General features: G+C 40.9%; 2 protein-coding genes across 9 annotated transcripts; one reads left to right on the plus strand and one right to left on the minus strand.

Annotated features, from left to right (window-relative positions):
• The first annotated feature begins 41732 nt into the window (after positions 1-41732).
• On the plus strand, positions 41733-118578 carry lnpk (lunapark, ER junction formation factor). 8 transcript variants are annotated; one of them, XM_008118956.3, is made up of 13 exons: positions 41903-42041; positions 56099-56187; positions 60788-60832; positions 67340-67527; positions 75617-75675; positions 79673-79713; positions 95299-95382; positions 95463-95514; positions 97457-97675; positions 102617-102722; positions 103400-103470; positions 111309-111476; positions 117639-118578. In XM_008118956.3, exons 2-13 carry the CDS (start codon positions 56161-56163, stop codon positions 117812-117814), a joined length of 1236 nt encoding a protein of 411 aa, XP_008117163.1. In that variant the 5' UTR covers positions 41903-42041; positions 56099-56160; the 3' UTR covers positions 117815-118578. The 8 variants fall into 8 exon arrangements, with proteins under 8 accessions (XP_016852207.2, XP_008117163.1, XP_062820361.1 ...); XM_062964291.1 differs by having other exon boundaries at positions 60791-60832; XM_016996720.2 differs by lacking the exon at positions 41903-42041 and adding an exon at positions 42119-42140.
• Positions 91249-94209, minus strand: LOC134294165 (uncharacterized). The gene is made up of 2 exons (XM_062964313.1): positions 93610-94209; positions 91249-93486 (listed from the first exon to the last, which is right to left on the minus strand). The coding sequence occupies exons 1-2, from the start codon at positions 93802-93804 to the stop codon at positions 92434-92436; spliced, it is 1248 nt and encodes a 415-aa protein (XP_062820383.1). The 5' UTR covers positions 93805-94209; the 3' UTR covers positions 91249-92433.
• Positions 118579-144179: the final 25601 nt, after the last annotated feature.

Genomic DNA, 144179 nt, shown 5'->3' on the forward strand with positions numbered 1-144179 from the left:
TGCGGTGTATCTTGCCTCTTCGCAGATGAGATAAGCCATTTATGTGGAATAATTAGAATGTCCAAAGGTTGCTCCATTCTTTTTTTAATATAAAATAATCTTTATTGAAATTTTCCATTATCATATTAAAATACAAATAAGAAGATAGCAAAATTAGAGAGATCTGAATAGGAGAAAGAGGAAAGAAAGACAGCAGAAAAGAAGAAAGAATATATATATATATATATATATATATATATATATATATATATATAAAAGACAAAAAACAAAACAAAAGGGTGATAAAATTTTGACTTCCAAGCATCATCATGGAGGTTTTCTTTCCTTTTCCTTCTTCATTCTTTTTTTTTCATCTTTTCTCTGAAGCTCTTTTCCCTTGTTCTTCTTCCGTACCCGGTGGGGGTTCCCTCTCATTCTCTACTTCTATTATTTCCACTATTAATTTTTAATGGACCTATCTTTCTTTATCTCTATTGTTACTCTATTTTTTTTAATTCATTCTATCTATATCCTTTATTATTATTATTGTTATTTTGTTCCCTTTTCTCTTATTTTTTTAAATTTTCTTCTAGATATTTTGTTACACTGACCCAGTCTGTTTCCTTTATCTGGTTTCCCTTGCTTTTTGATAGTAGAAAGGTAAGCCTGCTCCATTCTTAAGTGGCCTGGCTTTGCCCTTTGAGGCTTAAGAAAGAGTCCATTGCGTTATTTCCAGGTGATGATAATAATAAATCCATTGAGGTAGGATATGGCCTGAGGCAGGCTGGTGGCACCCAGGTCAGGATGGTATGCTGGCAAAAGTTCACATCAGGGTCACCCTGCTTCATTTTACAAGGGGCAAGATATCATAAATAATAATAATAATAATAATAATAATAATAATAATAATAGAAATATAAAATTGATAGGAGACACATGTGGGACTCACAATGGGGGAGAAACACGAGATCTAGCATCCCCATATGTTGGAGACAAAGCCTTGCAGGTTTTATCCATGGGGCTTTCACGGGTCTCCGATCTCCCCTGTGTTTCCCATGTAGAACAAAGAAAGGGATCCCAGAAGTTCCCCAGCAGCTCAACAGGCAAAAAGGCTCTTTGGGATTCCCCTAGAAGTAGGAGACGGCGCAAGGGATACAAAGGGGTTCATGCAGGAAGGGGAAAAGGGGGTCCCTGATACCTCAAGAGTTCATAGGAAGGCGAAAAAGGACATTTCAGATCGCGTTGCTCATGCTTATTCATAAAAAAGAAATGCATTCACAAAAGGGAGCCAATTAATCTGTCAGAAGGAGAACCGGGCCATTGCGGCAAAAAGCGAGATAGCAGTTTAGTTTTAAAAGTGTTCCGGAGTGAAATGGAATTGGTCCGGAGTGAATCCATTAAGTCGTGGATATATGGGCTCGGTGGGTTTCAGTATCCGCAGTTGGAAAAACTGCATTTCCTTGTTCCTGAGGCGGTTCTGGACCTCCTTGGCCAAGCCGGTGGAGGTCCGCAGCTTGGGAAGGGGTTTATTGCTAACCTTTGGGTTGTGAAAGGAGTCTGCAAAAGGAGCTCTTTTGCAAACTTGGGAGTGAAAGTAGAAACGGATACATTTTATTGCTGTTGGTTAATATGTGGCAAAGGGCAATGCAGCCTTGACTGAGAGCCACTACCTGTGGTTTTCAGCTGCTGTAGCTGCTTTGAAGAGAGGATACAATGTTTCTGTGTGACTGAAGCCTATCTGGAGTGTAAATTCAGGGTTCCTATGAGCCTGTGGAACTCCTGGCAGTAATCAGCTGTGTGTCAAAGCAATGTAAGTGCGGGGGCTTGTGTGCTTGACATCAGCATCCTCAGAGGTTGTGAGGTCTGTTGGAAACTAGGCAAGTGAGGTTTATATATCTGTGGAAGAACCAGGGTGGGAGAAAGATCTCTTGTCTGTTTGAGGAAAGTGTGAATGTTGCAATCGGCCGCCTCGATTAGCATTGAAATGCCTTGTGGCTTCAAAGCCTAGCTGCTTCTTGCCTGGGAGATATTTTGTTGGGAGGTGTTAGCTGGCTCTGATTTTTCTTGACTGGAAATCCCCCATTTTAAAAGTGTTTCTCTTTATTTACTGTCCTGATTTCAAAGGTTTTTTTTAAAATACTGGTAGCCAGATTTTGTTCATTTTCATGGTTTCATGTTATGTGTTGTCTATTTGTTTGTTTATTTATTTTTTGTGTCAGGAGCGACTTGAAAAACTGCAAGTTGCTTCTGGTGTGAGAGAATTGGCCGTCTGCAAGGATGTTGCCCAGAGGATGCCTGGATGTTTTTATGTTTTTACCGTCCTTGTGGGAGGCTTCTCTCATGTCCCCCACATGGACTTGAATCTGATAGAGGGAACTCATCCACGCTCTCCCCGGGTTGGATTCGAACTAGCAACCTTCAAGTCAGCAATCCAACCTTCATGTCATCAGTTCTTCCAGGACAAGGGTTTAACCCACTGCACCACCGGGGCTCCGGTTTATTTGTTTATTTATTTAGTTTATACCTGCTTGTCTGCTAGCACAGGAACCAAGGTTGCTTACTTTGTTTTACACAATAGTTTCCAAACTTTCCTAGCGAAGCTTGGCTATTTCCAGGATGGCTGTAGGTTTCTGGAGCTTCCCATTAAAAAGGACATTTCCCAGTCTCTGTGTGAAGACCTCACGGCAGACTGAGGACAGCCACCCTGAACCCACAGCCGTTTCCCCCTTCCTTCTCTCCATCACCATGAAATGCTGCCACCCATGAGGTTTGCCTGGAAGTATGCAGTTTTTGGACTACTTGGTCGCCAGCTGGACTCCTTGATTGCCCATCCCCAGCGATTAGGAACTGGCGATTGATTTCCCCATTTGTGAATATAGATTACAGGACAGGAACTCTTTCTCTCATCACAGGCGTGATCACATGGTTTTTTTATTGAAGATAATGTCCATTAAGGGGAGTTGGTAATAAGATGGTTTAAATGCTGGAGAACTTTGCCTTTGAAATGAAGATAAAATGATCCACCCAGCTGCAGGCCCTTAAGATCCTCTGCCCTCCTATGAAAGGGTGGGGGAACATTTAATGGGTGTTTATGGCTTGGGAGAATCCCTTCCTCCTTTAAATGAAAGAAGTAGCAGAAGTGGGGGAAGTCCATGATAAAAGACAGCCCTGGACTCAGACAAAGGCCTCACACGCAGAATATCTGTTATCAGGATAACGCAGGATATAACATTGCTGTCAGAGCCATATGAAGCAAGAGGAGGGGAACTCGCTTTTATTAAAAACTCATTGAAAAGGATTTTTGTGATATTACATGTACATGCCAGTAAAGAGGTCAATGGAGAAGTCTAAGAGTTAAAATACAAACATTTCTCCATTAAAAATATACAACTGTACATATATAAAATGAAATGTCTGGAAAACTTAGGGCAGGAATTCAGGGAATACAACTTTTGCTTTAAAGAAAAAGAAAGAAACAGGAAATACTGCTTAGCCCTTTTATATAAGAGGTTCTGCATTTGAGAGGGATAATTTGCTCTCAAATATGTGGGCAACCTGCCTAAATTCTCTAATTGAGTAGTTTGCTCATAACCCCCGGCCATTAGGTGAATGTAAACTGTTACAAGCTTAGCAAGAAAATAGTCCCATTAGGAGTTTGTATTTGAATGTGGTTGTGGGTTAGAGTAATGTTTCCAAACTCATGTATTAATGAAAAGGTCTTTTTTCTCATTAATTGCAAATACCTCCTTTGAAATGCCTACACTCAAATTAAGTTGAAGGACCCCCCTCCCCCCAATTCGCAATGAAAAAGAAAGTTTTTAAAAAAAATAAAACTAGTAAACAGTAAAACCGATTTCCTGTGTGAGCTATCTAGGAAAAATTATAGTCATGTGGACAAAGTCTGATAAATACAGGAAAATGTTACAATATCAGGTAAGAAAAATATGGCCCTGCTAGAAATATAAGTATACACCTTATATGCATTATGGGTATGTTTTATTAGCTAATGAGTAAATGTAGCATAGATTTTTTCACATTCTCATATTCCTCAAAGGACAAAGACAACTTTGTGTGTGTTTCTTTAATCCTGGAAAAAACTATATTTTTCTTTCCAGAGAATACATCCCTGTTAGAAGCAGTGTGTTCTTTCTCTACTCTGTGTTCGTATTTTTTTTTTTTAAAAAAAAGGTAAAGGTTTCCCCTGACGTTAAGTCCAGTCGTGACTGACTGTGGGGGTTGGTGCTCATCTCCATTTCTAAGCCGAAGAGCCGGCGTTGTCCATAGACACCTCCAAGGTCAAGTGGCCAGCATGACTGCATGGAGCGCCGTTACCTTCCCGCCAGAGCGGTACCTATTGATCTACTCACATTTGCATGTTTTCGAACTGCTAGGTTGGCAGGAGCTGGGGCTAACAGCGGGTGCTCATGTTTGCTTTTTGCAGTCTGTTTATACATGAATGCTCTTCAGTCACCAGATCTCTTCTGATCTTGAACACTAAGCATGATTGGTCCTGGTCAGAATTTGGATGGGAGACCATAATGACTACTGAGTGATGTAGGATATATTTCAAGAGAAATTTTTGGTGAAACCGTCTCTAAATATTCCTTGTCTAAGAAAACCATATGAAGGCACATATGCACAAAACCCATTTGAATACAAAGGATTCACCTAAGTATCCATTTTCAGGAGGGTCTTCACAGAGTATAAAAGAACCTCTTTGTCTTGACCTCACTGTCTCTAGTGATGTGTGTATGATGTACAGACCTTTTCAAGATGTTAATATGAGAGATGTGATCAAATCTGCCTTTCCCTATAAGTGAGTCCCTATGCACACACATTTCAGTGGAGGAAAGATAAAATGTGTTGCAGCTTTCCCAGCTGCAAAGCATGGCTCAATTCAATTCAAAAGCTTCCCAAGATGGCAAGCATGGCTCACCTCCACTCAAAGGTTTCCTGGGATGCAAAGCACAGCCCAGTTCCATTCAAAAACCCCAATCAATGCAAAGCACAGTTAAATTCCATGAACAGCCTCCAAAACTTTAAATAGCTTCTTTATCACTGATCAAAAACATCCAAGAGATTTGTGGGCCTAATAGAACCCCTATAGACCAGTGGTTCCCCATTGCTGTCTTTGAATGGAATATACTGGGTTGCTGTGAGTTTTCCGGGCCATGTTCCATAAATAATAAAATCCCACATTTTCTGCTTTGAACTGGGATACATAGCAGTGTGAACTCAGACAACTCAGTTCAAAGCAGATATTGTGGGATTTTCTGCCTTGACATTCTGGGTTATATGGCTGTGTGGAAGAGCCCCCAGAAGCATTCTCTCCTGACGTTTCACCCACATCTATGGCAGGCATCCTCAGAGGTTGTGAGGTCTGTTGGAAACTAGGCAAGTGGGGTTTATATATCCGTGGCATGTCCAGGGTGGGAGAAAGAACTCTTGTCTGCTTGAGGCAAGTGTGAATGTTGCAATTGGCCAGCTTAATTAGCATTAAATGGCCTTGCAGCTTCAAAGCCTGGCTGCTCAACTGTCTGGGTGAATCCTTTGTTGGGAGACGTTAGCTGGCCATGATTGTTTCATGTCTGGAATTTCTCTTTTCTGAGTGTTGTACTTTATTTACTGCCCTGATTTTAGAGTTTTTAAAATAGTGGTAGCCAGATTTTGTTCATTTTCATGGTTTCCTCCTTTCTGTTGAAATTGTCCACATGCTTGTGGATTTCAATGGCTTCTCTGTGTAGTGACATGGTGGTTGATTGGAATATATTTCCAAATACGTTAATGAAGATTCATCTGATATCCACATGGGTAGCCATACTATTTCAAAAGAAACATAACACACCTTTCTGAAGTACCCACATGTCAAAATGCCGCTCCTTCCATGTGGAAAACTTTGACTGTCAGGAAGAAATTTACAACAGCAATCTTCTCTCTGATCAGTGAGCTTTCCGTTCATGGGAAAATGTTGCTGACGGATGTTGTTGAGTAAGTAACCACTGAGTGGTCCTATCACATCTTGCTGAATCAGGTACTGTAGAAACGATAGGACTGTACCACTTTAGCTGCATGGGAAAGATAATACGGATAACTTTCTCCTCACATAAACAACTCCCTTCATTTGATAAACTGGCCCATCGGGGAGAAACATGTAATGAAGTGTTGCTTCTGATGTGTTGATTTTCTATATGTAGGGAAGATATGTGGGTTTTGTTTACACAGGTAAACGCTAAACAAGATGACTCTTCTTCTGGCTGCATTTTCAGCCATCCGACATTCTGCAACCTCATTCTGAATAATAGAGAGAAAGAGTGATTGATGAAGGGTCTGAGGTCAGGCAGCAGCTCAAAATAACAGTTGTTCACAAGGACACCTTACACAGTTAAATGTAATATGAGCTTAAGGACACCTGAGTGTAGTTTCTTTAAATTAAAGATAATCTACTTCCAAGTTTTTAAAAATAAGACTGGGATGTTAGGTTGCAATCAGTAGGGTAGGCAGAGTCTGATTCAACCAAGTTTGATTCTCATGAAAAGGCATCAGATTGCTAATTACTTGTTGTATTTTTACTGCCTGAGACAGTGAGGAGTACATTTTGGATTTTTCTCCCTTACATATCTAAACAGTTGGTCTGACTTTGGGTGCTATGCCCATTGACATGAACGAGTAGAGAGATGTCATTTTCCCTCAGGCAGCAGAAACATCTTGAGCAACTAATTAAACACTTCTGTGGTAGCAGCAAGTCCTATTGAAGACCATAAAACCTGTTTTTGAGCAAATGGGTCTTGAGTTTGCGGCAGCTGCTAAAAGCTAAAGCAGCAAGGAGAAACTGAATAATTAGAAGTACTGTACACACATAAGGGTTTGCTGAAAGAGTTTCCCTTGACACAGACCCACCTGAAATTAAAAAGGTGCTGTATTTACTGTTCATAGCTGGCTCCAAAATGAGTGAATTCACCCACCTTCGAAATAAAGTGGGGGAAAGGATGTACTAATTTTTAGGCGGATATGAAAACAACGGCTGGTTTCTGTGGCTGTATCTGTTTGAAAGCTGCCTTGAAGCTCAGTCTAACCCTTCCGCTTTTCTCATTTGAAGTCCTGCATTGTCGTCTATTTTTTTTACCTTTCATGACAAGTCCTGGAAGAGTCTCTAAAGAGATTTCAAACCGAGGAAGGATGTCTGTGTTAGACAATAACGTGCCTTTGGTAAAAGAGCACACCCCTCACAAAAAGGAAGAAGTGAAAAGAGACAGACATTTTGTTGGGAGTAAGAAAGATATTTCCTACCTGGCTTGATACCTACTGAGGCTTGGCTTTTGTTCACCACACGCACACCCATGCACCCAAACACACATACACAGACACATTCACTTCCGTCTAGCCTTTGAAAACAGCGGTGCACATATCAATACAATGATCAGAGGCTCATTTACAAGCTGCCTAGTTTGGTGCAATAGCCTCTAAATAAGAGATTCTTCCTGCAGCTGCAGTGATTGAATTTTCAATCATTCATTAATCACTTTCAATGTTATCAGCTTAACTGGTGTCAGGCCTTTAGCAAGATCAGCACCTCCTGCCATTATTGGCTCTGCCAGTACAGCAAAGCCTTTCTGTATTCTCAGCAGGACAGTTTTCAGGCATTACAATCTGAAGGAATCCATGTTCTGGAGGGTTTCACTCCCCCCACATCTTATTTTCAGTTGCTGTCAAATAAATTAAAAGCAGCAGTGTGCTTTGAAATTATATATAAAGCTCCTGATTATCTATTAATTTTCACTCTGCCTTCCAATTACAGATTTTGAACATAAAAAGAAAAATAATGCAACCCACAACCATTTGTTTATATCCAAAGTTTTCATCCTGTGAAGAAAACGTGTTTCTCTTCATAGAAGGACAGTTCTGCTTTAGATGGAGTACTGTCTTAGGCAGAGCTGTCCTTCTCCCCCAAAACAGATCAAAGACCTTAGATCCAACACAGTAACATCAATTAAACAGATTGGAAGGACTGCATTTTTCACTTTCAGGATGGATTGATGAGAGCCACTAAAAGTCCATTCAGAAGTCATTTACAACCATTGGAAGCAGTGAAAGCTAGCGATGCTGATGTCAGATAAAGGTCAGAATGAAACCTGGAGCAAATTCACAATGCCAGGGTGCAAAAGACAGCCAGTCTCTGCTAACAGGAGAACAAAGTTATTTCTGCAGGGAATCTGAATGATATCAATTTGTTCGTTTGGTGATCTCAGTTTTGTAACTTAAAGTGCATCTACACCAGTGGTTCTCAACCTGGGGTCCCGATATGTTTTCGGCCTATAATTACCAGAAATCCCAGCCAGCTTACCAGCTGTTAGAATTTCTGGGAGTTGAAAGCCAAAAACATCTGGGGACCCCAGGTTGAGATCCTCGGATCATCTTCTTCTCCATCATTCGTCCAGTCGTTTCCGACTCTTCATGACCTCATGGACCAGTATGCGTCAGAGCTCCCTGTCAGCCGTTGCCGCCCCCAGTTCCCTCAAGGTCAACCCAGTCACTTCAAGGATACCGTCCATCCATCTTGCCCTTGGTCAGCCACTCTTACTTTTTCCTTCAATTTTCCCCAGCATCATGATCTTTTCCAAGCTTTCCTGTCTTCTCATGATGTGGCCAAAATACTTCAACCTTGCCTCTAATATCCTTCCCTCCAGTGAGCAGCCACTGGGCATTATTTCCTGGAGGATGGACTGATTGGATCTTCTTGCGGTCCAAGGCACTTTCAGGATTTTCCTCCAGCACCAAAGTTCAAAAGCATCTATTTTCCTTTGCTCAGCCTTCCTTATGGTCCATAGGTTACTATGGGGAATACCATTGGTTTTACTATGCGGACCTTCGTTGCCAGTGTGCTGTCTCCGCTTTTCACTTTTTTGTCAAGGTTGGCCATTGCTCTCCCCCCAAGAAGTAAACATCTTCTGATTTCCTGGCTGCAGTCTGCATCTGCAGTGATCTGTACGCCTAGAAATATCAAGTCTGTCACTGCCTCCACGTTTTCTCCCTCTATTTTCCAGTTATCAATCAGTCTGGTTGCCATAATCTTGGTTTTCTTGACGTTTAAATGCAACCCAGCTTTTGCACTTTCTTCTTTCACCTTGGTGATAAGGCTCCTCAGCGATTCCTCACTTTCGGCCATCAGAGTGATATCATCTGCATACCTAAGGTTGTTAATGTTTCTTCCAGCAATTTTAACTCCGGCCTTGGATTCCTCAAGCCTCACATGTTGCATGATGTGTTCTGCATACAAGTTGAATAGGGAGGGTGAAAGTATGCAGCCCTGCCACACTCCTTTCCCACTCACGTTGGCCTCCAACAGACAAGAGTTCATTCTCCCAACCTGGACCTTACACAGATATATAAACCTCCCTTGCTTAATTTTCCAATATACCTCACAACCTCTGAGGATGCCTGCCATAGATGTGGGCAAAACATCAGAGAATGCTTTTGGAAATGCACAATGTTTGGAAGGATTGTTTTTTATGCTAAGACTCCGAGAATCATCCAGCCACTGTCCATGCAGGATAGGTATTCTGGCGGTTGTAGTAAAAATATAGTAAAAAAATTATAACTTTCAGAAGATGCAGTAGAATGGGAAGCTTCATATGTTTTTCTTTAATTTATTTTTGGAATTTATGCTCTTTATTTTTCCCAGGATGTTAACACAAGTAAGTGCAGGTAGATGATCAACCTGCTAACCAAAACCTTTGCACAGAATAGCTATGCTCCTTGAAAATATTTGGCCATCTTCTTTTCAAACTTTGATTTTCAGCCATGAGAGTTAGAATTGAACTTTTTTTAAAATATCACCATTCAAATCTTTTTTAAAAAAGATTTGAACAGTGGCCCAAGATTCTTTTTTTCAACAGAAAACTATACTGCCTGTATCAGTTGATCTCATGTACTTTACTGGACAAACTAATTATGTACCCAGCTTTCTAGAGCTCTGTGATTTGAAACATATTTGATTTTATCATCTGTCTTTTAAATTGTTAAATTGTTTTCAACTGAGAACAAACATCTTGATTCTACCCCAAAATCCAGTGTACCGCTTTCTAATGCTAAACTGAAAGGCAATTTGGTTGTTCCTATGAGAAAATTATAATGTTAACATTTTAAAAATGGCATTTATAACATTACAATAAAACATAGTCTCCAACCATGAACAGTTGTCCTTGTTCATTCAGATTTGCCCCCAATTATTAATAATACAGTAGCTTATTAATCTACTGGTTAAGTTAATCAAATCTTACACTCTGTATCTCGATACCAAGAGAGCTTTCTATTTTAAGTCAGTTCTAACATATGGCAATTTTATGCTAGAGCTTTCTTTGGAAGATTTGTTCAGAGAAGAGTCGTCTTTCCTCTGAGGCTCCATCTACACTGCCATATACTGCATTTTCATAATCCAGTTTAAATGAATTGAACTGCATTATATGAATCTATGCTGCTATACAATGCAGTTAAAATGCATTATGAAACTGCATTACATAGTAGTGTAGATGGGACCTCGGACTATAGTAATTTGAGCCCAACCCGCCACGTGTTACATTGAACTGGCTCCCACATGGGTGCAACATAGAGATCCTGAAATAGTGCCTTCTGAGTGCAACTTTCAATATTGCATGGAAGATCAGTTTTTAAAAGGAGTGTCCTGGAGTAAACCAGAACCCTGCTTACTTCTTTCCCTGAATTTAAGAAAATTGTTTTTTTATATAAAGTGACTATTGCCATCTCTAGCACCAAAGCTTACTATCCGCATTGGACATAGAGTAGCTTTTCAGTCTGGTCCAATGGCAAAACTACGGTTAGGTGGATCTGTAATTGGTTAAGTGAACGAATGCAGAGGGTGCTCACCAGTGCTTCCTCTTCATCCTGGAAAGAAGTGACGAGTGGAGTGCCATAAGCAGGGTTCTGTCCCTGGCCCAGTTCTGTTCCACATCTTTATTAAGGACTTAGATGAAGGGTTAGAAGGCATGATCATCAAGTTTGCAGATGACACCAAATTGGGAGGGATGGCTAATACTCCAGAAAACAGGAGCAGAATTCAAAACTATCTTAACAGATTAGAGAGATGGGCCAAAACTAACAAAATGAAGTTCAAAGGGGACAAATGAAAGATACTCCAATTACGCAGAAAAAATGAAATGCAAAGATACAGAATGGGGGATGCCTGGCCCGACAGCATTATGTGTGAAAAATATCTTGGAGTCTTGATGGACAAAAAGTTAAACATGAGTCAACAATGTGACGTGGCAGCTTAAAAAGCCAACGGGATTCTGGCCTGCATAAGTAGGGGTATAGCATCTAGATCCAGGGAAGTCATGCTACCCCTCTATTCTGCCTTGGTCAGACCACACCTGGAATACTGTGTCAAATTCTGTGCACCACAAGCTGACAAGCTGTTGACAAGCTGGAAAGCGTCCAGAGGAGGGCGACTAAAATGATCAAAGGTCTGGAGAACAAGCCCTATGAGGAGCGGCTTAAAGAACTAGGCATGTTTAGCCTGCAAAAGAGAAGGCTGAGAGGAGACATGATTGCCATGTACAAATATGTGAGGGGAAGTCATAGGGAGGAGGGAGGGAGCTTGTTTTCTGCTGCCCTGCAGACTAGGACGCGGAACAATGGCTTCAAACTACAGGAAAGGAGATTCCACCTGAACATCAGGAAGAACTTCCTCACTGTGAGGGCTGTTCGACAGTGGAACTCTCTCCCCCGGACTGTGGTGGAGGCTCCTTCTTTGGAGGCTTTTAAGCAGAGGCAGGATGGCCATCTGTCGGGGGTGCTTTGAATGCGATTTCCTTCTTCTTAGCAGGGGGTTGGACTGGATGGCCCATGAGGTCTCTTCCAACTCTACTATTCTATGATGTGGAACTATGGCTTCAAACTACAGGAAAGAAAATTCTACCTGAACTTCCTAACTGTGAGAGCTGTTCAGCAGTGGAACTCTATGTCACAGAGTGTGGGGGAGGCTCCTTATTTGGAGGCTTTTAAACAGAGGCTGGATGGCCATCTGTCAGGGGTTCTTTGAATACTTTTTTTCTGCTTCTTGGCAAGGGGTTGGACTGGATGGCCCATGAGGTCTCTTCCAACTCTATGATTCTATGAATGCCTCTCTGCAGAAACATTGCATTCAGCAAGCATTCACAATTTCAGAACTAAAGTGACTTTAAATATTAACAGAAGTAATTATGGGTAGAAAAATTAAATTTGATACGTTAGCCCACAGTGCTCATTTTGTCCATGCCTGGGCACATCAAGATAGTTTGAAGAAGGTTGACTTCATAATCTAAATACAAAGCAATGGCTAGCTTGACTGAAAAATATGCATTTCAGTGGCATGCTACTTTTAATTTTTTACATTGAAATATGGCAATATTTTACACTTGGATCTTGTTACAGGAATAGCTTTACAAGCCTCCTATTTTATATGATCATGTGAATTATGAACTGTTATTTTATTTTATATCATTTATTATAATCTTTGTAGGTTTTTGCCATCACTTTTACATGTCTATGTCTGGTTTTAGGAAGCTTTGAGATGGTGCCAAAATATTTATTGTCTTATTTCTGCATTCTGGTCTTAATGCAGTACATTGTCTTGGTTGGAAGCCACAGCCTTATTAGCAGGGCTATTTCACATTATTTTACTGAAAACAAATCTGTGTAAGTTCCTCTTTGTGAAGTAACATGCAGTGATATATGAAACTGTAAGACACAAATAGCTTCAGATCCCCCTGTTTGTAAGAGATTTTTAAAATGGCAAAATGCAACTAAAACCACAGCAGGTTAAATTGGCAACCCTATAAATACCTGTTTAAGAGCAATTCCCATTGAACTTTGTCCAAAGAAAGGGTGCAGCATGACATAGTCAATTGGTGCCTGTCTGGCTTATTCCTGAAGTATATATTATCCTAATGTATTTTCAAGAATTGAATTATTTGGGCCCATGTTCAGAATTCATCCTCTAAACAAATAAGTTTACTGACATAGAAATGAGGTGTTCTAGTGAAATCTGGATGAATTGAACATTTTTACTTTTCTTCAGTTTGGTTATTCTAACACAGGGATGAGGAACCTTAGGCCTGCTAGTGGTATTAGGGAAATCCAACTTCCAGAGGTCCCAATCCTGACCTGAGATGAACCATAGCAACATCCCCCAATATCATTCTTTGTCTTATTTTTCCAGCTTTTTGTATGTAATCTAAATATATTTCCTTATGGTTGCATTCATTTCCATTGTAATTTTCTTTCTTTTTTCTTCTGGGTAAATGTAATTCCCCCCCCCCCTCAATTTGGCTCATAAGTTATGAAAATACTGAATGAATGGGGGCCATACAAATATCTGGAACATGTTGAGGAAAAACCCAGTCTCTACAATTCTGCAGAGTATATCTGGGTATCAGATATTGTAATTTTATTTTTGTTACTACATTTACTTCCTTGCATTTGCTTCCATGTCCCTCCATTCCATTTCTTTATTGAAGAATTCAAGCTGTTTACCCCTCTATTCTGCCTTGGTCAGACCACACCTGGAATACTGTGTCCAATTTTGGGTACCGCAGTTGAAGGGAGATGTTGACAAGCTGGAAAGCGTCCAGAGAAGGGCGACTAAAATGATCAAGGGTCTGGAGAACAAACCCTATGAGGAGCGGCTTAAAGAGCTGGGCATGTTTAGCCTGCAGAAGAGAAGGCTGAGAGGAGACATGATAGCCATGTACAAATACGTGAAGGGAAGTCATAGGGAGAAGGGAGCAAGCTTGTTTTCTGCTGCCCTGCAGACTAGGACACGGAACAATGGCTTCAAACTACAGGAAAGGAAATTCCACCTGAACATCAGGAAGATCTTCCTCACTGTGAGGGCTGTTCGACAGTGGAACTCTCTCCCCTGGACTGTGGTGGAGGCTCCTTCTTTGGAGGCTTTTAAGCAAAGGCTGGATGGTCATCTGTCGGGGGTGCTTTGAATGCGATTTCCTGCTTCTTAGCGCGGGGTTGGACTAGATGGCCCATGAGGTCTCTTCCAACTCTACTATTCTATGATTCTATGATTCTATGATTCTATCTTCCACTCTTAGCCCACCAAATTTTATTACATCTGGGTCATCTCCCAACTTTTAGGATTTTTCTTTCTTTCTAGAAATATAATCTCCTTTAAAACATTCCCCATCTCTATTCCCCATCCCTGGCTCTGCCCTCTAACTTCCCCAGGAGGCTGAAAAGTGAAGACCCACAGAGAAAAATATAATAAATCAGAAGTAGAAGTAGAAATAGAAGTAGTGGCTGCTGGCTAGTCAAAGGAATGAAAATATAGTAGTGTGTGTGTGTGTGGGGGGGGGGTAAAGTTAGTAGTTTGGAGGGTTTCACTTTTGGTTGAATTGCTATTATAATAATATAATTATATTTTAAAAGGATTTTGAGAAGGAAAGGAAAGGAAGAGAAAAAAATAAGGGTGACTAAGGCTCTCTGAGCAACTCAAATATTTAAAAATATTTTTAAAGTAAAGCAAAGAAGGAAAGAAAGAGAAATAAGTGGCACAGATCAAAGAGCTCTTCTCCCCAAACCACCCAAGCTCTGAGCGCCAGAGGCAACACCCAATACAACCCAACTAATCTCACCCATTCAAAACTCCCTCCCAGTACCTTTAAATAAAATAAATAAATAAAAAGGAGCCAAGTTAAGCCAAAAATAAATCAAGCTCAATGGCAAGCAGGCAGGCATAGGAGTCAGGCAGCAGCCACAGATGTGTACAACGCAATGAGCGGAGGAGGCATGCTCACCCCATAATATAGATTCTGCAATGGGTGCCCACGTGACAGCATTCTTCTCCTCTGATTGGCCCAACAGGGAGGGCTCAGAGGGAAATAGCATACTGCCATTCTCCACAGTCTGTGTGAGGAGTGCCATGTGGGCCAAAAGGCAGGCAAGTAAACAGTACCTGCTCCTGCTTTATTTTGTTTTGATGTTATTTTCGTTCTGGGTAGGGGGTTCCCATTTTGTGTTCCTGCCTGAAATGAAAGGAACAAAAGTACAAATTAAACGGGAGAAACGGGAACTGCTCACACCTCTATTATACAATCTGAAAGGGGAATCCTCATATCACATACACCTAGGCATGTTTCTATATTGAATTTACATTTTCTGGGCACATGGTTTGATAATAATTTAATGTATTATCATACGAACATGGTTCTGGAGTATGTGGTGGCCTCCCAATTTTGTGGGTTTCTAGATGAAATGTATTATCTAGATTAATTTTTATCTGGGTTCAGACCTCACTATGGGGAGGAAAAGGCTTTGGTCACCTTGGTAAATGGTCTATCCTGGGAACTAGGACCTCTTCACACCATCCAAATTTAGAGACGGTGATGGGGTTTTGTCAGGGAAGCTTACCAGCTCCCATCACACTTGGTAAAATTACTTTCAGGGCAGCTCCATGGTGGAACTGGCACAAAACCCCTGCCACTGTCAAAAAATTGCTAGTGGCGGACAATGGGCAGCTCCCCATCTTTCCATTGGGAAAGATGGGTCGAGCTGGCTTAAACACATTTCTTCCCATGTGATGAGGTGGGGGGGGGGGAGAGCTGGGACGGTGCGGGGCACAGGGTGACAAATGCCCATGCCCCCTGGGCAGGCACTGCCAGGATCACTGCAATCTCTGGTTACACTGGCCAATCCTGGTGATGCATGTGACAAGATCCTACACAGGTGTGTCCCTGCTGGTTCTGCTAGACCTCTCAGTGGCTTTTGATAATATCAACCAAGATAGCCTTCTGGGTTGCTGGGATGAGACTTGGATGGCATTATGTTCCAGTGGCTCTTATTCCTTCCTGGAGGAATTAACCCAGAAGCTGATGCTGTTCAGCCCCTTGACTGGTGGCCTTTCTGGTCCTCCAGGACCCATTTCTGTACTCCATGCAATTCAACATATATATGAAACCATTAGTAAACATTGTATGAAGTTTTGGGGATCAGTACCATTATTATGTGAATGATACCCAACCCCATTATTTCTTTTCACCATGAACCAGGGAAATTATTTCAGTCCTAATCTGGTACCTGCAATCAGTAATTGACTAGATCAGGGTTGTCAGGCTCATTTTCATGGAGGGTCACATCAGCCTTATGGGTGCTTTTAATTGTAAGACTATATAAATGTAACAATGTTGCCCTGGCATTGAATGCCATATGAAATGACATGGTGGGCTGAATCTGGCCCACGGACCTTGCATTTGACACATGTGGGCTAGATAAGAGCAAACAAATTGAAACTTAATCCAAACAAATCAGAGATACTCCTAGTCAGTCAAAAGGTAGATTACAAAATTGGGATCACACTCTTCCTGAAGTCACAGGTCTGCAGCTTGGGGGTACTCTTGGTTTCAGCCCTGATCCTGGAAGATTAGTTTGTGGCAGTGGTCAGGAGTGTATTTCAATTGGCAAGGCTACTGCATTCGCTGCACCTTTTCTATCAGATGTCCCATCTGGCCACAATGGCACATCTCATAGGACTCCATCACACAAGGTCTGGGCTCTGTCCTAAGATGCTTCCTGGATAAAGCCAGGAAGGATCTCGCTAGAGCCCATTACTTGATCCAGGGCTATTTCTGGTGGGGCTCCATCCTGGAAGCATTCTAGGATGGAGCCCTGAGAACATGGGAGAATTCCTCCACTTCCCCCTTGGCTTAATGTGATGAGGTCTTTAGTTATATCTTGATTGGATTACTATAACACATTCTACATAGAGCTGACTTTGAAGACTGTTCAGTAAGTTCAGCTTTTCCAAACAACTGCAGCCAGATTGCTAACTATTTATAGGGAATGCACAACTTTTTCCCCACTCCCACCACCTCAACAGCTCCACTGGTTCCTGATCCAGACACAATTTAAAATGCTGGTTTTGTCCTATAGAGATATACAGCTCAGGTCCAAGTTATTTGAAGGATCGTATTCTCCCTTGGGGCCCCTGGTGGCACAGTGTGTTAAAGCACTGAGCTGCTGAGCTTGCAGACCAAAAGGTCCCAGGTTCAAATCCTGGGAGCGGAATGAGCGCCTGCTGTTAGCCCCAGCTCCTGCCAACCTAGCAGTTCAAAAACATGCAAATGTGAGTAGATCAATAGGTACCGCTCCGGCAGGAAGGTAATGGCGCTCCATGTAGTCATGCCGGCCACATGACCTTGGAGGTGTCTATGGACAACACCGGCTCTTCGGCTTAGAAATGGAGATGAGCACCAACCCCCAGAGTCGGTCACGACTGGACTTAAAGTCAGGGGAAACCTTTACCTATTCTCCCTTTCAAACCTGCCTGCATTTTGATACATCCCAAAGTTTGGAATACCCTTTTCAGAGACATTAGACTAGCACCCTCCCTACTCTCTTTCTTTAACATGGTGAAGACTTTTCTGTTTTGAGAGGCTCTTGATGTGCTTGCTTACCTAGCTATACCTGCTTCCATACATGCATACAATGGATCATAACCAGACACTTCAATAGCTCATTGTAGAAATGTTGACTGAATAATAAATATATTATGAAACAACAGATATTCCCCTATTTGAATACATAATTTTCAGTCCTTATATCAAAAAATTACTGGCAACACTCTATTAATATAAATGGACTAATGATCATGATGAGGCAAGTAAAAAAAACTGACAGTAGTAAAACATGATTTGATTTGAAAACTTGTAAGCTTGATTTATAACTGAACAACTGAAATACTATATAATAATGATACATCATTAATATTATATTCATCCTATTGGTAATGATGTAACCAAAACTCAATTAAATATATAGTTATAATAAATGAAACTATATGCAATGCTTTGGATATTAACCATGCCTAATTAGCTACTGTTTCTAATATCACAGACATGAGCAAAGTATGAATATTATGAGAATATTATGACTGTGAGACTCAACACATTACTTGGGAATATATCCTACTATATTTAACAGAAATTACTGCACATACTGTTTACATTATTAGGGGTTCTAAACAAGCAAATTCACAAATAAATATCCACATAAACCCATGTCTGCTTAATTACAGTATGAAATTTAAAGTATAAAGCATAGAGTCCTATTAAATTTATATTATACTGTAGTCTGCTTTTTGGGAAGACATAGCAATATTCGATTTGTTTCAGTGAATAGAACAAAAAAATGTTGCAGCAGCCTAAAGACTAATATTTATTTGGCTTGGATTTTTGTGGGCTCCAGCTCACTTCATCAGATGCATAAATTATAAAGGACCACTGTAAATTTATAGAATTTGCATTTCTATCCACTTCCCTAAAACATATCTATAAATATCTCTCTGCTCAGATAACACTCAATGCATCTGATAAAGTGGAGTTGCAATCAATTAAAACTGATTTTCAATTAATGCGAATATTATACTGTATATTCCTGGTAATGTATTCTTACTTGCACCAAATTTGTTGAAGATTTCATTTTCTTGTTGCATTTTGGAAAAATTTATATACTGTATATACCTGAGTATAAGCCTAGTTTTTCAGCCCAATTTAAAGACTGAAAAATCCCCCCTTGGCTTATACTCGGGTGAGGGTCCTGGTGGCCTTATATTTGGGTCAGCTTATACTCGAGAATATATGGTACATTTATTATTTTTCTCTATTATTATTGGTATTATTACATTTATTATTTTTCTCTATTATTGTTGCTACTATTACATTTATTTTACTCTATTATTATTATTATTATTATTATTATTAATAATATTAATTTATTATTTATTATTTCACTCTGATCTTATTATTATTATATTTATTATTTTACTCTATTTATTACTACATGTATTATTTTCCTGTATTATTATTATTATTATTATTATTATTATTATTATTATTATTATTACAGGCATTATTTTACTCCATTATTATTAAAAGGATACATAAGCACATTTTCATTGAAGCAGATGAGGATAATGATTTAATCAGAGTTGGACAATCTTATCTTAAATTAGAGCTTTATGTAAATATTCAAAAACATTTAACCTACCAATGCTTCCATTAATGTAATTTTATTGATATCTGTTTTTATTTCTGAAATTTACCACTCTCGGCTTATACTCGAGTCAATGTTTTCCCAGTTTTCTTGTGGTAAAATTAGGTGCCTCAGCTTATATTCGGGTCAGCTTATACTTGAGTATATACATTATCTGCTTTTACTCTGAGTCATAAAAGAAAAGGTACAGTTAAATTTGTTATGTTTTTCAAATTCTATTGTTCTTTGAGAAGAATAAAATATAAGCTGAAATGCCTATGCAATAAAACCATAGGATTTCAACAGGACACACAGGGTCATTTCATTTGAACTCCCTGAACAAGAATTTTACTGGTTGCAATGGAGAGAGGCAAGATGCCACCAATTATGTTTTCCTTTACCATATGCATCAATATGTCTCCATCAGTCCACACTCAAGAGGCTTGAGAAGAAACTCCATTTGGTGAGGAAAATAAACAAGAGGACAGCACAACATAATAAGGAATGGAATGAATTTTTACTAAGTGGCTAAATAAGTGCGACAGTCCAGAAAATTTTGCTGATTTGCAGAAGGCTACCGAAAAAGGAAGGCCTAATTTAGAAGATTCATCTGTTAAAATATGGACAAAAGTATAAGGCCAATGTTAATCTTTAAAAAGTCTTTTACTTGTGAAATTAAAACATGTTAATCTTCTGCATCTAATTCTCTCTTTCTCCCTCTTTGTATGCCTGCCTTGGTCAGTTTCTCTCTTTGCCCTCTTTTACTTTTGTTGTTGTGTGCCTGCCTTCAGGTTGTTTCTGACTTACAGAGATAGTAAGGGCCATAGCCAGATTTTTTTTTGGGGGGGGGGGGGGGTTTGAAACTTTTTTTTAGCGAATCATGAAGAGTAGCTCCAGAATGCAAAATAATTTAGAAATCAGGTTCCATTGATAAACTTCAGTGGACACTCAGTACAGATAAACTTCAGTGGACACTCATGGGGATTTGGTTAACCAGTTAAAATTCATGATTAAGCCAGTTTTTTTTTAAAAAAAACTGAAAAAATTCAGGGGAGGGGGGTTGAACCCCTAGACCCCTCCCCCTTGGCTACAGCCCTACCTATCAGGGATTTTCTGGGACTGAGAGTGTGTGATTCACTGAAAGTTACCCATTGGATTTTCATGCCTCAGAAGAGAATTGAATTCTGGTTTCAGGAATTGCAGTCCAGTCCTCAAACCAGTGCATCATGCTGGATTTAGAAATTTATTCTAAATTACGTGGTGGGGAGAACAATTTATGCAGCTTACTTCCTTCTTGAATAGGCTTGTTATGCAATTTCAGCTCTCCTAAATCATGGAATTTGGAAGCCCAGAGTGCTAAGCAGCCACAAGGTCAAAAGAAGCACAAACAGGTTTGAAGATAAGGTCTTCATTTTCTATAGTCAAAGAAAGTATCAGTAGAGCCAGTGCTCAAAGTACTGACATAAAGCATTGGAAAATACAGAGCATTTTTATTTACTTTGACAGCTATTCAGAATACCCTTATCAGTCTGATTGGCTGAAAAGCGGACTAGCTAGGGCCTGAGCTCCCATTGGCTGGGGATTCCCTCTGATGTCATTGCTAGTTGCTGTTCTCCAGTGGCAGGAAAAATAAACAACTGTCATTTGTATGTTCAAAGTTTTAGTCCATTCATTGTTACTCATCCATGGTGGCAACATACGTGGCAACATATACATGTGTGGCAACATATAAATGAGTCTTTGATTGACTCAATCGTCCAGCCTAGGTATATACAGTGGGAAGTATCCTGTGTATACAGTGGGTCTTTACAAATGTCTCACAACTTAATGGGCAAAGTTTACCTGAAATGTATACACTGAACCTCATAAGTGCATTTCTCTGGCTTTATCAATGAAAGAATGAAATTCATAAATGAACTCATGGGGGAAGGGTCTAATTTCTTGACAACAGGCTTTCGTATACAGATATTCCAGAGTGGTCCAGTATCAAGAAGGAATCATATTTAATTTTTTTGGAATTTCTACGCCTAAGTATTTTAGTGACTTCTTTCCCAGTTTCACTCCTATAATATTTTGAGCAATTCCTAGTTCTTTCAATGTTAGGTTCTTATGGAGAAATTCTGTTTTACCTAAGTTAATTTCAAGCCCTGAGATTTCCCCAAATTCCTTTATTAATTTGACCAAGGAACTTAATGACTCTTTCACCTCACTTAAAATTATCATGGCGTCATCTGCATAAAGATTTATTTTTATTTCTTCCTTGCCCGCCTTGTATCCTTTGATGGTTTGGTCCTGTCTAATCAAATTTGCCAAAGGTTCAATGGCCAATGCAAATAATGATGGGGAGAGTGGGCATCCTTGTTTAGTTCCTCTTTTAATATTAATTTGTCTCGAATTAATCCCATTTACATTTATAACTGCCTTATTGCCACTGTATATCTCTTTTATTACATTACATATTTTTCCTCCATTCCACTAGCCTCACATATTTTACTCAAATATTTATGATTTATTGAATCAAATGCTTTATGAAAGTCAAGTTTAAGTATAAGCAGTTTAGAGCTATTAGCTGTGGCGTGATTTAGAGTATTTAAGATGTTCCTGATAGGGTCTGCTATTTTCCTATTTTTAATAAATCCATATTGATCTCCATGGATTATTTTAGGGATTTTTTCCTTTATTCTATTTGATAAGATTTTTGTAAAGATCTTATAATCCACATTGCTGAGGGAGATAGGTCTATAATTATTAGGATCTGTGTTATCTTTATTCGGTTTTGGAATTGTAATTATCTCAGAATATTTCCAAGAGTCTGGAACTTTACCTCCTTCCATGATTACGTTGAAAAGTGTGACCAAATTCGGAGTAATTTCCCCTTTAAAATTTTTGTAGAAATTTGTAGTTAGGCTGTCTGGTCCGGGGGCTGAATTCACTTTTAGACTTTCTATTACCTTTTCAACTTCTAAATTTGATATTTTGTTGTTTAACTCTATTTGTGACTGATCATCTATGTTTTTCTGTAAATAAACTTTTTGTTCTAGTGTGTCTTTACCCTCATAGAGTTTCTCATAAAAACTTGCCATAATTTCTCTAATTTCATTATCTGTTGTTTTTAATTGACCTCTGTAATCTTTTAATTTTAGAATTTTGTTTCTGGCCTGTTTTTTTAAGGAATCTGGCCAAACTTTTTAAGTTATTGATGGAGTTGATTTGGTAATAATTTTTGATCCACAGGTGTTTTTTTGTGGCTTCAATTTTTTTTAAGTTCTCCAGACTTTGCTTTTTTCTATCCATTTTTTCTTATTTTCTGCTGTTGGGTAATTTTGAAATTATTGGAGGAATTTCTCCACCTCTCCTCTAATTTTTTCAAGAGTAGATTTTTCTTTCTTGTTAATCCCAATTTCTTTAGTGATGCAAATACCCCTAACAGTTGCTTTAAAAGCATCCCATAATAACTCTTCTTTTATTTCTGGTTGTCTGTTTATTATAAAAAATTCTTTTATCTGTTTTTTAATGTCTTGTTTGTCTTTATCCTTGAAAGTTACCTTTGGGTTAAATCTCCATTTCTTTGTAAATCTCCTCACAGATTCACCCAATTTAAGCAAAATCGGAGCATGATCTCCTGGCCATTGTTTCCCAACTTTTACCTCATTAATTTCTCTAGAGTTATTAATTCCAACTATGAAGTAATCTATAGTTGTGCATTTTGAGTGCCTGTGTGAGTAGAAAGTTGGTGCCATGTCCTCTTCACCTATTCTGTTATGGGCCTCGATTAGATTCCATTTTTTAAAATTTACTTTACTTTCTAACCTTGTGGGACTCTCCTCTGGCCTTATTCTATTCATGTATATCTCTGTGTTTAAATCTCCCCCGATGACTGCATCGCCCTTTGCATGTTTTTCAATCTTGGCAAATGTTTTATTTATGAAACTTATTTGCTTTTTGTTTGGAGCATATACACTTGCAATGGAGATATCACTATTGTTTAGTTTTCCTCTTATAAATTCACCTTCCTTATCTGAAATCATTTTTTCTAGTTCAAAGTTGTTAGTATTCTTTATTATAATTGCTACACCTTTGGATTTGTTTGAACCTCTTGATTCATATTGTAAGTCCCAATTCTTTAAATTTAACAATTTTTCCTTATCTTTTTTCTTGTGGGTCTCCTGGATTAAGCATATATCAACATGCTGTTCAGATAACAATGTAGACAGTTTGTATTTTTTAACTGGAGAAGATAGGCCATTTATGTTAAGTGACATTAATTTAATTTTATTCATCATAGATCCATTGTTTACCTTCCCAACTTTCTTTTACAGGCTCTCCCATTATATTAACCATTATATTAACCCATATCCCTGCAAGACCCAGATCCCTACCCCAAAACAACCCCTCCTCTGGAACCCATAATTAAATAACATCAGCCAATCAAATTTTAACCATTTATGGAAAATGACAAATAAATTAGTTAAAATCTGGGGGAAGAATTTTCAGGACATCACCTCTAGACTAAAAATTTATAAAATGAAGATTCTACCCAAATTCCTATATTTATTTCAAAATCTGCCAGTAAACATTTCTGCAAAACTTTTTAAGAAGTGGGACAGTTCCATAAAAAAATGGGTAGCGGGAGGGAATAAAAATAGAATTTCTAATTTTATATTCTATGGCACCCAAGAAATGGGGGGATGGGGAGCCCCATCCCAGGAGTTGTATTATGAGGCATGTCATATTGCTAAATTAATAGAACTGGAACTGGAAAGGGAAAAAAATGGGTGAAACTAGAGAAAGAATTAAATGATTGGAAAAAGGGCTCATTTATGGGGGAAAAAATTGATAAAAAAGAGCTTAAAAAGTTAAGAGATGGCCCCCTTCTCTCAACACTGCAGGTTTGGAAAAGATGGCAAAATAAATTACAAATAAATAAAATAGATCCCTTTTCACTAGAAACCCTGGAAAACAAAGATAAAACATTTAAGAACTTAATCAGGTCCCTGAAAGAGAATGGAGTAAATAAGGTAGGAGACCTCTTGGAACCTAATGGAGATATTAAAAAATGGGATAAGATAAAGGACAGATGCGGTTTAAAGTATTGGTTAGCTTGAGTAGGCCTGTCACAAAGAGCACATGAAATAAAAAAGAAAGAAACACTAGATGCCCCAATGGATAGAATAATTCGCTGGAAAATAGAAAAAGAGAAAGGCATTATAGGGGAAATATATATGGAATTAATAGCCTTATCCTATAATACAAAACATACTTTAGTAGAGGCCTGGAAACAGGATATAAACTTCAATGAACACTTAATAAACTCCTGGATCGATAAAACCCAAAAAATTAAACATATAAAAATAAAAGAAACACAAAAGAAAATAATCTCAAAATGGTACAGGACCCCTTATCAATTGGCTCACATTATGAAAAACATTTCTAACAAATGCTGGCATAAATGCAGGGAAATTGGTACCTTTTCCCACATGTGGTGGGACTGCTCTGAAATCCAAAAATACTATAATACTGTTAGAGCAGTAATAGAGGAAATAATAGAGCAAAGGTTATATTGGGATAAAGCTCGATTTTTCTCCCTTAACATAGAGGTAAAGGAGGGGAACAACCAATGGTCAGATATATTAAAATTTATGATAGCCGCTATTCATGCCACAGTTGCCAGAGGGTGGAAAGATAAAACAAAGTGGGACCTGAAAACCTGGTGGTCGTATCTCTCTGAATATTTAATTAATGATTTCATCCATGAAAAGAAAAATAAATATTTGAATACTCAGTCAAGACAAGATTGGCATAGGAAATGGTCTTGTTTAATCGACAAAACGGAAGGAAAAGATAGGTACAAAACTTTAAATCAGGCCTTCCAGACAATTAAATCAATGTATTGATTCAAGCAACCCAGATGGGGGTGGGAGGGGGTTGGAAGAGGGTGGTAAGGGTGGGTGGGATGGGGGGTTTAAAGGGGTAATTAATTAAGATATATGGTAAAGGGAATCACAATTGGAACCTGCATCCCAGCCATAAAGTTTGTAATCAGTTTTTGTGTTATCATTTAGATGGCAAAGGTTTGCAGTGTATTGTTTTGTTATCTGTATGAAGAAATAATAATAATAAAAAATTTTAAAAAAAGAAAAGGAAAGAAGGAATCATATAACAACTTCTGTGAAGACACATTACCAGAATATTTCAAGCTATTATTAATGCTCCTCAATCAAATTCAAGCCTTGAGTCAACATACAATAATAGCTGTTGTATAATGATGTACAGGCCATAGGAACTGATTTACCATATGCATATGGAGATCCAAATATTAAAGTACATAATATGGAAATGCTAAACTTTCCAGTTGGTTCTCGCAGAAGCAGAGGCAGCAGGAGGACATTTTTGCTCCCTGGCTTCAGGTAGGATTTGGCTAAGATTTGGCTAAGACTTGGCTAAGATTTTAAACTGAGTGTGGGCTTGGCTCCTGTGGTCAAAGTCTAACTGTTGTGTAACTGTTGTGTTGAAAGAGAGCCAGGTACTTAAGTTGATTGACAGCAGGCATTGTCCCCTGTTAATTGAGTTTCTGGGAAAGCTTTATTTGCCAGTGTCGCGCGTGCCGTCAGTAAAGGTGTCTGTTAGTAAAGACACCTTTACTAACTATCCTTTGCAGTACATACAGGAAACAAAACAACATAAACAAATACACAAAGAGGTGGTTTGGGGCAGTCTGCACATAAAGCGCGTGCATATTACTTAACTGTACAAAGATCCCACTTGGCCACCACACTCACCAAGAGATGCAACAAAAGCAAAACATTTCCATCACATGCACCAGCTGTGGCATGTTCCGCTTTTTCACACAAAAACTAGTCAACTAAATCTGCTCCAAATGCAAACAGATGACTCTGATGGAGCAGAGGATCCAACAGCTCGAGCACCGTATTAAGACCCTTAAGGACATTCAGGCACTCGAGCTCTTCTGGGACACTGCACAACACGCTGCTGTAGATCTGCAGCCTGCATCACACCAACACCACCATGACCATGATCAGGAACCTTATGGGGAGATCAACTCAATGGTAGACAACCCTCAGGCTTGGAAGGAGGTCACCCATAGAAGGAGACACAGGACTAGGCAGCCTCCACAGAACTCCTCTGCTCAGCTGGATTTACATAACAGATTTGAAATTCTTACATCATTAACATACAATCAGGAAACACATCTTGTGGAGGACCACAGTTTCTTAGATACCACTCAGTGGGCCACCCTTGATCAATGCGCAGGGGATAGCCCTGACGGGGACAGTGCATCACCACATTCACACTTATGTAATCATGCAAATGCTCCATCCCCAACCGTAGACCAGGAGCAACAGGAACATCCTTGGGAGAGTAATGGGCTCTCGGATGTATCTCAATGGATTGTCATTGATGAATGCACTGGGGATGTTAAGGAGGAGGACAACACTTTACACCTACATGATTCACTTCAACAGGAACAATCTTCAGGGGACATATACACTGTTTTGCACAAAAGGGACCCTGTCAATCCTCAAAGGAAACAGGTCTTGGTAGTAGGTGACTCCCTCCTCAGAGGAACGGAAGCCATCATTTCCAGACCGAATGGGATGGCTCAAGAAACATGCTGCCTCCCGGGGGCAAAAATACACCATATCACTCAGAGGCTCAGCAGGCTCCTAAAGCCCCATCACCCTCCCCACCTTATGTTGATTCATGTAGGTACCAATGACACCGCTAGGCATACTTTTCAAAAGATCACAAATGATTTTCGAGCTCTGGGAACAAAGCTAAAACTGTATAATGTACATGTGATCTTTTCATCCCTCCTCCCCGTTGTAGGACACGGCTCTACAAGGGCCAGAAAAATAGCACAGGTCAATAACTGGCTCAGAAAATGGTGTCAAGAGGAGCATTTCGGATTCCTTGACCATGGTCTACTCTTCCAAGAGGATGGACTATTGGCAAGTGATGGGGTGCATCTCACACAAGTAGGAAAACATCTTTTTGCACACAGACTCACAAACCTCATCAGGCGCACTTTAAACTAGATCCACTGGGGGAGGGGAACAACAGCCTGGCGAACACTATATTACCCACGACCACAGGGAACCGCCAAAAGGCTAAACGGAGGGCTGCACAAACACAGCAAGGACCAAGTACAGAGAGCACAATAATCCCAAATAAACAGCTCGAGGGGAGGTCACAGGGGCTTACATGTCTTTAAACTAATGCTCAGAGCATGGGAAATAAGCAAGACGAACTCCAACTCTTAGCACAGAACCACACATACGATGTCATAGGCATCACTGAAACCTGGTGGGATGACTCCCATCACTGGAATTTAACCATTGAGGGCTATAACCTCTTTAACAGAAATAGAACAAAGTGGAGAAGAGGGGGAGTAGCTTTATATGTCAAAAACAGTTACGTTGCAGAAGAAATGCAAGACTGTAATCCGGGAAATCAGCTTGAAAGCATCTGGATAAGAATCAAGGGAACCAGGACTCAAAAAGATCTTGTCGTGGGTGTCTACTACAGACCTCCGAGTCAGGATGGACTTTATGAAGCCTTCTGTCAACAGCTGACCAAACAGGCACAAAGAAGAGATATAGTAGTCATGGGCGATTTCAATTATCCCGATATCTGCTGGAAAACAAACTCAGCAAAGAGTACAAAGTCCAACAAATTCCTCACTTGCCTTGCAGACAATTTTATGGTCCAGAAGGTAGAAGAGGCAACAAGGGGATCAGCAACTCTTGATCTAATCTTAACAAATGTGGAAGACCTAATCAATACAGTTGAAGTGGTTGGATCCTTAGGGGCAAGTGACCATGTGCTCCTGCAGTTTGCAATACAAAGGAATGCTGAAACTAAGACAAGTCAAACACGCATTCTGGACTTTAAGAGAGCTGACTTCCAAAAAATGAAGGAATTAGTGAGCGGCATTCCATGGACGCCAATATTAAAAAACAAGGGAGTTAAGGATGGATGGGAGTTTTTCAAAAGTGAAATACTCAAGGCGCAAATGCAAACAGTGCCAACAAAGAAGAAAAATAAGACAAGTGCAAAGAAGCCAGAATGGATGTCCAAAGAACTTCTAACTGAGCTAAAGCTCAAAAGTGACATGCACAAGAAGTGGAAAAGCGGAGAAATCACCAAAGAAGAATTCAAACGTATAGCCAACACCTGTAGGGAAAAGGTTCGCAAGGCTAAAGCGCAAAAAAAGGCAGAACTGCTTAATGCCTTCTTTGCCTCGGTCTTCTCACAAAAAGAAAGCCATCTTCAACCTCAGCAACATGGAATGGACGAAGGATTGGGGGAAATCCAACCCCAAATAGGGAAACAAGTTGTTCAGGAACACCTGGCCGCTCTAAACGAATTCAAGTCCCCAGGGCCAGATCAGCTACATCCAAGAGTATTGAAGGAACTAGAGGAAGTTATTTCAGAACCACTGGCAATTATTTTTGAGAGTTCTTGGAGAACGGGAGAAGTCCCAGCAGATTGGAGGAGGGCGAATGTGGTCCCTATCTTCAAGAAGGGAAAAAAGAACGACCCAAACAATTACCGTCCGGTCAGCCTCACATCGATACCAGGCAAAATTCTGGAAAAGATCATTAAGGAAGTGGTCTACGAACACTTAGAAACAAATGCGGTCATTGCTAATAGTCAACACGGATTTACCAAAAACAAGTCATGCCAGACTAATCTGATCTCTTTTTTGATAGAGTTACGAGTTGGGTCGATACAGGGAATGCTGTGGATGTAGCGTACCTGGATTTCAGTAAGGCCTTCGACAAAGTCCCCCACGACCTTCTGGCAAACAAGCTAGTAAAATGTGGGCTAGACAAAACTACGGTTAGGTGGATCTGTAATTGGCAAAGCAAACGAACCCAAAGGGTGCTCACCAATGCATCGTCTTCATCATGGAAGGAAGTGACAAGTGGAGTGCCGCAGGGTTCTGTACTGGGCCCGGTTCTGTTCAACATCTTTATTAACGACTTAGACGAAGGGTTAGAAAGCACGATCATCAAGTTTGCAGACGACACCAAACTGGGAGGAATAGCTAACACTCCAGAAGACAGGAGCAGAATTCAAAACGATCTTGACAGACTAGAGAGATGGGCCGAAACTAACAAAATGAAGTTCAACAGGGACAAATGCAAGATACTTCACTTCGGCAGAAAAAATGGAAATCAAAGATACATAATGGGGGAAGCCTGGCTTAACAGCAGTGTGTGCGAAAAAGACCTTGGAGTCCTCGTGGACAACAAGTTAAACATGAGCCAACAATGTGATGCGGCAGCTAAAAAAGCCAACGGGATTCTGGCCTGCATCAATAGGGGTATAGAGTCTAGATCCAGGGAAGTCATGCTCCCCCTCTATTCTGCCTTGGTCAGACCACACCTGGAATACTGTGTCCAATTCTGGGCACTGCAGTTGAAGGGAGATGTTGACAAGCTGGAAAGCGTCCAGAGGAGGGCGACTAAAATGATCAAAGGTCTGGAGAACAAGCCCTATGAGGAGCGGCTTAAAGAACTAGGCATGTTTAGCCTGCAAAAGAGAAGGCTGAGAGGAGACATGATCGCCATGTACAAATATGTGAGGGGAAGTCATAGGGAGGAGGGAGCAAGCTTGTTTTCTGCTGCCCTGCAGACTAGGACACGGAACAATGACTTCAAACTACAGGAAAGGAGATTCCACTTGAACATTAGGAAGAACTTCCTCACTGTGAGGGCTGTTCGACAGTAGAACTCTCTCCCCCGGACTGTGGTGGAGGCTCTTTCTTTGGAGGCTTTTAAGCAAAGGCTGGATGGCCATCTGTCGGGGGTGCTTTGAATGCGATTTCCTGCTTCTTAGCAGGGGGTTGGACTGGATGGCCCATGAGATCTCTTCCAACTCTACTATTCTATGATTCTATGGTTTGAATTAATATAGCTCAATTAAACCTATATTTATGATATCAGTGGGCCAAAGTTTTAGAAAACAGTTTTGCACATGATGGACTGTAGTGTAAATGTTATTGAACACAGTGGGGCTCAATTATGAGTGAATATACATAGAATTGCACTGAACAGTACTTAGTTTTTTTCTAGATCATAATCAGGAAAATTTAAGCAGATTCTAAGTAACCCTATATAAATCTAGGATAGGATTCCACTAAGTAGCTATAACAAGGTATTTTGATCGGTAAAAGACAGTTTTGAATCATATCAACTATCTTGTTCGATTGTGAGTCATTCTCCTGTATAATTTTCTCTGCCAAGTAGACATCTGCAGTAGATTGCTCTCTCCCAAAAAGGCATATAAAGACTGGACACACAAGAAACTCAAGTAAAGGAAGTACTCTAATACAATGACTATTAACTCAAGGATGAACAATTTAAAGCAATTAGCAGATTCTGTATTAAAAAGAAAAGTAGAATCATAGCAGATGAATTTACTTATATCACTTAGGTTAGTGATAATGCTAAAATATGGATGTAGCTATTTATATTGCTAATATTTTCAATAAGGGGCTCACTGTTATATTGATGGATTGTCACCTTGCCGTGGTGAGGGGGCTTGCGTGTTCCGATGAACCTGCGGGCACAAACACTGGAGTCATGCACTCCCAGGAGTGGCCGCAGGGGAGGATCCAGACCAAGCACAATTCGAAGACCCAAAGACCTCAACGGCAGAGCAGGCAGAGGATAACATGGTACATGTTACAATGGCTGTGAAGGCGGAAGAAGGCTGCAACAGACTGAGAAGCCACTCTCGTTGTGTAATCACACCACTGCTGGGACCTCACTCTGTGAAGACTGTGTGTTGACTGGCCGTGCACCAACCTCCACACATTAAAAAAAATCACGCACAGGCGTCTTCCAACAAAAATAAAAACAAACCTGCAAACACTTAGAAACAAATGCGGTCATTGCTAATAGTCAACACGGATTTACCAAAAACAAGTCATGCCAGACTAATCTGATCTCTTTTTTTGATAGAGTTACGAGTTGGGTCGATACAGGGAATGCTGTGGATGTAGCCTACCTGGATTTCAGTAAGGCCTTCGATCAAATTGTCCCCCACGACCTTCTGGCAAACAAACTAGTAAAATGTGGGCTAGACAAAACTACGGTTAGGTGGATCTGTAATTGGCTAAGCGAACGAATCCAAAGGGTGCTCACCAATGCATCGTCTTCATCATGGAAGGAAGTGACAAGTGGAGTGCCGCAGGGCTCCGTCCTGGGCCCGGTTCTGTTCAACATCTTTATTAACGACTTAGACGAAGGGTTAGAAGGCACGATAATCAAGTTTGCAGACGACACAAAACCGGGAGGGATAGCTAACACTCCTGAAGACAGGAGCAGAATTCAAAATGATCTTGACAGACTAGAGAGATGGGCCGAAACTAACAAAATGAAGTTCAACAGGGACAAATGCAAGATATTTCCCTTCGGCAGAAAAAATGGAAATCAAAGATACATAATGGGGGAAGCCTGGCTTGACAGCAGTGTGTGTGAAAAAGACCTTGGAGTCCTCGTGGACAACAAGTTAAACATGAGTCAACAATGTGATGTGGCAGCTAAAAAAGCCAATGGGATTCTGGCTTGCATCAATAGGGGTATAGCGTCTAGATCCAGGGAAGTCATGCTCCCCCTCTATTCTGCCTTGGTCAGACCACACCTGGAATACTGTGTCCAATTTTGGGCACCGCAGATGAAGGGAGATGTTGACAAGCTGGAAAGCGTCCAGAGGAGGGTGACTAAAATGATTAAGGGTCTGGAGAACAAGCCCTATGAGGAGCGGCTTAAAGAGCTGGGCATGTTTAGCCTGCAGAAGAGAAGGCTGAGAGGAGACATGATAGCCATGTACAAATATGTGAAGGGAAGTCATAGGGAGGAGGGAGCAAGCTTGTTTTCTGCTGCCCTGCAGACTAGGACACGGAACAATGGCTTCAAACTACAGGAAAGGAGATTCCACCTGAACATCAGGAAGAACTTCCTCACTGTGAGGGCTGTTTGACAGTGGAACTCTCTCCCCCAGACTGTGGTGGAGGCTCCTTCTTTGGAGGCTTTTAAGCAGAGGCTGGATGGCCATCTGTTGGGGGTGCTTTGAATGCGATTTCCTTCTTCTTAGCAGGGGGTTGGACTGGATGGCCCATGAGGTCTCTTCCAACTCTACTATTCTATGATTGTATAAACCTAGAAACGTCCCATAGTGATCAACGAGTGGCGACGGGGGCAGGACTGTGAAATCTGGAAGTCCCTAGTCACAGACTGGCACATGGGCGGTGGATACGGATTCAGTCGCTCTACCTCAAGGACCGAGGCAGTTGAGTAGTTCGGCAGCTGTATCCATGACTGAGCAGCCCTTTTTAGGATCCGCTCTGCTCACCCCACACGGGGAAGGGGTTAGAAAAGGTGCCCTAAACATAGTCTCCCTCTCTTATCCCTGACTGGACTGCCGCGTCCAGAGGGGTCACCACTCTGCGGCCAAAAAAGAGAAATGAACTTTGGAACATGGAACGTACGGACACAGTTGGATAACACTGACAGCGAACGCCCCGAACGCAGGACTGCTATCATTGCAAGGGAGCTGGGATGCTTTAAGATCGACATAGCAGCCCTTCAGGAGACCCGAAGAGCAGGAGAGGAACAGCTGAAGGAAGAAAAAGGAGGCTGCACCTTCTTCTGGAAGGGACTGCCTGAAGAAGAGCGAAGAATACACGGAGTTGGCTTTGCTATTAGAAATGACCTGGTGAAGCACCTGACTGAAGCACCCACTGGCATCAATGAACAACTCTCATCCCTTGCTAAAAACCAACAGGCAACCATCATATGTGCCTATGCACCAACTCTAGATGCTGACGAAGACATCAAGGAAAATTTTTATTGTCAGCTGGACACGTTATATCGGAGATACCTAAGAAGGACAAAATCATCCTCCTGGGGGACTTTAATGCCAGAGTCGGACGGGACTCCGACCTGTGGCCAGGGATCATAGGAAAAGACGGGGTTGAAAACAGCAACTTGAATTACACGTGCCAGAGACCGCCGCGACGTGCTTCTCACAAGAGCCATGACAGGTGCCGATGACTGCTGGACAGACCACAGGTTAATCCGATCCACGATGGCTATCAAGATCACCCCCAAACGCAGACCCCAAGGAAGAAAAACAAGGCGTAAAATGAACACCAAGCCCTTCAGGAGCCCTCCTGAACGAGCCCTTCTCCAAACAACACTCAAGGATCATCTACCCACAGAACACCCCAAAAATGTTGAGGAACATTGGAACAAACTGAAGACCTCCATCATCACAGCCAGTGAAGAAACCATTAGATACCAAACTAAGAAACATCAAGACTGGTTTGACAATAACGACAAAGAGATCCAACAGCTAATTGATAATGAAAGGAAAGCCTTCCAAGCATGGCAGAGAGACACCAACTGTGCTGCTAAGAAAAAGATGTATGCCAGTGCAAAAGCTGAGGTCCAAAGAAAGACCAGATAACTCAAGAACATCTGGTGGACAAAGAAGGCTGAAGAAATCCAACACTTTGCAGATACCCATGATGCTCAGGGATTTTTCAAAGCCACAAAGATCATTTACAGACCAAGAAACCATGGCACACAGCCTCTACGCTCATCAGATGGAACCAAAATTCTGAAAGACAAAACATCAATTGCACTACGTTGGAAAGAGCACTACCAGAACCTGCTGAATCGCAGCTCCAATGTAGCTGACGAGGCCCTCTCACAAATCCCGCAACAACAAACCAGGAATGAGCTTGCAGCACTGCCTAGTTTGGAAGAAGTCAGCAATGCCATCAGCCAACAAAAAACAACAAAGCCAGTGGACCTGATGGGATCCCTGCTGAAATCTTCAAAGCGGGTGGACCTGAGCTGATACAACAACTCCACCAGCTCATTGAAAAGGTGTGGATGACCGAGAAAACCCCAGCAGACTTCAAGGATGCCACCATCATCACCCTTTTCAAGAAAGGGGATAGAACAGACTGTGGGAACTATCGCGGTATCTCCGTCCTAACTTCCGCTGGGAAAATTCTCACAAGAATCCTTGCAAACCGCCTTCTTCCTGTCTCAGAAGACACCCTCCCAGAATCCCAGAATGACTTCCGTCCCTCCAGAGGAACAGTGGACATGATCTTCACTGCACGACAGCTCCAAGAAAAATGCAGGGAACAAAACCAACCTCTGTACATGGCATTCATTGACCTTGCAAAGGCATTTGATACAGTGAATCGCAGCGCTCTCTGGACCATCCTCCAAAAAATCGGGTGCCCTGACAAATTTGTGAACATCCTGTGGCTCCTCTATGATGACATGATGGCAACAGTCTTGGACAGCAACGGCTCCCAAAGTGACCCATTTAAGGTGGAATCAGGTGTCAAGCAGGGATGTGTTATTGCCCCTACCTTATTTTCCATCTTCATCGCTATGATACTTCACCTTGTCGATGGGAAGCTTCCCACCGGAGTGGAAATCATCTATCAGACAGATGGCAAGCTATTTAACCTCAGCAGACTGAAAGCCAAAACCAAGGTCACCACAACATCTGTTATAGAACTCCAATATGCCGATGACAACGTAGTCTGTGCGCACTCAGAAGAAGACCTACAAGCCACTCTAAACACCTTCGCAGAAGCATACGAGAAGCTCAGCTTCTCATTAAACATCGAGAAAACCAAAGTGCTCTTCCAACAGGCACCAGCTAATCCCTCTGCAATGCCAGGAATATAGCTTAATGGTGTAACATTAGAAAACATTGACCATTTCTGCTACCTTGGCAGCCACCTCTCCACAAAAGTCAACATTGACACTGAAATACAACACCGTCTGAGCTCTGCAGGCGCAGCATTTTTCAGAATGAAGCAGAGAGTGTTTGATGATCGCGACATCCGTAGAGATACCAAGGTGATTGTTTATAAAGCCATTGTCCTCCCAACTCTGCTCTATGCCTGCGAAACGTGGACAGTCTGCAGATATCACACCAAACTCCTGGAGCGTTTCCATCAGCGTTTCCTCAGAAAAATCCTGCAAATCTCTTGGGAAGACAGGCAGACAAATGTCAGCGTGCTGGAAGAAGCAAAGACCACCAGCATTGAAGTGATGCTCCTACGCCATCAACTCCGCTGGACTGGCCACATTGTCCGAATGCCCGATCACCGTCTCCCAAAGCAGTTACTCTACTCCGAACTCAAGAACGGGAAACGTAATGTTGGTGGGCAGGAAAAGAGATTTAAAGATGGGCTTAAAGCCAACCTTAAAAACTGTGGCATAGACACTGAGAACTGGGAAGCCCTGGCCCTTGAACGCTCTAATTGGAGGTCAGCTGTGACCAGCAGTGTTGCGGAGTTCAAAGAGGCACGAATGGAGGGCTTAAGGGAGAAACGTGCCAAGAGGAAGAAGCTTCAAGCCAACCCTGACCGGGACCGCCTTCCACCAGGAAACCGATGTCCTCACTGCGGTAGAACATGCAGATCAAGAATCATAGAATCATAGAATAGGTCTCTTCAGTCATCTACGGACACACCCCCAGGACGGAAGACAATCATCCTCGAACTACGAGGGATCGCCTAAGTAAGTAAGTAATAATAATAATAATAAAACTTTATTTATACCCCGCCACCATCTCCCCAACGGGGACTCGGGGCGGCTTACATGGGGCCATGCCCAGACACCATACAATATAACAAAATAAAACAACATATCATAACACAATATAACAGTGCAAAAATAATCATATACATTATAGCACAAATCAGAGAAAACAGTAAAAAACAGGGCGGGCCACATGAACACTTAATTAAAAACTCGGGAGAGAGAGACATAGGAATAGGGGGAAACAGGGAAATAAAATGGTGGAGCAGTCTAAAGGATAAAAACCAAGGGGAATGGCCAGAGCAATATATTACATTTACTCCCCAAAGGCACATCGGAAAAGCCATGTTTTTAGATCTTTCTTAAAGGCTAACAAGGTGGGGGCTTGCCTAATCTCAGTGGGCAATGAATTCCACAGTCGGGGGGCCACAGCAGAAAAAGCCCTCTCCCTCGTTCCCACAAGACGGGCCTGGGACAGAGGCAGTGGCGAAAGGAAGGCCTCCCCGGATGAACGAAGGGAACGAGCAGGTTTATGGTAGGAGATACGGTCCCTAAGGTAGGTGGGTCCCAAACCGTTTAGGGCTTTATAGATGATGGTCTGCACCTTGAATTGGGACCGGAAAGTGAACGGCAGCCAGTGGAGCTCTTTAAACAGGGGAGTAGATCGTTCCCTGTAGCTCGCCCCTGTTATTAATCTGGCAGCCGAGCGCTGGACCAATTGTAGTTTCCGGGCCGTCTTCAAGGGAAGCCCCACGTAGAGCGCATTACAGTAGTCCAGTCTAGAGGTAACTAAGGCATGCACCACCGTGGTCAAGTCAGACTTCATGAGGTATGGTCGCAGTTGGCGCACAAGTTTGAGTTGTGCGAAAGCCCTCCCGGCCACCGCCGACACCTGAGCCTCAAGCGTCAACGCTGAATCCAGGAGGACCCCCAAACTGCGGACCTGTGATTTCAGGGGGAGTGCAACCCCGTCCAGCACAGGTTGCCACCCAATACCCCGATCAGATGGGCGACTGACCAGGAGGGCCTCTGTCTTGTCAGGATTGATCCTCAGCTTGTTCCTCCTCATCCAGTCCGCCACAGCGGCCAGGCACTGGTTCAGAATCCGAGGGGCTTCCTTGGAGTTAGATGGAAATGAGTAGTGGATTTGCGTGTCATCTGCGTAGAGATGGCAACACCCTCCAAAACTCCGGATGACCTCTCCCAACGGTTTCATGTAGATGTTAAATAGCATGGGGGATAAAATAGACCCTTGCGGGACCCCACAGGTCAATGGCCAGGGGTCCGAGCAGGTGTCCCCCAGCTTCACCATCTGGGAACGACCCTCCAGGAAGGACCGGAGCCACTGCAGAACCGTGCCACCGAGCCCCATCCCGGCGAGCCTCCCCAGAAGGATACCATGGTCGATGGTATCGAAAGCCGCTGAGATGTCCAAGAGAACCAGCAGGGTCACACTCCCCCTGTCCAGCTCCCTGCGGAGGTCATCCACCAAGGCGACCAGAGCCGTCTCGGTACTGTACCCAGGCCTGAAGCCAGACTGCGAGCGGTCCAGAAAATCAGTGTCATCGAGAAATTCCTGGAGCTGCGTGGCAACCACCCGCTCCAGAACCTTGCCCAAAAACGGGAGGTTGGAGATTGGTCTGTAGTTGTTACAAATAGATGGGTCAAGCGAAGGCTTTTTTAGTAGTGGTTTTACTACCGCCTGCTTAAAGTAGGATGGCACCGACCCCTGAACCAAAGAAGCATTTATTATGGTCACAAACCAATCCAACAACCCATCTTTGGCCAGCTTGACCAGCCAAGAGGGACAAGGATCCAGAGCGCAGGTGGTCGCCCTCACAGACCCAAGAATCCCCTCCACGTCATCAGGAAGAACAAGCCGGAAAGAATCCCATAAGATCGAACAGACAGGTACCTCGGTTACCTCCGCTGAGACCACAATTGAGCTGGAGTCTAGCTCAAGGCGTATCTGAGCAACTTTGCCTGCAAAGTGGTGCGCGAAATCGCTGCACCCAGTTGCCAAGTCATCGGGAAGCCCCTGGACCTCAGGAGGCCGCAGGAGCTCCCCCACAACTCGGAACAACTCCGATGGCCTGTTGGCTGCAGACGCTATGCGGGCAGTCGTGAAAACTTTCCTGGCTGCTCGCAGAGCCACGGAGTACGCCTTAATAGCGGCTTTAGCCCGTGCTTGGTCGGACACGTCCCGAGATTTCCTCCAGATGCACTCTAGTCCCCTCCTCCTACGCTTCATCACAGCCAACTCCTCGGTAAACCAAGGAGTCGACGCGACTCTACGCAGTGAGAGGGGACGTTCGGGAGCGATCGTGTCCAATGCCCTTGATAGCTCACTATTATAGCGATCAACCAGGACATCGACAGGATCGCCAGTCTCCAGGACAGGAAGATCCCCAAGAGACCTCAGAAGTCCATCCGGATCCATCAGTCTCCTGGGGCGGACCATCTTAATGGGTCCACCACCCCTGCGGAGGTTAGAAGGCACGGCGATACTTAAACAGATCAGATGATGGTCAGACCATGACAATGGAAGAATGTTTTGCTCTTCCACTCTGACTGTCCCACCGTCCACAACAAAAACAAGGTCCAAGGTGTGTCCTGCCTGATGTGTGGGCCCTGATATAACTTGAGACAGCCCCATGGTTGTCATGGCAACCATGAAATCCTGAGCTGCACCTGTCAATGTGGACTCGGCATGAATGTTAAAGTCTCCCAAAACTATCAGTTGTTGGGAGACAAGGGCCGCATTGGAGACCACTTCTGCTAGCTCGGACAGAGAGACTGCTGGGTCGCGGGGTGGACGGTACACCAACAGAATCCCCAAGCTGTCTCGGGCTCCCACCTTCAGGAAGACACACTCGAACCTCGGGGATTGTGGAACGGCGCATCTGATCAGGGCGATGGACTGCCGAAAGATCACCGCAACTCCTCCTCCCCGCCCCCCAACTCTGGCCTGTTGATGCACCCCGAAACCAGGAGGACACAGCTGGGTAAGATTCACACCTCCCAGCTCATCCAGCCATGTCTCGGTGATGCATGCCAGATCTGCCCTCTCATCCAGGATCAAATCCTGGATGACAGCTGTTTTACCATTGACAGATCTGGCGTTCAAAAGCAGGACCTTAAGGTTGGGGGGTCTGTCCTGAAGACTACCACACCTAATCCTCTCCAGGGTCGCAAAAACTCTGTTGCGCTTCTCCCTGGGTTGGTGGTGACCGTGCTTTCTCCTCCCCCATATCACCTCAATGGAGCCACCTCCAGTCAAGCCCTCCTCCCCCTGATGGAAAAACTGGGCAGAATTGCCAGTTGCCGGGACTAGTCAACTGTCCTGGAAAGGAAAGCCTCCAAAAGTGCTTGTTTGTTTACAAAAGGAGCTTCTCTCCATTATTGGGAGAGAGGCATCGATTGATTTGGCCTCATCATGAATAGTAAGCCGACTAGACAAGAGTGGAGACTTGTTGTGGGACTGGGGGGTAGAACAAGCATGACTTCGCAATGGGGAATCTTGAACATCCATACTCGGCCCGATGTCCAAGGGGCGAATTAGTGGGTCTACTAGCACCCTCCTAAGAGTGATGCCCCACTGTTGCAGTTTAGGCCCACACAAATACAATTTATCCCTTAATATTTTATCTTCCAAGCCGATGATAAGACACAGGGAGCGGTTCCAGGATTGGTACTCCCTACAAAGCCAGTCGATAGTCTTAATCTTCACTTCCGACCGGCTTATGGATAAAATTTGAGAGAGAGATATCTGGACCGCTCGCTTAGAAGTCCACCTGCCTCTATTCAATAATGAGTCTGAAACTTCCACTGCAACCTTATTTGTTCGTAAAAGATGTTGAGAATTGCAGGAAGTATCCAAAGGTTGTTCAACCAATTTAGAGGACAGCTCATTATTCGGCTTCTGCAGGGCATTGTTGGTATCCTTTCTATCCATCCTCCCCATGCTCATTCCCCTAGATAAGGCCCCACCCCCCTTTCTAGTTACTCCAAGGCCTGATCCGACAACTACCTTCTCCTCCTTAGGCTTAATTCCCCCACGGCCTTCCAGAGAGCTTAATTCCTTATTCATGTTAATGGGCCTGGTTGATATAGTTGTTATAATGTCCGTAGGAGAAGGATTTTTTACAATCAGGGAAATTCCTTTGAAGAGATGGTCAAGTTTCAAGTTCAGTATTTCCAGCTGTTGCAAGACGGTATTGAATGATTTTCCCAGCAGATCACATAGGTTTGCGAGTTCATTCTTCCCTGAAGTTTCCTTCCAACTCATTTCCTGTTACCTTCTCAGAGAACCTTCCTATAGTATACCACTCTACCACTCAATAGCCAATGCTGGGGAAAGCGAGGAGGGCAGTAGGCCAGCGCTGGGAAAAAGGGAGGGGGGCAGTAGGCAAGGAGTCCAGAGGCAGCAACAGGCAGACTGGCTGGAGATGTTTCTGGCCTCTTCTGCAGCACAACAGCAGGCCTCTCAGCCCTCAGACACAATATGGACCTAGACCACAAAGTAAAAATGAATTCTAGTTTACTATTGTTGTTAATAGTCTTGTACATTGCGTATTGATTTTTTGTGTGTGTCAGGAGCGACTTGAGAAACTGCACGTTGCTTCTGGTGTGAGAGAATTGGCGGTTTGCAAGGATGTTGCCCAGGGGATGCCTGGATGTTTTGCCACCCTGTAGGAGGCTTCTCTCATGTCCCCTCACAGAAAGTTGGAAGTGACAGACGGGAATTCACCCCGGTCCCCGGATTTGAACCACCAAGTCCAACCTTTTGGTCAGCAGTCCTCCAGCACAAGTGTTTAACCCATTGTGCCACCAAGGGCATTAGATTAGGACTCTGAAGAACGGGCTTAGAATTCCCATTTGGCCATGAAATCCACTGGGTTATTTGGGGCAAGTCACACTCTCTGTTTGAAGGCAACAGTAAACCTTTTCTGAACAAATATTGCTAACAAACACTTGTGAAACGTTTGCTTTACAATCGCCACAGGGTGAAACCAACTTGAAGACACATAACAACAAATATCTTGATTATGTATCAATTTGCTTTATCTTATACTGTATTTATTTGGATAGTTTGTTTTACATTTCTATTTTGTTATTACTACTATCTTTATGAGTACTTGGCACACATATACAGGGTGTTTGAAAAAGAACTCCCTAATTTTAATGTGTTTATACTTAATGGGTTATACTTTCAAACACCCTGTATTTTAGATTGTATGCCTTGTCTCAACCCACCAGTTTTTCTTATTTTTAAGTTGATAGCACTATATAAATAAATGTTAAGGATTATGCCAGTAATAATGCCAATATACAGCCCGGCCAGTACAGCAGACACTTCCTGCAATGCTTAATTCATTTGTTGCAACTTGCCTAGACTTTCCAAATAGTATATTGTGTATTTACTTAGGACACAGTCACACTGTAGAATTAGCACCACTTTAACTTCCATGGTTCAATGCTATGGAATCATGGGATTTGTAGTTTCACAAGGTCTTTAGTCATCTTTGCTGAAGAGTGCTGGTGCCTCATTAAACTACAACTTCCAGGATTTCATAGCATTGAGCCATAGCAGTTAAAGTAAAGATGCATCCTTAGTGAACTTTCTCATTCACTCTCATAAATCCCATTTGCATAGTTTTTTCTCCCACCCTGGACATTATTCCAGATATATAAACCTTCCTTACTTAGTTTTTCCAATAAACCTCACAACCTCTGAGGATGCCTGCCATAGATGTGGGTGAAACGTCAGGAAAGAATGCTTCTGGAACTTGGCCATACAGCCCGGAAAACTCACAGCAACCCAAATAAAGACAAACTTAATGTGACACAATTTTATTTTAATGTATTATAAACATTAATTTATTTTAATTTCTGTTTAAGGTACTGACCACCATTACTATTTTTCCTATGAGATGATCAATCCAGTAGCAGAGGACGCTCAAGCTTCCCGCCAAAACAACACTAGCAGCTGCAGCCCACTTGAAAGAAAACTGACAGCAAGGGGCGGAGCCTCCTCTATATGATTGACAGCCCTGGGAAAGAGACAGCTGCTGTAGGATTCGATTGTTAGTTCGGTTCTTGTCCCCGTCCGCTCAGAATTTAATGCCAACTCTCGTTCCTATTAGTAGTATTGCCCAAGGGGGCAGGAAAGCCTCTAACCGGGAAAGCTTCGCTTGCCCACGGTCAAAATGGCCGCCTCTCTTGCGCGTGCGCGCTGAGAGTCCATCCCCTAAACGGCACTTTGCGTGCCCTTTCCTAACATGGCCGTACCGGCGCCATTGCCAGGGCGCTCCCGTTGGTCCCTGTACTGAGAGCCGCGGAGGAAGTAGGCGCAAGGCAACGGCGGCTGGGAGGGACGAAGGAAGGGGCTTTGCGTTTCCTCCTCCTCTTGCTGTGGTGAGTGGCACAGTCGTTGGGAGACGGAAAAAAGAGGCCGGGGGGAGGGGGGGGGGCGAGGGCGGGGGAAGGTGTATGCTTAAACTGAGGGAATGACAGGTGTGTGTGTGTATTTTTTATACGTGTATGCGCGCGCATAGGCGTTTCGGCTGCTTCAGATTGAGAGGGAAACTTGGAGTCGAAGGGTAGAAATGTTCAGAACTGGAGACTTCTGGTGGCTTTTTTCAGTTCAGTGAAAAGGGAGGGGTAGAGCAAGAGGCCCTGGGGCGTCAGTTATGAGACTGTAGGGCCTGGAGGGCGTTGGATTTCCTCGCTGTTCGACTTAATTAATGGAGAATGAAAGACCTCTCAGGATGGCTCAGAATGAATGAAGTTTGACCCCACTGAAACTGCGATAGAATCATGGGATTTGTAGTTTCACAAGCTGTTTCACCTTCTCTGCCAAAAGGTGCTGGTCCTCTCCAGACCACAAATCCTAGGATTCCATAGCATTGAGTCAGAGCAGTTAAAGTGCATTCATTCCACAGTATAAATGTGCCCGAAGTCAGTGTGTCGTCAGCAGCCCTGCTCAGGTGCTGCCAACTCACCATCACGGATTCTTTCTTTGTGTTGCTGTGAATTTCCCAGGCTGTATGGCCATGTTCCGGAAGCATTCTCTCCTGACGTTTCACCCACATCTATGGCATCCTCAGAGGTTGTGTGGGTATGTTGGAAACTAGGCAAGTGGGGTTTATATATCTGTGGAATGTCCAAGGTAGGAGAAAGAAATCTTGTCTGCCTGAGGCAAGTGTGAATGTTACAATTGGCTGCCTTGATTAGCATTGAATGGCCTTGCAGCTTCAAGGACTGGCTGCTTCTTGCCTGGGGGAATCTTTTTGTTAAGTGGAACGCCCTCCCCAAAGAGATAAGGCAAGCCCCCTCACTATCCTCCTTCCACAGGGACTTGAACACCTGGTTTCAGCAGGCCTTTGAAAGTGTTTAATCCCAGATCCCAGACCCTACCCTGGCCACCAGGAGTAGTCCTGGCACTTTACCCCTTTGATACTTTATTGCACTAGCTTAGCCTTCCTATAACTACTCAGTAGACCTTGAAATTGAGTAACCCAGGCCCTATCCTTGCCATCAGTTGCACTTTATTTTACTTTCTATGTTACTTCGTTGTATTAGCCTTAGTCCAGTTCCCACAGTTGTCCTGGCCCACCCTGGAATTCTATCTATTGGTAGCCGAACATCACCCAATGGAGTAGTCCTGAAACTGGTTTTATTTTAAATGGGTATATTTGTTTTAATCGTAATTATGTTTATGTTTTTATTGAAGTAATGTTTTATGTTTTCTATGTTGGTATTGAATGCTTGCCTATGTTGGAAACCACCCTTAGTCCCTTCAGGGAAGATAGAGCGGTATATAAAGGTGGTTGTTATTTTTGTTGTTGTTAATTGGCCCTGATTGTTTCATGCCTGGAATTCCCCTGTCTTCTGAGAGTTGTTCTTTATTTGATATGCAGATTGATATGCAGATTGATATGCAGAGGGGTCTTGATTGGGAGAAAGAAATTAGTAACAGTAGCTTTCATAGACTTGAGTCTGCTTTATCAGGGCCCTTCCAGACAGGCCCTATGTCCCAGGATCTCATCCCAGGTTTTCTGCTTTAAACTGGATTATGTGAGTCTGCACTGCCAGAAAACCTGGAATAAACAGAAAATCTGGGATCAGATCCTGGGATATAGGGCCTTTCTGGAAGGGCCCTCAGATGCATAGAACAAAGCAATATAGCCATGAATGTATTGTTTGTCTGTACTTAGGCAAGCATTCTAAGATGGGTTTGAAGTCCATCCAACTGAATTGGGTGCTTTCCTGTATGCAAAGGGATCTTGTGGCACTTTTGAGACTTAACTGGAAGAAAGAAATTGGTAGTCTATGCCCTCCTCCCACACTACCATATAAAATCCGGATTATCTGTTCTGAACTGGATTATATGGCAGTGTAGACTCATATAATCCAGTTCAAAGCAGATAATGTGGAATATCTGATTTGATAATCTGGATTATATGACAGTGTAGAATGGGCCTAAGTCTTCCTACTACATTTGATGCCTGTCTACTACTTTCTAGAGTTAGCATATGAAAGCCAATGCTACCAATTTCTTTCTCTCCATTAGTTTCAGTGATGCTACAAGATCCCTTTTGCATACTGATGTTCCAGACAAACACAACCATTGCTTTGAATTCTGTCATCATGAGGATAATATTTGTTTGCTGGATGTGCAGTATTTTAGCACCTGGGATGGAGGGAAAAACAGTTGGCCCTTTGCACATGCTTTAATAAAGGCATTTTTAAAGTTACTGTCATATATTCCCACCTTGCTCTGGAAGATGGACTTTTAAGGTCTGGATGATCCATCCTTCAAGTACATGCCTTGATTTTAAAAGTAGTAGATTGGACCCTCCCCCACTGTCTATCCAACTTCCTTACATTCCTCACAAGTGATATAATCTTACAGTATTTGTTGTTTTTAAGATAATTTGTGGCTATGCAATGTATGCATGTTGTGTAAGATCAATGGAAAACAAAGAAGAAAGATGTTATTCTGATTGCAGGCTCTCTTTTGTCCATGCCAAGGCACACCCTCAGTTTTCATTTTGTATGGACTAGTTTTTGATTTTGAAGACTAAGCATTCATCTGTTTTTGGGATGGATCCAAAATAAATGCTTTGTTTTGGGGTGTTTTTAAAAAATGTTTTTGGATAATGGCTATCAACTGTAAATAACTGGTAGCGCAAGTTGTCACTGCTGCATATGAATCACCAGTTTGCTTTTTGGAGAAGTTGCTTGTGAAAAAAATAGATGTGCACTGTAGTCTAAAGAGGAAGATTCTGTTGGACTCTTATACTGGAAGTGGGAGGAAAGTATTTTTCTCATTTTTCTCCTCCCCACAGCCCATTCTAGAAATAGCTCACATCATTTTGTGTTTTGATCATGCTCTGAGTGATTAACATTCCATTCAAAGTATTGTCTCTATTGGCTGCTAATTATCTGAGGTCATGGGATCTCTAATGTCGTTTAACAAAGCAAGTAGAACCATGTCACCTCTACAATAACTCTGCCTTTCCTCTTTGCCTGGGGAGATGGAGATCCACAGTCAGAGAGTGGAAGTATGCATTCATAAATAAAGGAGAGATCTAACCACCTACTAGATAAATGTTAGGCCAGATTTGGAAGTTACATAGTGTGTTTGTTATTGAGATCCATTGGAAGGAAGAGTTCAGCCAAAAAAACCATGTTTCCCCGAAAATAAGACATCCCCATAAAATAAGACCTAGTAGAGATTTTGGTGACTGGCCAAATATAAGACCTTCCCTGAAAGTAAGACCTAGCAGGAGGGAGCTGCCGTTGAGGAAGAAGCCCTCCCCCCTTCCCTTTCCTCTCACTCGCACCCTCTAGCCTGGGCCGGCCACCGAGGAACTCAAAGGCGGAGAAAGACCCAACCATCTGGCCCCTTCCGTCCCTCCCCAGCTCCCCGGGAGGCCCAGCCCTTCACACTCAGCTCACCCTTACCAGATTTCTCCCAAGTTTTTATCCACTCGGCAGGGGGCGCGTCCCCGTTGCCGCTGCCATCTTCCCCGTCTAGCACTGGAAGTACTTGACTGGAAATTTTTAAAAAATTGAATAGTCTCTTCCTGCATAACTTTGTAGAAGTTTGCACTGAAGCCACCAGGTCCTGGCGATTTATCAAGTTTCAGATCCTTTATGGTTCTTTTAATTTCTTCTGAGATCTCTTTATTTAATGCTAACCTTTGTTCCTCACTTATTTTTGTAAGGTTTTTTTCATTTAAAAATGGTGTAATCTTTTCTTTATATGGTCTTCTGTATATAATAAATTTTCATAAAATTTCTTAAATTGTGTCATAATTTCTTTGTACGTAACAAACATTTTATCTCCCACCTTTATTCTGGAAGTATGTTGGGTTTGTTTTTTCCTTATCTGCCTTGGCAACCATTTCCCTGGTTTGTTGGCATTTTCGAAAGTATACTGCTTTATATATTTAATCTTTTTAGCCATTTGATCCAGTTCTATATGTCTTTTCTGTTTTATCAAAATGTCTATCTTTTTTTAAGCCCAATGTCTTTAGGGTTTCTTTTTAACTCCTTTTCCTTGATTTCAATCTCTTTGTTTAAATCACTTGTTTTCTGATTTTTCAATTTGTTTTTTATTGCATTCTGTTGTATTAAATGCCCACGCATTACTGATTTGTAAGCATCCCAAATTATATGTGTCTTAATTCCTGGTTTATCATTCAAGTAAAAAAAGTCTTTTGAGATATTTTTTGTTTTTCTTTACATCTTTTCCCATTTTAATCAAGTTGTTATTTAGGCGCCACCTCCAACTCTCTTTTTTGTGATTAATTGTCATCTCCAGTGCATTGTGGTCTGAAATGTCTTTAGGTAGGATTCTGATCAGTCCAATTTTAGTAGTTAGTGTCTTTGATGTCCAGATCATGTCTATCCTGGACCAACTTAAATGTCTCCCCGAATAAAATGTATAGTCTTTTTGTTCCAAATTGTACTCTATACAGCTATCATCTAAGCCAAATTCATCTTTGAATGCAATAAAATTTATTGGTAGAGTGCTAATTTCATTCTTTTCCCCTTTGCTTTGTTTTTGGCTTTATCCACTATTTGTTCATGACCCCAATTAAAGTCCAAAGTCCCCCAATATAATGATATGGTCAAACTCTATTTGTGCTATGTTTTCTCTCAACACTTTGACAAAGTGAGTTTTTGGGCCATTCGGGGCGTATATGTTGCACACTAAGATATCTTCCAAACCAATTTTTATCTCAACAGCTACCATCTGACCTTCCTGATCTTTAAATTGTACTTCCGACTGTATATTTTTGTCTATATATAACACTACTCCTCTTTTTTCTCTTCAGCCGAGGAGTAATATTTCTTGCCTAATTCTTTTTGGGTCAGATGTGCTATGTGTTTTTGTGCCACGTGTGTCTCTTGTAATGCCATTATATTATATTTGCCCTTTTTTATCTGATTAAATATCCTTTCCCTTTTATTTGGAGAGTTCAAGCCATTTATTTTATTTGTTTATTTGTTGTTTATTTGTTGTTCAAAATCAGTCATCATATATTCCCTCTTCTTTTTCGTTTGAGTTATCATCTTCATCGTTTTCATTGTCGTCTGTAGGTAGGGGAGCTATTGCGAGGCCTTTTCCCTCCGAAGAGTAGAATCTGGGTCTTTTAGGTTTCTTTCCATTCTGTGAAGATTGTTTTGTAGGTTTTGATTCTTTCTCTTTCTACAATCTCTTATAAAAATTTCTTGCCTTCTCCTCCATTGTTAACCAATATTTCTCCTCCTTATAGGTCACCATGATCCCTTCATACTTCCCCCACCTACATCTTATTTGGTTCTTCTTCAGTTCATCAGTCAGGAAGAAGTATTTCCTCCTCCTGTTAAGTGTTGAAAGTGGGAACTCTTTGAGTACAGCCATTTTCGAACCTTTAGAATAGATTGGGTGTTGATTATTTTGTTTTAGCACCTCATCACGAATTCCTTTCCTAACAAAATAAACAATAGTATTTCTTGGGGCTTTGTTTCTTTTTGCATAATTTGTTTGTATGCAGTACACGCGGTCAACCTCTGTATCCAATTCTTGTTCAGCTCGTTGTAGGCATTTTGCTATTAACTGTACTACAATCTGTTGTATGTTCTTTGTAGTTTACTCCTAGATATTTCTAAACCTTAATTGAAATTCCAATTCAATTTGCTCAAATTTTTCTTGATTTCTCTCTAATTTTTGATTTTGGTGTCGAAATTCTCCATCTTTTTTTGCACTTTATTTTGGGCCTTCTCTATCTTTACCTTTTTAGATTTAAGATTCTTAATATTAGTCGGGGCTTCTGTTAGTTCAGATGCAATTAATCCTACTTCCTCCTTGATTTCTTTAATCTCTAACATATCCATTTGTCTTTGTCTTTGTTGGGAATCATGTTTAGTAGATATGGCCTTTTGTAGATTATCCCGTTTTTCAGATTTTTTTTGTATTTCCCTCATATCTGACATATTTATTTCCCCCGTTAAGGAGGCTCTTCTCGGTAAATTTGGTAGGGCTTTAATTTCTTTTATTTTGGGTGTCATCATTATCGAATCTTTCTTTAATTTATTAATATTATATCACATTATATTAGTTTCTGGTGGTTTAGTGATCTTATATCAATTTCTCTCTTCTCAATGTCTGTTAATTAATTTCCTTCTCCAGGCCTAAATATTTAATTTCTCCTCTGTCTTCGATTCTTACTTCTACTGTCTTCTGCTATTGTCTTCCTTTATTGATTCTCTTTCCCTCGTCCTTGTTAGTGCGCTTGGTTAAAAATACAAGTACAGTAGAGACTCACTTATCCAACATAAACGGGCCGGCAGAACGTTGGATAAGCGAATATGTTGGATAATAAGGAGAGATTGAGAAAAAGCCTATTAAACATCAAAATAAGTTAAGAGCCTGGGTGTCGTTTTAGATTCGCAGCTGACAATGGAAGCTCAGGTCGCTGCTGCCAGCAAACAGGCCTTTTTCCATCTACGACAAGCGAGGCAACTGGCACCCTATCTATCTGATGAGGCGCTGGCAACAGTCATCCATGCCACGGTCACATCTAGGCTGGACTATTGCAACGCCCTGTATGTTGGCCTTCCGATGTCCACGACCCGAAAGCTCCGTATTGTTCAGATTACCGTGGTCTATATAAGATGCTAGTTCTGACCTTTAAAACTCTTTACAGCCAGGGCCCATCGTACCTTAGGGACCGTCTCTCCTTCTCCCATCATCGGAGGTCACAACGACCATCCCAACAAGACTTACTTTATGTACCGGGTCCTAGAGAAGTGCACTTGGAAAGGACCAGGCGCAGAGCTTTTTCTATTTCTGCCCCTGCCTTATGGAATGCCTTGCCGCCCCTATATGAGAGCCATGCATGAGTTAGGGCCTTTTACCCTAGCACTCAAGACCTGGCTCTTTACTAGAACTTTTAATCTATGTTAATTTTATTAATATTTTTATGTATGTATTTTTATCCTTTACAATTTTATCTTATCGCCTAGAGCATCGTGGATGAAGGGCGATTAATAAGTAATTAAATGATGATGATGATGATGATGATTTTACAAATTAAGCACCAAAACATCATGTTATACAACAAATTTGACAGAAAAAGTAGTTGATTACACATTAATGCTATGTAGTAAATACTGTATTTACGAATTTAGCACCAAAATATCACAACGCATTGAAAACATTGACTACAAAAATGCGTTGGATAATCCAGAACGTTGGATAAGTGAGTGTTGGATAAGTGAGACTCTACTGTATGTATTTTTTCTGTTGTAATATTTATGTATTGGATTTGTATTGGTATTCTACAAACCTTAAAATTACTATCAAGTCATGTATAGTTGCAGTAATTGCAGGTTGGCATTGATTTGAATATACTTTATGTCAAATGCTAGGGACTAGAAGTGTTTTAGATTTTGGATTTTTTTCTCCAGATTTTGCAATACCTGTATGTGCATAATGAAATAGACCAAAGTCTAAACACAAATTCATGTGTGTTTCATATACAGTTTATTCATATTATAGTCTGATCAGTATAAACATAATATTTTAAATAATGTTCTCATTAAAGAAGGTTTATTTACATTGAACCATCAGAAAGCAAAGGTGTCATTATCTTAGCCACTCAGGTGGAATATTTTGGATTTTGGGGTATTTTGGAATTTCGAATTCTGTTTAAGGGATGCTCTGTCAGCTCTTGAAAGCTATAGGACTCAAAACAGGCTCACACAGGCAGCTCCGTGGAAACGCTTTATTGAGGACCTTCTTTACAAGATGAAAATGAAGCTGGAACTGACGTATTCCCGCCAAACCCCGAGTATATCCGCCTCCTACCTTCCCCCCTCCCCACATTCACATGTATCTGTTATATGGTCCTTTCCCAGGTTTGAAAAACCAGAGCTGGCCATAAAACCCATCCCTGGCCAGATGGCTCTTATCATTTAGATTATCTCCCACTCCCCATTGCTCTGGCAGGATGTGGAGAGTACAGTTGTTATGAGTGCTGGGCTTTCACATCCTGACATGCTCAACTTACATTTGAATATTTTGTTCAGCATCATATTACATGCTATTGCTTAATGACTTGTGGTACTCTGAATATTTGTCTTCCTGAAGACAGAATTACAAGCTGTGAGATATATGAAAAAGCACCTCAGTTCCATTCCCCTATTCCTGCCTTAGCTGCTTTTTTCTTTGCCAGGATAAATGTTTTCCTCCTATTTGTAGGGCCAAAGGAAGTCTAAGGTGTGATAAATTCTTATTGGAAAAACACCCAAAGGGTTATCCCATTTTCACTCTTGCAGCTGTCTTGTATGTGTGTAGCCTCAAAACCTATGATTTGTATTTTTTTTAAAAAAAACTATTGGGAGCAAACTGTTGTTGTCTAATAGTCTGGGTATTATGTGCAGTTTGACCCTGCATATATTTAAGCTCTGTATATGTCTACTGTTTGGGGGTAGCTTTTTTACACATTGAGTTGTACAAGCCCCAGCAAATAGCACATTGAATTGTGTGGCTATCATGCACAGAGAGGTGCTTTGCACTTTTATATATGTACTGTTCCCAAAGCTTTGGTTCTAAACATACGTTATTGGTATGTAGTTCCCTGACTGACCATTAGCCAGCCTAGTTGGGACTTTGAGGTATCTGAAGTCCAACAACTTCTGAGGATCCAAAATTGCCCTAGATAACTGCTTCAAATCTGGTCCTCCAGATATTTTGGATTTCATTTCCAGAATTCTAGGCCAACATGGCTAATGATCAGGAATATTAGGAATTGAAGTCCAAAATACCTGCAGGACCAAAATTTGAGAACCACTGTTAGATACTTTATCTTCTGAAGTCAGTTCTCCAAATCACTTCCATTCTGGTTCCTGTCTCCTTCTTTTCTTCCACAAAGGTGGATCTGTAATTGGCTAAGCGAACGAACCCAAAGGGTGCTCACCAATGTGTCATCTTAATCATGGAAAGAAGTGACAAGTGGAGTGCCGCAGGGCTCCGTCCTGGGCCCGGTTCTGTTCAACATCTTTATTAACGACTTAGACGAAGGGTTAGAAGGCAAGATCATCAAGTTTGCAGACGACACAAAACTGGGAGGGATAGCTAACACTCCAGAAGACAGGAGCAGAATTCAAAACGATCTTGACAGACTAGAGAGATGGGCCGAAACTAACAAAATGAAGTTCAACAGGGACAAATGCAAGATACTTCACTTCGGCAGAAAAAATGGAATGCAAAGATACAGAATGGGGGAAGCCTGGCTAGACAGCAGTACATGTGAAAAAGATCTTGGAGTCCTTGTGGACAACAAGTTAAACATGAGCCAACAATGTGATGCGGCAGCTAAAAAAGCCAACGGGATTCTGGCCTGCATCAATAGGGGAATAGCGTCTAGATCCAGGGAAGTCATGCTCCCCCTCTATTCTGCATTGGTCAGACCACACCTAGAATACTGTGTCCAATTTTGGGCACTGCAGTTGAAGGGAGATGTTGACAAGCTGGAAAGCGTCCAGAGGAGGACAACTAAAATGATTAAGGGTCTGGAGAACAAGCCCTATGAGGAGCGGCTTAAAGAGCTGGGCATGTTTAGCCTGCAGTAGAGAAGGCTGAGAGGAGACATGATAGCCATGTACAAATATGTGAGGGGAAGTCATAGGGAGGAGGGAGGGAGCTTGTTTTCTGCTGCCCTGCAGACTAGGACACGGAACAATGGCTTCAAACTACAGGAAAGGAGATTCCACCTGAACATCAGGAAGAACTTCCTCACTGTGAGGGCTGTTCGACAGTGGAACTCTCTCCCCCAGGCCGTGGTAGAGACTCCTTCTTTGGAGGCTTTTAAACAGAGGCTGGATGACCATCTGTCGGGGGTGCTTTGAATGCGATTTCCTGCTTCTTAGCAGGGGGTTGGACTGGATGGCCCATGAGGTCTCTTCCAACTCTACTATTCTATGATTCTATGATTCTAAAGCAGTTGCAGTAGTATGGCAACATCAGTGGAAAAAGGGTGGCCAATTCCCATTTTTTTCATGGCTAAGAAGGAGAGAGGGAGATTTTTTGCTTCTGGCATAGTAACAGTGATGGCAGAAAGGAGGTGATTGGTTGAAGAATCCTGCCTGTAGTTTCTCATATTAAATGAGGAAAGAGTGGAGGACATTTCATTGTTCCAGCTAGCAATTCTGAAGGAGGCATTTCATTTCACAAGCACTGCATAGGATGGAATGGTGTTGAGGTTGGCTGAGCAGTGGAAAAATGGCTTTGCATATAAAAGGTGTAGATTACATTTCCTTACATTTTCAGGTAATGCTGGGAAAAACATCCACCCGAGATTAGAGAGTGCCGTGTTTCATCTGTGTAGACTTGCTTTATTTTAGACTACAATACCAAAGGCCAGTGGTGATGGATAATGAGAACTTATACTCCCAAACATTTGAAAGGCATCAGGTTAGAATAAACTACTGGTAGACAATACCAAAATTGATGGTTTGACTTATAGGAAAGCTACTTGTGTTCTCACCAGATAAAACTGTGCTAGATGAAGGACAGGGGTGAATTCATACAAGGCAGCTTCCTATTTTCAAACATGGATTTTGCAGTGATTCAGGCCAGTGCCAGAAGAGATTGATTTTAAATCAAGGCGACATGAGAGAAGTCCCCACGCAGGATCGTGACACATCCGGACGTCCCCTCGGCAACGTCAGATTCTCTCACAACTAGAAGAAGCGACCAAGGCAGTATAACATCAGGAAAAAAGACCAATTTAAATCATCGATTTAAATAGTTTATCATTTTGGAATTCATATATTTCCCAACAAGCATGCATGGTAACTGGTCATTCTGGCAAATAAAACATGGTGTGCAAGTAAATTTAGTCTCTATTCACCATAGGAACATTGCCCTTGTAGTCTGTATATACTTTAAAGATCAGAGGGCGTTTTCTGCTTGAACTTTTGGCAGATGTGTAAGGAATTTAAGGAGAAACACTTATGTGACAACTAAAGTTAACTTGTTTGAAAGTACCACATTGAAAAAAGCAGATCTTGTAGCTTGATCCTGTGCATTCAGAAATAAGTGTCCAGAAAAGACTTTCTCCATGAGATGGAAAGTACATGTTTGTGGTGTTTGGTTAAAAGTTATACATATTCATAATTTGAGAAGTGAATATAGAGATCAGGTAGCTGAAGAACAAACTTACATTGGTTCTGTGAATGGTGTTGGAAAGATACAGTAGGGTGTATTATACACACCTTTGCTTGTGGTTACTTGCTGGTTCTTCTAGCTTATGAAGGAAATTCACAATAACACGTAAAATAATAGATGCAACATATGACTTACTGTATCACTTGCAATTCGTAGAGCATGATCCAATGTTTCAATGTAAGCTCATTGTGTTTTTTCAGACAAATGTGAAAGTCAGGCATTCAGACATGAGATGTTTTCCCTGTGAATGACTTTATTTAACCACAGAGCAAGACTTTCTATTCAATATTTGTCAGGTATTCAGTTTAAAGCATATTTATATTATGGTTTCATTCAAACCATCTTTGTTTTTTTAATTGATCCTACCAAACAAGAGATTTTCCTGCTGCAGAGATACACTTCGTTGCTCAACAGAACCAGACAGGCATTTAATACCATTATCACAAGAGATCTTTTTTAGGTGGTCAAAAAATTACTGGGACAAGAATGGTCCCATTCTGTTGCATTTGTCCTTTGGGTACTTTATCCCAAATAATACAGTTTATTGGGATTAAGGAAGTCCCATACAGTAAGATCCTGGAACTCAGAACTCTTACCCACAGTTTATTTATCTACACTCAAAGAAAAATACTTTCTCCAGGAATTTGCCATGTCCTTCAGGCCATCCAAAGTTATTTCTGCACCCCCCCCCTTTCTTGGCCAGGTTACCATAGAGTCATGCAAGAAAACCTAGAGATTCCTCTAGACAATTTTCTAGGAATCTCTTAAGTGCTACAGTGCAATAATATGGTATGCTGAGACTGGAAGTCAGCTAACTTAACAATGTTCGATTATGTCTGTGGTTTCAGATAACTGTGGTTTAATCAGAAATGTATCTTAGCATTTTACTCCCAGTCCTGGTCCTATAGTCTGCTTTTTGCGCAAGTGCATGCCCAGTCCTAGTTTGATCATGCCTACCATATTCCTGGTTACTGGTTGTTGAGGTTGGTTTTGATACACTTTTAATGATGTTTTTTGTACTCTGTTGTTTTTTAATTGTTTTAATTGACGGTTATATGTTATTATGTTTTTAACTTGTTTTAGTTAGTAAATTTTGTTTGTATGCCCTGGGCTTGGTCCCACCTGTAAGACACCCCGAGTCCCTTCATGGAGATGGTGGCGGGGTATAAAAATAAAGTTGTTGTTGTTGTTATCATCATCTCCAGGACCTTCCACATAGCCATATAACCCAGAATATCAAGGCAGAAAAATCCCACAATATCTGCTTTGAACTGGGTTATCTGAGTTCACACTGCCATATATTCCATTTCAAAGCAAATAATGTGGGATTTTATTCAGCTGTGTGGAAGGGGCATCCAATGGATATGGGGATACTGTATTGTTTTGTGTTGAATATGAAGTAGGAAACTTGAGGTGAGCACTTAAATGGGAAGCAAAGGAGAGGCAGGGTTGTGAGTGCTTGCTCTTGTACATGTTCCCTTTATCCTGTCCAAAAGGATTAGCAGAGATACAGGGCCCTTCCACACAACCATATAACCCAGACTGTAAAGGCAGAAAATCCCACAATATCTGCTTTGAACTGGGTTACCTGAATCCCCACTGCCATATATTCCAGTTCAAAGCAGAAAATGTGGGATTTTATTCAACTGTGGAAGGGGCCACAGATGTCATCAGAGGCAGAAATGGTATGGTGTCGATGGTCCCAGTCTACTGTTGAGCAGTCAGAGTTTTTATTCCAGAATATATAGGGCAAAGAAAGATGCAAATAAATAAACTGTGCTAGAACCCTTTGAACTCGTCTTTATAGAAACTATTCTTTGCAATGTTATTCATGGAACAAATGAAAATTTGAAGAGATGGAATATGAGAGACCCTACTAAAGGATAAATGTAGGACCACCTTGACCTTTATGACCTGAGACACACTATTGGATTAGTGTATCAACAACACAAAACCCTTGAGGAAATGGGACACCCAAACTCAAGATGCTGCCATTTCAAAGTAGCAGTGATCTCCGTGTGATTTTGTGTCCTCGGGCTACAGGGGAAACGACATTGGTCGAAGTTATGCAGTTTGGCTGTTGACTTGATATGGTATACAAAGAAGGATTCAAAGACTACCAAATTAGACATATCAGACCACAATCCCTATTGTTTTGCGTCAACTGAAAACAAGACCCCAAGTAAAAGAGAAGCATTAAAATGTGTTACTTTGTTTGAGAACATCATCCTCTCAACAAAAAAAATGGAAATCTCAAGAACTACTGGATAGCAAGATAGATGTGAGTTTCTCAGATCATTTCTATATGGTTAGGACTAGAAATAGATGCTGGATCAGAAATAGATGCTGGATCAGGCAAAGTTTGTTAGAGTGATTTTTATGCTGAATTTTTTGTACAATTTGTACCCTGCATTCTGACACTGTGCTTCCTAGTGATGTCACTTGCTTGGTAGTCCTTATTAAAGAAAGATTCAAATTTGATTATATCTCTTGGGCAACCTGGTATTTTAGGTGGTGAATTTTCTTTAGAAAGCTTTTTCATCGCACCGCACGTGCAGACAAGATATTAAGTCTGGGGAATTATGGAGAATGGATATTTGAGAAGTTAGATTGTGATAGAGAATTTTGAAACTATGGGCCATGTAAGTTGGGTTGTGTAATTATATGGGTGCCTAGACTGTCATTTGAATTGACTTACATTGTGGTTATATTTTTAATTAAAACACTAATGCTTTACTTGTAGCTGTGAATTGCATTACAAGATTGGCTATAAGTTACAAACAGCCTGTCTCTGCAAACAAAGAAATGGGTGGAATCATTTCCAGATGGCGGGTAAGTAAATTTTCTTGATTAGAGGTTGATTTTTTTGATTGCCTGAAGAACCAGGTCTCAAATGCTGTTTCTGATGCATTTGCTGTGGTGCTTACTGAAGAGCTATACTTGTCAAAAATCATAGAGCAGGTCCAAATTAAACATCACTTCCAAAATAATGGCCTCAAAGTAAGTGATTTATGTATGCTTAGTCAGTTGAAATCAACAGCTGTATGTATGTATGTAAGTAACAGCTCGTATGTTTTATGCTGTGTTGAATTATATCTATCATAGTTCTTCTGGGAAAGAGGTGCTCTGGACAAATGTTCTAGAAAATCATGTTGTCAGCAGCCAAGCACTGATCAAGTAGCTAGTTATTGCCTAGAAAAAAGTACATGCTGCCATAAAATCTGCTGAATGTTGGTAAGTTAGTTTTGTGATGTTTGAATAGTAGCCTTTAGGGCAGCATAGTCCTTTTTGTTAATGAGGCCCATACTTGCTTGAGGATTGTTTTTGAATTGCAATCAGTGCAAGCAGTACTTGCCTTATATTAGGAGTGAGGAAGCTTTGCCATTCTAGGTGTTTTGGGCAATAAACCCCAGTTCCTTACCATTAGTCTTGTTGGTCCCAATAGTGTTTGCTAGCATTTTGAATACAGGCAGTCCCTGAGTTACAAACATCTAATTTACAAAAGAGCCATACTTAAGAACAGGGATGAGACAACAGGAAGTGAGAGAAATCTACCACTCGAAAAGGGAAAATCATTCCTGATAGAGTTATTATGGGGAAAAGAGGTCTCCACTGAAACTTTATCACCAACCTTTGTTTTCACCACAAGCTACATTTTTCAAAATCCAATTATCACAGAGACAGAAAGTGAGATGAAATCTCCTGAACTGGGGCACAGACAGCAAAGCAAACAACACAGGGATGTTGACCCTTTCCTCTAATTTTTTTTGGTTGGAGTTACACTTAAAAATGTACCTGTTCCGACTTACATAAAAATTCAGCTTAAGAGCAAACCAACAGAACCTATCTTGTTCGTAACTTGAGGACTGTACCATGCACCATCAAATCAAATGCACACCTCAATTTTTAAAACCCTGAAACCAAAAAAAGTATTTTCTGGCAAATGTACGGTAATGCACAACAGCAAAATGTGTGCTTTTTGTAATATGCCAATTACAAATATGCTGCCTGCTTAGAATTCCTTCTTTAATAACAATTGTGTTGGAACACCAAAGCTTTCAGGAATGGAAAAGAAAACTTGGGGTGCATCTATGCTGTAGAATTAATACACTTTAACTTCTTTGGTTTAAGACTATGGAGCCATGGAGGCTTTAGTTTTATTAGGCCTTGAGCCTTCTTTGCCAAAGAATGCAGATGCCCAACCAAGCTACAAATCTGAAAATTACATTGCATTGAGCTATTACAATTTAATTACAGATGACACCCCTCAAATAGAGGTGCTTCTGAAACAGCTTCCCCTATTGCTTTGGCTCAGCAATAAGATTACCTTATTATGCAAATATAATGCACACCCTCATTTTGGCAAGGCAATTTAGTAAAAAAAGGTGAGCGTTAGATTCAAGTAATATGTTATTCGTGAGTGTTATAAGAGTGCTATAAGATAGTTATTAATTTCTTCCAAATGGACTTGCAGATACCCTATTAGAAACTTCCATGTCACCATGTTATTAGTAGCTCTGCTCAGGTTTGCTGCACTCAGGCCATGGTTTCTTGGACTGAATCTACCTACCTGTAATGCAATCTTCTTCTTTTTCTGCTGACTTCTACCTTACCAAACTCTATTGTATTTTATTGTGTGTCATGCCTTCTCATGAGAGCTCTGTAAGATAGGTAACTGTTGTTAACCATATGTTTACATACTGAAGTTGACTTGAGGCTAAGAACACAAGTGACTTGATTTATAATTACTTATGACTTCCAATCCAGCTAAAATTAGTTGAAATAAAGAACTAGTAGAAGTAATTAATTTAAGTGGCTAAGAATGTCTATTTGTTTATTAGCACTAGGGATTAATATTAGTTCAGTGTTTCCTGAATTCTGGTCTTTCAGGTGTTTTGGAACTCCCAGAATCCCTGATCATTGTCCAAGGCATCTGAGGTTCATGGGCATTGAAGTCCAAAAACCTGGAGGACTAGAGTTTGAAATTCACTCTTGTAGTTGAATTCCCTATGTGATATATAAATAGGATCCCACCAGATGTTGCTGGACTGCAATTCTCGTCATCCCCCAGCATGCCAAAGGATAAGGGATTGTGGAAATCATATTCCAAAATACCCGGTGGGCTAAATTTTACAATTTCTTCTCTGTGTGTTTGTTTGAATTGTGAATAAGCTAGTGGTGAGCCAACGTAGTCAATATGTTCTGTAAACAGTAAATATGTTCTGAATGACAGTCTGTTTCTCAATTCTCTTTGATTATGGAATGAAAATGTAATTGAAATGAAAACTGTGTATGCTCTGGTTAAAGTACTTATGGTTTTTAATGAAATGCTGTGTGAATTTTTAAAGCGTGAATATAGGGCAGTTAATTTCCATTCTTAGACATGATGTAGGGATTTTATTAATTTTGTGCAGCACTTCTGTTAGATGTTTACATGTCTGTAGATCATGCTTTGTTTTTTCCTCAGTGTGTGCAAATTGTATCATTCAAATCATCTGCTTTAGAAAAGACACATCTTATTAATAGAGTTCCTTCATATTGAAATGAAGATCACTTTCTTTTTTAATGTGCAGGTATATGTTGCTATAAGGGTTAGGGAGAAGCTAACATTCTCAGATTTCAGGATTTGCATGTGCACTGACTCGTGTATTGCAGGTATGCCAATTGGGTTGCCCATGAGGTACATGGTAGCCCCTGGCATCGGTCCAGTGTGGTCCCACTTTTTCAAACTATTTTTTCAGTTTTTATTTTAACTGAAATCACTGTTTGGGGGTAAAAGAATATTTATAAAGGCTTCAGATTAGGTAACTAACTAATATCCTATCCAGAAACAGCATGAAATGTCTTAGTTGGAAGCGATGTAGCATCATTTGCAGTCACCAAAATCAGGGTTGTAGTGACATAGCAATTATTCTCAGGAGGATTTTCATGTTTTAATTAAAAGAAATCATATGCAAAAAATAATACAAATAAATTGGAAGTAGACCAATTTTCTGAATAAATCAATTTGTAAATTATGTTGAGACATCATTCTTTCAAATGTTCCAGATCACAGGTGGGGATGTTATCTTTCCAATACTGGAGTATCAATTTTTTAGCGGCCAAGAGTTTATGAAATATCATTTTCTGCTGACCAGAAGTTAAGTCTTAAGATATAGGGTAAATGGTTTAAAATAATATCTGCATCATCTGTGAACAACTTTCTAGTAGCACATTTATTTGTGTAATTACTTCTCCCAAGAATAAGGAAACTACATGTAGTTTTTAAAACATATGGATTAACGAGGCTTTAGCTGTATTACACCTCCAATAATTAGCCAGTTTAGATAAGCCTTTATTAAATAGACATGGTAACCAGTATATTTGGAACAGCAGTTTTTGTTGTGTAAGACACAATTGGAAATCTATAGTCATTCTTGATATAGATGTTACAATATACTAACCTAAGACCTCCCCCCATCCCAAATGCCACTGCCTTGATGATGATGATGATGATGATAACAAGAATAATAACAACAACAAGCAGTGATTGGCCAAAATTCCAGTTCCTTATACAATTCTGTTGTTGGTATTGCATTTCATTTTTGTGGTAGATAATGCAGTTTATATATATAACTCACTGACTTGGGTAATTGATCAGCCTCAATAAATGCTGTTTCTTTCTTGTTTGTAAGGAAGATTCGTTAAGCTCTTCCTTCCTATAGTCCTTGTAGGAAATGCACACAAGTAATATTTTGTGTAATAAATATATTAGTATTATATTTAAATGGTCTCAATATAAAACCTTCCTTTATTGGTTTCTCTATCCTCTGTCTTTAATCAGTTATCTTTGGACTTACCACTTTGCTTACATTTATTTTGTAAAGCAGGAATTTGTGGCCAATATGTTTGTTTATTTGTTCTTACATTTTAAAACTGCCTAATCATAGAATTGATGTGTTAATAACATGGGTAGCTTGCTTTGATTTTGAGAAAGTAATTGATTTATTTGAGCTGACTATGCCCTATTTTCAGCTATTGATTTCATATATCACAAAATGGATCCAAAATAAACACACTGTTCTAAAAATGAGGTCTAATTATTATTTTCTGCCTTCTCTACATTGGGTCATTCCTTAGTTGCTCAGTTCTTCAAATGGCAGTGTTCTCCAACATGTTGTATTTTTTCTTATTTGTTACAAAGGTTGTGCTGATGGGGAAAATGTTGCTGCTTGTGGTCCAGATGTTTCTATGCTTGTACTTTCTGTCACTTGGTTTGTGATTGTAGAAGTAGTGTTTATAGTAGAATTACAAATGACATTTGAAAAACTGTATATTTTGTAGTGCAAATAATTGAATTTTATCTCCAAATTTAAAATTTACTTGTTGGCAACATGTGTATAATTGAGCTCTTGAGGGTCAAATTTCATGCTCATTTATTTTTCCTTGTAAGCAGGCAAAGCCTTCCACCATAGAAGTATTGGAAAAAATTGATAAGGTATGTTGTATTTTTTATTGTTTGTTGTGAGAGCTAAATCTAGCAATTGAATTCTTTTCTAATATTTGTATATTGTATTTTTACTTGGGCATAAGATGAATCTAGATATAGTCATAGACACAGTTACGTTAGACCCATTAAATGAATGAGAATGAATGAGAATTCATTATCATGATTAACTTAGTTCTATAAAATTTAGGGGGTGTATTCTTAAATATAACCAGATCGGGATCAGACAAGAGCCTGAGCTATGAGAAGTACCTGACTTGCAAGGAACTTTTTTAATGTTGCCAGTTTACGAGGTACTAGGTACCTCGTCTGGAACTGTATCAAAGTTGGCGTCCAAGTTAGAGCGTAATCGAGCGACTTTATCTGCAAAATGATGCATGAACTCGCTGCATCGAGCGACCGAGTTGTCAAGTGGCTCCTTCCCTTCATGAGGATGAAGGAGCTCCCGGACAACCTGGAACAACTCTACTGGTCTATTTGTTGCAGACGCGATGCGGGCAGTCGAGAAATCTTTTCTGGCTGCCTGCAACGCTACGGAGTAGGCCTTAATAGAGGCTCTAGCCCAGGGGTCCTCAAACTTTTTAAGTGGAGGGCCGGTTCATGGTCCCTCAGACTGTTGAGGGGCCAAATTATCATTTGGAAAAAAAAACGCACAAATTCCTATGCACACTGCACATGTCTTATTTGTAGTGCAAAAAAACCCCAACAACAATTATTTGTTTGTTTGTTTGTTTATAACATTTATACCCCACCCACTCTCATCCCGAAGGGGACTCAGAGCAGTTTACAAGTTGTATGTACATACAATATATTATATTATTAGCATAGCACAATATTAGCATTATATATTACTATATTGTACTATACCACTATACTGTAATATTAAGAATATTACATTTAATATATAATTAATATTATTATATTGTATTATTATTAGTATTATATTACATTATAATATTATTATCAATATTATATGTATATAGGTACACAATATATGATATTATTACCATAGCACAATATTAGTAAATGAAAAAACAATACAATATTTAAAAATAAAAACAATTTTAACCTACATAATCCTACCAGGATTTCAATGGGAAGTGTGGGCCTGCTTCTGGCCAATGAGATAGTCAAGTTAATTAGGACTGTTGTTGTTGTGTGCCTTCAAGTCATTTCTGACTTTGGTGAGCCTAAGTCTAAAACTGAGGACGGGGGCCAGGTAAATGACCTTGGAGGGCCGCATCCGGCCCCCGGGCCTTAGTTTGGGGACCCCTGCTCTAGCCCGTGTTCGGTCGGTGAGGCTCTGAATCTTTTGCCACTTGCACTATAATCCCCGCCTCGCTCGCTTCATCAAGGCCAGCTCCTCAGTGAACCAAGGAGCCGACCTGGCTCTGCGAAGCGAGAGGGGACGTTCAGGGGCGATCGTGTCAAGAGCCCTGGCCATCTCGGTGTTATGGAGATCGACCAGGGTCTCAACAGGATCATCAGCCGACATGACAGGAAGTTCTCCAAGAGACATCAGGAATCCATCCGGATCCATAAGTCTCCTGGGGCGGACCATCTTAATCGGTCCACCACCCCTGCGGAGGTTTGGAGCGACAGTAAGTCTAACGCTGATCAGATGATGGTCTGTCCATAACAATGGAATAATATTTGGCTCTTCCACACCGACTTGTCCACCGTCCGTCACAAATACTAGGTCTAGGGTGTGTCCAGCCTGATGAGTGGGGCCAGATATCACTTGGGACAGTTCCATGGTCATCATGGCAACCATGAAATCTTGAGCCACACCAGATAAGGGGGCCTCCGCGTGGATGTTGAAGTCCTCCAGGACAACTAGTCGCTGGGAGACCAACACCAAGCTAGAGACCACCTCTGCAAGCTCAGGCAGGGAGACTGCTGTGTCGCGGGGTGGACGGTACACAAGTAGAATCCCCAAACTGTCCCAGGTATCCACCCTCAGATGGACACACTCAAACCCAGACGATTTAGGAACAGGGCATCTGGTAAGGGGGATGGAATCCTGATGGACCACTGTCATACCACTTCCCCGCCCCCCGGGCCTGGCCTGTTGATGCACTCCGTAGCCTGGAGGACATAGCTGGGTAAGATTGACACCCCTCAGCTCATCCAGCCAAGTTTCGGTCATGCAGGCCAGATCTGCCTTTTCATCCAGGAACAAGTCCTGGATTACTGCTGACTTACCATTGACAGATCAGGCATTTAACATCAGGATTATAGGCAATGCATGATATTGCAATGTAACTTAGATGGTAGTTGTAAGTATAGCGGCTGTGAGCTAAAGAAATGAAATGTGCAAGCATGTAGTTTTCTCTGCAATGTGGAGCTTTGGGTGCTGTTCTTGGAGGCTTTCATGGAATCATAGTTGGAAGAGATCACAAGGGCTGTCTAGTCTTTCAGTGCCCTTTTATGTAATTCATCTGGCTCTGGAGACTTGAATTCATTTAGAGTAGCCAGATATTCCTGTATTGCTGCCGGTTGTGAGGCCTCCCTGAGTTGGGCAGGATATAAGGGAAATAAATAAATAAATATTGCCCTATTGCATCATCAGCTCCATTGTCCCCATGTTGAGCACTGCCACCATTTAGGAGAAGACTTAAGCAAAGAAAGTGTTGAACAGTTCTGCATTTTCTCTGTCCCCTGTTACAGTGTGGTCATTGCCTGTCCACAGTGGCTCTACCATTTCTTTGTTCAACTAAAAAAAGGACTTTTTATTGTTTTTACACTGTCTATCAAGCCTGAGGTCATTCTGTGCTGTGGCTTTTCTAACTTTCTCTCCACACACATGCTGACTATTCAGTTGAATTATTTGGTGATTTCTCCCCCTTTCCATTTATTGTACAGGCTGGCCCAAAAGTCACAAAGGGGTCTATGTTTTAATAACTTTTTGAAAATTATTTTTCTTTATTATTGAGATTTGATTTTTTTACACTTAAAAAAGGTAAAGGTTTTCCCCTGACATTACGTCTAGTCGTGTCCGACTCTGGGGGTTGGTGCTCATCTACATTTCTAAGTCGAAGAGCCGACGTTGTCCATAGACATTTCCAAGGCCATGTGGCCAGCATGACTGCATGGAGCGGTGTTACCTTCCTGGCGGAGCGGTACCTATTTTTTAAATTATTTTTTAAAAAAACAATTGTAAAACACTCACAATATGCATTACAAACATATACACATACACATAAAAGACAACCCACCACCCACAATACAATTACCCCTCATCCCACCCCCAGTTAGACCCACCACATTGACTCCCGACACTGAACAACGTAGAGTTTATGCATAATTTTGTTTAACCTTCTGTGCTTCTGGATCAATAAATTCCCCTTGTTTTTATTATTTAGAGTCCCCCGTCAGATATGCTAAGGCCAACTTCCAATTTCTTTCAAAAACTTCCTGACTTTCATGTTTCAGATTGCTAGAAATCTTGGTCATCTGTGCATAATCCCTCAATTTATCCTTCCAATTTTTAATACTTAATGTTTTTTCACCTTTCCAGTCACTGGCAATTGTTATGCGTGCAGCCGGAAAACTGTACAGGCAGATTTCTCTTTCTGGCTGCACTAGTTCATCACTGAATAATCCTAAAAGGCACATCCCTGATTTTTTTTTTACTTTGTTGTGGATTATTTCATTTGTTTCTTTTATAATGTTTTTTCAATAGACCTGCACCAATTCACAAGACCACCTATTGATCTCACATTTGCATGTTTTCGAACTGCTAGGTTGGCAGAAGCTGGGGCTAACAGTAGGAGCTCACCCCACTCCATGGATTCGAACTGCTGATCTTTCAGTCAGCAACTTCAGCAGCTCAGCAGTTTAATCTGCTGCTCTACTGGGGGGTTCCTTTTTACCCATAATGTACTTACTTAGGTGATCCCTCGCAGTTCGAGGATGATGGTCCTCCATTTCTTGGAAGACGCCTGTGCATGATTTTTTTTTTTTAATGTGTGGAGGTCGGTGCACGGCTGGTCAACACACAGTCTTCACAGAGTGAGGTCCCAGCAGTGGTGTGATTAACACAACGAGAGTGGCTTCTCAGTCTGTTGCAGCCTTCTTCCGCCTTCACAGCCGTTTTAACATGGACCATGTTATCCTCCGCCTGTTCCGCCGTTGAGGTCTTTGGGTCTTCGGATTGTTCTTGGTCTGGATCCTCCCCTGCGGCCACTCCTGGGAGTGTGTGACTCCCGTGGTTGTGCCCTCAGGTTCATTGGAACACGCAAGCCCCCTCACCATGTCAAGGTGACAATCAATCGATAATGTACACTTATTTCCTAAATAACTGTGTATGATGCTATGATATTAAAGGAGAAACCCCTTTGTGACTTTTGGCCCACCCTGTACATGTCCCTTTAAAACCTTTGCTTTCGTAATACCAGCAAACCTTGAGGCTTCTTAAAATGAAATAGAACTTGTCTCCTCATGCTTAACATTAATAAGTTGAGCATACCAAGTGCCTAAAGAAAAGGAAACAGATCACCTCTCTCACTTTAGAAGTGTTTTTAATGATAGTCGATTGCCTCAGGTAAGGATCAGTAGTATATTTCTTTATTTAGTCTGCGTTTAAAAGTGAGAAAAATATTTCTACCGACCACCAAGAATATAATGGAAGCACTGCTGAATGTGTGCAGAAGACCTTCTCTTTCTACCTAACAAGTGCCAGTCTGTTTCTCCTTCTACCAGCTAGCCAGCCAGCCAATTAGCAAAGCATAACGTCCTCTTATTATTTTTCTTTAAATCTGTTTGCACTTGGAATTAGGTGACTTGTTCCCTGAGACTGTATGGAGGCTGAGGCTGTAAACTTCCCTAGCAGTTGCTTTCACCTTATTCAGCAATAGTTTTTCCATAGACTGTGGAAGTAACGTTACAACTAGTTTTATCTGTAAGATTTAATGAGGACATAAGAACCATAATACTTCATATTATCTTTAGCAAATAATGGAACTAAGTCATGGGAAAACTCAGGGTTAGAAGTAGTTCTCTGAGTAGACTTAGAAGGATAATGCTTCTTTCTTACTGGTGTCTCCCTGTACCCCTAAAATCTGCTTCAGAAACCTGGAATTTCTCTTCAGTTAGTTTTGGTCAGCATTTTTTTTGTTAATTTTCTTTATTTCTTTGTGGAAGTGTTAAAATGCTTTCTTAGTTAACTTTTGAGTAAATTACTCCCCTTACCACCACATTTTAAAAAACAAACTCCAGATTTTAAAATAAATAAATAAATAAAAACTCCTTTTAACAATGATGACAAGACTTACACTGAGTTATGTAACAAATGAATTTTAAAAAGTAACTTTTCAAGCTCTAACACTGTGGTTATTCCTGAGAAGAGAAGGGAAAGGGAAGAAACGTGCACTACTGCCATTTGCAGTTAGGGAATAGATTTCCCCCTGAAATCTACTTGTATGTTTTCTGTTAATTCAATTACAGTTAAGCAGTTTTGCTCCTTGACCATTCTAGCTTTCCAAGATCAAAGATTATCTTGCCCAGCCTGTTGGCAGAGTAAGTCTCTTGAGGACTGACCACAGGTGACTGGTTATTTACAAGCCTGATGGTGTAGCATAAAGATACAAACTAGGGATGAAGTCCTGTAAAAATCAGTGGAGATTTTTTCCAAGTAAATATGGTAAGGATCAGGATGTTAGATTATGAAACTAAATGTCAGTACATAATTGGTTGGTCATCTGTACTGCATTCGTTGTGATTGTATAAAGTAAACTTGGAAGATAAAATTGAGCACTTCCTTGGTTTTTCTTCCCATGATCCTAAATATACTGTGCTTTTGAGGCTGCCTGTTTTCAACATGGGAAAATACATAGAAAAGTTTTCGCTGACAATTTTCCTCATTCCTTGGTTTCATTTCTGCTCTTGCCTAGGATTCCCTATTGCTGCTCCCCACAAGAAACACCATTTGTGAAGAACTGCACTATTGTGGGAGCTACACATATGTGCTTTTCCACACAAGCACAGATCTGATTGCGTGTTACATTAAACATTTAAGGATGTGGATTATTTTCAATACCCAACTTTGGCCCCATCTACATTGCCATACACACTTTTGAAACTGCATTATATGGTCAGTGTAGACTATGATACCATAAACATTGACATTTAATGCAGATCGAATTGCATTATATGATCAATGTAGATTTAAATAATGCATCTCAATGCAGTTAAACTGCATTATATGCAGTTCAGTTTGCATTCAATGATCAGTGTAAGTGGATCCTCATATAATGCAATTTAACTACATTGAACTGCATTATCTGAGTTTACACTGACCATATAATGCAGTTTGATTTCCTGCTTCTTGCAGGGGGTTGGACTGGATGGCCCGTGAGATCTCTTCCAACTCTACTATTCTATGATTCTATGATTATAAGGCAGTGTAGATGGGGCCTAAGTTCTTAGGACCAGAAATATTAATGCCACTAATATCAACTGTAATAATCCAAAGTGTGTGTTATTTTTAATTTACAGGATATTCAGGCATTGGAAGAATTTAGAGAAAAAAATCAGAGACAGCAGAAGCTATGGGTTGGCAGGTTTCTCCTCTATTCGTCTATTCTTTATCTGCTTTCCTGCATAATTATCTATTTTTGGTACCTTCCCGATGAGTGGACTGCGAGGTTCGTCATGACGCTCCCTCTTTTTGCATTTCCATTGATGTAAGTAAAAGATGAATTTTTCATAACTTTCAGCTGTGCTGTTTTTGGAAAGGCAATGTAGAATGAGTTGTAGTCAGTTGGGTGGGCGTATCTAATAGTGCCAGAGTTTGTAAAAGAAATTCCCTGCTGGATAGGATTTACAGCTTATCTGATCCATTATGTGGATTCTCACAGATCCCTATGCAATACCTGCAAGGTAATGAGATCAAGAAGCGCTTCTGCTGTTGATATTTCTCTCTCTTGGGGTGCATCTAAAATACAGTTTGACACCATTTTCACTGCCATGGGCTCAATGCTATGGAATCCTAGGAGTTGTAGGTTTACATGTTTTTTTAGTTTACTCTGCCAAAGGGTTCTGGTGCCTCACCAAACTACAAACCCCAGAATTTCATATCATTGAGCCATAGCAGTTAAAGTGATGCCAAACTGCATTCTTTTATAGTATAGATGTAGCCTTTGTAAATGCTAATTCAGAGGCATATTAGTTTTGATTCTAGAAGTGATACATAGCATTATGACTATAGTAGCCATTTATACTCTTATACTAGCTGTTCCGGCCATGCATTGCTGTGGCTTATGGGAATATTGGTTGGCCAGATGGAATTGCAGTGAATAGCCTTGCAGCCTCAAAGCCTGGTCGTTTTTTTTTCTTATGGGAATCCTTGTTTGGTGAGCTGGAATGCAAGGAAATAGGGTTGTTGCTAGGAAGCCTAGGTACTTGCATTCTAGGGGAATGGTTTTTTGGGCTGCTAGAATTGCAATGAATAGCCTCATTGCTTCAAAGCCTGGCTGCTTGCTACCTAGGGAAATCTTTGGTAGATCATCTTTAATGGTACAGAGTAGTATCACTCCTGGCTGCCTTCTAACAAGGTAAATCCTTTGTTGGTCTGGTTGAATTGGTTGGTTGAATAGCCTTGCAGCTTCACTGCCTGGCTGTGTTATAGCAAGGGGAATTCTTGTCTGGCGAGCTGGAGTAGCACCCTAATTCAAAGAGCCAATTTGAAGCTTAGCTACTTCCTTGTAGGAGAATCATTGTTTGACCAGCTTGAATTGCACTGAATAGTCTTGCAGCTTAAAAGCATGGGGCATCCTTGCTAGGCCAGGTTGAATGGGAGAGAGTAGCCTTGTGGCTTCAAAGCCTGGCCTCTTTCTACCTTGTGGAATCCTTGGTTAGCCAGGTTGAAGAGCAATTAATAGTATCGGTGTGGCAGGTATGAATGCTGCAATTAACCACCTTGATTAGCATTTAATTGCCTTGCAGATTCAAAGCCTGGCTGCGTCCTGCCTGGGGGAATTCTTTGTTGGGAGGTGTTAGCTGGCCCTGGTTGTTTCCTGTCTGGAATTTCCCTGTTTTCAGAGTGTTTCTCTTTATTTACTGTCCTGATTTTAGAGATTATATTGTTCTGTATTATTGTACCACAGTAATGACTATATATTATATTTATAATCTTATATTATCTGCTTAGAACTGGATTATATGAGGTCCCTTCTACACAGCTGAATAAAATCCACACTGAGCTGGATTATATGACAGTGTGGACTCAAGATAATCCAGCTCAAAGCAGATACTGTGGATTGTGCGCCTTGGCATTCTGGGTTATATAGCTGTGTGGAAGGGCCTTGAGTCTACACTGCCATATAATCCAGTTCAAATCAGATAATCTGTATTTTATAGGCAGTGTGGATCAGGCCTAAGTGCATTCTGCTTGTGCCCTGGGTGCCATTTTTGCTGAGTGAGTTGCTAGGACATGAAAGGAAGGGCCTAAAGGCAGCAGGAACCTAAAGGCAGCAGAGCCTAGCTTTCTGACTGGCAGTTAGGGGGAGAAAGGCTCTTCCTCATCCTTTGTAATTTGGACTATTTTTCTAGGGTTTTTTTTTTATTGAAAGACATAGATTTGATGACTATGTCTTTTGTGGCCAAATTTGGTGTGATTTGGTTCAGTGGTTTTGTTGTTTACTCCATGGGAGAAACACACATTACATTTTTATATATATAGATTTTATGGATTTGTCTGATTCCCTTTTAAAAACAATCTAATTTGTTGGCCATAACTGTACATCACAGCAGAGCACTCCAATAATCATACACTGTATAGAAGTATAGCCTTTTTATCAGTTCTGAATTTCTGATTCATTTAGATTCATTGTACTACTCAAGAGTCTGTTATTATGAGAAATGATGTGGGAATTCTGTCCCTACATTTCTTGCACACTAAACATCGTTTGGTATGCATTCATTCTATCTTTTCCTTATTTGCTTTCTCCTCCACTCAACTGAACGCTGCTGCTGCTCAGTCGTTTAGTCGTTTCCGATTCTTCGTGACCTCATGGACCAGTCCATGCCAGAGCTCCCTGTCAGTCATCGCCGCCCCCAGTTCCTTCAAGGTCAACCCAGTCACTTCAAGGATACCATCCATCCATCTCGCCCTTGGTCAGCCTCTCTTCTTTTTTCCTTCCATTTTCCCCAGCATCGTGATCTTTTCCAAGCTTTCCTGTCTCCTCATGATGTGGCCAAAATACTTCAACTTTGCCTCTAATATCATTCCCTCCAGTGAGCAGCCGGGCATTATTTCCTGGAGGATGGACTGGTTGGATCTTCTTGCGATCCAAGGCACTCTCAGGATTTTCCTCCAACACCAGAGTTCAAAAGCATCTATCTTCCTTCGCTCAGCCTTCCTTATGGTCCAGCTCTTGCATCCATAAGTTACTATGGGGAATGCCATTGCTTTCACTATGTGGACCTTCGTTGCTAGTGTGATGTCCCTGCTTTTTACTATTTTATCGAGGTTGGCCATTGTTCTCCTCCCAAGAAGTAAACGACTTCTGATTTTTCTGGCTGCTGTCTGTGTCTGCAGTAATCTTCATGCCTAGAAATATAAAATCTGTCACTGCCTCCATGTTTTCTCCCTTTATTTGCCAGTTATCAATCAGCCCGGTTGCCATAATCTTGGTTTCCTTGATGTTTAACTGCAGCCCAGCTTTTGCACTTTCTTCTTTCACCTTGGTGATAAGGCTCCTCAGCTCCTCCTCACCTTCAGCCATCAGAGAGGTATCATCTGCATACCTAAGGTTGTTAATGTTTCTTCCAGCAATTTTAACTCTGGCCTTGGAATCGTCAAGCTCCGCACGTCGCATGATGTGTTCTGCGTACAAGTTGAATAGGGAAGGTGAAAGTATGCAGCCCTTCCATACTCAGGGTTGTTGTATGTCTTTCGGGCTGTGTGGCCATGTTCCAGAAGTATTCTCTCCTGACGTTTCGCCCACATCTATGGCAGGCATCCTCAGAGGTTGTGAGGTATGGAACCTCTGAGGATGCCTGCCATAGATGTGGGCGAAACGTCAGGAGAGAATACTTCTGGAACATGGCCACACAGCCCAAAAGACATACAACAACCCTGTGATCCCGGCCATGAAAGCCTTCGACAACACACCTTCCATACTCCTTTCCCAATCTGGAACCAGTCTGTTGTTCCATGATCTGTTCTTACTGTGGCTACTTGGTCTTTATACAGATTTCTCAGGAGACAGACAAGGTGACTTGGTATCCCCATACCGCCAAGAACATGCCATAGTTTATTATGATCCACACAGTCAAAGGCTTTAGAATAGTCAATAAAGCAGAAGTAGATGTTTTTTCTGAAACTCCCTGGCTTCCTCCATTATCCAGTGGATATTGGCAATTTGGTCTCTTGTTCCTCTGCCTTTTCTGAACCCAGCTTGGACATCTGGCAACTCTTGCTCCATGTATTGCTGGAGTCTGCCTTGTAGGATCTTGAGCATTACCTTACTGGCATGGGAAATAAGTGCCACTGTACAGAAGTTTGAGGATTCTTTAGCGTTTCCCTTTTTTGGTATGGGGATATAAATTGATTTTTTCCAATCTGTGTTTTCCATATTTGCTGGCATATGGCATGCATCACCTTGACAGTATCAACTTCCAAGATTTTTAACAACTCAGCTGGGATCCCGTCATCTCCTGCTGCCTTGTTATTAGCAATGCTTCTTAAGGCCCATTCAGCCTCACTCCTCAGGATTTCTTGTTCTAATTCACTCATCACACTGTCAAAGCTGTCCTCTAGATAATTATCCTTCCTGTACAGATCTTCTGTATATTCTCGCCACCTTTTCTTGATCTCCTCAGCTTCTGTTAGGTCAACTGAATACCTACCAAATTTTCCCTATAGAGAAATTGCTTCAACCCTCTGATAATATTGGTTGACCCTTTCCATCTTTTGAGAGATAGGGGCCACAGTTACACAATATATTTAAAACTGGATGGTTATAACTGTGATGCAAGGAATATTGGTGGACTAGTGGAGAGGTTGCAGTGCTAAACAGTGGACTGCAAGAAATAGGCTGAGCATGGGACAAAGAGGATAAGACATCAGATGAGATGGGCCAGTCTTCAAAAGAGAAACTGAATGAGAAAATGCAGATTTGTAGTAAGATTGAATGGTAATAACAGCAGTTTTCTTGTTTTGTGAGAGGAAGAGTGAATGGAAAATAGTTGTCAATGTGAAGATAGCAGAGTGGGAGAGTGTGTGAGGGGGAGGATCTTGTCTCTTTAAAAAGATTTTAGTCCCTTTTCTGCCCACATACAGACATGAATAGCCACTACCAGTCACTGCCAGACCATGGTTGCCTTTGATCAAGAGGTGAATCTACACTAAATAATTGGAGTGGCCAATTATATACTTTAGAAATTTTTCAACCTTAAACAAAGTAAATAATGACTATCTTTCCCAGTTTGAGTTGTCCTGTGGAAAATTGCTACTTTAGGTCATTCTCCAAGGATTTTATAGTTCCTGATGCTGGCGAAGTGAGCAGGCTTCCAGGAAGCTTGCCTAACTGGATGCATGCATTTAAATTGCTGCTTGAAGACTTGAGAAAATAGGGTCATGTGAGATGGTATCATTTCTGAAATCCAAAGCATTCTAAATGGAAGTTATTCAAATAACTTTCTTGAAACCGTTAAAAATGTACAGAATTGTCAAACATGAATAAAAGGCTAAAAGCAAAGTCTTCATTTTTGAGTTTGCATACTAAAAGTGCAGTATATCATTGAAACTTTAAAACTTGCCTGATCTACTGGTTATTTTGAAAAAGACTGTAAAATATGCAACAACCAAAAATATTTATGCTTCTCAATGTCACCAAGAGAAGATTTTTTCCTTCATTCGTATCTTTCATATTTTACAAAAAGTGGTTTGCAATTCACAAAATAAAATTGCTTTTAAAAGTGTTGATCTAATATGATTAAACAGTCTTTCCATATTGTGTCAAGGCCAAAAAGAGGAGTCGTTCTGGAATGATGAAAACTTTATTGAAGCAATTGATGCTACTATTCTGTTCTTAGTTGTACTGCGATCAACTGATGTGCTACAAATGTGGGGCGAATAAAAAGTCTTGTCATTTATTTCACTACAAACAGAATTTGCAACTGAAAACAAATCTAGCATAAGGCAACAAGTCTGCAAGAAAGCTTTTGCCTGCATTTTAATAGGTGATTGTGTGATGTATGAATAAAAGAAGGGGGTATAAGGCAGAGGTTGAAGGATTGGTTCATTGTGGAGATCTCCTCATACTGTGTCCAGTTACGGAAGACAACTATTTCAATTTGTTTTTGTTATATTCATTTATATCCCACCTTTCTCCCAATAGTGAGACTCAAGGTGGCTAAATAACATATTTCATTCAAAAATATCCATAAAAGTACACTTATAAAAGTTATTTTAAGAGATAATTACGCAGTTGATGAAGCTAATAACATTAAAAATCATTTAAAAATTGTACACGTGCCATAAAACAGCACAACACACATTAAAAGCCCATCCCAGTGAGTTTCTAAAAGCTTGATGGCACAAGAATATTTTAACTTGCCAGCGGGAAGATCAATCTTGACCTCCTTACAGAGAGGGTCCCAATTCTTGGAGTGCCTAATTAGGCAGATATTTCAACAAGACCGTAGGAAGTTGTACTGGTTTTCTATTCATCATTTTATAAGATTTCTTTTGGAACATTCTGTGATATTGTGGATCCCACAATTTTAATATCTTTGGTACATATATATTAGAAAAAAGGCTGATAGAGGTAACAGAGTATAATGTAGAATGGAGTGGACCATCAGTTATTTGACTTGCAGCTCTGTTCAACATTAAGCTAGCATAGCCAGTGGTGACAAATGGTGTAAGGTGCGGTCCCTTGCTCTAGAAATAAAGGATATGAAGGGGTACTGGGTCTGCTTTTCATAGGGTCTAGGAAAGCACTTCCCAACTACAGGTTGAACATCCCCGATCTAGAATTCCAAAATCTGAAAATGTCTATATTGATGGCTGAAATAGTAACACCTTTGCTTTCTGATTATTGTTTGTAAGCTAACTTTGTTTCATGTACAAAATTATTTAAAAATATTGTAGATAAAACTGCTTTTGTGTATGTATATAGGACTCCCAAGCTATGTGTATAAGACGTGTTCTACCTGCAAGATGTCTCATTATGTATACATATCCAAATATAAGTATCCCAAAATCTGAAAAAATCTGAAACCCAAAATACTTCTAAACCCAAGCATTTTGAATAAGGGATACTCAACCTGTATAATGAGATAATAACAACAACAACAACAACAACAACAACAACAACAACTTTATTCTTGTACCCCGCCTCCATCTCCCCGAAGGGACTCGGGGCGGCTTACATAAGAAAAACAGTCCATAAATTACATAGTTATAAAACAACATAACATGACAATTATTAAAACAAAGACATTAATTGCTATGTTTTGCTATGTGCAAAACTCTGAATAAAGTCCATGTGTAAAATAGAGACGGGGGAGGGAGAACAAGAAAATTATTACAAAATGGTATGGAGGTGGTACCTAATTCCCATTAGATTAAATCAGATTGATAAAAAATACACAAATCAATGTTGGAGAGGTTGTCAGGAAATAGGGACATATCTTCATATGTGGTGGTCATGTAAAATTATACAAAAATTTTGGGAAATTATATTTAAAGAAATAAGGGCAATAATAAAAATAGAGATAGAGAATACACCTAAATCAGCATTATTACTTATGCATGACAATACAATTCCCTCACAAGAGGAGAAAGAACTGGTTTCTAATTTGATAACAGCAGCAAAATTGCTAATAGCAAAAAACTGGAAAGAAAAAAACGGAAATTTAGAAAAATGGTACAGGGAAATTTGGAATATCGCTATTAATGACAAGCTGATAGGCTTCAGTAACATGACAAGCTGTCCAAGTAAGCTGTAGGGTTCTGTCAGTCAATGTATCCAAAAACCCTTGAGGCACTACAATGGTGCCATATATGTTCTTGCTTTCCTTGGTTTTTCCTGTGGTTTAGTTTTACTTCCACTTGTCCATGGGGCCCCTATGCTTAGAAAAAAGATGGGGAGTGTTTGCAGGTATAACCTTTTATGTTCAAATCCTCCTCAGAGGACATTCCTATTGCCTTTTGCTGGGAGCCCTGATTTTATTCAAACTGTGGCAGACAATGGGAATAAGGAATCAGTCTTCATGCTTACATCTGTCTGTTCCTGCAGAAAATTTCCATGAGCCTTTTGGTTCAAGGTAGGTGTTTGGATAAGCAGTTTTGTGTAGGAAAGTATATATAACATGGCACTATCCTCTAATACGAAGAGCCCTTGTACAGGTTTGCTTCATTTGTGTAGATATATACCGTAGTTGGGAGTGCAGTGGATTAAGTTGAGAAGAAGATTGGGTGCTTCTTCAGATGTTGGGTAGGAAGGCTGGGAGGTGCAGTTCAGTAATATTTAGAGAACATTATAACTTCCATTCATGGATAAGATGACTGGATCTTGGTTTTTATCTGGCAATCTGTGTATGTCACACTCATTATTTTGCAGTCTTAATGCTCTTTCCTTAAAGCAGTTCCGCTATTGTCTGTGCAGCAGTATTTTTGGTGCCAGTTCTTTAGGGAGACTAGAATCAATTGTGAAATTAATTAGCCATGTTAAGATATTGAAGAATGACACTGACATTCAGTTTACTCTTGTCTAAATTTTAATGTTAGAAATTCTTTCCCTCCATCTCTCTCTTTCCCAGAATTTGGTCTGTAAGAACACTCCTTATCTACATCTTTTCTAAAAGAACGGAAAGAAACAGTAAGTATAATTTTCTTAGATTTTTTTTGTGGATTCTATAAATCTAAAAATGATGAGTGTGTAGATAGTTACACTGACCGTTGCCTTGTGTCAAACATCTTGCAAACGGTAGGCTTTATGACTTATGTTCTGTAAGACGTGAAGAAAGTTACTCAACTTTTTATTCAGCTATAAAATGGAAAACGGATATAAAATGTGGAGATGGGTAGATTAATTGTTAGGTACTTAAATGTATCTGAAAGCTGAACACTAAAGTGATTACAGGATAAAAGAATATTTGAATTACTTTTTATTATATAAGAAGTTAAGTGTGATTATAACCCATTTATATTTTGATAAATGCATTGCATTTTAGATATCCCCATGTTTCATGCCCCATATAGTTCAAATATCATTGCAGTCAAGGCAGTGTGCATTATTTTAAGTTATAAAGTGTGGATGGTCACTTGACAGCCCTCGGGTAGCAGCATTCTTCGAGGGCCAAGATTTCCTTGAATTCTTCCTCCTCTGTTATTCAAAGACAGAATGTTTTGCATTAGTATCTGACAGGCCCAGAATTTCTGATTTACGCAAAATGAAGATCCAAGGACAAGATTCTTTAGGAAGCCAGGCAAGCAACCTACATGCTCTATGCACATGTGCCCTTTCTGGCTTATTAGAGTTACTTACCAGCATGGAGTTGACCATGGACCGAAAAGTATGGAAGCTGGCTATTGTCAAAGAGGCAAGATTCTTTTAAAGTATACTATTATTGGATCCTAGTCAAATTATGGAATGTTTCAAGTATCTTAGTTTATGTTATTGTGATGGCATGTTGTCCTAGTTCAATTGCTGGTATAGAGAAATTAAATACAATTGGCCTTCTGCATCCATGAAGTCAACCAGCTATGGCTCAAACTATTTGGAAAAAAATTACAAAAAGCAAACCTTAATTTTGCTGTGCCCTGAGTGCAGAGTACACCACCTTGACTTTCCAACCTCACCTTGTGCAGTTTAGCATCTTGCATATAGCTGGTCATCTAGATATTTTACATTAAGTTTGGTCTATATGTAATTGATAACACATCTGATACTGAAACTTGTAGTATACAATGATGATGTAGTGATAGTTGCCATGTTTTAAAAGGAAGTTAGATGAATTCATGGAGACTAATGTCCTCCATGGCTGGCTACTGCCTATATATTATCCACTATGGAGGTAGCATGCCTCTCAGATTCATTTGCAAACAAAAGGATGCAGCTGCTCTCATGCCTTGATTGTGGGCTTCCCTTGGAGTCTAGTTGGCCACCAGAGGAAGTGAATTCAATTTTTGTGGAACTTTGGTCCTTTTTAAGTCACTAGACTCTCTGAGCCCACTAACTATCTCAACTGAATTAGCTCACAATTTGGCTTGGATAATTTTTGAATGGAGGAAATGCCAAAGATTTCAGGGGAATTGGACTAGGAAAAGATCTTGCCTGTAATTATGGAGATTTGCTGCCTCTCAGAGTTCATGGTAGTAACTTAGATGTATGAATAGTCTTGTATGGTGCTTTAAAAATATATTTCTGTTCTGATGTGGATGAAGAAATCAATGCTTTATCTAAACATAAGAAATATACTTCGAGCTGGAATTTTTCCAGTCTGGGGTTGGGTATTCAGCCTCTTGGTAATGAGACATTACTCACAATAAATGGGGTTTGTAGGATGAGGAATATTCATAGGTCTGGCTGTGCCCCAGGATTTCTGACAGAAGGGTTTTTTGGAGTGTAAAATGTCCTCCCAAGAGGCAAGCACTCCTCTTCCTCTTTATCTGCTATCGTTGTAGCAGTACTAGTCAGATTTTAACACTCTTTCCAACCCATTAATTTTCTTTCCCACTCCTGTTCTGCCCAATCCCCTTCTGTTCTTCAAGAGAAGCCAAAATGGTTTGAAATCTCCTTTGAGACCCTGATAACCTCACCTCACTTCACTCCTCTCTGTCTATCCTTTCAACAGTACCTTCCAACAGAGGTTGATGCATTGGAAAGAGATTTAAAATCTGTTTGGGAAGACAGAAGATTGAGGATAGAGGATTAGGAAAGGGAGTGAGGAGATTGGTGGGTTGGAAAGAAGTTTAAAATCTGGCTCTTTTGGAATATAGAAGAGAATTAGGAAGAAGAGCAGGTGAGTGAGAAGCTCAATCAGTTGGAAAAGAATTACATCTGGCTGGTTGTTTTGGAAGGTTAGAAGAGGATTGGGAAGAAGAGTGAAGAAATCAATGGGTTGGAAAGGAATTTAAAATTTGACTGGTTCTTTTCAAAAACCAGGAAAGGATTGCGAAGAAGAGGATTGTAGCAAATAAATTGATGGGCTGGAAAGTGGTTTAAAATCCAGCCGGCACTGTTGGAAGTGACATCAGATTGAAAGGCAAGGAAGTTTTGTTTAGTGGCAGCTATAAACTCAAAAATAATGAAATCTATGAATGACAAATCACAAGTGTGGAGGGCCAGTGATACAGTCTAACTATATTTTGTAGCTCTGAGTATATAAAATTATTTGAAGTTGAGCATAGCTAGAATTAGCAGAAGCCTGTTGAAGATTTCCATCCCTTTAGTTTAGCATTCTCTTCCTTGCTCATTTTAAGAGTGCAGGTGAAATCATCATAGGCTGTCTTTTATTTTGGATGCAAATCTACCCAAAGTGGATGGTTTACTACAAAGGGAACTTGAATCCATGATTTGAAAGCTGTTTCTTGCCACTTATCCTTGATGCTGGTTATTAATGGTCAAAATCCCTTGTGGTTTTGAAAAACATGCTATTATCTATATGTGTTATAAATCTTTAAAAGGATAGGTTGTTGTAGAAATTCTGGCTCACTAATTCCCTCCCAAGGCATTGTAAGCAGTGTATATTGGGGTATCACTTCTTTCCTTACTGTAGCCAAATAAGATAGTGATTTGCCTAAGCTGACCTAGTGAGAATCATTTTTTCAAGCTGACCTAGTAAATTTATTGACAAAGTGGAGATTTGAGTGTAACTTTCCAATTCCATCAATGATTAATCACTGTGCTACATTAATTCACTCTGTTTCTAACCAGTCTTTGAATACTGTCTAACAAATTGTACTTATTTGATAGGTTGAATATTAATAATGCAATGAATGCCTCTGACATAAACATGGTATGCAAGAAGGATCCCTTCTCCTCAAACAATGTTAATAAACAATTTAGCATTTAAGTAGTACCATTTGTGTTCTAGGCCTTTTACAAATATGGTACAGGCCCTGTCCATCTGATGTGCTTTTAATAGATCTGATTTTACTATTTTGGCAGTGGCTTCCTTTATTAAAATAGTCTAAAATTTAAAACTGATTGCTTTGACTTCATGAAAGATCTGACATTTTAAAAATTACATTCCAAATTTCTTTCCTTTCCAAGAGGTTGAGCTAAGATGCGATGGCACTTTTATGACATAATAGTATCCCTTTTCTTGCACTATAATGGATTGACTTTCTGACTAGAAGTCATTTCTTGAATAAAACAGGATTTATTAACCCACAAGCCTTACAAGATTGAATCTCTGATAACACTTGCTAATTTGGGGATTGATTTTTAACACTTTAAATCTTAGAGCATTGTTTAAGTTTAGCTTAATACACTTTTTATTAAGTGTCATGTCTGTATCAGCAACTTCACATCATTTTTTTGTCTTGTCTGTTGAAACTCTTACAAAAGGTCAAACAATTTTAATTCTAATAGCAGCTTGATTGATAAACTATTGCATACATTTTTAGAGGTCTTCATAATTCACTACACTCGGTTGCAATAAAAATGGTAAGTTGATTGTGAAAGTTAATGTGTCTTAAAGAAGTCTCTCATTAATTAGCAAAAATACAGAGATATAGTTAATGTTCTATTGAAACTTTGACCAATTGATTGGGAAAATATCCTGTATTCAAATGCTGAGAGTGGATGTTTTATCATCAGTGTATATTAGATGCATGTGACTTGTCACATTAATTTAAATCTTTTCTAGATGATGCCTTGGAAGACCTAAAATCCCAGAAGAAAAAAATAGTAAGTGCATATTTTATTTATATATTTCATCAATATATACTTTGGATAAAATGACCTTGTCATTCCATACTGTTTGAGCACTGTTTGATTATTCCATTGCATTATACTCCCATTCAAGACTAGCTAGACATGGTATTTATGAGGAGGTGATGACAGGGTTTATTTATCACAGCTGTAAGTCTTGGGATACAACTGCTAGTCTCCAAGCTTCATTTGAAATAAGTTATTAAATTAATTTTATTTTTGTCTTGATCCTCAGTCAAAAAAGGTTTCAAAAAGTACATGTTAAACTTCCAGTTTAAAATGACACATCATAAAAAGGGGGAAAAGGAGAAGAGAAAATTGTTTTTTGCAGGACTCATGGGAAAGCCACGTTTCTTATGGCATCTCCCTCTCTTGCTGACTGCCACCATTGATAATTTTGGTTTCTAAGGAAACTGCCTAAAAGCAGTTTCAGTACAACTTTCTGAAGTTTCAAAATAGTCTTTAGTGCATTTGTTGCCTAGCCCTTGTCTTCAACAGTGGTCTATATGTACACAAATACAGAACATAAGGTTTTATATGCTCTACAATGAGAATAGGGCATTATTAATACATTTCAGAGTGTTCTAGAAAGGTTGGCAGGGTGTCTGCATCCAAGGGTTAGTGGTCATTTAGTTTTCTTTCTTCTCCTAAGCTCAACTTGTCCTCTAAGTTCTTTATATCACAATATTGTGTAACATAGTTTATACATGGGTTAGCTGGAGGAGAAGGAACACATGATAACTTTATCGATACAGGCATTTTGTTGATATCAGAATTTGCTTATTAGCCTTTGTATACAGCTCGATTCACAATTATATTGGCTAAAGTATTCTTAATATTCACATTTGCTTTTATAGCATTTGGGATAATTGGCAAGGAATGCAATTCCATTAACATCATTATGCAATTTTATACAGTATTTTTAAAGGCAATATACATGAACATGTCTGAGTAATGTGAACATAGGTAGAATAAAGGATAGAAATTGAAAGTTGATACTCATTTGTTTTACTGTCAAATAGAAACTTTAAAATTGCATAAGAAAATAGCACAGGAAAATTAATAGACACTGGTTAATGTAATGTAGAAATTAGGGTTACAATTGTCAAATAGTGGCAATCCTCAGTTGAGCCCTAATAAGGCTTAATCTGTGCAAAATTGGTTCACAGCTTAAGTTTTTTATGTCAAAACCTCACCTCTTTGTAGCTAGCCTAATAAAGAATATAGCAATAGTGACAATTCATTGACTGTTCAGAAATAATGAAAGTTGCGTGAAAGCAAACAAGTGTGTTTTTGCAGGAGGGAGAAACTGTAAAGAAGAGAGCAAATTGGAAAAATTCATGTGCTGCTGCGTGAATGTATTTTTTTCTTGCTGTTTAACTGAATTTATTTTTGAAGAGAAATCTGAAGCTGGAGTTTAAGGTATCAATAGAGCTTAACAGAACTACTGAGCCTTAGCAGGTTAAAACTGGTTATATTCCTGTGCTGTTAGTATAACTGTTAATTAAAGAGTTTAGATGCCATGCCCATATAACTAATGGTGTAGACAGAATTTGAGTGTTTTTTTAATGGTGACACTAGATGGGTCTCAGCAATACCTGATTAAAGGGTATGCATTAATACAAGCAAACATGCATATCAAATAGTAGGGAAATCCTCTTCTTGCTTTAACATGCCTGCATCACATGCAGGCGTCTTCCGAGTGCCCCTGCTATTTAAGCTACCAAGGAGAGGAGGGTTTTGATAGTGGTACTCTGGAACTGTTTTGTCTGGTACTTGGTGCTTTTTAAATATTAAAATCTACGTAAAAATTCAGGCTTTCACAGAGCTTTTACGAAGACTTAGAAATGTTTTTTTTTTAATGCTGCCTTTAGAAATGCCTTTTGCCATTGCTGTGTGTTACTGTATGTGTCAGGCCAAATGGATATTGCAGGGAGAATGAGAAATCCCCTAAATAACAATTAGATGCTGTGAAATTGTTAATTGAACTGTAAGTTCATAATATGTTAAAAGAATATGTTGAATGAGGTGCATATTTCTTGACCAGATGTGTCCCTGGAAAGGTCCCATTATAAAAATAGATGAATAAGTTTATGAATTAAGGAACCACTGTAGCAAGGCTTGCTTTATTGATACTTGTGGGGTAAGACGTTAAAAACCAGTTTGAAGACAGTTGTGTTGAACTGTTTCTACTGAGGGTGGAATGTCTTCCCAATAATAATAATAATAATAATAAACCTTTATTTATATATCACTCCATCTCCTCGACAGGACTCAAGGCGGTTTCCAGCATGTACGAAACAGTTAGTTGTCAAAAAACACACAACGGCATGAACAAACAAATATAATAAAAACAATATCATAAAACAGCAGTAAAAACAGTTCAGTCTAAAATGAACACAGTTACAGTACCAATCAACATGAAGGAGTCCATTACAGTAATTGGGGCTGTGAGGTTGACATAATCAATTAAAAGATAGGCAAAGACTTGTACTTCAGTGTATCATAGGACCCAGGGGTGGATAGTGTGTAGACCAAGGTCATCATGTTGAACAACCAACTAATCTTGCTCAAAGACCTCCCAGAACCACCAGGTTTTCAGTTCCTTGCAGAAAGAGGGCAATGTAAGGCCTTGCCTGATCTCTTTGGGGAGGGTGTTCCAGAGCCGGGGGGCACCATCGAGAAGGCCTGCTCTCTTGTCCCCACTTGGGACAGTGGTGGGAGCGAGAGAAGGGCCTCCCCGGCAGATCTTAAGGCCCATGCCCGTTCATAGGGGGAGATGCGATCACGGAGATAGGCAGGGCCCGAGCCGTATAGGGCTTTATAGATCAATACCTGCACCTTGAATTGGGCCTGGCAGCTTACCGGCAGCCAGTGGAGCTCTTTCAGTAGGGGCATTGCATGCTCCCTATAGACAGCACCTGTTAGGAGCCTGGCTTCCAACCTTTGCACCAGCTGAAGTTTCCAGGCCATTTTCACGGGCAGCCCCACATAGAGAGCATTGCAATAATCCAATCTGGATGTAACCATGGCCAAATCAGACTTCTTTAATTTTAATTGTGCAAAGGCCCTCCCAGCCACTTCCGACACCTGAGCATCAGCGTCAGCGTTGAGTCGAGGAGGACCCCCAAGCTGCGGACCTGGGCCCTCGCGGGATTAACTCCATCGAGCACAGATTGCCATCCAATACCCTGATCAGTCCCAAGACTGACCTGGAGGACCTCTGCCTTGTCTGGATTAAGCTTCAACTTCTTAGCCTTCATCCAATTCATCACAGCTGTCAGGTTCTGGTTTAAGGTCCTGGAGGCTGCCAGTCTGATTTCTCCACATCTTGCCTTAGAAGAAATGGGTGACTACATTTCACAAAACCTCTCCTTTGTCATCTCCTTCCAGGAGGTGGGCAAGTTCATAATGGGAAAACCCTTCTGTCAAGTATTGGGCTCCTGACCAATACAGATGGATCAAGGCAAGTGTCTAAATATAAGCAATGTGATGTAATGGGTTGAGTGTTGGATGAGGACTCTAGAGACCAGGATTCAATTTCCTGCTCAGCCATAAAAACCCACCGGGATTAGTCATATACTCTCAGCCCCAGAAAACCCCATTATAGGTTTACCTCAGAGTCAAGTTGAAAATATATTGAAAGTGCATGGCAACACCAAATTTGAGACATTACGTTTAGCTTTGTGATGGAACCCCCAGGGAAACAGGCAGAGCTGACATATATCTATGGATCAGTCCCTGGCAGAGGCTAAGCATAGAATCACACTGGAGGATGTAGAGGGTCCTAGAACATGTGAATCAAATTGTGAATATTTAAATCCACAACAGTGAAACCCGTAAAGCTGGAGGGCTGCCTAAATTTTCATTTTCAGTCAGATAACACAGAATCTGAGAAAGGTAGGAATAGAAACTATGAGGAATGCTTCACATCTACAGAGGTTCAGGTCCTTACCCAAGGATATATATACCTCTCCATATATAGCTAGGAACATTGAGGTGGGAAGAAGATGATAATAGTTCACTAACAGCTACTTTATACTCTGCATGATTTCTAAGGCAGGGCCCGGAGAAATAGGTTTTGTGGGAACATGCAAAACACACTATAAAAACTGGTTTCGTGAACTAAATTAGGTGAGCTGTTTCTGTGATTCTGATCGTATTGACGAGAAATCTGAAAGGAATGTGGTGTGTTGTATGGGTTGACTTGTTCTTGTATGGCCTTTTAAATGTATTAGAGAAAACAATTAGTTTAGTCTTTTGATAAGGAGCTTTGAAAGGGCAAAAATGTTTTGTGGAAATGCTCTTAGTAACTTAGCAGGATCTGGATAAGCTAAAAAGGTCAAGGGAAATACTGTTTTTGAGCCAATGAATTTTCTTGACCTTTCTTGTGTAGGTTTAAGTTTCCAGAAACATATCTTCCACATGCTAGTTACTTGAAGAAAAGCTTTCCCTCTATATGTAAATTTTATACCATGGCTTTGGCACAAAGACTGTTAAATTCAGTTACAGATTGTGTTCAGTGGTCTTCACCATCCCTTCCATTAGGAGTATGTGCCATGTGTATGATCATTCTTAATCAATCTGTGCTATCAAAACTATTAGTGACAGCCATTCAAGGCTATCAAGCCAATGTGAGGTCAATCCCCACACTAGTTGATCTGAGATTTGCAGATATTGAATTTCAACTTGAATTGCAAGAGGAGAGATGCAGTTTCTAACAATTTCTCCCTCTATTCCTACTCTCTGGAGAAAGAAAACCCTGCCTTTTCTTTTAGGAACAAGGTGTGTGTAGAGTCTTGTTCTGTATAACAATGTGTGTTTTCTCTGCCAAAATCCAGTATGGCTGAAATTTGGGATGGGGAAGGGGAAGGGGAAGGAAGTTTTTTTTATTATTATTAACACCCATTGGCACATAGCAGCTGTCATGGGGAGGCACTCCTCTTCCAGACTCAGAGTCCAAGAATATCTATTGTTTTTATATATATATATGTGTGTGTGTGTGTGTGTGTGTGTGTGTGTGTGTGTGTGTCTACATGTACGTACTAGCTGTGCCTTGCCACACGCTGCTGTGGCCAGTTGGAATTGCACTGAATAGCCTCGCTGCTTCAAAGCCTGGCCACTTTCTATATAGAGGCATCCTTCCGTTGGCAGGTTGAATGGGATGGAGTAGCCTCTGCAGCTTCAAAACTTGAGAGTTTTCTATCTAGGGAAAATCTTGGTTGGCCAGGTTGAACAGCACTGAATAGCCTTGCTGCTTGCAAGCCTAGCTGCTTTCTACCTTGTGGAATTCTTGCTTGACCAGGTTGAATAGCAATGAATAGTCTCAGTGCGGCAAGTATGAATGCTGCAATTAGTTACCTTGATTAGCATTTAATGGCCTTGCAGCTTCAAACCTGGCTCCTTCCTGCCTGAGGGAATCCTTTGTTGGGAGGTGTTAGCTGGTCCTGATTGTTTCCTGTCTGGAATTCCCCTGTCTTTTGAGTGTTGTTCTTTATTTACTGTCCTGATTTTAGAGATTATATTGTTCTGTATTATTATACCACAGTAATGATTACATATTATATTTATAATCTTATATTATCTGCTTAGAACAGGATTATATGAGGCCCCTTCTACATAACTTTATAAAATCCACACTAAACTGGATTATATGGCAGTGTGGACTCAAGATAATCCAGTTCAAAGCAGATTTTCCTGCCTTGGCATTCAGGATTATATAGGTGTGTGGTAGGGCCTTGAGTCTACACTGCCGTATAATCCAGTTCAAATCAGATAATCTGTATTTTATAGGCAGTGTGGAGGAGGCCTGATTGAAGAGGCCATGGGCACCATTAAATGGCTGAGTGGATTGCTAGGAGACAAAGTGGACGGAGCTTAGCCTTCTAACTGGCAGCAATGGGAAAAAACAGTTCTTCCTCTAATTAGGACTTTATTTTTCTTGTTTTTTAAATTGAAAGACATATTTTGGATGACTATGTCTTTTGTGGCCAAATTTGGTGTGATTTGGTTCAGCTTTGTTATTTACTCCAAAATAAAACAAACATAACATATATGTATATATGTGTGTGTGTATGTATGTATGTATATATATATATATATATATATATATATATATATATATATATATATATTATTATTATTATTATTATTATTATTATTATTATTAAGACCCATTGGTACACATCAGATGTAATGGGGAGGCACTCCTCTCTCAGACTCAGCTTAGGGTGCCAGAATAACTTTTGTTATTTATATTATTATTATTATCATCCATTGGTACGCATCAGCTGTAATGGGAAAACAGCCCTCTGTGAGTACCTGCTTATTGTTACGGAGCCAAAATGAAAGGAAAACGAAAGCAAGCACGATGACTGTGCGGCTTTCATTTTCGTCTCGCCTCTCGTTTCCTACGAAAATGTCATCATTCGTTTTGTGTAGATGAACAATCAAAACGAAACAATAGCAAAGGAAAATTTTTCGCACACATCTCTACTGTACACACTCTTTTGGTACAAATTCTCACCTACTCAACAGTCTTGTTCAGTTTTGACAAAAGTGTAACAGCTTTAGTCCAAGATCACATTAACCAGAGTTAGCTTTTAGTTTGAAATTAGGTCATGAAGTTGGTTTGGAACAACATTTAAAGCCAACTTAGAATTCTGTTTTTGTAGTCAAACTTCATATCACTTTTAATGTGTCTCTGGAAATATAAAAGTCTATCTATCATTTAGATAGTGGCTATAGCCATAATTCTCTGTTGGACTACAATAATTTTTGAAACTAACTCGCTTCAACACGCTTCAGTTTTGAACTTTAATTGGGAACATCATTGCCAAGTTAGTTCAGGTTTCTCAGACCCGCAGTTGAGTATAGAAGGAGAGACAGAAGTGAGACTCCGTATCCCTGTTTCACCTCTAACTTGCAAAGTTCAGCTACTAAGAGAATGCACTAAAGTCTGGATACTGAGCTCATAAGATCACCCTCCTTGCTGTACTACCTACTCTTACCTCTCAACAGTTGTGGGAGAGGTAGAGAGCCTTTTGTCCCCATGTGGTTTGCCATGATGTTTTCAGTTTGCCAAGAGGTTTGCGTGTTACCTTTCATGATCTGTCCTCATTGCTTATGCTGGCAAGGGCTGAAAAGCAATCTAAAACATTTGGGGGCACTACTTTGGCAAAGCCTTGTTCAGGCTGGCAACATGCATTTTCTGGTTACAGTGATCTGAAGGGCTGTGTCTTTTGTATTCTTGAGCAGTGTAAAATGGCCTTCAGTTCATTGGAGGGGCTTCACTGTTACTCTGGAATAATTTAATATTTTCAGTGTTGAGTTAATCTTACCATCTAAATATGCTGCCAATCTAATCTTTAAGACTTTGCTGGATGAGATTATTTTTTAGTGAAATAAGACTTCATTTTGTTGCTGTGAATATTTTGCTTATTGCAAAATCTTCATTTTTCTCCAGGTTTCAGGTGGCAGATCCTAAAATATATGTAGTTATGTGGTATAGGATACAGTTGTTTATGACTACCTAGTAGTATAAGGTATATTGACATTTCCATATACAATACAAAGGTTTCTACATTTCACAAATATGCCATTTAATAACATTTTGTATGAGAGCTAAGTTATGAATGAAGCATTTTATGTCGGTGAAGCAGTGAGACAAGTTTAGGTTTCATCTGAAAATAAATATTGCAAATATTCAATTCCCTTACCCCAGGATTTCTACTTTCCCAGAAAAAGGGAAGTACACTTCCCACTCTTAGTTTCAAACATCTAGAATCGGTGTATCTCTAGGTGGGGGCCCTGTGGTTTTCCAGGTGCTGGAGGCCATCAACCACAATCCTTGACAATTGCTGTGTTGTCTGGGGCTAATGGGGTAAAATAAGACCTAGAGAGCCATAAATGTTTAACCCCTATTCATAATATAAAACAAAACCTGGGTTTATGGGTTGCATATGGACCTCAAGGTTGTTTTCACAACTTCAAAACATCTCCTGGACACTCCTTGATGCCAAATTATATGTTGCTACTGGGGAAAAAAAGGATTTTATGAGAGTACAATATCTCCCTTTTCCTACCACCTTTTGAAATCATGCAAAAGGTGGCAGAACTTGAAAACACCTAGGCATTTTATTTCGTGGGTGGTCAAATATTGCTAAGATGCTTGATTATTGTATAAGAATTTGGGTTAGTTAATCTATAGCATTTATCAAAAATCTATTTGTTCCTCAACACAGTATTTTGGTCCTAGCAAGGAGATGAAGTGTTCTTTTTACATTTTTGAATTTGCTCACTATTACCTGGGTATCACTTATAGTATACATTAGCAACACCAGATAAACAGCATTGTGTACAGATTGTCTATCAATGCATTTTTAAGAAGAGGGAATCTTAATCTAATATGTGCTTCACAATGTTATTTGAGGGATTTAGATGTCTCCAGTTTTGCCTTGTAGTTTGGAAATCCTCCTCAAATAGTTATTGACATCCTGTGTTAGCGGTTGAAGAGGTGTTTGGTTTCTCCTCCTGAATGAGATGTATTAATACATACAGTTTGCATCTGTGGGTGATGCAACTTTAAGGTATGTTGTTTCTGTTTAGTATGCAAATGAAACACAGAAGATCGAGTTACTTCACACACCAGGAAGAATGCGCAAACAGCTGCCTCCTCCAATATGGTGCCCTTATTCACATTTTTAAACTCAAACCATCATGGCCAGTGGCTAGGGATGATGGGAATTGCACCACAAGTAATCTGGCAGGGGCTCTGTGTCCGCTCCTGGAAGGTGTAGGACCCAAGAAATAGGCTCACACCGCTGGTCGCAATGGAAAACTTTATTGAATCCGCCTTGCCAAGATGACTGCAAAAGCTTTTACTGACCCTCTTCCGCTTTCCCCCTCAGTATATGGGGTTGTTGCCTCCCCCCTCCTCCTTCTCCATCCACACCTCCCTTTCCTTTGGTCCTTTCCCACGTTTGAAGACCAGACCCTGTCATAAATCAGCCTATCCTGCCAAATGGTCTCCTTCCTCTGTCCTCTTGTAGTCAGGTTGCGAAAAGACCAGCTTTGATGATGCTGTTCTTTGTTGCACCCTGACATGACTCCCCCCTTCGGACGACGACCCTGCGGGGAGAGACAAAGTTCCGACAATCTAAGAACAACAGCAGCAGAATAAGCCAGGAGAAGGAAAGAAGAAGGAGAGAGAGAGTCCAACCCCCCCCCCCCCTTTTCGGGATCATGGTCCAGGTTTATGGGGAAACTTTGTGTGAAACTGTTTTCTCAACTTCGGGGCTTTAACATGCTCTGCTGCTACCCATTCCGGGTGTAAGGTCTGTGAAGACCATTGGACCAAGTAGTACAGTTTCCCCCGAGACTTCTTGGAGTCCAGGATATCCTTGATTTCAAAATGGGTGTGTGCCCCCACCATAATGGGGACCGGATCTGCCCCCGGTTTACTCCATCTGTGAGTGTTTGGCGCTGGTTTCAGCAGGCTAACGTGAAACACTGGGTGCACCTTGCGCCATCTATGAGGCAATTGTAACCGTACTGTCACTGGGTTCACAACGGCCGAAATGGGAAAGGGACCAACATATCGTGGGCTCAGCTTCCGGGATGGTTGTGTGGATTTCAGGTGCTTTGTCGACAAGTACACTAACTCCCCCACTTTGTAGTCCGGTGGTGCTGTTCTCTTTCTATCTGCATATTTCTTGTAATCCACTTTGGCGGTGCGCAAGGCCTCCTGAACTGAAGGCCAAGCGGCAGCGATCTTCTCGCCCCAGTTCCCTGGCTTCTCGTCAGAAGGCAACTCCTTTTGCAGTGCGGGGAATGGCGGAAAATCTCTGCCGTTCACAACTTTAAACGGAGAGACCCCAGTGGACGCGTGATCCGAATTGTTAATGCAATATTCGGCAAGTGGTAGCATCGAGGACCATTGATCTTGCTGGTACGTGCTGTAGCAACGGAGGAACTGCTGAAGGGTCTTCTGAACCCGTTCGGTGGCTCCGTCTGTTTCTGGATGGAAGGCTGTGCTCAGGGCCCTTTCAGTTCCTAAAATACCCAGGAAAGACTTCCAAAACCTCGATGTGAACTGAGAGCCCCTGTCACTTATGATCCGCTTGGGACACCCGTGCAGGCGGAACACGTGTTGCAGAAACAATTTGGCCAACTCGGGTGCCGTTGGAAGTCTCTTAAGGGCCACGAAGTGAGCTTGTTTGGAGAACAGGTCAATTATAGTCCAGATTGTGTTGAAACCGTTGCTGTTGGGCAGGTCTACCACAAAGTCCATAGCTATATCCGTCCACGGTCTCGAGGGGTCTGCTACTGATTGCAACAATCCTTCCGGTCTGCCCACCTTTTGTTTTGCCATAGCGCACACTGGGCATTCCTGCAAATAACCCTTTACATCCTTGCGTATGGTTGGCCACCAGAATTGTCTATTCAACAGTTTCAGAGTTTTTGTAAACCCAAAATGACCAGCGAGCTTGGAGTCGTGTGCTTGGGCCAGCACCCTCCCCCGAAGTTCCTCCGGTACATAGTATTTGGAACCGTGAGTCCACAATCCCCCTGTTTGAGACAGTTCATCCCTATGAGACTGGAGCCAGGGGTCTGCATCTGCAGCTAGCCTCAATTCCTGGGACAGTTCGTGTGGTTGACCACTAGGTGGGGGCTTTTCCTTCGCTGTTGCCCTTGTCTGCACCATCAAACCCAGCTGTTCTTTTGTGAACACAGTTCCGACTTCCCCCAGGGCCGAATAGTTTGCATCGGGCATTCGAGATAGGGCATCTGCCATCCTGTTCTGGGTCCCCGGAAAGAACTTCAGCTTAAAATTGAAACGGTTAAAGAACTGTGCCCATCGCAGTTGTTTTGCATTCAGCCTTTGAGGGGTACGTAAAGCTTGCAGATTCTTGTGATCAGTCCATACCTCAAATTGGGCCTCGGTTCCCTCCAAGAAATGCCTCCAATGGGATAGGGCAGCCTTCACTGCGAAGGCCTCCTTCTCCCACACCCGCCAATTCCGTTCCGTTTCCGTGAACTTTCTTGATAAATAAGCACACGGTCTTAGAGCACCCTCATCATCGGCCTGCAACAGTATTGCTCCATAGGCCGCCTCTGATGCATCACAATGAACCCCGAAAGGTTTGTCCCGTTGGGCATGAACTAATATGGGTTGACTTGTGAACCTCCTTTTTAATTCCTCAAACGCCTCTTGGCACTCAGGCGTCCAGTTCAGCTTCGTACCCGGCGTCTTCGTCTTACGAGTCTCCCCCACTCCCTTAGTCTTTAGTAATTCTGTCAAAGGCAGAGACAGCTTGGCAAAGTCTTTGATGAACTGTCTATAGAAATTTGCAAAGCCTAGGAATCCCTGCAGCTGTCTTCGAGTCCTTGGAGGCTCCCACGCCAATACATCCTGCACCTTGGCGGGGTCCATAGCTATGCCTTTTGTGGAAATGCGGAACCCCAAGTAGTCTAACTCCGTTTTGTGGAATTCACACTTTGAGAGTTTAGCATAAAGCTGATTCTCCTTTAATCTCCGCAAGACTTCTCGAGTCAGCCTAATGTGTTCAGACAGTGATTTACTGTACAAAAGAATGTCATCGAGATATATAATAACCCCCTTATATAGCATGTCACGAAAGGTCTCATTTATGAACTGCATGAACACCTTTGGACCTCCGCACAAGCCAAAAGGTAAAACTTTAAAATGGTACTGCCCAAGGTGACAATTAAAAGCCGTTTTCCAACAGTCTTCATCTTTGATTCGAATCCTATAAAAAGCCTCCCGCAAGTCCAGTTTGGTAAAGATGCATGCCTCGCCCAATTGCGCCAACATCTCTGACATTAGGGGAAGCGGGTATTGGTTTGTGGTGGATATTGCGTTAAGACCTCTATAATCCACGACCAATCTTAGGCCGTCTGCTTTTGGCCTGAAAAATACTGGCGCTGCCATGGGGGACTGAGATGGCTCAATGAAGCCTCTCTCTATATTTTTGTCAATAAATTCTCTGAGTGCCCTTTTCTCTGGTTCCGACATTGCATAGAGTTTTGGCTTAGGTAGTTTGGCATTGGGGTCTATTTCAATTGCACAGTCCGTCTTCCTATGAGGGGGCAACTGGTCACACTCCTTCTCACTGAACACCTCTGCGAATTCATGGTAGACTCTGGGAACGCTTTCCAATGGTACCCCCTGTGACGTGGCTGCTATCGCCCCCTCTGGCTCCAGTACCTCTATGTCTTTCGGGGTACTCTCAAAATTGCAATTTCCATCCCAGAAAGTAAATGTCTCCCTTTTCCAGTCAATCTGAGGGTTTTGCCATCTCAGCCAAGGAACGCCCAAAATGACTGGCTGATGTGCCATTGTTGAAATCACAAATTGCAATGTCTCAGCATGAGAACCCATAGTCATTCTTAAAAACCCTGTTTTTTCTGTTACTGGGACTCCGTATGCTGGGGTTCCATCCAATTGTGCGAAGACTACTGGTGTCTTTAGTGGGTTTGGCTCCACCCCCAACCTGTTTGCTAGTTCGGGAGTAATTAGGCATCTCGTGCACCCACAGTCCAACATAGCATCTGCCTCTACCTGAATCCCTGTCTCTGGGTTCAACAGCCTCACTCTGACTCTCACAATGTCACAATTTACTCTTCTCAACTCACCCCCGTCGCCCTCTGGTGGTTCGATCTGTTTCCGGGCGTTCAAAACAGATCCCAGTCGTTTCCCGGTAACTCCAGGTCCTCCGCTTCCTCCATCTCTTCTGCTTGAAGCTGCCCTGGGGCTAAAGCCATTTCCGTTGCCATGGCAGCTTTCCCTTTTGCTAGTTTGGAGCTCTGGTGGGGTGGCTTCTGGCTGTGAAGCCTCTCTCCTTTTGTCTCCACGCCTGTCCCTTTCGGACACTCTGCCGCTCGATGTCCCTCGCGGCCGCAAGCGAAGCAGGCCCCCCTCCCTGCTCTCCTCTCCCTGCTGGTCGACCTTCCGCGACGAGGGGAGAAGCGCCGTGTTGCTGCTGTCGGGGGTTTGATTCTGTTGCTCTCCCTTGGACGACGAGAGATTTGCTGTTGGTCCACCTCCACGCGCCCCGCTAGCAAAATCCAGTCCTCCAAGTCTCTTGGATTTCCTCTGTGTAAAGCCCACTCGAGCACCTCAGAGCGTAAACCAGCCCTGAAATATTCCAGTTTGGTGGTGTCGGACCAGTCCCTGATCTTCCCCGCTGTGGCTTTAAATTCCAGGGCATATTCTGACACTGTCCTTCCTCCCTGGTATATCCTTTTGAGTTGGGCCTTCGCCCTCTCCTCTGCCAAAGGGTCTTCGAATCTCTCACGGAGGGCTCTTAGGAAATCCTCCAGACAGGCTAGCTCCCGGGCACCAGTATCATACATCTGCATTAGCCAGTCTGCAGCTGCTTCTTTCAAGTTTGCCCCCACCATGTGGATTTTTGCGCTTTCTGAAGGGAATTGGTCCCCAAAATCCTCCATGAAGTGTCTTACGTTTGTAATGAAATAAGACAGCTGTTTGGGGTCCCCGTTGAACTTCACCCGAAATTCTCCCTTCCCAGGCATTTGGCTCCTTCCCGACAGGCCCGTGGGGAAAACTGATGTGCCCTGCTGAGGCATCTCATCCACATAGTCCTGTGGACCCTCCCCGGCAAAGGGACGGGGTTCAGTGCCTCTCCCGGGCAGCCCTCTCCTCTGCTCCCGTTGCTCGACTGTCGCCCTCCAGGACTCGTTTACCTGCCGCTGCATCAGATCCATCTGTCGAGAGAAAGTTTCAAACATTTTCTCCATCGCATCTAATCTCCTCTCCATCCTTCTCATCTCCGGGGCTCCCTCTCCGTCTTGCTGCCAATCGCCTCCCATCTGGATCTTCCGTCTCACCGTCACTCCCCTGCCTGCGGGTAACTGGGTGGAGGTCAGCGGCTTCCACGACGGGTCCGAGGGGTCTGTCCCCCCTTCGCTCAATGCGGGCGATGGGTTCCTTTCCTCTCTCAACTCCTCTGCACCTCGAGGGTTCGCCTGTTCTTCTTCCAGGAAGAGGAATTCCTTCATGGTTTCTCCTCCATCAGGGTTCATGCTCTCACCGGAGAGACCTTTCCTCACGGGATGAGCCGGAAAAAAAAGGGAGTAAAAGCTTAATGTCCGCTCCTGGAAGGTGTAGGACCCAAGAAATAGGCTCACACCGCTGGTCGCAATGGAAAACTTTATTGAATCCGCCTTGCCAAGATGACTGCAAAAGCTTTTACTGACCCTCTTCCGCTTTCCCCCTCAGTATATGGGGTTGTTGCCTCCCCCCTCCTCCTTCTCCATCCACACCTCCCTTTCCTTTGGTCCTTTCCCACGTTTGAAGACCAGACCCTGTCATAAATCAGCCTATCCTGCCAAATGGTCTCCTTCCTCTGTCCTCTTGTAGTCAGGTTGCGAAAAGACCAGCTTTGATGATGCTGTTCTTTGTTGCACCCTGACACTCTGTTAGACAGGCTGGCCTCTAGTGCTTCCTATGCACACAGAACACAAGGAGGAAGGAAATGAAACCAAGCTTCTCTCAACTGTAATTGTTAAGGAGTGTGTGTGGGCACTCATTTGAAAGTGTGTGTATGTTGGGAGGGGGCACTGTATTAATGAGAGCTGAGAAAATTTAACAGTGAGAAGAACCTGAAGAGAGGGACCCATCAAAATGCACTGTGCATTATATTCCTTGTACATATTAGTCATCTGTCATAACTTCAGAGCCCAAATTTTCATAGTTAAACTTCTTCTGATGCTGGCTATTAACTGCTAAAATGATATTTTACTAAGTGATTACTTTTTTAATTAAGCCCATGTATTAGCTATAAAGCCACTTGAGTGCATTGTAAATAAAATGCTGTAATAATGAAGTGCTTTAATTACAATCCCGAAAGTATGCATAGTACTCAGTAAAATTTTTTTATTTAAATTCTCAACATGTTCTATTTTTTTCCCTGAAAGGCAGTTTGACTCTAGCCATAAAGCCTAGAGCTTTATCATTTAAAGTCATTTGAGCAAATTCCATGGCTGTTCTCCCAGTTAGTGAGTTTTCATGGCATTTGCAGCAAGCTAATTGCTTCTGCTAATAAATAATCTAAAATCAATGCTGACAGCAGTTAATTGGCACAGAGACTTTATTCTGTAAAGCACTTGGCTAACGACCTTCTTTAAATTAATAGCATTAAGTGCTATGAGGAAATAAATCTGAGGAATTGCCTGTCATTTGCTTGTCATGTCTAATAACTTCCAATAATGATGGCTGATAGATTTTTGCACATTCTATTATTGAAGTTGGTGCATGTAATTATTCTCCTCATTATATGTAAACAATTAGCAATATTTGGTGTTTCCTTGCAGTAAAGCTGTTGAGCACAACTAGTGCGTTAGCAGGTAGGAATGATTTTTTAAAGCTAGAATTCATTTCATTGCAGACAGTGACTGTAATGTATTGTGTGTAGTTATTCCAAGATTTCTTTATCTGAATTTATGCAGATAAAGAAAGGCATTGAAATCTAAATTCTATTTTGGCATATCTTGACCAATAAAACTTCTTTATTTTAGCTTGAAGAAGTAATGGAAAAAGAAACATATAAGGCTGCTAAGCTAATCCTTGAAAGGTTTGATCCAGAAGCCAAGAAGGCAAAGGTAGGATCTGATCTCTGTACTGATTTACTGTAAAGCACACCATAAAGCAAAACACTTTGTAATATTATTATAATTGACAGGATGCTGAACCGCCATCTGCTGGAGCATCTGCAGTTGCAAGACCTGGCCAAGGTAATAGCTCTGTGAAACTGCTGCTTTTCATGAGGAAAATTGTATTTACACCATTTAATTTTCATTTCATGAGTTTTTGAATATTTAAGAACTCAAGACAAGCATAAATGGGATCTGTGTTCCTAAACAGGCATTTAATTTAGGACAGATGATGGCATGATCTGACCTGAAAGTATAATATATAGTTGTAGACCAGTTACTTGGCACATTAGGACATTTTTTTCTTAGCTAATTCATAAGAATCAATAATCATTTGCTTAGAATGAAAAGTGTATATTTATTAGTACCAACAGTAGCTTAAGAAGATTGCATGTGTGAAGATTGCATGTGTGAAGCGCCCGTGGAAGTGGTAGGCAGAAGGCTTTAAAGCTTTGTACATCTTATGCAGGTTGTAGGATCTGGGGATGAAGCAGCCCAACAACAGCAGCAAATTACAGGTCTGCTGTAGGTGTAGACCCCTAACAGGTTTTCTCCAAGTAAGGTCTCTCAGAAGCCTGGCATTCCTAAGTCCATGAAAGAATATCCAATATTTGTCCTTTCAAATAAAAGACATGGTGGACTCCTCAATTGACTCAGGACAAGGGTGGACAGTCAATTTGGAGTCCTCCCCAGCTCTATGCTATGCATTCTTGTTATTTGAAGATGATGCACGGATACTATTAATCTAAAAAAATAAACAAATTGCTAAGATGTCTAAAGCTGATACAGTGTAGCTCAAATCCGCAGTTTGAATTGGGTCCTGATTTTCTTTCTGTTGGGTCACTCCTCTGCTCTGTTTCCCAGTCACGACCAGAAAAAATGACAGGATCAAGGTCAGATCAGAGCAGCACCATCAGCATATTGATAGCACCTTAAGGCCTACTTCAGTACTCATTATCTATGGCAAATTCCCACAGAGTCGAAGGCAGTTTTATGTGTGTGAGGAGGATGTAACAAGACTCCAATTCCCTTTGGGCTTGAGCCTCTCTTATGGCACACAATTCATTACTAACTAGGTGGCTGTTTTTTTGTACATCTTTGGAGCAGAATGCTGTTCATCTCTGCTTAGCACAAATCTAGTCATGAACCAGTGTAAGTTCCTACTGCACATTTTCCTGTTGGAAAAAGCAGCTGGGTCTTAAGTAAATGCTGATGTGTTGTGAAATAATTAAAATTGTCTGCAATGGGTGTAAATGATCATGGCACTCAATTGTCTGGGAACCGTAGGAGAGTGTGCCTTCTGTCTCATCTTAAACATTGTGTGATAATGCTTGAAGAACTAATAAGTGACCTTAAAGTAATTTGGCCTACCTTTTGATATTTTAGCCCTTTGTATTTTTAATATAGGTTATCTGTGTCATTTAGAAACCACAGAACGATGCAATTAGAGTATTTGTTTTCTTAATACTGTACATGTCAGTTCGTGGAAGGTGTAGGACACAAATGTAGGCTCACACAGCTGGTGCTATGGAAACTTTATTGAATCCGCCTTGCCAAGATGACTGCAAAGTTTATACTGCCCCTTTTCCGCTATTTCCCCAGTATATCAAGTTGTTTCTTCCCTCCCCCCCCCCCCTCAGGTCTCTTCTTCCCCATTCACACCTCCCCTTCAACTGTCCTCTCCCACGTTTGAAAACTAGAGCAGGTCATAAATCAGTTTTCCCAACCAAATGGTCTTCCTTATCCGGTCCCCCCCCCCTCCTTTGCTCTGGTCGGATATTAAAAGGTCAGTTTGGAAAATGCTGATCTTTTTGCATATTGACAGTACAGGTCAGAGCTTCTTCAAAATAAGTTTAAAAAACAGATGACAGAATCCAAACTAAAAGAAGGGCTCTATTCTGTTGTGCTCTTCAGCATTTTTTGCACTGTAATCTTTGTTGTGTTAGTGAACAGAAAGTATTGCCAGAATATAAAAACTTTTGGTATTTTAAATGTTAAATCCATAATATGCATGTTCTGCCAGAACTTCGCCATCGGACCCCCGTGCGAGGCAACGTGTCTCCACCTCTCCCAGGAACACCAAAGCAGGGCTCTCCCAAAGCATCAAGCCCTGCATCTCCTGGCCTACAGAGAGAGATTTCGGCGCCTGGTGGACCTCCAGAGAGAACTCCGGCCTCGGCCTCACAGTCAAATGTGTTACCCAGACATCCGGGGGCCCGTGCTACTTCAATGCCTGGAATGGGTAAACAGAGCACTTAATGTTGTTTACAGTTTATATTGTTTTCTCTGGTTACCAATAAAATGGGCCATTTTCAGACAGTATGGAAATGGCATTTCGTTTGGAAATAGAACAGCAGTTATCTGATTAAGCAGGAGTTCCATATTCAATTAGCCATAACTCTTTACAGCTGGCACCTTATGATACTGAAACCTATTGCCTGAGCTCATTTAACCGTTATGGCTTCTTTGTTTAAATGGCAATAAAACTTTGCAGTGTTCTGTAGTCAACAATATAGCATATCTTTTTATGTTCTTGGTTTAGGCAAGCTCTAGACTTGTATAAATCAGGTGCCTAAGAAAACACATTCAGAGTACATTCATGTTCCATTTGAAGCCCTGGATATATTTTCAACTTCTAGTGTGACATTTATTTAAATATTTATTTTAAGCAAAAAAGAAAAAAAAGTTTACACTGCAAAGACTGAAACATAAAATACTAAATAAATAAAGAGGTTTTTGCTATTAGATAGCAGAACTTTCCAAAGTGGCATGCTAATAAATGGCTTACCATCCGTTATCAACTTGCTTGAAACATTTTATCCTCCCTTTTTCCATCAGTAGAAGCTACTAGCTAAACTCAGAGGCCTTGCAAAGCTTGCTTTCTTGTTGGATTTATTTTCTGTTTTGAAGTTTTTTTATTTCAGCTGTGTGTGTTCAGAGATAACACTAAATGTCTGTAGTGAGCACTGTCTTTCTAATTAAAAATTATTAATGGTTGCATAATGTGCCAAAATCCCTTCTGTTCACTTTCCCCTTTTTCAGATTTTTGTTTGTATGGATGAGAGAATGGGTCAGCTTCCCTCTTCGGTTTAGGGTACACCCTCTTCCTAGCTTGTGTCTGATTGACTTGTCTATACTGTATTAAAAATTGGGCCTTACTTGAAGGTTTCCTTCAAAGTTACAAGTTATTCAGTCATACAGAAAATCTCTTCCTTTGCACATGACCCTCCCTTGCACTCTTCTAAAACTGGGACTGAAACGTAAAATGGTGATTCATAATTCCTTAGAATTCTCCAATATTTGTTGGAGGTTGAGGTCTTACAATATATGCCTTCTAAAAATTCATTGGTCAGTCTGCAAAAGTATAGATCTAATATTATGGCACACTTTTTGGCTCAAACATAAATTTCAGCAATGTAGCCTTATTTTAAAAGTTATAACTGAACTGTGTTAATAGTAAATTACTTTGAGCCTACTATGCTGGTAAAAGTTGCTTCCTTTAGTTACCAGAAGATGATTTAGGTAACAATGTGACTTCTCATTACCAATGCTAAATATAGATTGTGAGTCCTTTGGGTAGAGAGACAGATAAATAGATGTTTTTATAAGCCACACATGACAGGGGTGGATAGCAATATTGGAAATCCAATTATAGATTTACAACCAAATGTAACAGTGCACCTTTAGCTCCCGAGAGGAATACTTCCATCTAGATTTCCAACTAGCCATGCCCTATTTCCAAATCTGTAACCAATTCTAATAAGCCAGTCATTCCTTTGCCTTCAGCTTTTGATTTTCCTCACAACATTTAGTAGCTGTTGAGCTTCTCAATATTTCACTGTTTGGGTTGATTGGACTGGGTGGGTGGGATATTGCCTTCTTTGATGGATGTTGTTTAAAACAATCCTTTTTCTTTTATAAACCTTTTGATTCCCCTGAGCATGCAGTTGCCTCCCTTTGTCTTCTCTCTGTGTCAGCAATGATCACTACTGAGTTGGCTACTAGGAGGAGTGGCATATCTGCTGCCCTAATATTAGATGATACATAGCTGCGAACAAGGTCAACCTCTGTCATATGTGGGTGATAACAGGAATTCTGTAAAGAAAATAATCATAGAAGTTGGACATACTGCTTCTATCCTGGGGTCTAGCGGCACGTAATTTTTCCTGAGTAACAGAGGCCCCCCTTCAATCTCACTTTTACAAACATTCAGCAATCTGCCCTTTACATCCACAGTATAGTAGCTGGTTAGGAAGGTTTGTACTTCAAGGAGCAAGCCGCTAAGTGCTTACAAGTGGGCTACGGTTTACCATAACTGCCCATCATAAGAGGATTTGCTGGAGACTCCCAAAATCCAGCAGGGGCAGGCATGGGCAATTTTTTTGTTTTTGTTTTGGACTTTAACTCCCACAATTCCTAACAGCCAGTAAACTGGCTCAGATTTCTTGGAGATAAATAAATAAACAAACAAACTATATTTATATACTGCTCTTTCTCCCCAAAGGGAGTTGAGGTCCAAAACACTTGGAGAGCCAAAGTTTGCCCATGACCAGGCTATATGATGGTCATTGATTCTTTTTGTTTACTAATCTTTGGCAAATGTGGTCGGTGTCAAGGAAAACTAGTATACCCTGTTTCCCTGAAAATAAGACATCCACGAAAAATAAGACCTAGCAGAAGTTTTGCTGAATTGCTAAATATAAGGCCTCCCCCGAAAGTAAGACCTAGCAAAGTTTTTGATTGGAAGCATGCCCAGTGCCTGCCAAACAGAACACCAGAGCATACAGGATTGGTAAATGTACATACCAGTTGTACATGGAAATAATGGTAGTAACAAGAAATTCTTGACAGAAGTCACAGTTTGTCTGGTTATGCTGGTTTGTGATGACAACTACTGTACAGTATATAATAAATGTTATTTTTTTTGTTCAACAATAAATGTGAATTCTTCTTCATGGAAAATAAGACATCCCCTGAAAATAAGACCTAGCACATCTTTGGGAGCAAAAATTAATATAAGACACTGTCTTATTTTCAGGGAAACACAGTAGGTGAAGTACAGGTGGATCTCCCTTATTTGGAAATCCAAAATAGTCCAAAATCCTAAATTGTCTTCGTGGGTGGCTAAGATAATGGCACCTTTGCTTTCTCATGGTTCAGTGTTTCATGCATGGAACTATTAAAATATTTATAACCTTACCTTGAGGCTAAATTTATAATGTACATACAAAACATAAATGAATGTTGTATTAAGACAAAGGTCCCATCTCTAAGATATTATGCACACATATGCATGTACAAGTATTTCAAAATAAAAATTAAAAATCTGAAATTCATATGTTTCATCCTAAGCATTTTGGATAAGGAATAGTTGAACATTTGGAACTAAAGTTTAGAAGTTTGGTTAAGTTTCAATTTTTAAGAATAGAAACCCATACAACCCAGTAAATGTACTTATTGTAAACCCATCTCAAGAATAAATTAGCAAACAAGTGCTCTTGGTGAAACTCAGTTTCAAAATATACAACTAAAATTATTTTTGATTATATAACTTTTGCTGGAATTACAGTGATTCTCAGTGTGATATTTCAAGAATAACTTATCCATGATAGGCATTTCAGACAACAAACTCGGCTATATAAAAATAATCAAGTTTCTTAGTGTAAAGATTTCTACTTGTCTCATGTAGAAAGCAGTTGAAATGCATATGACTACACTTAATTATCTTTAAACTAGAAAAGATAATTCATTTTTTCATTACATTACACTTTGTGGAGGAGATTCAATTTAACATGTATTACCACAGAGCTTCCATATGTCTAAAAATTAATAACCAGCAGGTAGTTGAGAGTTTGCCAAGCATTGCAGAAATGGCCAGACTGGCCACAATGATTGCTTTTGATGTTCATATTAATTACTGTTGTCCATATCAGCATGAGAGATAAGATGCATGGTCGGAAGGTTTGTTCCCTTGCCAAGAAACTGGAGAGATACTCGTGGCACATGATTTCATGTTTCAGGCTACCTTAAGAGTAGCTAGGCAATTTTTCACTACAGACCTTATCATTGGTTCAAGCCCAGATTGTGTTCAGATCTTTACTGTCTACTAACATGGAAAATATTGATCTTGAACACTCAAAAGATAGAGAACCGCTACATACTGAGCCAGGCCATTGTTCTGTTTAGCCTTATAGTATTAACACTGACTGGTAGGATTCTTTCTTAGTTATGTCTGGAGATACTGAGAATTTAACCTAGGACTTTTTTAACACCTGGAGAGCTTAAACACTCTCCAGCCATGCTACTAGGTTATTGAAAATTATATAGATTTGTGCAAAGTGTATTATTTCTATGTCTCTTTGATACATCCAATATGATAGTAATGCTTAATGAACCTTGCTTTGCTCCCCTACAAGGTTCATTTATGTCTCTACTAAATGAATAGACTCAATTTTTTTTTAAAAAACAAGACTAAACTTTGAGGGAAGGTCATAGAAAAAAGGAAAACAATTGTCTATGGCCTGCAAGTTATAACAGTCAGGAACCATGCTTTTGATTATCTCTTTATGAAAGACAATCATGTACACAAGAGTATGTTTATTTACATGTGCTAGATTAGGCGAGGCCACACAGTATTGTAGAAGGAAGACATTAAGTTTTGCTAAAACTATTCTCCTGCACCCTTTGACTCCCTTTCCTTGGAAACTGCAAATAGTAGTTAATTACTTAGGAAATGTGGGCTGCAGGGACTGCTCCCCTGTTCTGCTAACAGATATTCTCTGCCAAAAGAAACCTCCCATTTCCAGATATATCCTGGACCAAGATTTTGCTTGCCTCAGTAGATGGATCACAAGCATTGCCTTGTAATCTGCAGGTTACTAAAAGGCATATCATGTATTTGTAACATCTAGAGAATGAGTACATGGGCCCGGTCTTGGATCACATGGTGGATTGAATTTGGTATAGAGAAGCTTTGGTGGAACATTAAAGTACAGATTACTGTGTAGCACAACTATTGGGTGATCAGAACCATACAATTCTGTCTTCTAAGAAAGTAATGTTTGACTTATGTTGTCATTAGTGTGATAGTAGGGGGCAGGAACATTATGTAAAAATGTAAGACGGCTTCTTCCTTGTTAAGGTGTAAATTGGCTTTATGCTCCCCTATTTTTTGGTCTTTCAGGTCTTCACCCACCAGGACCTCCACTGGCAAGACCTATTCTTCCTAGAGAGAGGGGAGCATTAGATAGAGTTGTTGAATATTTAGTTGGAGATGGGCCACAAAACAGGTAAGCTGTCCTTTTTTATAGTAAATTCCAAAGTCATAAAAATGAATTGTTTCTCAAATTACCTCTGGAGTTTCTTCTTGGGAAGAGTTAAAAAATTCTCCCAGATGGGAGCAATCCACAAAATGGCTTTGATAGCATTGTCTTTTTTCAGAATCTAGGGTTAGTAATATGAAAGGGGTTATTTGAATGCAATATGAAAGGGGATTTTTGAATGCAACCCTGTACATCGTCCTCAGCTGCAGTGTTCAATAGGCAGCCATATAATTTTAGTTGCATGTTTTCCTAATAACTTACGAATGGTCTGCTTCACTATTGCAAAAAAGCAGATATTGTTCAGAGAATCATAACTGCAAATTTTAACAGTTTGGTTAGTATTGGGGCCTTTTATTATACCAGATGCCATTATTGAAGCCAGATCACTAAATCATTGGGTTGTTTAAGCAGTTATGTGTAGCCTTTGTTGGACATTCTGCCTTTTCAGCATCCATTAATTCTTCTTTCACTCTTACCAACTTTTAGTAGATAAAATTTGAAAACAAGAATAAGTTACGTATGAAGAAACACAGTGCCACTCTTCCTTTTTGAATAGTAATGCCCTCTTGCCAGCATACATTTTTAAAGAAATTTAGGCACATGGCTCACACAATGTTTTCAAACTCCCACATTTTGTTTGACAGGTATGCACTGATTTGCCAGCAGTGTTTCTCCCACAATGGAATGGCGTTGAAGGAGGAATTTGAATATATTGGTAAGAAAAGAAATGTTTATTAGAGGGATTATTACCAAAAACAAATAAATAAGTTTTGTATCAAAAGTTTTCAATTTCTATCTTCTTCAATTGTTCAAAATACTAGGTAAGAATAAATGGCTGTATTTTGCTACTTGAAGAAGCAGTTTGCTCCTTCAAAGTTTATTGAGACATTTTGCTAACGTAAAATAATTGTTATGTGCCAGAAAAGTGCATGTATCCTATAAAATCAAGCTTAAAGTAAAGCAGGCCCGGTCCAACGTTGAAATAGCTGAAGCCGCCACTTGGGGCGCATGTCGAAGCTGGGCGCTGTTGCGGAGGAGGCAGCCCAGAACGGGAGTCCTTCCTGGCTGGGCTCGGGGAGAGAGAGGGAGGGAGCTTTAAGGCAAGTCAGAGAGAAGGGTCTTGCCTCGCTTTGCTTCGCTTCGCTGTTTCTTTTTCAGTGTCTCTTCCCTCCCACCAGTTTGGGGCAGGCTTCAACCCACGTCTAGTCGTCATTTCCCAGAAAATTGAGATTGAATCCCAAATACCAGGAAAATAAAGCTATCCAGTTGCAAGGGAGTCGGATGTCATGGGCTGGGTCGACATTGCTAAATAGTTCCATTTGAACTGCATTATAGGGTCAGGGTAAACCTGTTTGAACCAGTTGAACCCACCCTATAATGTAGTTCAAACTGAATTATTTAGCAGGGTCGATCCAGCCATCTCAGGCCCCTTCTACATTGCCATATAATCCGGATTATTAAAGCAGGTAATTCTCATCTGTTTTGAACTGGATTATATGAGTCTACACTGCCATATAATCCAGATTATCAAAACAGGTAATATTCATTATCTGTTTTGAACTGGAATATATACAGGGCCGGTTGAACATATGAGGCTGCTTAAGCGGCGTCCTCGGGCGCTGGCCACTAGGGGCGCTGTCGAGGTGTCGACAGCGGTCCGTAGCGCCACCGATGCCGTCGTGCCGCCGCTGTTGGCGCGGGGCTTCGATCCCTCACGCCCGTTCCAAGCTGCACAGCACAGATCGACCATTTTTCCCTTAGTTCCTAGACGCAGGCGCAGATCGCCCAATTCTCCCTTACTTCCTGGACGCGGCCGCCGATCGCCCGGGCGATCGGCGGCCGCGTCCAGGAACTAAGGGCAAAATGGCCTATCTGAGCTGTGCGCATGCGCAGAGCACAGATAGGCCATTTTGCCCTTAGTCTAGGAAGTAAGGGCAAAATGGCCTATCTGTGCTGTGCGCACACGCACAGCACAGATCGCCCAATTCTCCCTTACTTCCTGGACGCGGCCGCTGATCGCCCGGGTGACTACTGTATTTATGAATTTAGCACCAAAATATCACAATGTATTGAAAACATTGACTACAAAAATGCGTTGGATAATCCAGAACGTTGGATAAGCGAGTGTTGGATAAGTGAGACTCTACTGTAATTACTACATAGCATTACTACACATGTAACTACTTTTTCTGTCAAATTTGTTGTATAACATGATCTTGTGGTGCTTAATTTGTAAACTCATAACCTATTTTGATGTTTAATAGGCTTTTTCTTAATCTCTTCTTATTATCCAGCATATTCGCTTATCCAACGTTCTGCCGGCCCATTTATGTTCTATTCACCTCTACCTTCTACCTTTTATTTCTCAGTAATTGGGGTTTTTTTTGGGGGGGGGGCACCAAAATCCTGTTTCGCTTACACTTGAAAATTTCCTTGGGCCGGCTCTGAATATATATGTCTACACTGCCATATAATCCAGATTCTCAAAACAGGTAATCCTCATAATCTGTTTTGATCTGGATTATATGAGTCTACACTGCCATATAATCTGGATTATTAAAGCAGGAAATCCTCATTATTTGTTCTGAACTGGATTATATGTGTCTACACTGCGATATAATCCAGATAATCAAAGCAGGTAATCCTCATAATCTGTTCTGAACTGGTTTATATGGATCTACACTGCCATATAATCCATATCAAAACAGATAATCTGGATATATTAAGGCAGTATAGATCCAGGCTCAGTCCCCTTCTAAAATGCTACCCTGTTTCCCCGAAAATAAGACAGGGTCTTATATTAATTTTTGCTCCCAAAGATGCACTAGGTCTTATTTTCAGGGGATGTCTTATTTTTCCATGAAGAAGAGCTCACATTTATTGTTGAACAACAAAATGAAAATTTATTATATACTGTAAAGTAGTTATCATCACAAACCAGCATAACCAGACAAACTATGAATCCTATCAAGAATTTCTTGTTACTACCATTATTTACATGTGCAACAATCTATGGTACCTCTTGCAATTTAGGTTTCACAAGGTTTCCAGGCTGATTTCTCTCTATTCTAGTTTCAATGTAGTCATGAATGATGAATAATATAATATACTATAATAATAATATGATAATATAATAATAATATAATGATATACAATATATTAATGAGATACAGTAGAGTCTCGCTTATCCAACATAAACGGGCCGGCAGAATGTTGGATAAGCGAATATGTTGGATAATAAGGAGAGATTAAGGAAAAGCCTATTAAACATCAAATTGGGTTATGATTTTACAAATTAAGCACCAAAACATGTTATACAACAAATTTGACAGAAAAAGTAGTTCAATACACAGTAATGCTATGTAGTTATTACTGTATTTACGAATTTAGTACCAAAATATCACGATGTATTGAAAACATTGACTACAAAAATGCGTTGGATAATCCAGAACGTTGGATAAGCGAGTGTTGGATAAGTGAGACTCTACTGTATATAAAATGTACATTTGTAGGACTGAATAAACAACAAAATCACACCAAATTTGGCCACAATACACCAACAAATGTCCTTCACTCAACCGCTGCCACCCCAAAAAAACCTGGATTGGCCTAGGTATAACACAGCCAGGCATAATAACAGAATATGATAATATGGTATTAATAGGATAATATAATAATGGGATATAATAACAGAATAGCATAATAATATAATAATAGGATAATATAATAGAATAATAGAATGGAATAGAATGATATAAAATATATTAATAGGATAATATAAAATGGAATTTAATAATAACAGAATAATAATATAATAATATGAAAATATAATAGAATAATAATAGAATAATAATATAATGATATAATAATAATAATAATAGAAAAATATAATATAATGATTTAAAATATATTATTAGGATAATATAATAATGGGATATAATAATAGTAACAGAATATGATGATAATAATATGGCAATAGAATAATAGTATAAAATAATCAGTTTCATGGCATAGGATAGGAATAAGGATGAGAGGAGAATCCCAATGCGTCCTGTACCTTTAAGGAGCAGAAAGCAGCAGGACGAAAGCCCTCTTCCTTCCCTCCCACCCTCTCTTGCCCGGGCTCCAGGAGCCAATCAGAAGCCTCTGGGAAGAAGGGAGCATGGCCAGCATGGCCTTGTCTCCGAAGGAAGAAACGGCAGCACAGCAGCAGCCACGGAAGGTTTTTCAAGCCACGGCTGGGGGACAGGCAAGGCAAGGCAAGGCAGGGAGGCACAGAAAGCAAGCACTTTCCCTCCCTCCCTCCCTCCCTCCCTCCGGTGTGTGTATGAGTGCTGCTTTAGCCCTGCAGCCATGCTTCCCAATGGAACTCTGCTGCAGCCTTAGTTGCTAGGTCTTACTTTCAGGGGAGGCCTTATATTTGGCAATCCCCCCAAACCCCTGCTAGGTCTTATTCTTTGGGGAGGTCTTATTTTCGGGGAGACACGGTATGTAATCCAGATTATCAAAGAAAATAATCCACATTATCTGCTTTGAGTTGGATTATATGAGTCCACACTGCCATATAATCCAGATGAAAGCAGATAAACTGGATTTTATATGGCAGTATAGATCCAGACTCAGGTGCTTCTATATTGCCATATAATCCAGATTATCAAAGAAAATAACACTTTATTTTTTAACCTGCCCTATCTCCCCAAGGGGACTCAGGGCAGTTTATATGAGTCTATATTGCCATGTAATCCAGATCAAATCAGGTAATCTGGATTTTATATAGCAGTGTAGAAGGGGCCTCAAAGGAACAGTGGGTTTAGTGTTCAAATGGTTTTTGCCCACATTCTTCAGCATATAAAATTATATTTATTTATTCTCTTTTTTTTTCTTCGCAACCCTTTGCAATTTTAAATCTATATATATAAAAGGGTAAAGGGACAGGCAGAGTTAGGCCTCACCTAGGCCTCTTCCACACTGCCTATAAAATACAGATTATCAGATTTTAACTAGATTATATGGCAGGAGCCCCGGTGGTGAAGTGTGTTAAAGCACTGAGCTGCTGAACTTGCAGACCAAAAGGTCCCAGGTTCAAATCCCAGGAGCGGAGTGAGCACCCGCTGTTAGCTCCAGCTTCTGCCAACCTAGCAGTTCGAAAACATGCCAATGTGAGTAGATCAATAGGTACCGCTCCGGCGGGAAGGTAACGGCCCTCCATGCAGTCATGCCTATGGCCACACGACCTTAGAGGAGTCTACGGACAACGCCGGCTCTTCGGCTTAGAAATGGAGATGAGCACCAACCCCCAGAGTCAGACACGACTGGACTTAATGTCAGGGGAAAACCTTTACCCTTTACCTTAACTACCAACAATTCCTCAATACTTTATTTCCCATACCACCAGACTTCACCACAGCAACGTGTGGCCGGGCACAGCTAGTCCCACATAAAAGGGGTAAGAACTTTGGGTTCCTGTGAATTTTCTGGGCTGTATGTGAGGTCTGTTGGAAACTAGGCAAGTGGGGTTTATATATCTGTGGAAAGTCCAGGGTGGGAGAACAAATTCTTGTCTGTTGGAGGCAAGTGGCCCCCTTATTAGCACTGAATAGCTTTGCAGCTTCAAAACCCGGCTGATTCCTGCCTGGGGGATCCTTTGTTTGGAGGTGTTAGCTGGCCCTGATTGTTTCATGTCTGGAATTCCCCTGCTTCTTTTTTTACTGTCCTGATTTTATTTATTTATTTCCCATACTTGTGTCCCGCCCTTCTCATCCCGAAGGGGACTCAGGATGGCCTCACAACTGGCAACAACTCAATGCCCAATTGGTTTGGCGGGAGGGGGGGTGTGCCAAAATTCTCTTCTCCTACACTTGAAAATTACCTTAGGCCAGCCCTGAAGTAAAGGTAAAGGCTTCCCCTGGCATTAAGTCTAGTAGTGTCTCACTCTGGGGGTTGGTTCTCATCTCAATTTCTAAGCCAAAAAGCTGGCATGTACGCAGACACTTCCAAGGTCATGTGGCCAGCATGACTGCATGAAGCACCGTTACCTTCCCGCCAAAGTGGTACCTATTGATCTACTCACATTTGCATGTTTTAGACTGCTAGAGTGGCAGAAGCTGGAGCTAACAGCGAGAACTCACCCCCCTCGCCAGATTCGAACAGCTGACCTTTAGGTCTGCAAGTTCAGCAGCTCAGCAGTTAAACCCACTGCGCTAAGTCCACCTATCTCTGACTTGGAGTGTGACTCTTATTTTGCCATCTTTATCATAATTTTAGTAAAATTCATTCAATCTAATCTCAATATTTTTGAAATGTTATAATGTCCATATCACAGAACATGGGTGCTAAACTGGGTTGTAGAAATAGCCCAGTTTTCTATGTAGTTTTCAATGTTTGGTTTTATAGACTACTCTTGGCTATTCGTACTACACTGAAAGGTTTTTTTCTAGATCCCCACTTTACCAGAACTTTAACAAAATTGGCTTTACCAGCAAAAAACTGGGGGAGACATCAGAGGTGGAGTGGGAATAACCTCCCAGGGCTATTCTTTAGTTTTATGGGTGACAATAACTTAAGACAGACGCACAGCTCTTCATTGAAGACAGATGTTTACTTTTTCCTTCTCTCAGCAAACAAAGTTCTATCTGCAAGTAATGTGAGATAAATTAGCAGCAGTGCATGTTGTTTCTGTTCTACTTGGGTGTATATAGCACTCCTGTTTGCCTCTGCAAAAGTGGTCATCACAGTAACCAGTTTATTCAGTGTGATTGTATTTTCAAGGCACTGCTGCTGAAATATACTAAGAACATTGATCTGTGTATGTGTGGCTGAAGTTTGGCTTAAATCCTTCTGGATAGATTTCTTCCCCCTCCCACCAAATTCACTTAGAAGCCTGTTAGATAACAATAGCATGCTGTGCATGTAAACAACAGAAGATTTGTGTTGGATAGTAGCCTTAAATTGATAAATGCTGGCAGTGGTAGTGGTGTTTCTCTTATTTTGTAACACTTTGGGTTTTGGGGTTAGATTATCTGTGCTTGGAAGAAGATTTCAAAATTTAGTAAGATCCATATCTGTAATCTCAACTAGTCCCCCCCCTCAAAAAATCCAGCATGTACAAAGAAGCTCAATTGCTCTAGTACAATATATTTCCATCTGAGTTGACACTCCCTGTCAAAAATAAAATAAATTAATATGTTATGTGGTGTAAATTAAGAACTTGCAGATCTCGGGACTTAGATACACTTTCTTTTCATAAAATATAATTTGAGGTTTCATATGTAAATTCTTTTAAAATATTTCATCTGCTGTTGATTGAGCTATTGAAAGAATAATGCAGAACACTGCTGTAAAATGTGTGATTTCTCATTTACCATATTTTTATGCCACCCAGTTGCCAAAGCTGTCTGAGTATTCATATTCTCTTTCTGCATATATATGCTATGTCTCCGTGTGTGTGTGTGCGCGCACACACACACACACACACACACACACACACACACACACAGAGAATTACAGTTAGAAATTGATCAATCCACTTGCTCTACAAAGTAGTGTTTCCTTGCATACTCTAGAGCAGAAATTTCCAAACATTTCATGTTGGTGACACATATTTTTAGACATTTCATTTTGCGACACAGTAATTCAGTTTTACTAGCAAACTGGAGGTTAAACCAATGCCTTATAAAAATACAGACACATACACAAATTTTAATAATGATGGGGACACAACATATCTCATGAAAACATTTCATTTATATATTTTTAAATATATGATGTATTGCTTATTTCACATAGGCGCAACGGTTTCCCGTTAAGATTGTACGAAACTCATACACACTGCAGCCAACACAAATGTGTTGCAACACACAGCTTGGAAAGCTCTGCTCTAGAGAATTATCCTAATAAGCAGGATTGGTGTTGTCTTTTCACTTGGGGGGAGGTTGAGGTAATCAAGGGAGAAGTATTACAGGTGATCTGGAAGGACCAGGTGTTATATCCTATTGCCAGAAGCAAGTTACAAGTCTATTAGCCTAGCAGCAACATGTCCACTCCAGCATCATAGCTTTAGCATTGTGCAGGAGCCTAGAACTTGGTCTTGCCCTTGTTAGGACTCCTGTTATTATGTTCCATTTTGAGCTAGAAGCAGTAGAACCAAAATGTTTATGAAAAGAAGTAGCAGGAGTTTCAAGTGTGAGTAGGGACTTAGTTGCTATAGAAAAACAACTTTTCCTTTTTGATGTCGTTGCTTTTACCATTTGTTAATGGTCTAAATCAGTGGTTCTCAACCTGTGGGTCCCCAGATGTTTTGGCCTTCAACTCCCAGAAATCCTAACAGCCGATAAACTGGCTGGGATTTCTGGGAGTTGTAAGCCAAGAGGACCCCAGGTTGAGAACCACTGTCTAAATGGACATTGACTAGCCAATGGTGAATGCTTACTTTCTGTGTAAGGAAAGAAAAAAAATCTAATGAATAATAACATCTTTGTATAGATTGAAGCATTTGTACACTGACGTTCATTTCTGAGTGAACTTACTGGGTATTCATGTCAAACCTTTGTACAGCGTTTAGATGTGCCTATTGCTTTTTCCTGAACCCTGCAAGAAAAACCAGACCACAAGCTCCACGACTCCCAGATTTCAGTGCTGAAAAGAAGCAGCCTGCTGAAGCTGAGATTCTGCCTGACTCACCACAGTCAGAGGAGAAGTTACAAGAGACTGAAATAACTGAAGGTTTGTATGACTCCTCTACATTTTGCCTGATGTAAGGATCTGAAGGACCCCCCCCCCCAATGGCTCTTTATTAATTTGCTAAGTCATGACATAATGTGATACAAACATTATTGCTCATGACTAGAGGCAACTACAGTGTAATGGCATGGGAAGAAAAATCTCCTTTCCTCTTGATTTCTGATAACAATTTCTTGGATCAACCTGTGCTTTGTTTTTGCCACATTTGTTCTACTTTGCATGATTGTACTGTGTGGCCCCTGTATTCATGGAGAATATGGGGAACACACTCTCTACACCTCACCTCCATGGATATCTGAAAACAATGGATAATAGTGAACCCTATATTGTGACTATATCGGGATGGTAGTATACCAGAGATTAGCACTGGAGGACCTAGAGAAGACCTACAAATATTTTCTTGGGGAAATATCTTTTGGAGTGTGGACAAATGAAACTGAATATTTTATCTGTGGATAAGGGTGTCATTCTGTATTTGGGGGGGGGGGGGGGTGTTAGCTGTAAGAGAATTCTATATCACTCTTGATTTATAAACTGAATTCTTTTCATGCCACCTAGCAAAATTAATTTTTCCCTTAATTTTTTTTCTGTTTCTAACCATGGTTCTACTGATTAACCATATTTATATCAATATTAGCTTTTATGCTCTACAATTAAGGGATTTGAGCCCCAGAGTGGTTCAATTTCATTGTTTTCAGCAGGTCATTGAGTTGAGGTGGGGTTGAAGTTCCTGCCTTTGTTGGGTTGGCTGTTTTCCTGAGGCCAGGAAAATCTTGTAAAACTGTCTTGTTTAAAAAGGGGTAGTTCAAAGACAAATTGTCAGATTTAATTTAACAAAGTTCCTTTTGAGATGTTTTATAGGCAAACAAATACAGCGAACATCTTATATTCAGTGGACAAGAACATACAACATTCTAAGAATATAATGTAAAATGTTTTGTTTTAATATTTAATGCTCCATTTAAGAGCATGGAATCAAGATATCTGTAGGTCATATTTTGTAGTATTCAGGGCAGGTTTTTTTTTAAAGTCTATTAAGAGTATACCCAAGCAAGATCGTAGACTTAATTGTGTTTAGTTGAAGGAATCGAACAAATGATGCTGTTGGTTAAAAAACATTTGTAACATTTTATGACACTGATGCATATTATTGGTTTTGCTCTTCTATATGGCCTAAAAGACAGCTTTGGTTTTTTAAAAATGCATGTCACCTTTTTGTGTGGTCACAGGTTTCTAAGGCGTGTGTTATGGAAACAAATAAAATATTGTATCATAACAAACTGTAGGGTTATTCCATTCTTTCTGTCACTTGAATGAGAGGTTTCAAGGCACCCTAATAACTAGCCCCAGACTCAGACAAACACTTTGGAGCAGGTTTTTGGGTCATGCTGAGAAATGCAAGAAGGAAGGGAAGGCAGGAGATAGGATGGGGAAAAATGCCCTGTCATGGCTACCAATGCATGGTTGGAGGTAGGCCATTGAAATTCCCAGAATTGAAATCAAAGAACAATTGGCAGCAATTTCACATAGCAGCCTCCAGCAGATACACCTATCTATTGACAGAAACTGGGGTGCCCTAGTTACAATCTTAGATTGGGACTTGATGATAGATCCAGGTTCAGATTTCATAGAGAGACTCTCCGGGTGGCATCCTTTTCCAGATTGGTTTTCTTCACAGGATTGTTATGGGGAATCGGAGAACCACATCTGCTGCCTTGAGATCATTGGAGGGAAAAGGAGATATACTGTATATACTCGAGTATAAGCCTAGTTTTTCAGCCCTTTTTTAGGGCTGAAAAAGCTCCCCTCGGCTTATACTCGAGTTAGGGTCCTGGCCGGCTTCTGTTCAGGTCGGCTTATACTTGAGTATATAGGTATTCAGAGTTGGACGGTCTTATCTAATTAAAGTCTTATTATCTTAAATTACAGTTTTATATAAATATTCAAAAACATTTAACCTACTGATGCCTCAAATAATGCAATTTTATTAATATCTATCTTTATTTTTGAATTTGACCCATAGCTGCTGCATTTCCCACCCTTGTCTTATACTCGAGTCAATAAGTTTTCCCAGTTTTTGTGGTAAAATTAGGTGCCTCGGCTAATATTCAGGTCGGCTTATACTCGAGTATATACGGCAAATTCAATTAATAAAATTGTTCTTCACTAAAAGTTTCACTGTTGGCATTGTTTACATATTTAAGTGCTTATAGAAAAAAGCATTATGTAATCATGCATCTTATGGAGGGACAAACAATTTTGAAGGAGTTGGGGGTGCCACAGTAACATCTTTCTGCCCCCAATGGGAACTGCCCACAAACATACAACTTTGAATGGCAGTGTGTGAGAGATAATTTTTAAACCTATGAATCAAAGTATCTGCTCTTGCGTTCCCGATTTCCAGTGAAAATGGGAGTTTTATCCCTGTAAAACCGAGGTGCATCCTTTGTTTGAATCAGCTTGAAGGTGCATCCTTTGTTTGAGCCAGATTGCATTTCTTTGAAGCTACCTTCATTCTACACAGAAACATAGTCAGGCATAGTGACTTAACTAGTGGAAGCATCTTTTCTTCTTAACCCACATTGCCCTTCTTCACTTAAAGCCTTCAGTTCTGCATGCATTATGCACCCATGTCAGTAGCAAAATGGACTTTTCTGGATGTTTTTCTTGCTGGCTATATAGCAATTAAAGTCATCTTGCTCATGATGTAACTTAGCCACTATTTTTTGACCTGCAGGGAACTGGAAGAAACAAGATGGCACTGAGAACTCCTAGGTAATCCCTGTACAACTGGGATCCCAATGTTGGCTGATGCCTTACACTGTAGTCTTAATTAGTATATTTCTCCATCGTGGTCAACTATGAAATACGCACGTATGGTATCCCTCAGCCTATGCTGACAGCTTACGGAATCTAGAGCTTTCTAGCACATCTCTGGCGGAAGCCCCGCCCACTCTCCCCTTGACTTATATATAGCCCATGTGAGGGGCTGCCGCCTCAGTTCCCTTTTTTCCACTAGACAGCTAAGAGAATTCTTCTCTCTGCTCTCCCCTCAAAGAGCAAAATTTAACAAATGAATACAGCTTTTAAAAGATGTTCCTCTTGTGGAGGAAAGCTACCTGACTCTGATGGGCACTCAAAGTGTCTCTTATGCCTGGGGGAAGGGCACATAGTACAAACCTGTGTCGTCTGTCAAGCCTTTACTCCCCAGGCCAGAAGAAATAGAGAATCCTGCCTAAAAGCCATGTTATATGAACAGCCACTACTGCCTTCCTCTGTTTTAGAAGGTCAAAACACCTTAATAAGTCCTGCCTCCAATCCTTCAGCACAAGGGGGGCCTAAAAAAAAAAAAGAAAGAAAGAAAAGAAAAAGAAAACAAACAAACAAACAAACAAACAAACAAAAACTTCAATGGTCAAAACGACCCGCCAAAATGGTGGCCGCTTTGGCTCTTCATCATCACCTCAGACAAACAAAGATCAGGGTTCCTACCTTGTATTAACGGATCGGCTGTCCTCAGCATCACCCCCAGGGTTGGCTGCTAATGAGGCACATCAAAATTAGCCCTCTCCGGTACTACCGGAGAAAGAGCTTACGCCCCAGCCTCAAAAACAAAACTTACAGGAGACAGAAGAGGCATCTCCAGGGGCAACGACCGAACTCCAGAGGCCAATACAGGCTACGGGCTCTACTCCCGCAATGCCTGTACTGGATGGTCCCGAAAGCCTGGACTCAGGCTAGAATGGAGATCTGCCAGCTCCGCCCATGCCTGTCGGGCACAATAATCCAGGCTTGGAAGGTTACTGGCCTCGGAGGAGATGTCGGAGTAGAAGCCCTTCCCGACGTTCGCGTCGGAGCTGAAGCCCCTCCTAACACTTGTGTGCCAGCAAAAGTGCCAGCCCCTGGCGCAGATGCTGCCCGGACTGTCTCTCGAAACAGTGAACATCCTGGTACCAGCCCCTGGGGCACGCTCTCAAGTGCAGACGCTGCCCAGGCTGCCCCTCAAAGTGAGGAGCATTCTGGTGCCAACCCCTGGGGCGTGCTTGCGAGAGTAAATTGTGCCTGGGCTGCCCCTTGAAACAGGAAGCATTGGACCCGAGCCTGCCTCTCGAGGCAGAGAGTGTTTCAGCGACATCCCTCGGGCTCGCACACTCAGGCTCTGATTTCACCAGACCTGAGCTTGCTTCTTGAGGCAGAAAGCAATCCGATACCGGCCATCGGGCCCGGCCACACAGGCGTTGACTCCGCCCACCCCAAGCCTCCTTCTCAAGGCAGGGAGCGCTTCGATGTCAACCCTTAGGTCCGAGTGTTTAGGCGCCGATTTGGCTTCGCCAGAGCCTGCCTTTCGAGGCAGAGAACAGCTCAGCACCGGTCATCATGCAGAGTCGTTGACTTGGCTGGGCCCGAGTCTGCCTAGAGGTGGGAATGCCTCAGTGTCAGCCTTCAGGGCCGTGCGTGCACACAAAACAGGTGCATGCCTGCCCCAGGAGGCAGCGAGTGACCTGGCAATCTCTAAACCCCTCATTGGATGTGAGTTGTTGGCAAGCTGCATCCCTGCCGGGTGAGCCGCCACAAGAGTTGGACATGCCCCCTCCTGATCCTGGGATGCTCCCTCTTTTCGAACCTGGAGAGGGCAGCAGGGTGGCATGGATTGATCTTACAGTATGGGGAGGTTGTTGCGGGGAGCATTATTATTATTATTGTATGACACAGCAAACAAGATAGATATGCTGGATTTCATATCACAAAATCACAAGTCGAACACTTCCCAAGTGTCTAGGACTGTGTGATGTATTTTCGGATGATGCGTGCAGATCCCAGTAGGGTGGCCTTTTGCAGTTGGCAGATCGTAATTTTGTCAATGTCTGTTGTTTCCAAATGCCGGCTGAGATCTTTTGGCACGGCACCCAGTGTGCCCATCACCACTGGGACCACCTGCACTGGTTTCTGCCAGAGTCTTTGAAGTTCAATCTTGAGGTCCTGATAGCGGCTGAGTTTTTCCTGTTGTTTTTCGTCAAAGCGACTGTCACCTGGGATGGCAACATCAATGATCCAAACCTTTTTCTTTTCCACAACTGTGATGTCTGGTGTGTTGTGTTCCAGAACTTTGTCAGTCTGGATTCGGAAGTCCCACAATATCTTTGCATGTTCATTTTCCATGACCTTTGCAGGTTTGTGATCCCACCAGTTCTTTACTGCAGGGAGGTGGTACTTGAGGCACAAGTTCCAATGAATCATTTGGGCCACATATTTGTGCCTCTGTGCGATTTTCTTACAGCAGCTGAGGATATGATCAATGGTTTTGTCGGTTTCCTTATTGGATGGCTGTCTGTCAGGGGTGCTTTGATTATGGTGTGGTGCACAAACGCAGAAGGGGGTTGGAGTAGATGGCCCAAGGGGTCTCTTCCAACCTTCTTTATTATTTTTATGATGATGATGATGATGATGATGATGATGATGATAATAATGATTATTATTAACATTGAGGCTCTATTTGTTCCCTTTTTGTTTGTTTTTTACTTCAAAATACGATATGTGCAGTGTGCATAGGAATTTGTTCATAGTTTTTTAAAAAACTATAATCCAACCCTTCAGTGGTCTGAGGGACCGTGAACTGGACCCCTGTTTAAAAGGTTTGGGGACCCCTGGTCTTGATACTGGGAGCTGGGTTGGGGGGGGGGGCGCGCCAAAATTCTGTTTGCCTACTCTTGAAAATTACCTAAGGACGGCTTTGCCTATAAAGCCCTAAACGGTTCTGGCCCAACTTATCTGTCCAAACGCATCTCCTGCTATGAGCCATCAAGAACCCTAAGATCATCTGGGGAGGCCCTGCTCTCGGTCCCACCTGCCTTACAGGCATGGCTGGTGGGAATGAGGGACAGGGCCTCCTTTGTACTAAACCTATAATGAAATGCAACTTTCTGCTCTTTCATTTAACATTGCCCCATTTCTTTACAACTTATTTTCTAAACCTCACTTACTAATCTAGTAAAGCTATCCAGTTGTAGACAGTCTGTATTGCTTTCAAAAGCTGTAGAGAGCTTTGAAAAAAGTATGTTGAAAAATTGCTCATTTGAAAGTTTTATTGCTAAGTTAACTATGGAAATCATATAATCAGTAATCCAATGTCTGTGTGTCTTGCAGAACATATAGATGAAGACATCCCATCTCCTGAAGCAGACGTGGAAAAGGTTCAAGCTTTGATTACTGAAGAACATAGTGTTGATGTAGTCGGAGTAGAAGAGATAGAACAACTAACCAGTGAAACTAAAGCTGGAGTTATAAACACAGCATCTGTTCCAGATGACCAAAATGAATAACCTGTAGTGGAAAAATAAGTGCCTGATACATGTTTTTTTTGGCAATATTCTTTCAGTTGTTACAAGTGGGTTGCTTTTGGGCATTGATATGTCTTCACTCTCACAAGCGCCAACTGCCACTAATTTAAAGCTATATGCACAAGAAATATTGTGTTGCAAGACTGTGTTTGCTTTAGTGGCCTAAAACACTTCAGAATGTGCAGCTGTTCAAGCAAAAGTATTTTTACCTTTTGTTTTGGAAAGTTTTTAAAAAGCTAACGTGCTTAACAGAGTATTTTCCATAAGAGTGATCTAAAATGTAGTATTATTTGGTCATTGAACAAGCAAGTGCTGTAAATGGCTCGAAGATGAGTAATTGTTTGGTTTGATAAACATTTAGGGTTTGGGGTTTTTGTATAATATTTAGGTATTGAATACATTTTAAGTATCTAGATGTTTACAGGAGAAAAGATATTTAGTTATTTATTGTATGCAGTACAAAAGTGTCATCACAATGAAAACTTAAGTCACTTTTTATCCTTTTATTTTCTTGAGGGAATGCATTTGAAGGGGGATAGTCCAAAGTACTTTTGGAGCTATATACATAGCAGATGTGCTATAGGCATGTTAAATAGAAATAGGTTGTGTTTACATGAAGCGTAGGAATATCTGCACTTGATTGTACTTGAATACTGAACAATTTTATTTATACCTGTACAATAATGATGGAATAGATGAATTTTGTGTATTTTGTTAAAGGAAAAATAAAGACTACGTGGCATTAAGTGCTCATTTTGCATATTTTCGCAATTGCCTCAAGAGTCCAACTACACCAGATGTTGGAAATCATTGGAAGTTGTTGGACTGCAACTTCCAGTAGTGTCCGCTAACATAGAGTTGGAAAAAGCTGAGAGTTTGGCAGTATCTGGAAGGCAGCACAGTTCCCAAACAGTAGTTATAGTTATGATTAAAACCATTTTTAATTTTGTGAAAGTCCTTCAAGGATAAAACCAGTATAGGAAAGCCTATTGATAAGAGATAACATTCCATATTCATATACATCAGGGATGGGCAGAGAAACGCTGGCCGATTTGGGAAAAGGAAGCGTTGGCAATACTGAAAGCATTAGAAAGCTGGAGGCACTTTTTGGAGGTTAGCGGGACACCCTTTGAGGTATGGACAGATCAGAAGAATTTGCAATACCTAAAGTCCCCCCGAAAGCTTTCAGCGAAGCAGATAAGGTGGGCGCAGTATTTCAGCCATTTCAATTTCAAGCTGAAATTCTTCCAGGGGAAGCATAATGTGCTGGCAGATGCCCTCTCCCCTATGCCTCAACATGGGGAAAACTCCCAAGAATCCGAGGGGAGCATCTTCTCAGACAGGCAGTGGGGCCTAGTGGCACTAACCTGAGCGCAGGCAAAGAGAGAGGGTAATCTCACAGTGGTTACTACTGCAGGAAAAGTATGGGAGGGGGAGTTGAAACAGGCATACGAAGGGGATGTCTGGCTGTAGTCTCATAAAGAGCGAGGGGAAATAAGAGAAGGCTTAGTGTTTGTAAACAGAAAGTTGTACATTCCAGAAAAGCTGCGGCCGGAAATGCTGAAACGGTATCACAACAGCAAGGGTGCAGGGCATCTGGGGCCTACCAAAACAATAAAACTCTTGGCGAGGCAATGTTGGTGGCCTCGGATGAGAGGGGATGTCAGATCATATGTCACCCAATGTAATCTATGCGCTGAAAGTAAAACACCCCCGGGGAAACCACAGGGTCTTCTGCAGAGCGTAGTGGAACCCACAAGACTCTGGGAATGTGTGGCAATGGATTTTGTGGACGAATTACCTCCCAGCAGGGGCTACAGATATATTTGGACCATCTTAGACCTGTTCTCGAAACAGGCCCATTTTGTAGCACTACAGAAACTCCCATCATCAGAAAAACTCGCCGAAATGTATGTTAAACATGTTTATCGTTTGCATGGGTGCCCTGAGAAGGTAATCAGTGACCGGGGAGTTCAATTCACAGCCAAGTTTTGGGGAAAATTCCTGCAGTTGTTGGGGGCGGAGAGAAATCTGAGTTCCGCGTTCCATCCAATGACCAACGGGGGGTTCGAACACACACAACAAACATTAGGTCAATTCCTATGAACATATTCTAACTACAGCCAGGACGATTGGTCAGAGCTGTTACCTTTTGCAGAAGTAGCATTCAACGAAGCGGTACATTCAGCAACCAGCCGTTCACCTTTTAAAACAGTGTATGGGCAGGAGGTGGCGCCATTCCCAAAACTGCCGGAATGGAAGGAAGAAGGGGGGCAAGATGATGAGAAGTGGTCAGAGAAAGTCAGGGCAGGGTGGAGAGATGTAGTAGCGGCGCTACGTGAGACACAGAGGAAATACAAATTATTCGCCGGCCAAAAGCTCAAGGAAGGAGAAAAACTAGTAGAGAGAGATCTAGTTTGGCTAGGTACAAAGAATCTGAAGTTAGAATTTCCCTCAAAGAAATTAGCGCCATGCTACATAGGCCCATTCAGGATTTCAAAGGTAATTAACGAGGTCACATACCAATTAAGACTGCCAAAGGACTTGGGAAAAGTGCACCCAGTATTTCACTGTAGCCTACAGAAGAAATATAGAGGTACTTTGGACAAAGGAGAGCAATAGCTATGTTTGACATTTTCCTTCCCAGGAAGAAGAGGAGGAGGACACCATGTCAGGACCCTGATTTCAGGGCCTGTACTCTGGTGCCAGAAATCAAGGACACTGACATCACGGACTGATAAGGCACCTGCGACTCGGCCCTGAAAAGAAACGGCTGTCGCGTTTGGCGGGGGAATTGCGCGGGGTTTTCTCTTGGCAGGAATTGCTACTTTGAATGTGGGGGAGGATATATAAGGGAGTCTCGGTGGGCCGTTCAGCACTCTCGGCCTTTTTCATGTCAAGGTTTCCTATAGTAACATTTCTAGTGATAACGGAGTGAGTCTCTTGTTTTCATTTGGGAGCTGTAGTGAGCTGACATTTCAGAATACTTGTATTTACGTAATGGAATTGAACCCAAGATTAAACAGGATATTCATGCATGTTTCATCTGCACCTTATATACATAAACATAAAGGCACTTTTATACACACTATTTTAAAATTATTTTGTGCATCCAGAAAAACTCCTTTAGCAGATATGCTAACAACTGTGGTCAGAATTTATCCAAAATGTGTGCAAGCTAAAACACTAATGCCATATGCATGCTTCTCCTCTGGCATCTCACTGTGGACAGGCAAACAGTGCTGGTTGCTAAGGGATCTTGTAACACCTCAAAGACTAAGACCCCTTCCACACAGCTGTTTAAAATCCATATTGAACTGGATTATATGGCAGTGAGGACTCAGATAATCCAATTCAAAGCAGATATTGTGAATTATTTGCCTTGATATTCTGGGTTATATGGCTGTGTGGAAGGGCCCTAACAGAGAATGATGCATCTGTAGAAATAGAGTCTACAAAAGCTTATGCTACCAATTTTGTTTTCTCAGTTAGTCTCTAAGATATTACAAGAATCCTATATCCAAACTAATATAGTGATCGCTTTGAATTTACTAAAATGCCATGTGCTTCCTGTGATATCTGTGTTATTGTTGAGTTCTGCTGGGCTTATATACTCATAATTAGAAGCCTTCTACCTATGAATAGGTCTTGTTCCCCCCTTCAGGAATAGAGATCTAGGCCAGAAATAGGCCTCTGATCACCATGGCAGCTGTGGAGGTTATGGTTGGATAGCCTGCAAAAACTGCAGGATAGCTCTCTATGCCTCATCTGCAGGGGGAAATGCTGTCTCAATAGGGAAAACCCAGAAACAAAGTTTCCATCTAAACCCACTTTATGAAAAAAATACAGAATATTTGGACCTTTAGGTAGCACTGGCCTGCCAATCCTATTAACCTTAGACAACATAAACAAAGAAATTGCAAACAACATTTGGAGGCCCAGGTGTTTCCCATCCCTAAATGTGGTATCCCCATGTGTTTGCCCTTGTACAGAGCTTGGAAAAGTTGAATTATTATTCCCCCTGGGTCGTACTGACTGACAACATTTGGGAACTGTAATCCAAAAAAGGACATTTCCTAAACTCTGCCCCAGGGCCTGCTAGAATGGACATGTCACAATATTCAGCAACTGTGTCTATCATGTCATATGTCACTTTTGAGCCAGGGTTTAGTCATGGTTGTTCCTCCCTATGCTGTCAAGATTGGTTCAGTTCATCGGGCCTCCCCGACTACCTCTTCCTAAGCAGCTTCTGATGGCACCAAAAAGAGATTGAGAAAGTGGCAGGACGAGAGGGAATTCCTTCCATCTGCTCCACCAGCAACAGCATTGTTGCCATCAGATCTCAGCTCAGCTGCTAAGGGTAAGGCTGGCTCTTGCTGTATATTAGCACATGTTACAAACTTCATTTAGGAGTAATCAGTTTAGAGCAATCTAAATAAACTATATTTGATGCCTCTGCTCAGCGCAAACCATCTAAAGGAAATGTTCTGCTTTTGAAATTTCATGTATTTACCAAAAACAAAACCCAATCAACTTTGTGCAGCCTTGGGAAAAAGGAAGACCGTTGAAGACAGCAGTATAATTGATTTGATGAAAATGATAAAAGTATCCCCTGTAAAAGGGAAAGAGCAAAGTAATTGTTTTTGATTGTAAGGTCTCTGAACAGGGACTATATCATTTTAATATTCTGTACACCTGTTCAAGCTAAATATGAAATACTCACAGGGTAATAGTCATTGTATACGCAGTGAGGAATCCCTCAAATATGTATGCAAGTAACTCAAATCCAGTCCTCTTGGTTTATATCTAGAATGAATAGTGTCACAAATCCCAGAGCAGTAAAGCCAATATCAATGTTATTTCACATTACCGAGTCACAATTGTTAAGACTTGTATCAAATATTTGTCTAGTTTCCATTTTTGTGTGAGATGAGCAATTCAGGGGTAGAGGTGCAAATTTCTTCCCACACCCAGATTATTTAAATACTGACTTTCTGGTCTTTTTGGACATCGTTGCCTCCCCATCCTTTCTTCTCCTAAGACCTGGATTAGTCAACACATCACTACCACCCCTCCTGAAATCATATAGTGAATCATTCACTATATGATTTCAGGAGGGGTGGTCAACAACTCAACATGGTCAATCTGATTTGGAATGGCAATTTCAACAAGTGAACATATGTGCAGCAGGGGGCGGGAACCAAACTCCTCCTTGATGTAATATAGAAGAAAGGAATTTATCTGGGCCATCTTCATGTTTAGAAGATAGCCCTCCTGATCTGGGAGAATTTACAGTTGAAGTTCAATGGAAATGAGCCATTGTAAAAAATTGATGATCAAGCAAAGATTGATATTCCTTTTTTTCCACAATGCTGGTTTATTTTTGGACAAGCTATAGAAGAGTATTAGGATGAGATTTCATGTTAAAGACCTAATGCTATCTGATACCCTAGAACCTGTGCTGCTGTCATTCTAAATAGTTCTCCAATAGGGCATACATCGTCTGTGGCAGTGGGAAACCTGAGTGTTTCTTCTCAGAGAAGGAGCTAAAACCAGAATTCTATGCCATAATGTCAAATTTTTATAACTTAGAGCTCTCGCTATCCAGAGGTTATTCTAACATACAGCTAGGTACATTTGTAGGGAAGGTACATTTTTCTGTAGTTTGGATTTCATTAGAGCTAAATTATTTCTTTCAAAAATGTGAAAAACAGGAAAATTGGTTATTTCCTCTCAGTATTGGTAATCAAATATTAATAGAATAGTTAATAACTTTGGTAATAGGGAAAAACTCCACTCCCGTTCTTTTGAAGTCCCTTCAATTTATCATTCTCCCTTTCCCATTTCCTTTACTTTCTGCCTTCTCACCATCATGGTTGCTTCAGCCCCTCTGTCCCTTCTGCCCTTCTCATTTTGTTTTTACCAATTCTGTCATTTTTTTGTTTCTTCATATAACATCCTTCAGAAGGGGCAGGAGGTTGGCCCCCAGATCCACCACATTTGTCCATCGCTTTGGTAGTGACACCTGCAGTGGGATGCATTCAAACAATGGGGGTGGGAGAGAAATCAGGCTACAGTGGGAGTCTTCTGATGTGACAGAGAAGCAAACAACATGATGTGTTGTTGAAGGCCAGAATCACTGGGTTGCTGTGAGTTTTCCGGGCTGTATGACCATGTTCCAGAAGCATCTCTCCTGACGTTTTGCCCACATCCAACAGACCTCACAACTTCTGAGGATACCTACCATAGATGTGGGTGAAACATCTGGAGAGAATGCTTCTGGAACATGGCCATACGGCTTGGAGAACTCACAGCAACCCAAACAACATGTTATGCCCTTTGCTATTCAATCTCTTTGACAAATAATTACAGCTCTTGCAGGAGTGTATCTCCATCAGGCTCAGCAAAAGATGCCTAGGTTCCTAAAAGTTCAACTGAATTGAGAATGTTTTAAAGACCATTTCCTTCCCCCCAATCCCCTAAATCCCCAATCATCCTAAAACTGGATGATCCTTAGGGGTATCTGCTAACCTTAGGATTGTATGATATTCTTATTCTTATTCTTATTGAGAGGCTGGCTGGCCATCTGTTGGGAGTGCTTGGATTGTATCATCCAATGGCAGAGTTGGGTTGGACTGGATGGCCTTTAGGTGTCTCTCCTAACTGTCTGATTCTATGATTTGATTTTTATTATTACTGTACAGAACTTGGATGGCCATCTGTCAGGAGTGCTTGGTTTGTGTCATCCTGCATGGTAGAAGGAAGTTGAACTGGATGATCCTTAGGGGTGTCTGCTAACCTTATGATTGTATGATCTTCTTCTTCTTCTTCTTCTTCTTCTTCTTCTTCTTCTTCTTCTTCTTCTTCTTCTTCTTCTTCTTCTTATTGAGAGTCTGGGTAGCCATCTGTTGGGCGTGCTTGGATTGAATCCTCCATGGCAGAATTGGGTTGGACTGGATTACCACAGTAATTATTTCATATTACAGTAGAATCTCACTTATCCAACATTCACTTATCCAGTGTTCTGGATTATCCAACGCAGTCTGCCTTTTAGTAGTCAATGTTTTTGTAGTCAATGTTTTAAATTCATTGTGATATTTTGGTGCTAAATTTGTAAATACAGTAATTACAACATAGCATTACTGATCATCCAGCTCTGTGGGAGTTGTTGTTCACCCTGCCTCCCTCCTCCCAGGCGCGTTCGTGCTATGTCCTTTTGGCAATGTCCCTGACAGAATTCTAAGACAAAAAGTTTTTAAAAGTTTGAAAAGGGGAACGTTTTCCTTCACCCTTTTTTCCTCTGTCTCGGATGTGGTTGTTTAGGGCTATTGTCCTGCTCCATAGCGTTACGCAATCCGCCAGGCCAGCGGTTGGGATGCTCGCACGCAGCTGCCTTTCATACATGTCTGTCTTCCAAGGGTGGGGGCTGCTCAGCGCATGCACACAGTGCAGTTTTCCGTTTTTTGGGGATTTTGAGTGACTTCCAGTTTGAATTTTTTTGTTTTTGTTTTGCTGTCTAAACACAGCGGGGATGACCATGTCTTTTGTGGCCAAGTTTCATGGGTTTTGGGTGTGTAGTTTCGCTGTTTATTTTAAGTTAGAAATGGTCATAATATTTATATATAGAGAGATTGGATGTGAGAAATGGTTCTAATTTACAACAGGTCACTTTATTTTGGTGGGTTCTCTGCCTCATGTAGATATAATTTTGGAAGTGTGTGTACGTGCATGCACACACACAAACATATATGCACACTCTGCCAACAGAAGTTGACACTTTATGCATCTGATGAAAGAGGTTCTGACCCATAAAGACTTAGGATGTTTCTATTCTAAGGTCTGCTAAAGTTGAACTTTGCCAACTGTTCTACTTTGCCAACTGGAAAAGGTGACTGCGGTGTGCTTAGCATCAGCTGGCTGAAGTCCACACATTTTATGAAGGTCAATTGACAGGTGGTTGACCTGCCCTCCCCCCGACACAACTTATAGCACAGTTACATGCTACGAGCTGTAGCACCAGCCACATAGTTTTTAATGGCTAGCTTCCAGTTCCTTCCTCCTGTCCCCTTCTGTTCATCAATGTGATTCACAAAAGCAAGTCCCATTGAGCTCAGTGGGACTTATTCCAATGCACAAGCCTATAGCATCACAGCCAACAGGATTCAGAGACTGTTCTTAGGGGAGATATGTTTCAGTGACAAAGGAAATTAGCATTTATTTATTTTTTAATGCTGCAATTGCAACAATACATTCAAAATAAACAGTGTGCATACACTCAGTAAGGTGGGCACAGGTAGGAAGGTCAGCAAAGCAGTGTGGAAGGCTGATAGTAGAACCACATGTTGCTAAAGCACTATTGCAAAGAAGTGTGATGCTGATTGCAATCTTTCTGACATGTTTCCTTTTCCTTAACAACTGCTGTGAGATAACAGGCTGGTGATTTTAAGTCCTTGGTGGTATGTTAAGAAGTGATGCTGAAAAATCTTCCACATTGTCAGATTAGCTCAAGAAGAATCCCTGACTGATTTGGGACACAGATATTCGGAACATCACCTTCACCATCTGAAACTGCCTGCCCAGCCAGGTACTGAATGCTCCATCAGATATTTCAAGCCATCTTTGATTAAGATTATCACTCTGAGTGAGTCCCTACCATTAACTATATCCTAGTTTTCTGCACGTTATCTCTGTCCCATGCTACTAGTAATCCTAGTACAGTATATTGCACTTTGTTAACTTTATCCCTCGCCCTCAAGACTGAAGACTGAAGTGCCAACTTTGTTGCTTGTGGTCATTTACTATGTTTAGATTGTTGATGCTTTATTTTGTGTTGATGTTTTAAGTCAGGGGTCCCCAAACTAAGGTCCGGGGGCCACATGCGGCCCATTGTAGCCATTTATCTGGTCCCTGCGGCGGCAACTCCCTCCTCCTCCGCCAAGGAAGGTGCATGCGCCGCAGGGTAGAAGGGAAAGCCAAACACATTTCCCGTCTCCTCACTCATCTGGTGCATGCCTTCCAAAGCTTTGCTTGTTTATAATGGTATTTTAATTATTATTTAATTAATTATTAATTATTAAGGGGTGCTTTGCTAGTGCTTTTGGTGCACAAAGGCAGAAGGAGGTTGGACTAAATGGCCCAAGGGGTCTCTTCCAACCCTCTTTATTATTTTTATTTTTATGATTATGATTAACATTGAGGCTGTATTTATTACTGTTTCGTTTTTTTACTGTGCACTGCATAGGACTTTGTTCATAGTTTTTTTGTTTTTTTTTAAAAAAAACTATAGTCTGACCCTCCAATGGTCTGAGGGACCACCGTGAACTGGCCCCCTGTTTAAAAAGTTTGGGGACCCCTGTTTTAAGTTGTTGTGTAGGAATTGCTTTTTACCGTTATTGTATACGTTGGTCCTGGTCCTCATGTGAGCCGCCCTGAGTCCCCTCAGGGAGATACAAGAATAAAGTTAATATAAGAGTGATGGAATCACGGTAGCGGACAAAACAACAAAACTACAGGCCCCCCAACCTCGAAATTTGACAACACAACCCATCATCCACGCCTCTAGGTTGATACAACAAAAAGAAAAGAAAAATAAAGTCCTAATTAGAGGGAGAAGAATAATTGTTTTTATCCAGTTGCTGCCAGTTAGAAGGTTAAGCTCTGCCCACTTGATCTCCTAGCAACCCACTCAGCCCAGGGGACAGGCAGAGTTAGGCCTCACTTAGGACTCTTCCACAGATTATCTCATTTCCACTGGATTATATGGCAGTGTAGACTCACAGTTATATAACCCATTTATAATCTTATATTATCTGCTTTTCACTGGATTATCTTGACTCCACACTGCCATATAATCCACTTTAGTGTGCATTTTATACAGCTGTGAAGAAGGGGCCTCATATAATCCAGTTCTAAGCAGATAATATAAGATTATCAATATAGAGCCTCACTTATCCAACATAAACAGGCCGGCAGAACGCTGGATAAGTGAATATGTTGGACAATAAGAAGGGATTCAAGAAAAGCCGATTAAACATCAATTTACGTAATCATTATACAAATTAAGCACCAAAACATCATGTTATACAACAAATTTGACAGAAAAAGTAGTTCAATATGCAGTAATGCTATGTAGTAATTACTGTATTTAGAAATTTACCACCAAAATATCACAATGAATTTAAAACACCGACTACAAAAACATTGATTACTAAAAGGCAGACTGCGTTGGATAATCCAGAACATTGGATAAGCAAATGTTGGATAAGTGAGATTCTACTTTAATATGAAATAATACTGTGGTAGAATAATACAGAACAATATAATCTCTAAAATCAGGACAGGAAATAGAGAGCAACACTCTGAAAGAAGGGAAATTGGAAATTCCACAAAGGAAACAATCAGGGCCAGCTAACACCTCCCAAGAAAGGATTCTTCCACAAAGGAAGCTGAGAAGGGAGTGAAGCAGTGTGTATTACCAAAGTCATTATTATTATTATTATTATTATTATTATTATTATTATTATTATGTTGCTGTGAACCGTGAAAATGAATACAATCTGGCTCCAAGTATTCAAAAACACTGAAATCAGATTATATAAAAATAAAACAGAACAATACAATCTCTAAAATCAGAACACTAAATAAAGAACAACACTCTGAAAACGGGAATTCCAAACAGGAAACAATCAGGGCCAGCTAACACCTCCCAACAAAGTATTCCCATCACCAAAGTCTGGCAAATCCTCTGTTTTCTGAGGGCCACAGACAGTAGAAGCACATAAAATATCGCAAACAACACCACTCTGAAAACAAGGGAATTCCAGACAGGAAACAATTAGGGCCAGCTAACACCTCCCAACCCAGAAGTTCAAAAACATGCAAATGTGAGTGCATCAATAGGTACTGCTCCGGCGGGAAGGTAACAGCACTCCATGCAGTCATCCCATGACCTTGGAGGAGTCTACAGACAACGCCAGCTCTTCGGCTTAGAAATGGAGATGAGCACCAACCCCCAGAGTCAGACACGGCTGGACTTAATGTCAGGGGAAAACCTTTACCCTTTACCTTAACTACCACCATTCCTCAATACTTTATTTCGCATACCACCATACTTCGCCACAGCAACGCGTGGCCGGGCACAGCTAGTTATATTATACTATTTGATCTGCCTCCCCATTGAGTGGGATTTCAGTCGTCTCATTCCTGGATTTCAAAGTCCTCCTGTCCTGGGAGGCACAACTGATAAAGCATCCCAACACCAGCTGATTATTATGTGTTAACATTTTTCTTTGTTTCTTTGGTATGGGTTAGCTTGTGTTTCTGTTGCTGTAGTGAGTTAAATTTATTCGGCTTTGCTTCATGTTGTGTTGTTTAAAACTAGATTATCATTCTATCATGGAAGGGGTTGGATAGTCTCTGTTACATAAGACACATAATATGAACATGCCCCTTGCACCTAGTCCATACTTAGATTTTCAGATGTTGTTGGGGGTATTAAGAAGACCATCAGAACAAATATGACAGCAATGACTTTTCCTGAGTCAATATGAGTTGGCAACAGTTTTTAATTCATTAGTCATAGAATGTCTCAGAGCCAGCAGATTTAATGGTTGACCATTGGGCTATGAATCTCTGTGTAACTATGGTAAACCTACTGGGTGATCCTGGGCAAATTCAAGGAAGGCAAGAGCAAATGCTCTCTGAACAAATTTTGCCAAGAAAACCCCATGGTAGTTTCTCTTTAGGGTTGTGATCAGTTGTAAACAACTTAAAGGTACGCAACAACAACGTAGCTTGACTGCTGCAATGCATTCATTCCACATAGAGAAACCCTTGTAGAGTATCATGACATTTCAACTGATGCAAAATACAGTATATAGGTTTTTAAATAGCACATACTCTCAGTATCAAATTGCTTCAATAATAAAAGATCTGCAATAATTATCTGTTAAATTTCTGAGTTAATATCTGGTCTACTCTTTAAAACCAAGATGGTTTAAGGCCTGGCAACCTATGGCACTGTTTCTCTAGATATGAGTTTGTTAAACCATTAAGGTCTTCTGAAGATACTATCTCCTGTGTAAGGTCTGCTTGATGGGTGCAAGGGAGATTGTTTTTTCATGTGGTGCTCTCAGACTGTTCAATGCACTCCACATGGAATGGTTTCCATTTTGCTGCTCTTCCATTTAAATGTTTTGTGCTTCTGTTTTTTTTTCTATTTAAAGTTCTTAAAAACTTTGGGCCATCACAAAACAGAAGGAAAAAGCACCCTACAAGAGAAAGATCCGCCCAACTGCATATAAGCATATTGCAATAACTCCAATTCATCTGAAAGGCAGCCACCACAGAAAATAGAACTTGATATGTATGATATTGGATCTGATCAACCAAAAGCATGCACATTTTCTTGGAATCCCAAGATCTCACAATAAGACAGCAAACTAAACATGGATGTTTTATTGTGTAAACAAAATATGTTATTCCATTTTCGCCATCACCACAGTTTCTTTGTTGGTAGCATAGGATGGAAAAAAGTCCTCCTGCCTTCTACAGATCCTGATAAGCCCAGCTTATCTACAGAGCAAGCCTGTTGAATCATGGCATGAGCAGCAAGCTATCCTCCAGGGTCAAAATGGAATAAGGCAGAGAAGCTGTAAACAGGGAGGGCAGTTATGGAGTCGGAGGGTGTGTGTGTGTATATGCTGGATCCTGTTTCAATTACTTCATTTTATGTTGAAAATTTCATCTTTGCAAAAGAGCACCAAATTGGAAAACAGTAGATTTTTTAAAAAATCCTGGGATACCTTATCAGCAGAAGGCGTAAACATTTCAGGTGAACTATTATAGGTTGATTGCCTCTAAATGGTGATTTATACCCTTATTTCTCCATTATTGTCCACTAGGCATTGCCCTGTGTCATTTTTCAGGTGGTTTTATTTTCATTAGTATAGCCACTTTAGCTTGTGATCACTACAATGCATTGTATTAGATTCATAGTACTGACATCTAACCCCTTTCGAAGTGGCTCGTTGACCCCGCAGCTTCCGAAACATCGCTTTATCCTTTCCGAACACCCCCGTCCCTGGCCCAGCGCTGCTTGAAGCTAGAGAGTCCTCTATCTGTTTCATGTATGTTGTGGGTAGTTTAAAGGCTGATTAGAATCAAATATTGCTCTCTCAAATTTGATAACGTATGACTACAAAATGGTGACCTCTGATATGTAGTAATACATCAAGATGACAGGAGCAGTAAGTGCCGCAATTACCTTTACTACAAGTTGAGATTGCGTGTTAGTTCTCATCTTGCGAGCAATTATTTCCAAAAGGAGAGAGAGGGCAAGATGCAGAGGGGGCAAATGCATCTTTGGACTTTTGTAAATAATGAAAATGCAGAAATGCCCACCAACTCAGACAGATCCTCTCCAATTTATGCACCTATTTGAATGGTATTTCCCTCACTGGAATCATGTAGGCATGGGAATCACATGGTTCTTTAGATATTGTTGGGATGCATGTCACAGTAGACCTAGCATTGAATTCTGGGAGTTGCACAGGGAGAAAGCAGAAGCAACCCCCTCAGATAAAAAGAATGAAAAAACTTTCTTCTACATAGCTTTGCCATTTTGTTGGGTTAAGGTTCTCCTACGAAATTCTGCTCTGCAGGTATTCTGACATATAGAAATGCACAGAAGAGAAGAAGAGATACAGAAAAATGTTTTGAGATCTGGTGTTCCAGTTAAATCTGAAACAGCTGTATAAATCATCATCATCATCATCATCATCATCATCATCATCATCATCATCATCATCATCATTTAATTACTTATTAATTGCCCTCCAACCAAGATGCTCTAGGCAATATACAAGATAAAATAGTAAAGGATAAAAATACATACATACAAATATTGATAAAATTAACATAGATTAAAAACTCTAGTAAAGAGCCAGGTCTTGAGTGCTAGGGTAAAAGGCCCCAACTCACGCATGGCTCTCATATAGGGCGGCAAGGCATTCCATAAGGCAGGGGCAGAAACAGAAAAAGCTCTGTGTCTGGTCCTTTCCAAGTGCACTTCTCTAGGATATAAAGTAAGTCGCGTTGGGATGGTCGTTGCGACCTCTGATGATGGGAGAAGGAGAGACGGTCCCTAAGGTACGATGGGCCCTGACCATAAAGAATTTTAAATAAAGGTATACTTAAGAGCAACACTTTTTAAACCCTGGGTTTAACTCTGCAAGAAGAGGAAATGAATTTCTTGTATCTGGTAGTGGGGAACAGAGTTCAGATGAAAGATTATGGCATTTTCCAATGATAAAAAGTGATCAGAACAAAACATTTGATATATAGATTATAGATACTAAGGATGCATTTTGAGTTGCAGTATGATCTTCATATCCACTGGGGATACATTCCAAGACTCCCTGTGAAGATACCTAAAAACATGGATAATATTGAACTATATATTTTGGCTATACTTGGGCTGGAAACACATCACAGAATCACACTGGAGGACCTAGAGAAGTCCACAAAGATGTTGGGAGGATGGGGGATGTTTTTGGGAGTGTGGGTAACTGAAGCCTTGGATAGCAAATCTGTGGCTTGTATTTTGTGTGAGCGTGTTTGTTTTTAGTGGGAAGAGACTTAGGTCTAAGCCAAATTTGATGATATTTTCTTGGATACTTGCATCCTTCTGTTAAATAATATTATTAAGAATGCTATGTACATGTGCATTGTCTGAAACAGGGTTGGTAGATGCATAGGCTTCTTGATTTACTTGGACTATAGCTCCCCTTACCTCTTGGCTATATTGGCCAATTTGAGGTTGATGGGAGTTGCAATCCAACAACATCTGGAGCATTGAAGATGGTCTAAACATGGCCTGCCCACCCATTTCACATGTGTCCAACTTACATTAGAGATGAGCCGTAATTACTGTTGTACTAAAGACCTCTTCCAATTCTAGACAAATTCAAGAGTATCTTCACAGAATCAAAAGTCAGATGTTGGAGAAAAATACAGAGTACAGAGGATCAATTACAATTAATAGGAAAAAATCTGGCTTTACAATCAAGAAGAAAGTTAAATATTTCGATATTCCTGTGGTGAATATGAATTGTGTGATATTTCAAAATATGTTAAAATACAGAATGAAATTAAAAAGGACATGTTACACCGGGAGAGATTAAACCTGTCAACTTTGGGGGGAATCTTTGTGATAAAATGAATGTTTTATTTAGAATGATGTTCTTATTTCAAACAATACCAATTTTGACAATTGATACACCATTTAAGTGACAGCAAAAAGATGTAGCAAAGTCTATATGGCAATAGAAATAAATTGTTGAGTTTGGTAGAAGATAGAGGATTGTGTTTACTGGATCTGAAATTGTACTTTGTGGCCTGTTGTTAAGTTTGCATTTAAAAATGGGTAATTCTAAGATAAAAATGGCTATTAGAATTGGATGCAACGGATACAAACCCAAAAATTTCATTTGATTTGACTTTACTTTTGTCGTTGCTTGCATCGATATATCTTTATTTGCAGTCAAAATGATGCTATTTTAAAATGGGGGGGGGGGCTTATATCCAAACAGCTGCATTCTGGTGTGGTTGTTCCAGCAATATGAACAATTTTCCTGTGCTGTTTACTCCAAAATAATGGAGTAGGAGTCAGACGCTTTGCAGGAGGGCAGGTGTCACATGTGGCCAATGGGTTTCACTGTCATCCCTAAATTAGCAAGTAGCTTCATCTGTCATGGCTTATCATTTAATTGTCAGCTGTATAAGGGAAGGGATATATACGACTCAAAAGATCAGGTATTCTAAGTCTAGATCCAACTGCTCAAAAATAATGGCTATCATTGCTTCCTAAAAATAGTTTTGGGAGGCTATGCCTTGTTAGTAAGGCACAGATAAGCTCTCTTAATTGTTCCTCTATCAGCTCTCCTGATGTATCCTGAATTTGTTGTGAGATGACAGTTGCCCTCTGCTTCAGCATGTCTGATGCTACTCACCTTCCTTGTGGGAATTGTGCCGATCCCTCTACTGATTGCTCCTAGTCCACAAACGTGCACAGAATGTGTGGCATGACTACAGCTTGTGTAGGCATCAACCATGAAATTGGTCTGCTGCAGTAAAGTATGTTCGTACAGGATAGCAGGGATAATATGTATTTAAAGGAGTCCCACACATAGCATGAATGTTCTACATGAGATGCATCTTTGTGACTACTTCCAAACAATTAATGCTGCACTTGGCTTTGCCCTCTCTCCTGTGCCTCCACTGGATATGTGCAATGAATCAGTGCATAAACCACCCTTCGAAAACGTATACCATTCAAAACAAAAACATATACCATTTGCATAAGATACCTCACTGCTAGGGAAATATTTTCAGCTCGGCTCAAGTGTTTAGCCATTAGTCTTATTCAGGCTTTTAATGCTAAGGACAGGAGGTGGTTTGCTAAAATATTTGGACACATTTATCTGTTTTCATGGAGATGTCTTAGCCACCTGACTTAAATATATACTGATCGATGATTTATGTTTGAAAACAGAACTGATAAGAAGCATAAGTGTTCTTGATATTATGTTTTGTCATATCTAGCTAAAAAGATTGAAATCCCGAGAAACAATTTTCTGAAGAAATGAAACCATATGCCCTCCTGAACCCTTGAGGGAAAATAGCCTCTCAGTTCGCTCAGAATATGAAACAGTGAAGCAGTATAAGTAAAATAGACAACCTTGCCAAGCATGTCACATTTCTATTTGTGCAGTTTGGAATGACGTTTTAAAAACATTTTCTAGTTATTTTTGATAAATAAATGGTGCAAATAACATCTGCAAGCTAACTCTGCTGAAGTCAGGCTTTTCTTTTTCTTTCTTTTTTTGCCAAATTAGATTGAATTTTTGTTGCTGTTGACATCGTTGTCATTTTGGGAAGGCCTGGAAAATTGCTTTACTAAACTTGCAGAACTTTCCAAAAATATGTAGGATGAATGTTTAAAAAGTGAGCATTTCAGTTCAGCCCACCCTTAATAAAAGGCTGTGGTTTAATCCAATGACTTTTTAAGCAATGTGTGATAAGAACCTTTTTGGGGATTCTTCAAAAGGAAAAATGAGTAAGTGCTGTTGGATTATGCATGCGGCAGCTAAAAAAGCCAATGGGATTTTGGCCTGCATCAATAGGGGAATAACGTCTAGATCCAGGGAAGTCATGCTCCCCCTCTATTCTGCCTTGGTCAGACCACACCTGGAATACTGTGTCCAGTTTTGGGCACCGCAGATGAAGGGAGATGCTGACAAGCTGGAAAGCGTCCAGAGGAGGGCAACTAAAATGATTAAGGGTCTGGAGAACAAGCCCTATGAGGAGAGGCTTAAAGAGCTGGGCATGTTTAGCCTGCAGAAGAGAAGGCTGAGAGGAGACATGATAGCCATGTACAAATATGTGAGGGGAAGTCATAGGGAGGAGGGAGCAAGCTTATTTTCTGCTGCCCTGCAGACTAGGACACGGAACAATGGCTTCAAACTACAGGAAAGGAGATTCCACCTGAACATCAGGAAAAACTTCCTCACTGTGAGGGCTGTTCGGCAGTGGAACTCTCTCCCCCGGGCCGTGGTGGAGGCTCCTTCTTTGGAGGCTTTTAAGCAGAGGCTGGATGGCCATCTGTCGGGGGTGCTTTGAATGCGATTTCCTGCTTCTTAGCGGGGGGTTGGACTAGATGGCCCTTGAGGTCTCTTCCAACTCTACTATTCTATGATTCTATGATTCTATGATTCAATGTGGGATGGTTTATGTAGTTAGTTTTGTTTGTTGCTTAGTAACCTGAGCCAAGCTGCATTCCAAAGCTGATGGCACCATTTTAAGGGTTGTGCATGTGAAGTGAAAAGGGGGAGTATCCTTTCTAGGGACACACAGGAAGTGATGTACACCTTTAGAATTTGGGGCATAAAAAGGGGAGACTCTCTTCCTGTTCTCTCTCTGCTCTTCCTGTTTTCTTGATCCTGCCATGCCATGCTGATGTTACTCTTTGTTAAGAGATATGTAGTATCTTGAACTGTATTCTTTTGGAACTAAGATGCTTTTGCCTGTATAACCATCATCATACAACTAGTGGAACTAGTGGAAGTAATTTCGGAACCACTGGCAATCATCTTTGAGAGTTCTTGGAGAATGGGAGAAGTCCAGCAGACAGGAGGAGGGCGAATGTAGTCCCTATGTTCAAGAAGGGAAAAAAGAATGACTCAAGCAATTATCGTCCAGTCAGCCTCACATCGATACCAGGCAAGATTCTGGAAAAGATCATTAAGGAAGTGGTCTGCGAACACGTAGAAACAAATGCGGTCATCGCTAATAGTCAACACGGATTTATTAAAAACAAGTAATGCCAGACTAATCTGATCTCTTTTTTCGACAGAGTTACGAGTTGGGTTGATACAGGGAACACCGTAGATGTAGCGTACCTGGATTTCAGCAATGCCTTCGACAAAGTCCCCCATGACCTTTTGGCCATCAAACTAGTAAGATGTGGGCTAGACAAAACTACAGTTAGGTGGATTTGTAATTGGCTAAGCGAACAAACCCAAAGGGTGCTCACCAATGCGTCTTCTTCATCTTGGAAAAAAGTCAGAAGTGGAGTGCCTCAGGGCTCTGTCCTGGGCCCGGTTCTGTTCAACATCTTTATTAACAACTTAGATGAAGGGTTAGAAGGCACGATCATCAAGTTTGCAGACAACACCAAACTGGGAGGGATAACCAACACTCCAGAAGACAGGAGCAGAATTCAAAATGATCTTGACAGACTAGAGAGATGGGCCGAAGCTAACAAAATGAAGTTCAACAGGGACAAATGCAAGATACTTCACTTCGGCAGAAAAAATGGAAATCAAAGATACAGAATAGGGGACGCCTGGCTCGACAGTACATGTAAAAAAGATCTTGGAGTCCTCGTGGACAACAAGTTAAACATGAGCCAACAATGTGATGCGGCTGCTAAAAAAGCCAACGGGATTTTGGCCTGCATCAATAGGAGTATAGTGTCTAGATCCAGGGAATTCATGCTCCCCTTCTATTCTGCCTTGGTCAGACCGCACCTGGAACACTGTGTCCAATTCTGGGCACCACAATTGAAGGGAGATGTTGACAAACTGGAATGTGTCCAGAGGAGGGCAACTAAAATGATCAAGGGTCTGGAGAACAAGCCCTATGAGGAGAGGCTTAAAGAACTGGGCATGTTTAGCCTGCAGAAGAGTAGGCTGAGAGGAGACATGATAGCCATGTATAAATATGTGAGGGGAAGTCATAGGGAGGAGGGAGCAAGCTTGTTTTCTACTGCCCTGCAGACTAGGACACAGAACAATGGCTTCAAACTACAGGAAAGGAGATTCCACCTGAACATCAGGAAGAACTTCCTCACTGTGAGGGCTGTTCAACAGTGGAACTCTCTCCCCCGGACTGTGGTGGAGGCTCCTTCTTTGGAGGCTTTTAAGCAAAGGCTGGATGGCCATCTGTCGGGGCTGCTTTGAATGCGATTTCCTGCTTCTTGCAGGGGGTTGGACTGGATGGCTCATGTGGTCTCTTCCAACTCTACTATTCTATGATTCTATGATTCTATGAATTCTCCTCCTTCGCCAGCAATCCTGTTTTCAACTCCAGATAGATGTGGACTGATTGTGGTTTCTTCCCTGCATCCAGCATTTTGGATTAAGAATTCTTGGAGTCCTGAAAACATGGCTGTGGCTCATCCCATCACCACTGCTACATCATCATCATCATCAGCAGCAGCAGCATTGCGCTATAAGAATTCAAATCTGCCTTGATCTCTCAGAGTTTCTTTTATGATTTTCAATTGCATAAAAAATCTGACTCAACCGAGGTTCCTACTCTTCATAGAAAGTCTGAAAGAGGCAGCCCCAGCTTTGGGAGGTACATGATGGAGTCAAGTGAATGTATTATGTGAATTTCAGCTCTGCTAAAATCCCAAATTTGAGGCCTGGATTGCCAATCTTCCAAAAGTTTATTCTCAATGACAAAAGAGTATGTCAGCGGAAACAGCACGCCAAAGAACTGACATACCTCAATTGTAAATACAGGGCATGTTTGCATTTTGACAGCTATTTAAGAATACTGCACTAGTTTCTGATTGGCTTAGAAAGAGTCCAACTAGGAACCACTTAACATTTGGTCCTGGGTTCTGTCCAACTTCATTGTAGTTGGTCTTCACTGTGGCAGAAAACTTTAATAACTGTTATTGGATTATTTTAAAGAGTATGTCCATTTACTGATCCACTCAGAAAAGGGATGTAATCGGAAAGGAAGGCAATGGGGCAATCAATAATGGCCTTAATATTCTGGCTCTGGTGGATACATCTCCTCCTATCAGCAGGAGAGGCCCTCCTCTCGGTCTCACCACAAAAGCTGCAAAACAACCTCTATACAACTTGGATTGATTACAAAAAAGCATTTGACTCACTGCCAGATTGTTGGATTATCAAATGTCTAGTTGTCATCGGGTTTGTGAAAATATTAGAAAGTTCACTGAAAATGCAATGAAACAATGGAAAACTGAGTTGTTCGTGGGCAACGAAAGCTATGTTAATCATTGCACCACTGCTGTTTATCATTGCAATGGTCCCTCTGTCAGTAATTCTACAGAAAACAAACCTGGGCTACCAAATAGCAAGAAATTCACCAAAAATTTCCCACTTGCTGTACATGGATGATCTAAAGCTTTACGGAAAATCAGAAACAGAAATCCAATCACTGACCAACACAGTCAGAATCTTCAGCACTGACATCAGCATGGAGTTCAGCCTAGACAAATGTGCCATAGTGGCATTAAAGAAAGGGAAAATTACTCACAGCGAGGGCATAGAGATGCCTAATGGACAAACCATAAAATGCAATCAGCCTGAAGCCTATAAATATCTGGGCATACTACAGTTAGACAATATCAAGCATGGGCATGTGAAAAATTTGGTCAGCAAAGAATATATCCAAAGAGTCAGAAAGGTTTTGAAGAGCAAATTAAATGGCGGAAATACGATCAAGGCTATCAACACCTGGGCCATACCCGTCATTAGATACACTGCTGGAATTGTGAACTGGACACAAGCAGAGCTGGATGATCTGGACAGAAAAATAAGAAAACTGATGACAATCCACTACTCATTACACCCGTGTAGTGATGTCGACAGACTTTACCTGCTCAGAAAATCAGGAGGCAGGGGGCTTCTGCAAGTGAAACAAGTGGTAGAAGAAGAGAAACATGCCCTGGCAGATTATGTGAAAGGCAGTCAAGAACCAACATTGAGGGAAGTCAACAGTAGTAAACTGCTTCAAGTGCAAAAGACAAAGAGCAAATACCATAAAAACACAATCCAGAGCAGAAGAGAAAATTGGTGAAAGAAGGCTATCCATGGACAGTTCCTGGGAAAAACTGAGAGCCAAATTGGCAAAGAAAAAACATGGCTGTGGCTCACAACTGGAACTTTGAAAAAGGAGATGGAGGGCCTGATTCTGGCAGCCCAAGAACAAGCCATGAGAGCCAATGCCATCAAAGCCAAAATTGAAAAGTCGATGACAGATCCCAAATGTAGACTCTGCAAGGAAGCAGATGAAACAATAGATCACATCCTCAGCTGCTGCAGAAAGATCGCACAGAAAGACTACAAGCAGAGCTATAATGCCGTTGCTCAGATGATTCATTGGAACTTGTGTCACAAGTACCATCTGCCTGCGACAAAGAACTGGTGGGATCACAAGCCAGAAAAAGTTACAGAGAATGAACATGTCAAGCTACTCTGGGACTTCCAAATTCAGACAGACAGAGTGTTGGAGCACAATACTCCTGACCTCACGATCGTGTTCAAAAACAAAGTATGGATTGTCGATGTTGCAATCCCAGGTGATAGCAGGATTGAGGAGAAACAACCGGAAAAGCTGACACAATATGAGGATTTAAAGATCAAATTGCAAAGACTGTGGCACAAGCCAGTCAAGGTGGTCCCAGTGCTGATCGGCACACTGGGTGCAGTGCCTAAAGACCTTGCCCTGCACTTAAACACAATCGGCGCTGACAAAATTACCATCAGCCAGCTACAGAAGGCCACCTTTCTGGGATCTGCACACATTATTCGCCGATACACACTTTGCATGTGATCCAGTACAACAGCCAGCAGAGTGTCTGCTGTGGACTCATCTTGTTGTATTTCAAACAATAATGATGATGATGATGATGATAATTTTAGTCCAGATAAACAATGGATGATTTTGGATGATAGCCATCTCAATGGCTGTAGCAAGGATGAATCTGGTTTGGGAAATAGGAGACGAAATGTTCCCAGATCATACAAGGAAAAAGGACCCAGGGGCTCTGACACAAGCCCAATGTGTGTTTCCCCCAAGTTTCCCAGTTCACTGTGAAAGGATTATGATCATTTGAGGGATTGTGTTGGACAATATTCCAAGGCAATTCATGAAGGGTTGCTTGCTACAGGGTTACTATATGACAAAGGTAATGCGACTCGCTGTATGTCTCAATGGAGCTGCATCTCATAATTCATAATTTGGGGTCTGATAACAATTGCCATCACTACGCACCCTCTGAAGTTGGGACTATCTCTCTCAAAATTTTGCCTCATGTCCCCACGGAAGTCTGTACCTCTCGGTGTCCCTATGGCAGTCTGCATCTCTAGAATTTCAGTTGAAAATTGGCTAAAAATAAAACCTGGAAATGTATAAGATCTTCTAATTGCCATTACTGATCCAATTTTTATTGACTTGGGGCAACTGAATATGGATGAGTGCTTAAAGTGGACTTTCCACTTTCAGCCAATTTTCTATATTTGGGGATGAATTTGTCAATTTTTAAACAATAGAGTCTTTGTAAAGTAGAAGAGCTCAGGGGGACTTGGAGAAATTTCACAAAAGGTATTGGGTCTACATGTGAACAATTGATCTCACTTTTCCTATTTTAATGAAATCCCTAACTTATTTGAAATAGGCCCATGAAACCGTGTCCTTTCAGAATTGAAAGTAAGCTCCCACTTGCTACTACTCCCAACCCTGAAAGCTTTACTTTTCTGCGCCGCCCATAAGACATACTATCACTGAAATCTTCTAGGGTTGCCTATAAAAGAGGCATTACAATGCAGTGGCGATTGTGGGAGTTTTGGTGGGCCCATTCAGAACAGAGGGCCATTGAGTCAATCTTCCTGGAACCCCATACTACTTTACAAGCTGTGGAGTCAGCAAAACATCCAAGGGCCTCTCAGACACTTCAGTTTTCTAGTTTATTTTAACAGAATTTACCTAGGTGTGAGATGGTCTAAAATGTTTCATCTCATGTGTAAAGAGCTCCTGATTGTGTAAAGAAAAGATTGAGAAGAAAGGTCATAATGGGGTTTCTGTCTCAAGAAGTCCACAAATGGAAACAATAAGATTTATTCCATCCCAGGACTGCTCCCCATAGTACATTTTCAAGTGGTTTGGCCAGTCTAGTTTTAAAAGGATCAAGCAATATGTGCACTCCAGGGCAGATCTTCAAAGAAAATAATGGCACTTAAGTGCCCATCATCCATTGATTTTTCAATGAGAAATAGGCAGTTAAGTGCCATTTTTGCCTCAAAAATCTATTGTGTCTATTCTGTCCCTCAGCACAAATGTGTATCATGCAGTATGGGAGGCATTTTTGAGGATTTGTACAAATATGGTTTTTATCCAAAGTTTGGTACTGTATTGGTTCCAGCTAATATTATTTTTATTTCATATAAAAAGTGTTGCCTTTAGCTATTTAGAAACTTTAAATAATACAAAAATATCGATATTAGGAAATTATTGGTGAACTTGATGTTTATGAAACCTGAATTCATTTAAAAAATAGGCTTACTGGTGAAAAAGAGACATGGCTCCTATACTTTTAATATTTGTGTGGAAGAGGGAATTTCAAGCAATTTGTGGTGAAATTCCAAGTTCTAGCTATTAAGGAGCTTCATGCCTTATTTAACCTGGCATCCTTCTTTGAAAGAAAACACTTGTTTTTCACATTGTTGTTTGATATTTGAGCTGAAGCCAGTATTCTCAAAACATAGACAATCTAAATGTGGGTCCTTTTGCTACACCAGAAATTACAAACAACTCCAGTGCTTCATAGAAAACTATGTTATTTAGCAAACTGAATATATTGCGGAAAATAGGGGAGGATACTCATGAAGTTCGCACTTTGCAAACCTGAACCTACGTTGACTGCTTAAATATCATTTCCATTTCTCTATTTTCTGTTCCTCTTCAACAGGCACTTCCAGACATTGTTGAATTGTAGCCATCATAATCATTAGTTTTGCCAGATAAGGCTGATGGAGAGTCATGCATCCCTCACTTCTTTTCTACTTGCTGCTTTCTGTGTTCACTGATGTCAGTGGTAAAACCCAGGTCAGCGGATATCCTATTGGTAAATTATGATGATATAAGTTGGACATATGCCATTACAACTCATTTTTGGGTGCTTCCAAAGGCTAGAGTTCTCTTTTGATGACACAATAATAATAAAAAATAATAAATCTTTATTTGTACCCTGCCACCATCTCCCCGGGGGAACTTGGGACAGCTCACAGAAGCACTATAGTGCTGAATATAAACCACAATACACAGTACACAAGGGCCAGGCTGTGGCGCAGGCTGGTGAGCAGCCTGCTGCAATAAATCACTCTGACCATGAGGTCATGAGTTCGAGGCTGTGGCGGGGTGAGCACCCGTCAATAAAAGAAATTAAAAATAGCCCCTGCTCGTTGCTGACTTAGCAACCCGAAAGATAGTTGCATCTATCAAGTAGGAAATAAGGTACCACTTATAAAGTGGGGAGGCAAATTTAACTAATTTACGACGTTGGAATGGGGAAGTGCCGTCACAGTGGATGATGAAGCAGCTGATCCCCCCGTGGCCAGAATCGAACATCCCCTTAGGAGAAGGTTGAATTGCCTCTGCGTCTGTCTCTGTCTTGGTTCTATGTGTATATGGGCATTGAATGTTTGCCCTATATGTATATAATGTGATCCGCCCCGAGTCCCCTTCGGGGTGAGAAGGGCGGAATATAAATACTGTAAATAAATAAATACATGACATAAGTATAAAAACAACAATACATGTAAAATCCCTGTAAAAATAGTAAGAATTATAAAATTTCCTAAAAATCAGTAGAGACTGTGAATAAGCTAGCTATCTGCAATAACAAAATGCAGAGTGGCACAATCGGTGGATTATCAGGCTAGCCAGATTACACAGGCTCAAAGGTCTATCTGAAGAGCCATGTTTTAAAACTTGCTCGAAAGGCCTGAAGGGTGGGGGCTAGTATAATTTCTTTAGGTAGGGTATTCCATAGCCGGGGAGCCACTACCGAGAAGGCTCTCTCTCTTCCCTACCAACCGTATTTGAGACAATGACCAAAATGCTATCCAAACCTATCTTGGAGGCCGCACAGCCTCTCCAGTTATTTCCTAGTACAGTGTTCCCTCACTACTTCGCAGTTCACTTTTTGCGGATTCGCTGTTTTGCGGTTTTTCAATAAACTCTAAAAGACTATTATAAATCACAAAAAATTTATAGCCTAAGGAAGGGAGTAAGGAGAAGCCAAAGGAAGAGAAAAGGAGCCCAAGCGGCAACGGGAGGAGAAGGAGGTGATTTATCAACACATGATTGGTTGATAAAGACATAAAATAGTGTATAACTACTAAAATAATGTATAAATATTAAAATAAATATAGTGTCCCTACATCACGGATTTTCACTTATTGTAGGTGGTCCTGGAGGTGGAACCTAACCCCAGCGATAAGTGAGGGAACACTGTAGTTGGATGCACTTGCAAGGATTGACTCTGCAGGGATGTCACAAGGACACTCAGAGGTCTCTGTGGATGCTTTTCACAATGCGTCAAGCTACAGGAAATAACTAGGTGCATTCCCACTCATCCTCCTGCTTTCCTACAACATGGAAATTGTTGTACGAGTGGACTCACCATTTAAAAGGTGGGTATGTGGATAGCCACTAGCATCAAGTTATGCTGCTATGGTGAAGTAGCCATGTGATGCATTTGTATTTTCCATTTCAGGATTGCAGTTTCCATTCCATAGTACCTGTACTCCACAACTTTTCACAGATGAAAATAGCTGAGCAACATTTGAGTGTGGTCAAAGGGGGTGTTGCCATGAACTTTTTTATTTCTACCCTCTCTAATCTTACTTTTTATGCTAATTTTTCAAGATAGAGCTATGGCAGATATTGTGTGTATTTAATTCTATATTGATAAATTCCATAATTTATTCCATGCTTTTGCTATTTCTATTTTGTGGTGTATACT

The sequence above is a fragment of the Anolis carolinensis genome, chromosome 1 (assembly GCF_035594765.1).
Source record: "Anolis carolinensis isolate JA03-04 chromosome 1, rAnoCar3.1.pri, whole genome shotgun sequence".
Classification (NCBI taxonomy): domain Eukaryota; kingdom Metazoa; phylum Chordata; class Lepidosauria; order Squamata; family Dactyloidae; genus Anolis; species Anolis carolinensis.

What these genes read in the sequence shown, in the direction of transcription:
- LOC134294165 (XM_062964313.1), bottom strand. Translation starts at nt 93,804, where the DNA reads ATGAACCCTGATGGAGGAGAAACCATGAAGGAATTCCTCTTCCTGGAA. An exon ending in CCGCAGGCAGGGGAGTGACG is followed by an intron (nt 93,487 to 93,609) that starts GTGAGACGGAAG and finishes TTCTCTCGACAG; the next exon opens with ATGGATCTGATGCAGCGGCA.
- lnpk (XM_016996718.2), top strand. Translation starts at nt 41,748, where the DNA reads ATGCCAACTCTCGTTCCTATTAGTAGTATTGCCCAAGGGGGCAGGAAA. An exon ending in TTCCTCCTCCTCTTGCTGTG is followed by an intron (nt 42,042 to 60,790) that starts GTGAGTGGCACA and finishes CCTTGTAAGCAG; the next exon opens with GCAAAGCCTTCCACCATAGA. An exon ending in TACTTCAATGCCTGGAATGG is followed by an intron (nt 97,676 to 102,616) that starts GTAAACAGAGCA and finishes TTGGTCTTTCAG; the next exon opens with GTCTTCACCCACCAGGACCT.